This window comes from Rhinoderma darwinii, chromosome 3 (assembly GCF_050947455.1).
Source record: "Rhinoderma darwinii isolate aRhiDar2 chromosome 3, aRhiDar2.hap1, whole genome shotgun sequence".
In the NCBI taxonomy this organism is placed as follows: Eukaryota; Metazoa; Chordata; class Amphibia; order Anura; family Rhinodermatidae; genus Rhinoderma; species Rhinoderma darwinii.
Window position 1 is genome coordinate 135,928,539 of NC_134689.1, and position 144,179 is coordinate 136,072,717.

The 144,179-nt window shown below is 42.1% G+C and overlaps 2 protein-coding genes across 6 annotated transcripts in view; one reads left to right on the plus strand and one right to left on the minus strand.

Moving 5' to 3' along the window:
* Positions 1-3,126: 3,126 nt before the first annotated feature.
* On the minus strand, positions 3,127-100,647 carry MON2 (MON2 regulator of endosome-to-Golgi trafficking). Of its 5 annotated transcripts, none has more exons than XM_075856779.1 (36): positions 100,322-100,646; positions 85,598-85,661; positions 82,793-82,920; positions 78,920-79,051; positions 77,922-78,051; positions 76,615-76,712; positions 76,328-76,453; positions 76,035-76,229; positions 74,169-74,293; positions 70,891-71,030; positions 70,471-70,624; positions 69,161-69,387; positions 66,800-66,881; positions 65,373-65,554; positions 61,623-61,735; positions 61,425-61,529; positions 61,067-61,147; positions 60,907-60,980; positions 58,446-58,536; positions 54,467-54,568; positions 46,671-46,781; positions 46,375-46,550; positions 46,138-46,300; positions 45,532-45,825; positions 44,926-45,124; positions 42,617-43,245; positions 39,575-39,718; positions 37,394-37,411; positions 36,958-37,086; positions 35,491-35,681; positions 34,058-34,118; positions 33,089-33,212; positions 28,667-28,729; positions 18,337-18,544; positions 15,751-15,833; positions 3,127-3,781 (listed from the first exon to the last, which is right to left on the minus strand). In XM_075856779.1, exons 1-36 carry the CDS (start codon positions 100,436-100,438, stop codon positions 3,618-3,620), a joined length of 5,223 nt encoding a protein of 1,740 aa, XP_075712894.1. In that variant the 5' UTR covers positions 100,439-100,646; the 3' UTR covers positions 3,127-3,617. The 5 variants fall into 5 exon arrangements, with proteins under 5 accessions (XP_075712894.1, XP_075712895.1, XP_075712896.1 ...); XM_075856784.1 differs by lacking the exon at positions 3,127-3,781 and adding an exon at positions 12,547-13,077 and having other exon boundaries at positions 100,322-100,647; XM_075856780.1 differs by lacking the exon at positions 37,394-37,411.
* A 37,459-nt stretch (positions 100,648-138,106) lies between these two features.
* Positions 138,107-144,179, plus strand: part of RPS16 (ribosomal protein S16) — an 8,418-nt gene continuing 2,345 nt past the window's right edge. Inside the window, exons 1-5 of the mRNA XM_075856785.1 lie at positions 138,107-138,163; positions 138,250-138,301; positions 140,693-140,794; positions 142,503-142,599; positions 142,771-142,818. Of these exons, the coding sequence (XP_075712900.1) occupies positions 138,147-138,163; positions 138,250-138,301; positions 140,693-140,794; positions 142,503-142,599; positions 142,771-142,818 (316 nt within the window). The 5' untranslated portion in view covers positions 138,107-138,146. The remainder of the gene's footprint in view (positions 138,164-138,249; positions 138,302-140,692; positions 140,795-142,502; positions 142,600-142,770; positions 142,819-144,179) is intronic.

Consider the following 144,179-nt stretch of genomic DNA (forward strand, 5'->3'; position numbering starts at 1 on the left):
TTCACGCTTGTGTGAATGGGTACCAACACATGCCGATAGTGGTGCGGCAAAAAGTTGCAACACTAGTGCAATGTAAAAACTGCAGCAAACACCATATCTTTTTCATAGTCAAAGCGGGAAACACACCTGGAACCGCTTCTATGAAAAACTGAATGTAGAAGCTGCGTTTTATACATGTAGTTTTCAATACTGCGGCAAAACCGCAACGGAGTGATTTTTAAAAACATTTAATACTACAGTATTATCATTTGATGACTTTTTTTCATTTTCACAGGGTTTTAACCCATACGGTTAATGGGAAAACAAATGTTTATAGACAATGGTTACGTTAATAGAGACACTTGCTCTTTCACTATTGGATCTTTCTTGAATGGAAATTAGACACGTGATCCCGGAGTGAAGCATAAAATCAAGCAACCAATTCTCAGTGGATCAATTTCAGTGTGAATACACATTAGAATGGGAAAATCGAGTGATCTGAGCCCAAACTGGCAACCTTGTGGGGTTTTCTCGTGCAACGGCATCGAGAGAATACAGAGAATAGTGTAATCGAGAAAAAACATCCAGCTAAAGGGCATCCTGTGGACATACACAACTCGTCGACGAAATGGGTCAGAGGAGGATGTCAAGAATCATTCTGACAAACAGGTAGCTCACAGTCAAGCAAATTGCAGCCGAACGCAATGCTGGTGCTCTAACTAATGTGTCCGATCACACAATTTGTGGTTCTTTAGCACGGATGGGCTACAAAAGCAGACGACCAGTTACAGTGCCACTGTTGTTTAAGGGAAACAGAAAGGCAAGACTCCAGTAGGTAAACTAGCACAAAAATCTAATCACTGAGAAGTGGAAAAACATTGCTTGTGGCACTATGCTGATGGGAGGGTCAGAATTTGGCACAAGCAGCATGAATCAATGACACCTTCCTGTTAGGTGTCACCAGTTTAGGATGGTGGAGGTGGAGTAACGGTGCAGGAATGTTTTCTTGGCACACCCTGGGTCTTTTTGTGGATAGACGTTTCAACAGTAGGACTTACCTAAGGATTGTGGCCGAGCAAATTCAACCCTTCATGGCAGGACGACACTTGAGTAGCGACTGTGAGAAGCTATCCTGCCCGCATGGTCCAATATTCCTGCAGAACGATATCAAAACCTAGTAGAATTTTTGCCACAACAAATTGCTGCGATGCTGAAGGCCAAAAGGAGGTTCATCGTGCTACTTGATGGGTATAGTGTATGTATCTATTTTAGATGTATCCATTTTGTTATTGTATACTCTGCTTCTAGATTAGTATTTCTTGACTAAAAATCTCTGGCCGAGAACCCTAGTGTTCCTTGGAACCTGGTCAGGGGTTCCTCAGCAGACAGAAGCAGATAATACTTTCACAGTCAGGATAACAAACATTTTAGCCACAAAAGGAAACTTGGCATAAGAGTAGCCAGAGTAAGCAGTAAAATTCAGGCAGAAAATAGTTCTATTATCGTTCCGTTTCTACAAACCCTAAGTTTTGATGTGGAAACCACGTCGGAATCAGTGCAAAAAAAATGGACGAAATTGCCCCCATTGATTTCATCGGGAGGCAGAGGCGTATTTTTTCCAGGGCGGGTTTTGGCCACTTGCAGAAAAAAAAAAAGCGCATGTCCTACCTTGCCGCAGTTTCTGCCTCTGACCTCCCAATGAAACCATTGGGTGGCAGAAAAAAACCTTGCAGCGTTTTTTTGCCCGCGGTCCTTGCATTAGCTTCAATGGCCGCAGGGTGAAAAACGCAGCGAAATAAATACGTACAGGCAGTTCAGAATCTGACTTAAAATTCCTGAAGGAAGATTTTTCTGCCGTCAAAAAACGTTGTGTGAATAGGGCCTTACGGTGCTTTAAAAATGTTATACTATAGAGAACTGTGGTGATCTAAATTCGGTGCAGAAGAATTACAATAGGGGTCCAGGTGTTACAGCTATAGCAAAATGCGGCCATCTTAAATGGCGTTTGGCTTTAATGAAACAATTTAATAAATTATAGAATGTTTTACTCCTCATTCGTAGACAAAGCTTCTAGGGAGGTAGAAATGCAAATTCACAATCGAGTATTGTTTTTGGCTGATATTCAGACTGTTTATGACCAGCTTCTAAAGATAAGGATATTTTCCAACATGCTGGGAAATATCCCTATGTTAGGGTTTATGCCCTACGTTTAGCGTGTAACGTATCTGTAGTGCTCCATTAGTCTGACGGAGGTAAAAGTGTGTCCTTTTGGCCAGGGACTCCAGCATTGTAGTTCCTGACACAACCATCCATATATGGGACGGTGACGTCAGCAGCTTACCCAAGCACATCGCTTCAGTTGGCGCTTTGCCCAGGGGATTCGGGCGACATATCCCACTGTATGCCTATACAGTGGGATATGTTTCAACCTTTTGTCAAAAGGTATACGTCGGAAGGCTATGAATGTGATGTGAACAGGGCCCAACGTGATGCTTCAGTTTTTCTAATATACAAGGCAAGAATTAGACCACTTGTGTATAGCTAATGAAGCTCAGGTCTATAAACTAGGAGATATGTCACTAATCAGAGATTGTGGTGAAACCACCATTAGATTTCCCTTATATATCTTTAGATAAACTATTATGTGGGTTCACATCATCCCTTACCTCTCTAGAGCTTGCTTTACACATGATAGCTTTTGGATGAACACTCGTTCATCAGACAGCGGACGAATTTTAACATGCCTGATTCCTCTTTCCCCAATATCTGCGATGGGGGAGAAGTTGGCAGGCCGTTATACAAACGAGATCCTTGGCCAATCTCGTCGATTTCAGTCAACTTTCCTCTTATGTGTGGACAGCTTCAGAACTAACTTGTTGCCAAGACAAATGGCTGATATGGCAACTGTTAAATTGTTGCAGACAATTTAATGACCCGCAAACCATGCTTCACGACTAAAAAAGAAAAAAAAACAAAACAATAGAATATGATCCTTGTAAAAATGGATATTGGAATACAGGATCAATATTTTTTTTTTCTTTTAGAGTAGAACTTAATAATCACGTATTCACAGATTCAGTAGATGATCTCAAACTAATTGTGCGCTGAATATCGCCAGTACCAATATGTGTTTAAATAATGGGACAATTTATTACAGAACTGTACCATTTATTTTACACACAAATATGACAGTTCTCTTGGTTTACAAAGGCTAACAAAAAATATGGAATGTTATAGTATTGTTTGCATAAAATTAAGTACATGGTGTACTTCCCAAGGGTTTCATCCACCAGTCGAACATGTTTACCAAATGGGGTTAATTTCTTTTTTATAATTTACCACAGTCAAATCAATACTCACCCATTCAGTCTGTAAAACAAATGATCATTTACTGCACTTAATTGATATTCAGAAGGCCCACAATGCTACTCACACAGGGACATTTATTGAGGTGTAAGTTTGTTTTCATGAATGGCTGAGCTCATTAGTATAGTAGTTAAAAAGGAGCCACAGGCCGGGTGGCTGCTCAGTTTAGTTCATCAAGTGCGTCCTTCAGAAAAAAAATAATTTCACTTAGGAGGAAACATTCATCTGCAGTACACTCAGTGTCATGTCTTCAAGAATAATCACCCAAGCAGTCACGACTCTCCATTCTGCACTTTAGCTGCTGGTGGATGCATGAAGTCCTTAAATGGGACCAGAGCTTCTTTAAGAGCTGAACAAACTTCAGAGGATGAACATGTGATGCATTCCACTAATGTCGGGTAGAGAGAAATCACCTGATCCCAGATGTGATCATCAACTGTAATAAAAAATATATATATATATATATATCATGTAAGAAAATGCAAGGCATGTCTGCGGACTAAACATACAGAGTATTGCAAAATGAGCCCTCCAACCTTTTACTGTTAATGCCATAGGAGTGAGTCAATAAAAGTTCAAATTGTATTTTCAATAAGATCACAAAAAATCGTAATGAAGCAACAACCAGACAATTATATTATTTTGCAATTAATTTACACTTACAGTAATTTACACGCAAAGGAAAAATAGGTCTATGATATTTGTGTATATTAAAGGGTTTTTCTGATTTAGGGTATTCTGACTTAATAGAGTGGGCTCAGAAGAGAATGGTTACAAAGTGTGTCTCTAGCTCTCTCTAGAAGACCCGGCACGCCAATGCATAACACGGACATCCCATTGATTTCAATGAACACCATATAATGTTTCATTTTCCCTGTGGTGTTGTGGAGAATTGACCATGCTCTTTTCTCTATTCCTCTGACCCTCCCCACAAAAAAAAAATATCAAAATAAAAGTCAATGAATTAGTTCTATGCACCCATAAATGGTTCCTTAAACAACTAGAACTCGATCCCGCAAAAAAAAAAAAAATAGACTGAAAAATAAAATAGTTATGGCTCCCCGAATGTGGCAACACAAAAGATTAGTATATATATTTTCTCAATCTAGATACTACTCATCAATATAGTAACTCAAATTCCAATATACCACACCTTTTGAACGCAGCAAAAACTCTAAGGCTATGTTCAGTCGGGGTATTTTGCCGAGTTTTTTGACGCGGAAACCGCGTCGCAAAACTCGGCAGAAACGGCCCGAGAACGCCTCCCATTGATTTCAATGGGAGGCGTCGGCGTCTTTTTCCCGCGAGCAGTAAAACTGCCTCGTGGGAAAAAGAAGCGACATGCCCTATCTTCGGGCGCTTCCGCCTCCGACCTCCCATTGACTTCAATGGGAGGCAGGAGAAAGCGTATTTCTCGCTGTTTTATGCCCGCGGCGCTCAATGGCCGCGGGCGAAAAACGGCGCGATAATTGCCGCGAAAATCGGCGTGCAGGGAGAGGAATATCTGCCTCAAAGTTCCAAACGGAATTTTGAGGCAGATATTCCTCCCCCAAAATACTCCGTGTGAACATAGCCTTATAGCGAGACATTGGAAAGATACAAATCCTCCTACAATTCTAGAATGGTTAAAAGAGATCAATCTCATCCAATCCTATGAAAGAAACAAATGCTCTAGGAACCTACAATATGATAAATATATGAGCATCTGGAATGACTGGTCTACATTTTATGGCTCAAAAGACATAGAATCCCACTTACCACAAACCCAACGAATTAACACCACGTCATAAGAAACTATAGTTCTCACATCGGGCTAACAAGCAGATACCTTTCCGAGACCCTGTGCAAGTACAACTCTATATATTTGTTCTTCAACTACAAAAAAATACGCTAATTAGATAGTTACCGATTATTTGTATTAGTCAGCTAGTTCCCCCAAGGGGAATATGTTTAACATGACTTGTTATTGTGTTACTATCCCACCCATCCCTTGTTCTTTTTTTCTTTCTGTATCCCATCCCCCCCCCCTAGAATACTTTAATACAAAAAATTAAGAATTTACAAAAACAAATAAATATGTTTTTATTGTGCAAAAATACTAAAACATAATAAACAAACATATTTCGTATTGCCTCAATCATAACGATCCAGAATTAAGTTAATCCATTATTTAAACCGCATGCCACACCGCAAATAAAAAAAAATTCAAAAGTGGCTGAATTATTTTTTCAATAAATTATATGTACCCCAAAATTATGCTAATGAAAAGCACAATTCGTCCTTAAAAAAAAAAAACATCATAAAAAGTTATGGCTCTTGAAATGCATCGATGTAAAAAAACAAACAAACCTGGCATTCTGGAGAAAAATAGTCTGTACCCTTAAAGTAGTAAATTGCACAGTTCTTTGTTCCATAGTATTGAATAGGTGGATATCAATCTAAGGGTCTGCAGGTGCCCACAATAGATGTTGTGTGTGTGTGTGTGTGTGTGTGTGTGTGTGTGTTATATCTACATCTATACACACTAGTGTTTACAAAAATGGTTTGGCACCACATCAATTATATGATTTAGTGCTGGAATTATATAGTGATGGTGAGAGAATATATATCTTTTTTCTTTCATTGCAAACATCTTTTCAAACTGTTCTTCTGCGATTTGCTGTAGATTTTCTCATGTCCCTCACATTTCCAGTAAACCGAACTCTCAATGCTCCTAAAAATAAAATCCTAATGCATCTAAAATTTAGTCATGGTTTGAGTTCTGAAAGGCTCAGGGATTCTAAGCTAAGCAACATAAAAAGTATTTTTTTAAAACCATAGCATTTGACATAAAATTATTTGATCTTTGTACTCACCGTAAGATCCCTTTCTTATTGAATTCTTTGGGGATACAGCAACATGGGTATATGCCCCTGCCACTAAAAAGCGGACACTAGGAAAAAACTAAAATACAAAAGTGTTGGTTCCACCTTCTCCTGTTACACCAAGCGACTCAGTTTGTACCAAGAGCTGTAAGAGAGCATAAAATAAAAAAAATAAAAAACACCAACAAGTCCCATCCCAGATCTGAGGAGAGAAAAACCCATAACCACCTGAGAAAACCAGAATAATCCACAAAGAAAAAAAATGGAGGGTGGGATCTGTGTCCCCCAATGAATTCAGCGAGAAAGGGATTTTACAACGAGTACAAAAATCCAGCTCTCGTGTTAAATCATTCATTGAGGGACACCGCACTATGGGATATCCCAGAGCAGCGCCCTGAGGGTGGGCAGAAGAAAACGCAGCCATGTGAACAGCCTAACTCAGCTGCCTGCAACACCATAAGAACCAGACTGGCATCGGCAGAAGCCAGTGAATGGATCTGATAGAACCTCGTAAAAAGTATGACCCGAGGCCAGGTAGTGGTCTTGCAAACCGGATATGCAAAAGCTTAATGCACCAACCGCCCGTGTAGAGTGGGCAGTGACCCGGAAGGGAGGACCCCCTACCCTTAGAGTAGGTCTCCTTAATAGCCAGCCAAATCCACCTTGAAATCGGGTCTTAGAGGCCAGCCCTTGCGTGAGAGTCTGAGCGGCGAAAAAACTCGGTAACCGAAAGAGAGATTCGGGAGACCGCTCCCTCTGATGAGAGAGGTTAGGTCAGAACAATATGCTCATTGAGGTGGAAAGAAGATACCACCTTGAGAAGGACGGCCCGAACTGGCCGAAGTATCACTTTGTCCTTATGGAAGACCATGAAGGGGAGTCTGCAAGATAAAAGTGGCCAATTCAGACACCCTGCAGATTGAAGTGATGGCCACCAGAAAGGCAACCTCCTAGCACAAGACATGGGGCGAAACCTCCCGCATAGGTTCAAATGGTGAAGACTGAAGAGAGTCAAGGACCAATTTGAGATCCCAGGGCTCCAGATGTGGACGGTAAGGAGGAGCACAATGGGAAACCCCATGCAAGAACATTTTAATAGGAGCATGGAAAAGTCAACATGCACTGAAACAGAATCGACAAACTCTTCAGTGTCACCAGACTAAGTCCCTGGTCCATGCCCGCCCGAAGAAAGGACAGGATGCACGGAGCAGAAAAGCGAAGGGGTTGGTAGCGTTGAATCTTACACCACCTGAAATATACCTGCTACGTGTGGTGGTAGATACTCTAGGACTGAGGCTTCCGAGCCTTTACCATGGTCTGAATGACCGATTCAGAGAAACCGCGAAACCTTAGAACCGCCCCCCAACCCGACAGATTGGCCTCTCTCGTGACCACCTGACAATGGAGGATGGCAAAGGGCTTCCCCAGGGAGATGCTCGGGGAGGACAGCCACCATAAAAGTTCTCGACGAACCAGCGAGGGAAGCCGGATTGGAAGGCCGAAGTCGTCTGGAGACCTGTCCCAGCAGGCAGTATGGCCAACTGTAGAGGGCGAGTGTAAAGCTTGACGAACGGAAACCATTGTCCCAAGAACCCTCATGCAAAAACGAAGGCGTCTGTCTTTGGTTCTGGAAGAAAAATCTTGCACATCTGGTTATCGAGGTTCATTCCCAGGAACTCCATCCTTTGAGAGGGGATGAGGAACAAAACCTCTGAGACCGGGAAGAAGCGGCTGGGCGACGCCAAGGACGCCGCTGGGGAAAGTAAGGTACTTCTACCGCCTCTAGCATCGGCATTCAGTTTAACCAGATCAGTACCGAGAAGAAGGTTCTGGCCAAAAGGAAGAGCAAGGAAAGCCTTCATGGAGGCGGTTCAGAATTCCAGGTGTGAACCCAGATAGCACTGCGGATAGCCACTGCATTTTCCATAGCCTTAGCAGAGCGGCAGGCCGCCTCAATAGAAACATCACAAGGAAATATACACCTGGATCGGGTGGGAAGCAAGAAGAGAGTCCGCCTGATGTTGCTCCTCCGAGGTGAGAGACCTGTTGAGCCGCTTTGCCTTGACTATGCAGGCTTTGCTAGCCCAAGACGATGCAAACGACGGCTGGAGCGCAGCGCCTGAGAAGGTGGCCTTGGCCATGGAATCCACTTTCTTAACTATGGGATCTTTAAGAAAAGCAGCACCCGCTATGGGCAGAGTAGTTGCCTTAAACAGTTGAACCACAGGGGGATCAACTAGTGGCCCATTTGCGAGGCATGCCTGCAGAGATATAGTGTGAGTGCTCACGGGAGCAAGGTCTGGCTAACTGAAGCAATCTGCTCAGGCAACTGGTTTAAAGTGTAGCTAAACGTTCGACAAACTTCTGACATGTCATAGTGACATGTCAGAAGTTTGAATTGGTGGGGGTCTGAGCACGGAGACCCCCACCAATCAGCTGAAGTGCTCGTATGAGCGCTCAGCTGCTTCGTTTCTGTTCGGCTTTTTCCGGTAGTCCGATGTATCGTGTACGGGCTCATAGACTTTCTATTGAGTCCGTACACCGATACATTTATTTCCGGAAATAGCCGAACACTCATGAAGCAGCTGAGCGCTCATACGAGCACTTCAGCTGCTTCGTTCTAGAGATTGGTGGGGGTCTCAGTGCTCGGACTAATATGGCGTACACTGTGACCAACCTGAAACGGAAAAAAAACTAAAAAAAAGCAGAAAACCTGTATGCAGGTCATGTCTGCCTCTTATAGACACTAGGCTAAAACTGAGCCAGCCACTTGGTCTAACAGGAGAAGCTATAGCCCACTGGGCAGAGCCAACACTTATTTTTTTGCTAGTGTCAGCCTCCTAGTGGCATATACCCATGGTGCTGTGTCCCCACCCCCCCCCAATGAATGATTTAACGAGAAAATGTGCATTTGTATTTTCTAATAAAATCATCTTTAGATAAAGCCAATACTGGATTTATTATTACAAGAATGATTTTATATAGATTTGATAAACATTTAAATATAACTAATTAATAACTAGATGAAAGTGTAGCCTCATTTTAGACTTCAGAATGTATCCTAATACTGCAAAACGTCTAATCTCACATCTAGAGATCTATGCTTGCAAACATTTACGCGTTGTTTTACCTTTGCTTAACCGACACTAAGATCTTATCTTATCAGCAGAATGCAAGTCGCCATTTACTTTCTTTGATCGTGCGATGATATCCCTGCAGACACGGACTGTCATAAAACAGAGTCCTGTCTTATGATAGGGGCCAGGCCAGATTCTTTATGCCATTTAACCCATACCACCACAAACTTATGATGCGTATTCCTCCTTTTTCAAACGAATAATCAAATTTACACCACAGAAAAAAGTGGGACATAGAATAATATTAAAAAGACAAAAAAAGGCCATACTCACAAATTGGGCAGATATAAGCCCAGCAAGACGCAGACAAGTCAAAAATGCTTCTGAAGGAAAGTGCTCAGGTGTGTTAAATAATAATATCCACTCCCACTAGCCATGAGGGGAGTGGTGTGTGGGGAATGGGTATAAATGTATAGTGCAGAAAATACAGTGTGTAATACACAAGTGATAATAATGTATCCGGAATATAGGGGGCATTAGTGCATAGGGGTCGGAAGTATGAGTGATACAGAGGGAGTGCAAATATACCAAATTTATAAATTGTTGAACTACAGGAGTGTCAGCAGATATCCAGGATTGAACTATAACTTTCCGTGCACTATATAAGAGTTTAAGCACCACAAGTTTGTGATCATCATTCACAGGTAGATCATTAACATATACTAGCACACGGAAAAAATGAATGAAGTAACAGGTAAGAAAATTCCAGACACAGAACATATCAGTACCAGAACCTCCCTTCAATATTTACTCAGACTTTGGCAACTTCAGATCATGTGGATCAAATCTGCCTGTTCAAGAGACTCTGTCACCACATTATAAGTGCCCTATCTCCTACATAAGGAGATGGGCGCTATAATGCAGGTGACAGCAGTGCTTTTTATTTAGAAAAACTATCTATTTTTACTACGTTAGGAGCGATTTTAGCTTTATGCTAATGACTTCTTAATGCCCAACTGGGCGTGTTTTTAGTTTAGACCAAGTGGGCGTGGTAAAGAGAAGAGTATGACGCTGACCAATCAGCGTCATGCACTTCTCACCATTCACTTACTCAGCGCACAGGGATCCTGCTAGATCAGTATGCTCACTAACGTTACTGGAGTGTTTAGACAGTGAATAGACATTCCTTCCAGCCAGGACGGAATGTGTATTCACAATCCTGACACTTCTGTAACGTTTGTGTGTGATTTACAGCAAAGCAAGTATAATCTCGCAAGATCACGCTGTAAATGACAGGTTACTGCGAGATTACGCTTTGCTCTGCTGTAAGTACCACAGAAACGTTAACGAAGTGTCAGGATTGTGAATAGACATCCCTTCCTGTCTGGAAGGAATGTCTATTCACTGTCTAAATACTTCAGTAACGTTAATGTGTCAGTATAAGACAGCACATAGTGAATAACGCAGTGTCACTATGCGCTGACTAAATGAAAGGAGAGAAGTGCATGACGCTGATTGGTCACTGATTGGTCAGCGTCATACACTCATCTGTACAATGCCCACTTGGTCTAAATTAAAAACATGCCCAATTGGGCATTAAGAAACTAATTAGCATAAAGCTAAAATCGCTCTTAATGTGGTAAAAATAGATCTTTTTTCTAAATAAAAAGCAGTGTGATACCTAAAAACACAGGAGTATGATAAACTCGATGCAGTAAATAATGCTGGGATAACCAGTAGGCCACGCTGCTAAATCGCTTCAAAACCGCCTGTAAAATTTCAGCTCAAACTTTATTACTAAAAACACCTAAATTTCCACTCTGATTTTTCCTTGATAGTAAAAGGGAAAGCCTTCAGGAAGTATGTCCGTAAATGTTTATGTAACATTGATATAAGACCTGAGGTGGATTCCGCACTCTTAACTCTAACAATAGCGGTGTACAGTAAGGTCAACCGTGTGACTTCGGCAATGAGCAGAATGCTTAAATTGGAGGTATTGATAAAAACAAGCATGTGGTAGGCCAAATTCCTGTTGAATATCTGAAAATTGTTAAAAACACCCTCATTAGCAATCTGTGAAACAAGGTGTAATCCAGCTTGTTTCCGGTGATGAAAATCATTACTTTTCTCTTTCCATGTAACTTTAATCAACATTGGCCACCACTCAACTAAATGGTTGTGTGGAAATGGTAAACTGGAAATATTCTAACAGTTTTTGTTCATAGCAGTCTATAGAAAAAACAACACGTAACACAAATGACTAGTAAGGTATCATATATTTCTCTGCATCAGCACAAAAATGGTGCGGAGCTAATGTTTCTATATTGTGGGACGACAGTTTATTTAGGACTTCTCTATATATTATAGTCTAAGTCAATCCTTTTATTACAGAAACCGGAAACCTTTCCTCACTTCTGCTTTATGTGGGTGTTTTTAAGGACAATAGAATGCATGTCTTAATTCGTATATACTGAAGACACCAATGCGGTTAACTGGTGGAAAATCATGTGGTTTGTGTTACTCATCGGGTATAACGTGGACTACGATCATCTTTACCAGAAAACAGAAGCTAAAAACTCCGATGATTTTTAACGTTTTCATCTCACCATCTGAATTTATTTGATGTATGTGACATTGTACTTTGTATTCCTCTATCCATATGGCAGCGTAGGAGTTAAACACATCAGCAGCATTCCAAGACTTAAAAGCCCATATCTCCAAAATAATCACCACTAGCAGACTACTGTAATCCCAGCTGAAAATACTTACTAGCACTGTGTGGGTGTAGAAATAGTTAACTATTTATTGAGCAACATTTTTCCAGTTTGCCAATTTGAAACTTTTGCTTCACGATCCATGAAAATATGCTGCTTAATAAATCTATGCACTAAAGGGTTAGGTATACCAGCCATGGGGACTGCTGTAGATGTAAAGACTTATGTTTCGAAAACAAAAAAAAGTCCCAAAGTTTAATGGTCACTGTCGTTCTGGAGATCCCCCAATATCCCCTGTAACAACAGTGACCCGGTCATCTCTCTCAAGAGGAAAGGCTTGATGAATTTATTGCCTGCGGATCCATGAGTCACCATCTTTTAAGGTCACACCACCTCAATATTGCTTCAGACAATACTTCCAATTAATTTAATAATCTCTATTTCTATCTATTTGAGCAATTTTCATGTTTTTTATTATAATAAGCAAATCCACAAGAAGATAAAAAGATTTCATAGTAGGGAAATAAGCGGTTTATATTAATTCAGATGTCTGGTGGAGTGATTGAAAAAGCATTAGCATCATATCCCAAAGCTATAGGTTATCCAAATTAAACCTAACCAGGATGAAATATAAAAAAAAAAAAAAAAAGTTTTCCCAACTTCAGTGTACACATTCCCCTACCTCATAACATCCCTTTAGTAAGGGGTAAATCCACCCGAATACTATTTTAATTGTATTGTACTTGGATATCTAACAGAGAGAAAGACCTGACACAGCTACAGTATGGCCTCTACCTTCTATGCACTCGCTGCTACAAGCCCTTCGAGTATGGCAAGTGTCAATAAACCTAAAACATTGCTGAATTGCTGTGCATCTTGTACAATGGTGGTGTGTTATATCAAATAAAAGTACCACTAATGGCATCAAAAATCCCTTGAGTTCTGTCTCTATTGTACTTCTATGACATTGGGACCTACGAGGCTCCTCTGAGATGTGCTTTCGTCCATTCTTGAAGATCCAACTTCTATGTTTCCTGTTCTAGATATGGTATACATGACACTTTATCCTATTACAAACTAATAGAGAAATTACAACCGGTAATTGCATTTAGATAAGAATTTAGCTTTTGAACAGGAGACAGAGGTTTGAAGTGAATGATGTCTACTAAAAGAGATGTAGTAAAGCATTGGAGATAGAAAGCAAATATTTTAATAGGTGTGGACATATCAATATCTAACCTTCATTCAAACCGTATAAAGAAAAGGGTGATAAAAGGTCGGATTCACACCGAAATATTTGTTTGCAGAATTTTCGATTGTGGAATCTGCATTAAAATTCCGCAAAAAATAATTCCAGATTTTCACAGCGAATTTCACTCATTGCAAAGCAACACTTTTGGTGTGGATTTGTAGGCCAGTTCAACAGCGTAATATTTATGAATGTGTGAGTACAGCCAAACTGAACAAAATAATAATAAAAAAACAAAAACTAAAGTGATTATCTAGTCCCCGACTGGACAGTTGTACTTGACCCCCCACATTAAAAAATTAAATAAGTGTGGAATGTTTCATAGCAATGACCGTGCTGCCCAGAATAGGCATTAGCACAGCCAAGAGATGGCACACAGCCCCTGATTCCTCCATATTGCCACATCATTGCAAAATCCATTACAGCTATTGTTACAATAATGGCAGTAGCTTTTTGAGAGAAGAAAAAATATTAAAACTGAATGTATGTATGTATGTATGTATGTATGTATGCAGCCTTGACATTAACCCCTTAGTGACCAGCCCATTTTAGGCCCTAATGACCAAGCTATTTTATTAGTTTTCCGATAGTCGCATTCAAAGAGCTAGAACTTTTTTATTTTTCCGTCTACATAGCTGTATGAGGACTTTTTTTTTGCGGGATTAGTTGTACTTTTTAATAGCACCATTTTAGGGTACATATAATTTTTTTATTAACTTTTATTAACTTTTTTTTGGGGGGGGGGGGGGATTATAAAAAAAAAACTGAAATTCCACCAATGTTCTATGCGTTTTTAAATTGACGCCGTTCACTGCGTATATAACATGTTACCTTTATTCTATGGGTCGGTACGATTACGGCGATACCACATATGTAGAGGTTTTTTATGTTTTACGACTTTTGCACAATAAAAACACTTTTGAACTAAAATTATTTGCTTTTGCATCGTCGTTTTCCAAGAGCCGTAATTATTTTATTTTTCCATCAATGTAGTGATTTTTTGGGCTTGTTTTCTGCGGGACGAGACGTAGTTTTGATTGGTACTATTTTGGGGTGTATGGAACTTATTGATTCATTTTTATGACTTTTTGGGGGGCCAATGGGAAAAAATTGCAATTTCGCCATTGTTTTTTGCGTTTTTTTTTACGGTGTTCACCTTGCGGTTTAAATTACATATTAACTTTATTAATGGAGTCATTACGGTCGCAGCGATACCATATATGTGTACTTTTATTTATTTTTTACACTTTTACTAAATAAAACCACTTTTTATGGAAAAAAATTGATTTTTTTACTGTCATTTTTATTAATAATTTTAATTTCACATTTATTATTTATTTCATTAGTCCCACTAGGGGACTTTACTGTGCGATCTTCCGATCGCTGCTATAATGCTTTGGTATACTTCGTTTATCAGAGCATTATTGCCAGTCAGTGTAAATCTGACAGGCAATCTATTAGGACGTGCCTCCGGCGCGCCCTAATAGGCATATGTCCAGGGCAGACCTGGGGGCTTTTATCAAGCCCCCGGCTGCCATGACAACCCATCGGAGACCCGCGACTCCCTCTGTAAAGAAAGTTAAATGCCGCGGTCGCTATTGACGGCGGCATTTAACGGGTTAAACGGCCGCGATTGAAGTAAACTTCGATTGCGGGCGTTAGAGCAGGAGCTCAGCTGTCATCAGACAGCGGAGCCCCGGCTCCAGCTTGCATGGGACACCCGTGCAGGACTTAGACTAGGCGAACGTGAAAAGGCGTCAGCCTAGCCTAAGGCCCCTTAGTGACGAACGTGAAAAGGCGTATTGTTGGTCACGAAGGGGTTAAATGTAAAGTAACACTCGGCCTATAGTTTAGTTTTCATTTGATGTAAGAATATATCCTAGATTCTTGTAGAAACCAGAAACATAAAAGGAGGTTAAAAATAATGTGGGTGTGATTATTCAAATATGCATATACCAGGTCACAAGACCGTTATTTTGTGTGTATGTTGTCAGCTTTAGGCTATGTTCACACCATGTTTGGCATTTAAATTCAGTGTATGTTCCCGTAAACACTCCCGAAGCATATGCCGAACTTGTCCATAGACCCCTATAGACCCGACAGCTGCGCTTTCCTATACAGTTGGCCCCCATAAAAACTGTATACCAAGTGATATGCTTTTTCTTTTTTTTAGCATGGCAGCCTATACATGAATACTGTAGGATATAGCGTTGCATATATTGTGGGCTACGTTCGGCGCATTCCTTGAGATTTTTCCGGCATATGTGAACATTCAACATGATATGAACAGAGCCTTACGCTAGCAGTCCAATATGTGGTCTTAAAGTTGAGCAGCCAAACAGGATAATTGGCAATATGTTGGACTCTTGGGTCCTGTAGCAATATGCCCGTTTGGAGTTTATTGTAACAAGTAAAACTAAAGACTAGAATAATATTTTGGAAAAGTAACTGAACATATACCACTGTAGCAATTAAAAGAACAGTAAAACTGCATTACTTACCATTTTCGGGGTGAGTTTTCTTAAGTGAATCTATGAGAGTGCTTACAGCCTTTAAAACAAATATGATTTCTGTCACACGCTGCCTGAAATATTCAAATATAAACCTCCATTAGGTTAAATGAACTTTGTTTTACAACTCTACAAATAGTCATACAGTGCATGTACTGTGTGAAGGTATTTCCGCCAGCACAATTTTGACAGAAATGAAGATATTTATAGCTATGCAATTCATTTAGGCTTATACAGATCCAGGTTTTCTACAAGGCATAGATGGAATTCAAACATTTATTTTTGCAGTAAAGTAGTACTATTTGCTTTGAAATCAACATCATCTTAGAAAGAGAAGTGTAGTGTACGTATTATTGGATCAGATTGGATTGAAACCAGGGGTTAAAAAGTAAAAATAAATAACGTGCATGTTTGACCTTTACTCCTAGGTAGCTTATTTTAGTCGAAGTGTATGAATCTCTAACTACGGCAAAGTATTTCTATTATAGTCCGCTTTAGTTTTACACTACTGTAGCACACAAACACCAAAAACTTCTTATTTTGTGTATTTATTAAATTTTTTATCCAAAATTACATGTATTTAAAGAAGCATTCCATGTAAAATTGATACATTGTTAACTAGTGCAGGGCCATGACTTCACTTTTAAGTGCTTTTTGGATCCCTGACTAATGCACTACCCACCTTAGGCCCTACACTAGACATAACACAGTGCATCAGTTTTACCTGCAGTGTAAGTCATCCTACCTAACAAATTTTATTGCTAAGATTTCATAATACAATAATTGCCACAGCTAAAGAGCATTTTAACCTAAAGTCAAATAAAAACAAATTCTATTCAGCCATTTCTTATTGCTTATATTTTTCTACTATATCGGTTCCTTGAGACAGATGTATGAGAACTATTGTGGCCACCATTGTAGATTACATACTATTCACAGCAATCTAAGCAATACACTGACTTGTTCGCTTGTAGACAATCCCTTTGAAGTTTTGTTGACAGCCTTTTTTTTTTTTTTTTTTTTTTTTTTAAGTTGCCAATTGCCACTAGTGGGGATCCTATGGTCAACAGCTCTCTGCACAAGACCCTCCTGCTTCTTACCTCTACACTAGACCCTCTATCTTTCTACATGCCACTGTGATTTAACCTTGTTCTACCCAAATTAACTAATACTGAAATGTCAAATGATTAATTTACAAAATATAATAATGTGTAGAGCACACATAATTATATATACACGTCTAATGTCCTAGCCTGGGCTATTGTTGTCTCTTTACAGACCAGTGTGCTACAAGGAGTACAGCAGGGGTGGACAAACCGCAGATTACAATTCACAGGCAAACCTCAGGGTGAGGACCAATAAATCATAATGTTAGGCCACCACCAAAGGCCACTTTCTTGCTGTAAATCAGCCTCCTTACCGTTTGTGTTTCAGTGTGAGAGTCTCATTGGAGACTTATACATGGTATTTTGGGTCTCATACTCCCTAAAGAAGAAAGAGACGAGGCAGCACTTCCAAAATACATGGGAATTTTATTCACCAACCAGTGCGACGTTTCAGCCAACAGGACCGTTCTCAAGCACGAGAAAGGTCCTGTTGGACTGAAACGTCGCACTGGTTGTTGAATAATATTCCCATGTATTTTGGAAGTGCTGCCTCGTGTCTCTCTTCTTTGTGGATACCATTTGTGGGACTTTGGAACAGGTTCCTTTGAGGCTTGCACCCGTTATTTTGCACGGATCTCCGGTGCTGTGATAATCCTTCTTCTTTCACATACTCCCTGACCACTAAGATACAATATACCACAGAACAGGGCAAATGGTTAAAGAGAAGGAGCAACATGGCTGTACAGGAAGAGGACATGGGAGACATAGATGTGGAGAATATACAGTAACTAACCTTAACTGTGATGTGTTATGGGGGCACTGTAACATCTGAACAAAAGGGTATGCCTGTTTCTTTGTCATTTAGAAAGTTCTGCTCTATTATTTATTTCTAATTGTATAGTACAGACATTTTTAAAAAATATTTATGAATGTAGTTTGTTGCGCGTTTGTGTGTGTATTTGGTGTTTGTGGAGCTCGCAACTAAATATCCTAGTATTCTCATAAATAGATCACATCTGGAATTAGCGTGATGTTCCTGAATTTACGGATTTAACACGGGCCAATTGAATAGTAAGTAGATCACCTAAGTGAGACTCTACAAGACGTAAATGCAGCATCGAAAACCTCTGCCTACCTCAAGTATTAGGGCTACTTAAAAAAGACCATCATATCATGAATGCAAATTTCAATGTAGTTACTGCATGCCATGTCTCTACAGGCTTCATTCTTCACCCAGATTAGCAAAGCCCTAGAACAATTCTTTAAGCTTTATACGTTTCTGATTATTCAACTCTAATTTTTTACTTGTTCTGAAGGCTTCAAAACTTTTTTGTAGACTGGTACGTTATTGGCTTTCAATGTTTGCACAAGGGAATACATCATCAAGATGAAATTTTCAGTTGCATGATTTATTTTCCGGCATACATCTTGAGTACCCATAGCAGGAATGCATATTAAAACCCATCCATACCTTGGTAAAGGACATTTCCCGCTTAGCCTTTCATCATCTATGTAGCGATGGAGAACATCTTGGGATCTCTTCAATAGCACAGAAAGTGCCATTCTAGAAATATATCCTTCCTGTGGTGTTGTTACTTTATTGCTAAATGAGAATTGAAGCAAGGTCTCAAAGCAGACTTTTGAAAACTCCTCTCGCATCCTAATGTCTATTTCAGCTTCTGCAAAACAGATACAAAAGGATTTAGTGGCAATCAGAGAATAAAACCAACTCACGCCCTGCAATTATTAAGAAAAATCAATTACTTTTGTACTATGGGCTAAGAGTACTAGAAGGGAATTGCAATGGGTTTATCATACTGTGAAAATAATTCAGACAACCCAGCCCTTGGCAAACCGACAGAATGTGGCTAGAAATCATACGCTTCCTGATCAAAATTTCTAAACATGTCAGCTACTAGGTATCAAGAAAATATGTAATTTCATTCTCTGTATTAAGAATTTTTACAACTATACCGAAACTGAACAAAATGGCTTAACAAATTTAATGTCAGAATCAGAGAAATATTACTTTGTCACAGTTGAGAAAATAGCTGCATTTTGAAGAACATATATGCCTATAATGGCAAGGCATTTGGCCTTATATAGTATTTTTAAGATAATATTTAAGACTTTTATCTTGAAGGGGTATTCCAGTGATAAACATGTATGGTACATCCATAGAATAAGTCTGATAGGTGGGGACCAGCCCACTTCAGACAAAGCAAGAAGCAAAACAGTTGATAAACTCATCTAATTCTGCAATGTATTATAAATGTATTTGGTAGTGTAAAGGATCTGCCAGACACAGCTTCTTTGTCAACGCCTGTGGTTAATCAGCCTGCATCTGTTCCTACTTCTGATAGAGTGACTCGATCTGCTACCACTCAGGCTGGTAGGCTGAGGAGTGAGATAACCTATCACAGCCTGGCCAGACGGTTCTAGCTCCCGCCCTCGGTCTATTTATACCTTCATTTCCTGCTTGTCCTTTGCCTGTGATTCTCTCTGGTTTCCTGGCTCTGCTGTTCCTGCTATTACTATTGACCTCTGCTTCATATGACTTACTGACTACGCTCCTGCTCTGCGTTTGGTACCTCGTACACTCCTGGTTTGACTCGGCTCGTTCGCTACTCTCGTTGCTGACGGTGTTGCCGTGGCCATCTGCCCCATTTCCCTTAGCTTCTGTGTACCCTTGTCTGTTTGTCTGTCGTACACATATTGAGCGTAGGGACCGTCGCCCAGTTGTACGCCGTCGCCTAGGACGGGCCGTGCAAGTAGGCAGGGACTGAGTGGCGGGTAGATTAGGGCTCACCTGTCTGTCTCCCTACCCCGACATTACAGGCAGAATTTACAAATAGGTATGGTTTAGTGAACAGGATGTATGACCATCGAGGTGGAAATAAATTGCGTTTCTGCTGCTTTTGTAAGTATTCATTCTTATTGGACACATTTGAATCTTCTTGAAAGGTAACGAGAACTAAGGTCTACACAAAAATGCATTTTATTATGCTGGTGAACAACGTACCACACACATATCTTGGTCAAAAGCTTGATGACAGACGAAGATGTAAATCATAGGGAATTTATACTCTCTCAGGCTGCCCTGATCTACAGTTTAATTCAAGTTGGAGGGATTTAATTAATAACTAGATTGGAAATTGCGGTCCTTAGGATTCCCCAATATTGTATCTAAAGTACATAAAAAGGAGTATATAAAAGAGGATAAATACCCTCCTTTCAAGAAGATTTTTTTTGCATAGAATAGGAAGTACTGATCTACCGTTTAAAAACTCACTGAAACAATGTCCAAGTCTTGACCAAACTCTTTCCAAATTTTAATAGTAATAGTTAAAATTTCAATATTACTACTTCTGGTCGTATGGCATAGGTCATCCTTAGTCATTACAGACTTTGCCATTTTTCCATCTTTAGTCATTTATTTCCTCTAACATTTACAGAACAATGGTGTGTGTGATCACAGTTTCTATGCTTACACGTTTTATAAATGAGGAACAAACATATATATATATATATATATATATATATCCTCATTAAACTATACCTTTTCTATGGTTATAAGGCAATGGACTGTTTTGTGCGGTCTCACTTTACTGGAATAACTTTTTTCCCGTAAAGCACAAATAATAAAAGTATACTGTTTTATGTGCCCTGAGGAAAAAATAAATAAAACTATTCTAGTTCTATAGTGATGATGTAGCCTATTACATTTCGAGCATTGAAATGAAAATCATATTCAATCTACACCTTATTTAAGTTGGCTACTTCAAATTTTATCATAGATAATACATAACTGTAACTAACCCTGAAAGCTTATGCACATGGCTGTACTACAGTTGGTATGGATTCGTAATACAGCTAGGTTTTCCCCCCCAGAAGCTTTGCCTCTAGAGCAGAATACAGTGCCTCACAGAGGCACCCAAAGGGTCGCACAAGGGGTGCCTATGACTTAGTAACACGGAGAATCCTTGTGCTGTTGTACAGGGACTTTGAATACAGCATGGATGCATGTCTGCATGGCTGTGGAGGAAAAAGTAAAATTTTGGATTGGCCTAGACAATGTCCCGATGTGACTGCAAAAGAGATGCTGTGCACAAATATTACCAATGTGTCTGATTAAAATCAATTATACGAGAGTGGGGTAAATGTTTTCAACAAAATAGATAAATTATAGAAAGTGTTTGGTTGCAAATAAAATTGGTACAGCTAGTTATCACATTTTTTATAAAATGTCAGGAGCCGAACAACAGGAAATGTCAGCTTATTGTGTCTGTTGTAGAGGCCAGTGGGAAAACTAGATTAAAGAGGCTCTGTCACCACATTATTAGTGCCCTATCTCCTATATAAGGAGATCAGCGTTATAATGTAGATGACAGCAGTGCTTTTTATTTTAAAAAAAACTATCTATTTTTACCACTTTATGAGCGATTTTTAGCTTTATGCTAATGAGTTTCTTAATGCCCAAGTGGGCGTGTTTTTACTTTAGACCAAGTGGGCGTTGTACAGAGGAGTGTATGACGCTGACCAATCAGCGTCATACACTTCTCTCCATTCATTTACACTGCAGATCGCGATATAGCTATATCGCTATGTGCAGCCACATACACAAACGCTAACATTACTGCAGTGTCCTGACAATGAATATACATTACCTCCAGCCAGGACGTGATGTGTATTCATAATCCTGACACGTCTGAATCTTTTCTGTGAGATTTCCAGCAAGGCAAACGTAATCTCGCGAGATTACCATGTAAACGAGATTACGTTTGCCTTGCTGGAAATCTCACAGAAAAGATTCAGACGTGTCAGGATTCTGAATACACATCACGTCCTGGCTGGAGGTAATGTATATTCATTATCAGGACACTGCAGTAATGTTAGTCTTTGTGTATGTGGCTGCACATAGCGATATAGCTATATCACTAGTGCAGTGTAAATGAATGGAGAGAAGTGTATGACGCTTATTGGTCAGCGTCATACACTCCTCTGTACAACACCCACTTGGGCTAAAGTAAAAACACGCCCACTTGGGCATTAAGAAACTCATTAGCATAAAGCTAAAAATCGCTTATAAAGTGGTAAAAATAGATTGTTTTTCTAAATAAAAAGCACTGCTGTCACCTACATTATAGCGCCCATCTCCTTATGTAGGAGATAGGGCACTTATAATGTGGTGACAGAGTCTCTTTAAATACTTTCTTTTATATGGCTAGTCACATAAAAAAATCAAAACAAAACGTTTATAATAAAACGTTAAATAGGTTATTTTGTGATGATAACTTTCCATTAAAATAAAAGGCACGAATAATGAAAAATTGTATTAGGTTTACTCAGATTCGCAGAACAATTTTTTAAAGCTCTGTAAAATAAGCATATGCAATCAAATTATTTCAGAGATTGTAGAATCAAAGTAAACCACCAAATAAAACCTGTTTTAGCCTCATAAAAAGCTGATACAATGCCCTATAAAAACAGTTGCTGCAATTGTTGCAAATCTAGTATGGGATTTATCAGAGTCACAAAGGAAGTAAAAACAAGTTCATTTTGTGTAATTACCGCTTGATTAATACCATATTAAACATTCATCTCGAGGTATGAAAATTCAACACTGGGAGACAATTTTATCTCATTCAATGGAATGCAAGGTTACTTGGAAGCATATGTGAATTCTCACAATTTAGACAGTTTATACCACTGCGCACACAGATGCATAACTCTCCATAAGCACGTAACACAAACATCCTCTTAGCAGTCTCGTCTGTTGCACGAACACAGAATAAAATTCCAAACCAAACAAAAAGCATAAACCTCTTTGCAAATCTGTCCATTTTAGTAGTGGTTTAAGGTGTGTGTTGATGCAGTAGTGCACAGGACATATTTCACCTAAAGTCAAAGCTGCTTCAGCCATGTAACATTAATATTTCTTGTCTCTTATGCCAAGCTTAGTGCTGCATGTTACTATTCCTGATAACCCAGGTGCATCTATAGTTTCACAACGAATAAAACGTTGGAATATAGATTTCTAGTTGACACACCAAGTTTTATCTGGTAGATAGTTAGTAGATAACACGTTATGCCTCCATTGTGCAATAAAAAGACAATAAAATGTGGATTGTAATATAGAAAAGGAAGCCAGGAGTTCTATAAAAATGACCTTATTATATCATCCTAAACCCATTTTAACTCTTTCCCTGCCGAGGACTTCTCTCATACCGCCTAACAAGGAAGCACTTCAGTAGCCAAGGACGTATTTGATGCGTCCTTGCTACAAATGGACCTAGCTTAGTCTAGATTGCGGCCAGAGATGTGATCTTGGTCTTGTTTTATAGCCCGAGCTAGAACAGGCTGAAGTGGGACCTGCACAGACACGCAGCTCACACTTCAGCCTGTGGTGAAGGAGCATAAGGGGGGCCAGCATGCAGAGAGAGGAGGAAGATCTGTGATCCTCCACCTGTCCCTGTATGGCTATAGATGAACACAGGTGAAGGGGTTACATGTTACCACACGTCCTTATCAAATCAGAAAGAATATTTGCTCTGCGATTGCCACATTATAGGTGTTTTTTTGTTTTTCTCCAAAGAAAGGGAGTGAGATGATGAGAAGTTGGTCATTTAATCATCCCTTTGCGCCTAATTCGGACGATTATTGACTCCACAACCCGGACTTTTTCCAGCATCCGGATTGCGGCATCAAGTCACACGAAGCACTCACACCAAACACACAAACATAGATAAAAAATGTATAAATTTGACACTGTCCCTGTCGCTAAACGATCTTTAGTGTAAAATCCTCTGACCCCAACTCTAGCGATACCCGTTTTATACTACAGCTAAAGCAATTATCGCTAGAGAAAAATGTCTAATAAATTTATGACCGATGTAACCGATTTCTGTCAGACAGAAATAACATTTCCACCAACTGCCTATCACCATAAAAATAAAATAAATAAATAAAAAATTGCAACTAGCTCTAAGTTACCTACCCACTTCTTAGTTTGTTGCAGAGTACATTTTGTTTGCATTAGGGGTCTACTTGAGCAAGCATTTTAGTGGCAAAGTTAATTTTTTTTATGTAGTTTCTGCTAAAAATCACTGATGTAAAATTTTGTGAGTATGGTTGTGCATATAAATTATTAAAGGGGTATTCTGGTTACGATAAATAATCTTAATTCTTTCCGATTGAAAAAGTTAGAGAACACAAAATGTAATAATATCAAAGCTTTTCTATGTTTTTTGTAAATAAGCTTAACCTTGTAATGTCACCTAGTCTATTGTTTTGTTCTTATTTCTATGGGCGTCCTGTATGCTATTCAGAAATTGTGGCCGAGCATGTGCAGTAGTTCCTTAAACTGCTCTATTCACTGTATTGCGAGAGTCATGAACCGGCACATGAGCGTTATGTTTTTTTTTTCACTACATTTTCATAAACACAAAGTCCTCAGAAGTGAAGTGAACACAGCATTTTAAAAGTGTGGGCACTTTAAAGATGAAGTTTTGATAGAACTCGCTCCTGTGGATAAGAGACAATCGGCACTCAGAATTACGTCTTTTGAGAAGGCTGCAGCAGAGAATTCTGGGACTTGGAGCTGAAAGACTGCGTCGGGAGGTCAATCGGCTGCTACAAGAACATTATTGCACCATTGTCATGAACACAGGAGGTAAAGGTTGGATGGAAAAGTGAAATTTGGCAATGTGGAGGTAAAAAACCATGCAGTGTGCTTTATTTCACCTACACTAAAACATGGGGGGGGGGGGGATTTAAAAATGTGTTTTGCAATTGAAATTCCCACATAAGTTGAATTTTTAATACATAGCAAGCTGTGTGCTTTCTCAAAAAACAAAAACAAAAAAAAAACACACAATTTTTGTAGCACTGTAGCGGTTTGAAGAGTGCACGATGTGTTAGGCTTCATCCACAAATGTAAATCCAGTGGTTTTTGCATGTAGGCCTCTGCTTGGTTGCAAGTTTTAGGTACAAATGCAAAGGTGACCATACACCTTAGATAGTTATTCCTACCGGCCCGCATGCATATGGCTGGAAGTGATGGGGGTTTGGATGCCTGCTGCCTGTGTTGCGTAAGAAGAGCTGCAATCTTACAGAGATTAACTCAAGATAGTGAGAGGCAAAAACTGCTGTACTTTCTCTATACATGGTTTTATGATTTTGGACTCCTTAAACGTAGACGCAAGGAAAGTAAAAAGCTTTTTAAACTCTAAAGGTGACAGATATCCAAGTACCGTACTCTATTTTACTTATTTGGACTGGTCACTAAAAGGGCAATACCCAAGTATTCTAGCTTATCTGGACTGAGCCCTACTTGAAAAGATATCCAAGTATGCAACACTTATTTGGTCTTGTCGCCATGACGCGGTCTGCTAGTGCAACAAAAGAAAAACCTCAAGGCCAAACACAAACTCCTATTAAAAAAAAACAATTTACAAGTTGAACATGAAAAAGGTTTTGATTGTAAATTGGACAAATATTGAATAAAGAGACCCCAATGGGTATCGTCAGTAACAATCAAATCCAGTGCAATACACAGATATTAAAGTCATACTTATGATTACTGTGGCATCAATAAACTCGGATGCTGCAGAGACCTCGGCTACCGAGCCTGCTCCTGACAATGCACCTGAACCAACAATGTGCCACTTGCAGTACTATGATGCAATGCTGAAATAAGCTTTTTTTGATGATCGAACAGCTCACTTTAAAAGGGGTATTCTGATTTTACTGATTTAGGGCATATCCACAGGACATGTCCCTTGATCCCTTTCTGCCTGGAGAGGTGGCCGCATCAAGGTGGAGGCATCAGTGGAGAGGTGGGTGGGAATTCCAGAAACAGTCAAGCTCGCTGTGCTCCGCTGTTACCAGAACTCCAAGAGCAGAAGAGAGGGGTTAGGGAGCAGTTACACTTCCTATTCAGCATGTGAAGATAAACTCCTTTTCCAGGGTGAGGATTTCAGCAACCACATAGGTGTGCCTAAACATGTCTCACGTACACCTATTGTGCAATTTTATCATTAGACACGTCAAAACTTTTGACCATGTTGAATGAAACTTTGCTTTAATAATGGAGCCCCTGGCAGCGTATATAAAATTTAGACCAGCTATTGAGGGTTTGAGGCATAGCCCAGGGAAGAAGAAGCTATACTTTATGCAGATGACATGCTTATACTTATAGGAAATGCTGGGTACTCTTCTCCTAGGGTATTTGAGGTAGTTGAAAAATGTTATGAATACTCAGATGTTAGAGTAAACTGGTAGAAGTCAGCTCTTCTCTCTCCAAATCAGTAGTTGCCGCCATCAATAGCGGGAGTTTTAATTGACAACTCTTATCAATTTAATTATCTAGGGATTAAAATATTCATAATACTGCGGACTGTGGAGTTAAAGAGGCTCTGTCACCAGATTTTGCAACCCCTATCTGCTATTGCAGCAGATCGGCGCTGCAATGTAGATTACAGTAACATTTTTATTTTTTAAAAACAAGCATTTTTGGCCAAGTTATGACCATTTTCGTATTTATGCAAATGAGGCTTGCAAAAGTACAACTGGGCGTGTTGAAAAGTAAAAGTACAACTGGGCGTGTATTATGTGCGTACATCGGGGCGTGTTTACTACTTTTACTAGCTGGGCTTTCTGATGAGAAGTATCATCCACTTCTCTTCAGAACGCCCAGCTTCTGGCAGTGCAGATCTGTGACGTCACTCACAGGTCCTGCATCGTGTCGGCACCAGAGGCTACAGATGATTCTGCAGCAGCATCGGCGTTTGCAGGTAAGTCCATGTAGCTACTTACCTGCAAATGCCGATGCTGCTGCAGAATCATCTGTAGCCTCTGGTGCCGACACGATGCAGGACCTGTGAGTGACGTCACAGATCTGCACTGCCAGAAGCTGGGCGTTCTGAAGAGAAGTGGATGATACTTCTCATCAGAAAGCCCAGCTAGTAAAAGTAGTAAACACGCCCCGATGTACGCACATAATACACGCCCAGTTGTACTTTTACTTTTCAACACGCCCAGTTGTACTTTTGCAAGCCTCATTTGAATAAATACGAAAATGGTCATAACTTGGCCAAAAATGCTAGTTTTTTAAAAATAAAAACGTTACTGTAATCTACATTGCAGCGCCGATCTGCTGCAATAGCAGATAGGGGTTGCAAAATCTGGTGACAGAGCCTCTTTAAATATTGTTCCACTATTGAAACCAAGTAGTAGCACGTTCAGGAGATGGCGACACCTTCATTTCTCCATTGATGTCGCAAGATTTCGTCTCAATAAAAAGGTAATATTACCAAAGGTGGTTTATTTTTTGCATAGTGATCCAATTATGATACCTTATGGGATTTTTAAATCTTTGGATGGTATGATACAGGACTTAAATTTAAATAATCTATTTACCAATTAGTCACTGGAGTATGGCAATTCTAGATTTCGTTATATTTTATGGTGCCACAGCTGCAACATTTAATTGGTTGGGTAGCAGAACCCATAAAATATCTGTCTGGACATGAAATTGAGACACTATATGATTTATAATATTTTTTCACTAATGGAATGTCGAATTATTAATACATTTTACAAGATATCACCCCAAATGCCCACGCTACACCAAGTTTCCAAATGTTCGAAAATAAATTTGGATTCAGATGGCTTTTTTTCTTTTAGCCCCATTTGGGATAGTAAACGGGAGCACTTTGAAATATTAGCGTACCAGCCTTTCTGGCATAGAACAGACGCGCTCTATATAATTTAAAATATTTATATATTTGTTACAGCTATGGGATGAGTTGCATTGGAAAATATATTTTTTTTCCACTATTTACAGAATAGACGTACCATACCTGCACAAATCACATCGGATTGTTTTAGGAAGGAATTTTTTTTTTGATTTTTAACTTAAACGGAATTTAAAAAAAGCGTCAATATCCAACATAAACAATAAATTAAATTGACAAAATGCTGTGTAGTGTCTGTCCAATATAGATGGAATGGGGATTTGGATAACTTTACGATGGTTAAGAACATTAGAGCTCCTACCTAGTTTGCTGTAGAAGAATTCCTATTACGTGTCACAGATATATACGGTGCACATGGCCTACTATACTCTTAAAAAAAAAAAAAGTTGAGTGCATTTGGAATCAGAGAAAATGATGAATGCCTGAGGTGTAAGAATAGGGGTCCAGATATGAATCATATGTTTTGGATATGACCCAAGCTAGTTAGTTACAGGGGAGAAATAAGGCATACATTAGAAGAGCTATATCAATTACAAACACCTATGAATATACGTACGTGTGTTTTGAGGATGATTCCGCTATTAGAGCGCCTCAAAAGGCTAAAAACATTAAACTAAGGACACTCTTCCTAGCTAAAAGGGTTATTATACAGAAACAGAAAAATAGGGTTCCATCATCTTTATTAGCTTGGTTGCATTTCAGTACAAAAACAGCGTAAATAGACTGTGGTGATGAATATTGGAAAACAATGGTTGAATAAATACTATGTATAACTTTTTCTTTTCCCTTTTTTTTTCCTCCAGCAAGAGTTGGGAATATAAATGGGTTGTGCACATTTTTTTCTTCTATTTCTTGTGTCATGTGTAAATACTCTACGCAAATAGTATATAAGGATGCAACTTTTATTAAATAAAATAAAAAGGAACAAAAAAATATGAACAATACCTAAATATGCTATACTGAGCGCGATTAGAATTTTTTATGTATATACTAAAAGATAATATCGCACAGCTGCAATTGCTGCAGCAAAGCGAACTATATTACCTTCTTTTAATATACTCATCTGCGGTCCAGTGGTAGGTTTCATGGGGGGTCCCTCCTGGTCCCCTGAATGAAAAACAAATCATGGACAAGTTTCCAAACACACACGGCTAGACTACAATTTTATTCATGGAGGAAACTACGGATAACTCACTACCTATCTTCTGCTTCATACTGCAGTTTATTTCTTCTAGACAGGGAATTCTAAAAACTTTACACATAAGTGGGATTTTCAGAAATCTCACACAGTGGGTCATATAATGTCACACCCGTGCCTGGAAAGCCGCACTTGTGAAATTAACTTTTGGAATTTCCTGAGAAGTTTGTTATTTTTTCCTGTGGGGGACGCACATCAAGCCTACTTTATTTAAAGAGGACCTGCCATAAGGGTCAAAACTATTTGTATTGATTTGCACTGTGCTTGTTACACTATATAACAAAAAGTAAAAAACTAATAACAGGGGCCCTGTCTTCCAAGAAATAAAACTATACCTTACTAGCGTGTTGGACTGCTTCCCTACACGGAAGTTCAAAACAAGAATACCAGTATCAACCATAGCGAGCACAGCGTCAATTAACAAATATCTATTTACAGTGCATTCGGAAAGTCTTCAGACCCTCTCACTTTTTTCACATTTTTTATGTTGAGGCCTTGTGCTAAAATAAAATTCAAGTTTTTCCTTATCATTCTGCACTCAATACCCCATATTGACAAAGTGAAAACCAAATTTTAGACATTTTTGCAAATTTATAAAAAATTCAAAAAACTCTAATTTCTTGTGGACATAAATATTCAGACCCTTTGCTATGACACTTGAAAATTTAGCTCTGGGGCCTCCTATTTCTCTAGATCATCTTTGAAATGTTTCTACACCTTGATTGGAGTCCACCTGTGGTAAATTCATTTGATTGGACATGATCTGGAAAGACACACCCCTGTCTATATAAGGTCTCATAGCTGACAATGCATATCAGAGCAAAAAAAAAAGCCATGGGGAGGAAATAACTGCCTGTAGAGCTCATAGATAGGATTGTGTGGAGCCACAGATCTGGAGACGGTACAAAAAAAATTCTGCTGCACTGAAAAAGTTTACAACAGCACAGTGGCCTCCACAATTCTTAAATGGAAGAAGTTTGGAACAACCAGGACTCTTCCTAGTGCTGGCCGCCCTACCAAACAAAGTAATCAGGGGGAGAAGGCCCTTGGTAAGAGAGGTGGCCAAAAACATAATGGTCACTTTGGCTGAGCTCAAAAGATCCTGTGTGCAGATGGCAGAAATTTCCAGAACCAACACTGTAGAACTCCACCAATCTGAGCCTTATAGCAGAGTTGCCAGAAAGAAGCCTCTGCTCAGTAAAATACACATGAAAGCCCGTCTGGAGTTTGCAAAAAAAAAAAAAAAAAAGGACTCTCAGACTGTGAGAAACAAGATTTTGTGGTCTGTTAAAACGAAGATTGAACTTTTTGGCCTCAATTCTACGCGTCATGTCTGGAGGAAACCAGGCACTGCTCATCACCTGCCCATTACCATCCCTAGAGTGAAGCATGGTTGTGGCAGCATCATGCTATGAGCTTGTTTTTCAGCGGCTGGGACATGAAGACAGGTCAGGGTTGAGGGAAATATGAATAGAGCAAAGCACAGAGATATTCTTAATGAAAACCTGATCCAGAGGGCTCTGGACCTCAGACTGGGCCGAAGGTTCAACTTCCAACAAGACAATGACCCTAAACAAACAGTCAAGACAACACAGGAGTGACTTAGGGACAACTCTGTGAATGTGCTGGAGTTGCCCGGCCAGAGCCCTGACCTGAACCCAATCAAATATGTTTAGAGAGACCTGAAAATGGCTGTCCACTGACAGTCCCCATCCAACCTGACAGAACTTGAGAGGAGCCGCAGAGAAGAAAAGCAGAAAATCCCCAAATTCAGGTGGGCTAACTTTCTGGCAGCATACCCAAGAAACCTGGGAGACTGTTATCGCTGCCAAAGGTGCTTCAACTAAGTACTGATTAAAGTGTCTGAATACTTATGTCAATGCAATAATTTTAGTTTTTCCCTTTTAATAAATTAGCAAAGATTACTTACATCCTGTTTTCACTTTGTTTTTTGGGTTATTGAGTGCAGAATGATGGGAAAAACTTGATTTTTTTTTATATTATCACAAGGCCTCAACAGAACAAAACGTGAAAAAAATGAAAAGGGTCTGAAGACTTTCCGAGAGCATTGTAGATCTATCTACAGGGGACAAGTATCCACATCAGTCTCACTTCTCTCTTTCATCTATACAGCCGCAGTTATATTTCTACATAGATTAGAAACAGAGAAAATAAAAAGCAAAATTAAAAAACGGCAAAAAGTTTATGAAGTTTTTAAATCTACTGACTGTGTAGCTAATGAAGTAAAGCTTCACTTTAATCTGGTGCGCCGCATGAACAATCTTAAGCCACAAACACTGGTCTTGTGTCTGGCTATGATCGCTACAAACACACAGGGCTTAATGAAAGATTTGTATAAAATTACAGGTTTGCTCCCAGTGAGAGGATCCTATTTTTGTACATATTTAAAGCCATGCCATTCAGGAAAAGACCCAAAATTACTTTCATAGTCTAACAAGGCTAAACTGTGTTTGGCCAAAAAAATAATCCTAGTCATTTGTGTGTGTATATGTATATCTATCTATCTATCTATCTCATATCTATCCATCTATCTATCTATCTATCTATCTCTCTCATATCTATCTCTCTCATATCTATCTCTCTCATATCTATCTATCTCATATCTCATAGCCATCTATCTATCTCATAGCCATCTATCTATCTCATAGCCATCTATCTATCTCATAGCCATCTATCTATCTCATAGCCATCTATCTATCTCATAGCCATCTATCTATCTCATAGCCATCTATCTATCTCATAGCCATCTATCTATCTCATAGCCATCTATCTATCTCATAGCCATCTATCTATCTCATAGCCATCTATCTATCTCATAGCCATCTATCTATCTCATAGCCATCTATCTATCTCATAGCCATCTATCTATCTCATAGCCATCTATCTATCTCATAGCCATCTATCTATCTCATAGCCATCTATCTATCTCATAGCCATCTATCTATCTCATAGCCATCTATCTATCTCATAGCCATCTATCTATCTCATAGCCATCTATCTATCTCATAGCCATCTATCTATCTCATAGCCATCTATCTATCTCATAGCCATCTATCTATCTCATAGCCATCTATCTATCTCATAGCCATCTATCTCATAGCCATCTATCTCATAGCCATCTATCTCATAGCCATCTATCTCATAGCCATCTATCTCATAGCCATCTATCTCATAGCCATCTATCTCATAGCCATCTATCTCATAGCCATCTATCTCATAGCCATCTATCTCATAGCCATCCATCTCATATCCATCCATCTCATAGCCATCTCATATCCATCTCATATCTATCTCATATCTATCTCATATCTATCTCATATCTATCTCATATCTATCTCATATCTATCTCATATCTATCTCATATCTATCTCATATCTATCTCATATCTATCTCATATCTATCTCATATCTATCTCATATCTATCTCATATCTATCTCATATCTATCTCATATCTATCTCATATCTATCTCATATCTATCTCATATCTATCTGTCCGTCTATCTTTCCGTCTATCTATGTACGGTAATGTATTTATTTCTTTTTTTTCAGTATAACTCATACATGTAATAGCCTGACATTGTCAAAAAACTTAAGCTGGCCACAATATAGTTGTTGGACAAACGTTAGTTAGCAGACCGTTATTTCACCCAACTCCACCATAGACATGTATGCTTAGCATGAATGTTTATTTCAATAGGGTAATAAGCCAACATGCCTGATAGGTGAAAAAACAAACACCTGCCCTCGGGGAAAGGAAGGGGATGGTCGGCCCTTATACACATTAAACTTTTATCCAACGTGTATGATCAGGTTTCATTTATTGTATTTCATGATAACTTCAGGTATCGATTCAAAAGCCTACGTGCACTTCCCATAAGCAGGCCCCCTTTCTGACATCTGAGCGTTGACAACATGCCCCTGCCCTGCTCAAAAACTCTGGAGAATCAGCCAAAAAATGCAGAGCACTGATGGATGCCAGAAAGGAAGGGCACGGTTATGACAACTGCTGCTGCCAGCCCAGTGATGTGAAATAGTATTTTGTAACATTGGTCCTCAGGCAAACTTACCCTACAAAAAACACCAGCAAAACAGGATTTTGGAGGAACACATAATACCAAGTTAGGCCCTAGTATAAATGAAATGTTTTTCCCAGGAATCTAGAGACAGCACAACATACAAGTTCCCAGGGCTTCAGGACTGCTCAGGTTTCCACAGAAATAAAACGTGTAGGTTTTTAGTAAACTTACCAGTAAATGAAGATGACTGCGAGTGTATGGATCCTTTATTAAGCATGGTCATGATTTTTCCAACAAAGTCCTTTGGAATAAAGTTGGCATATGGCAGTATCTCTGAACTGATCAACTGGACAACCTAAAACAAACAAGAACAATGTTAATAATTCAAATGATTGCACAAATGCAATATTAATAAACACTTCTGATGCACAGACCCTTATACAGATCCTCCCAGATGTAACACTTATTACATAAAACTCTGTTATAAAACATGCCCATTTTGTCCTAATCATGGAGACCTCCTCTAAAGAAAACAATTCAGGTTTTCACGAGCAGCTCTTCAAAATCCAAGATGTACCTAAAAATCATGGTCGCTTGACAACGTAAAGGGTTTTTCCAGTGCTAAAACATTGGTGCAAAATCCGTAGGCTAGGCCATTAATATTTGCTCAGTAGGCTGAACAAAGTCACCACTGCACAATGCAGAAACGGAGGACCCATAATTCTGCTGATCGGCAGGTTGGAACCCCATTGATAAAACATTGGTGGCTTATCCTAAGGATGTTTTTTGTATTTCCAACGAATTATGTGTTTGAGGAAGAAATAAATGTGTGTTCCTTTTGTTCAAGAAAAAAAGCGGGGATTTGTGAACAAACACAAAAGAACTATACAGAAAAAAAGTCCAACATTTGCCTTGTAAGGTCTTCTAGTAAGTAAACTTTTTGTAGAATATAGCCTGTTATTCCCATACTGACCGTTCAGGTCCATAAGAAATTTGCTTATGATTTATATGATGTACATCATAATCCGGCTCTTTTATGTTTCTTGCATGCGGCAGTTTAATTCACTGAAAATCTGTATTTGTCCATGAAATTTTGTATGAGCTTGCTTGAGTTACCAGCAAGAGAATATTGGCATTTTTCTATCCCCTCCTCACACAGATGGAATTACAAAGAGCGCTCTCTCTTCTCGCTCCACTCACCTCTACATCAATACTCTCGTTTCTTTGAAACTCTTCAATTGAAAGATTATCTGGAGGTGAGCTAGAAAAAGAAAACAGGGGAAAACAGTATTACACTAGTGGCGGTTCCAGGAAGTAAAGTGATGCTTTGTGTGGAATAACATTTCAAAGTTATGCATACATAGAAAGTCTCTGGATTCCAATCCAAGCCTTTGTGTGGACATCATTTCACATGTGCTGGTTTACCGCTTCACATACAAGATATTAAAATACTTCAGAATTCCAAGAAAAAGAAGTCTAGTAATACTGGTCTGCTAAGGGACTCCACGCACTACAGTCCTTAAGAAAGGAGCATGTTCTTGCCCACCTTGCAGAAAGCCGCAGGTTAAATAACTAGCCCCTTCTGGATACTGACACTTTTTTAATTTCAATTGCAGACAGGATTCATACCGTAGGAAAAAAAACGCTGAAGTGTATTTATGAAATGTGTGAAACATATGAAAATAAAACTATCTGCACAAAACGCTTATGAATTACATACTTCGGTAGCATATTGAAAATACTGACTATCTAAAAGACGTCCTCATACTTTTGGCTGCTAGTGAGAGTTAAATGGGTTTTTCTATCACAGAAAGTAATGCATATTGCTGGGACATGCCATTACTCACTGGTCAATGAGGATCTGACTGCAGGACCCTCACCAACCATTAGTATGAAGGGGCAGAGTGCTGGTTTAGTGCTTTAGTTTTTCCTTGCACAGCAGTGCTACTGGCCACCGGCTGTGCAGGGAGCGAAAATACAGCACCATTCATCTGAAAATCAACGAAAAATAAATAGCCACATAAACGCCTCTAAAATGCAACACATGGGTCATGCTGCTATATAAAATGATTGAATCAAAACGCAAAAAGTTGCTTACTGCAAAACGCGATTAGGATTTACATAAAAATGTTAGTAACCCCTTGGAGACGTAGCCAATTTTTTCATTTTAGGATTTTTTGTGTTTATTTCTTTTCATATTAGAGCTGTCTAAGCGCTCAGATGCAGCAATCGCTATTGAGCGCGACATCTGAGGGTTTAAATAGCTCCTAAGTCTGTGCCATGTTGCGATGGCGCACATCCGACAGAACTGTACGTTGGATGTTGCCATAGGTTAACTTCAATGGCAAGTTTTTTTATTAAAAAAACATCTGAAAAATTTGCCAAAACCTAAATGTGACTTTTAAAGTCGGTCCAAGCCAGAGCTCCAATTAAAAAATAATAGTAGCTTCAAATGTCACAAATTAGTTGACATTACATTAGTGTTTAATGATGACCAAGTAGATAATGTCAGCAATAAAAAAAAATGTATATAAGAAATCTTGATTCATGAAATATACTAAAATCTACATTCTGACAGTGACACTTGTAGACTGAACCCTTCATACCCTTCATTGAATACCTTCATACGTTACCTTTTTGTAAATAAAAAGTCTTCAAATGTGTTTGCCAGTTCAGGCCACATGCTTTCAAACTTTCCAGAAGACGCATGTTGTCGTGCAACTGGTAACCCAACTGAAAGCACCTTCAATAGAGAGGATACAGCCAACTTCCATGTGCTTTCTGATGGGCAAGCATACTTCAGGCTCAATGGCACCCTAAGAGTCTGACAAAAAAAAGGGGACATGTATATAAAACTTAGGGAGAATATTGTGCAATTTAAAATTAAGAATGTATGTTATGAAACTAAAAAATGAAACATAAAAGGGTACTTCTGTATTTTTCTCTTTTGCATTGTATTGCTACGTTGGATTATTGCTATGTTGACAGTATATAGCTTGTCAAAAGTGTATGTTCTTCTCCTTGACTGGACTTATTTGGTGCGATATGGCAGTTGTCTTTACTGACATCTGGTGGTTAAAAGTTTGAAGAGTTCTCTTTATGGATTGGGGAAAACGTATAAACAGAAATGTCTTATTGAATGCTTTTATTATGGAAACTTCTCCCTTAACAAGTGAGAGAGATCCAAATCCATTTATAGCACCCCAGATTCTGCATGAAGGGCAGCAGACAGGCCTCCCTGCACCATTATCAGTTATATTATTGGAACCACTTCCTTTATAACCAAGATCTAAGTATATAAGCAAATAGCTTATTATGCCCTTCCCGAATATATACATGTTGGCTCACTTAAGCCAGCCTGTAGTCGAAATAATCTATATCGTCACTTTCAGCGATAAGCCAGCATGTTATATTTCCCAAATGAACTAGTCGGACAACTAAACGCGGAACATGGCGGAGCAAATTTTCATGGCCATGTCGGAAATACAACGCAAAAATAGTTAATGGAGTCCAATATTGCGGTTGTTTTCTACTTAGGTCTATGAAAAGTTCTTGTTCCTGGCCACTAAGAAGTTGGCTAATGGAGGGATGTATTTGGCTTATAAGAATGCACATTAATTTTATCCACCCTTAATAAGGCAAATACTATACAGTCTATTCAGCACAACACACTTCTGTAATTTATATCTATAAGCAGAAGTAGAAGATGATCACACAGGTCCTCTAACCTCCAGCGATCAGAGAGACCTGTAGGTCACTTCGGGTCAGAAATCTCCTCTGTAGCATCCGCTGCAGGGGAAATGCAGCATTACGTAGCGGCCCATCAGTGAAATGGCTGGGTCTGCCATAGCGGCTCTCCATTCTGGCCCAGAGAGGGGAGTCACGAGAAGGGCACCCCCTCTATGACATCTATATTCCCTAATGCGGCATATGGGCAGGGGTAATCTTCATGTGACAAAGGGTTTTCCAGTTATAGCACGTGACAGAATATCGCATATACAGTACTTGCTGACTGGTGGGATTTGGACTACTGGGATTCGAACCAATTGACAGAATGAATGGGCAATCCCCCTTGACCCCACAAACAAAGTCATACATACCCGAATAATATTTTGGAGAACCTTTTCGTTCACTACAGCTTTATGACATGCAGTTTTCTGGTACAAGTCAACCATGACTTCCAAGGATTTTTCAGCAAAAGGTACATAATTTAAGGCAACCCACTCTGCCTGGAACAAATGAAACATTATACATGAAATGTCGAGACTAGAACTAGAAAAATCACTTGCCGTGATAAGAACTAGACATGTTCTGCATGCTTGGTGATCTTGTTGGGAGTGAACCGAAAAACTAAAAAGGAAAGCAGAAACAAGCACCTTGCATGCCCATAGAAAAAGTAAGAAAAATCTCCATACAAGGAAATACCCATTGTCCGTTTTCCAGTGTACAGAAGGAGGCGCTCATGATTATTACTAGTTTTATTATTCATTTTTTATTTGGTCAGGACAGGGCAATTTTTAAGGAAATGTCACTCACCGGTGCAAAAAGTTGGATCTATTGTGTTTCCATTTTGTTGCAGAATAAACAGAACGAGAGAAGTTAATTCAGATAAATTCACAGACATATACATGTTAATTTTGATGAGGGTATGATGCATAATCATTTAAAGGGCTTATCCGGGTTCTGAACATTTTTTTTTGCAATGGATGTAAATGAGACAAATTAGGAACCGAAGCAATACTTTCCAATCTTTTTCCCCAGTGATTCAGCACGAAGGCTCCGGCGACACTCTCGGTGATTGTTTACATGCACATAACATGTGACTGATTTAGCCAGAGAGCTCAGTGGTTGGGTGTTGTATTTCTGGTATGCCAAAAATCAGTTTGTTAGTGCCGAGTCCTCTGATTGACTGCAGTGGTCACATGCTACATGCATGTAAACCATCACCAGGAGTGTCGCCGAAGCATCAGCGCTGGGGGAAAGGATAGGTAAGAACAGCGCTGGGGGAAAGGATAGGTAAGAACAGCGCTGGGGGAAAGGATAGGTAAGAACAGCGCTGGGGGAAAGGATAGGTAAGAACAGCGCTGGGGGAAAGGATAGGTAAGAACAGCGCTGGGGGAAAGGATAGGTAAGAACAGCGCTGGGGGAAAGGATAGGTAAGAACAGCGCTGGGGGAAAGGATAGGTAAGAACAGCGCTGGGGGAATGGATAGGTAAGAACAGCGCTGGGGGAATGGATAGGTAAGAACAGCGCTGGGGGAAAGGATAGGTAAGAACAGCGCTGGGGGAAAGGATAGGTAAGAACAGCGCTGGGGGAAAGGATAGGTAAGAACAGCGCTGGGGGAAAGGATAGGTAAGAACAGCGCTGGGGGAAAGGATAGGTAAGAACAGCGCTGGGGGAATGGATAGGTAAGAACAGCGCTGGGGGAATGGATAGGTAAGAACAGCGCTGGGGGAATGGATAGGTAAGAACAGCGCTGGGGGAAAGGATAGGTAAGAACAGCGCTGGGGGAATGGATAGGTAAGAACAGCGCTGGGGGAATGGATAGGTAAGAACAGCGCTGGGGGAATGGATAGGTAAGAACAGCGCTGGGGGAATGGATAGGTAAGAACAGCGCTGGGGGAAAGGATAGGTAAGAACAGCGCTGGGGGAAAGGATAGGTAAGAACAGCGCTGGGGGAAAGGATAGGTAAGAACAGCGCTGGGGGAAAGGATAGGTAAGAACAGCGCTGGGGGAAAGGATAGGTAAGAACAGCGCTGGGGGAAAGGATAGGTAAGAACAGCGCTGGGGGAAAGGATAGGTAAGAACTGCTTTTTTTTCCCTTAATTTATCTTATTTGCAGTCATTGCACCCTTTAAGGTGTTTATTTAGCAAAGTGCCAATTAATTAAATAATTTTGTCCTTTTTATCAAGCAATTAATTGTAGTAACTTGAATTACGTAAAAACCAGATTAGACGTATACACACGAGTCAACCAAGTGGAGCGACAGAATTATCCATTTCAACTGGGCACACATATTAATGAGATCTAGTCACTGAAACCCACAGCAAAATCCCTTCCAGATCGATGTTTGTCTTTTAGCGTAGACCACACAAGTTGAGGGATCTCATCAAGTCCCAACCCAACCTCGCCCTCTGGCATGCTGGATCACGATACTCAAGATTGTATGCCTTATGTGCATATCGTCCAATACAGCTATTATTATCATCCCGACATCTGCTGCCAGTAATAATGCAGGAGGTTTTGGAATGTAATCATGTAAATAGAATGTATCTGAGGTTTGCTATACAAACAAATCTGGATCTGTATAAGAAATTGAAAGCCGAAAGTAAGAAAATGTACTGAAAATGTGCTGCATCTCTGAATACATGGGCTATTAAATGGGTTGCCCTGTTAAGACATATGGATTTAAAAATTCAATACAAGATCATGACATGCCATTAAAACGCTTGACAAGATGTAAATCACATCACAACCACTGGGTGGCCACACATAGAATAAACATCTCGTGAAAGAGTTTTGCAAAATCAGGTCTGTTTCTTTGTTTTTTCAAAGCTGGTCATCTCATACCACACATCTCAAAATATGTTGAGATAAGAGGAAAGGTAAGGAAGGACACATCGGTATGTGGTGGTGACATTGATGGTGAAGAGAGTGGTTTATTGGAAAATACTCACTAACACAAATCCTCAGCAGGGTGACTTGATAATACATACCTGATTGTATTTGGCATTAGCAATGTGCTTTGTTTCTAGTTTGCCATACTGAGGAGGTTTACAAGAAAACTGTACAAACGCAGACAGCTGGTCAAAAATTGCTGGATACATGATCTGCATATTTTCTGGTCCTACACAGATGGCCTAGAAGGAAAGAAAGGCACAAATAAGAATGAAGATCCTAAAGTAAAACCTCATCTTGGAGCAACTTTAAATATTATGTTCTAGAAATTGTGCTACTAGCCGTTATTCACCACCTCACTGATCACTAAATTCATATACCACAGGCTGTCATAAATTCTGCTGTTTGTATTCTGCCAATGGCTCCAGCAAAGCAACCATGGGCAATTTAAGTTCCTCAAATGTCTGCAGGGTTAACTTTTTTTTTAAAATAAAGGATCGGTGGTTGCTATTCAGAATACGGTGGCATTTGTTTTTCTATTAGGGCATAGATGAATGCCTTAATACAGAGAGCTCGGTCATGATACATGCTCTTTAAAATAAAAATGTTTTTATTTTTTCAGATGACTTTATTGGGGTAATTAAAAAGGAGTGTACTCTTATCTACATAATGTATTTTGTGGGAAATTTATACCACAAATCCCCTCTGGAATATACAGACTGCTAAAATAGAAATACTGCTGCATTCGCAAACCAACGTGTCAAAACTAAAAAAATTAAGCAGTTTTGCAAATAGTCTTAATAGAGAACTCCCTATGATTTTTCTGTATACAGCTCCTATGGAGACCTTTCCATCTTCATAGTAACAGTCAACAAACAAACCATGTGCAGTCTGATCCTGCAGGATCAGACCACACAGCGTTTGTTTGTTGTCTGTTACCATGGAGACAGATATGTCTGCTACCATGGAGACACAAGTCTGCATAGGAGCTGTAGACACGAAACCGTTTAATTTTTAAATTTAAATACAATGAGACACTAAAAAACAAATAGATTGCAAAGGTGGACAAAGCATTTAACAACGATTACTTCTACAGGTAGCAACATTAATCGGATACTAACATGGCTTTATTACTGTATTAAAGAGGCTCTGTCACCAGATTATCAAATCCCTATCTCCTATTGAATGTGATTGGCGCTGCAATGTAGAGAACCGCAAAGTTGTTTGTTTTTTTGAAAAACGATAATTTTTGCCCAAGTTATGAGCAATTTTATATTTGTGCAAATTAGCATTTCAATGGACAACTGGGCGTGTTTTCTCGTTTTACCAACTCGGCGTGTATTGTGTTTTTACCAACTGGGCGTGTATAGTGTTTTTACCAACTGGGCGTTGTGAATAGAAGTGTATGACGCTGACAAATCAGCATCATACACTTCTCATCGTTCCCACCCAGCTTCTTTCACTGCAGACACACAGCGTGACGTCACCCACAGGTCCTTCAACCTTGTCGTCGGACAAAGAAGATACATCGGCTCCAGGCGTCCAAAAGGTTAATATGCTGATCTCTAGGGAGTTTGCTATGCTTACCTGCACACGGTGATGCTACTGAAAATTCAACTGTACTCTCTGACGCCTGGAGCTGATGTGTCTTCTCTCTTCCGACGCCAAGGTTGAAGGACCTGTGGGTGACGTCACGCTGTGTGTCTGCAGTGAAAGAAGCTGGTTGGGAACGATGAGGTCACCCACAGGTCCTTCAACCTTGACGTCGGAAGAGAGAAGACATATCAGGTCCAGGCGTCAGAGAGTACAGTTGAATTTGCAGCAGCATCACCATGTGCAGGTAAGCATAGCAAACTCCCTAGAGACGAGCATATTAACCTTTTGGACGCCTGGAGCCGATGTATCTTCTTTGTCCGACGCCAAGGTTGAAGGACCTGTGGGTGACGTCACGCTGTGTGTCTGCAGTGAAAGAAGCTGGGTCGGAATGATAAGAAGTGTATGATGCCGATTTGTCAGCGTCATACACTTATATTCACAACGCCTAGTTGGTAAAAACACAATACACGCCCAGTTGGTAAAAACATAATACACGCCCAGTTGGTAAAACAAGAAAACACGCCCAGTTGGTAAAACAAGAAAACACGCCCAGTTGTCCATTGAAAAGCTCATTTGCATAAATATAAAATTGCTCATAACTTGGGCAAAAATGATCGTTTTTAAAAGAAAAAAAACTTTGCTGTTATCTACATTGCAGCGCCCATCACATTCAACAGGAGATAGGGATTTGATAATCTGTTGACAGAGCCTCTTAAAGAATATAACAATTTAGTCAGCACCTACTAAAAAAGTTAAATAAATAGGTCGGTGTTGTAGCTGCAATGCATAGGGGAAGAAGCACGAAGATGCAGCAGCACTCCACTGGCACTAAGCTACATGCAAACATAGAATATATTAATTATTTAGGTGGGCTCACGGAATTTGATCAAATTGTGTGCTTACAATCTCACAATCAAAGAACAGTAAATTTAAAAAACTCTTAAATTAGTTTAAGATTTAATGTTACTATTCAGCTGTTTAAATTATTAAAAAGTGTACCTAATGTTTCAGCTGACTTTTCAGAATAGGATGTCATATGTATACATGAAGAATAACACTATTTTTGGCCATTATATGACTTGTATATGGCATTTTTTTTTAAGCAATATTACCCTCTGCATGCTCCATCTATAAATCTGCTTCAGCGTTTGTCTCTCTCTCACACTCTGCTACTACTCTACTCATTCCACCTTCCCTCTCCATAGACTTCTATGGGCAGCTATACCCAGATCCCTCAGTCTGTCTAATCTTGAGGAGATAGATTTTACAGTATATTTAGAGTGAGTAAACAGTTAGGAGGGAGGTGGGAAGGAGCCTGATCAGTGGAGAAAGAGGCATTTTTCTTAATAAGATATATTACAAAGTCTCTTATATTCGCTTGTACTATAGACTTATGCAAAGTTTGCTGAAAAGTTGGCGATCATTTAAAGTTTATTTGAAAATTAGTTTTACTGTAGTTTCCAGCATTAGATTATTAAAACTTTTTTATGGCATCAAAGTAAAAAAAATAAAAATGTAAAAGTGAAGATGAGACTGACATTCACCTTTTGAAGGACATCCAAAGCTGTAAGCACAGATTCCTGCAGACTTGTCAACACTGCTTCAGTATAAGAGGGGAGGATGAAAGGAGAGGCATCCGAGCTTATAGGCACCGACACAGCCCCATGTAATATAACCCCAAGCTTTTGTAGGTCATCCATGTTAAAAGCAGTTTTGATGTGCTGATAAAGAGCTGGGAAAATCTGAATTAAAGCTGTGAGGAACGGCTGGCTTGGAATAAAAGTCAGTTTGTCACACGTAGTTGGAGGCTTTGTACTTTCTGAGCCAATTCTATACCAGGTGTTCCATGCAGCCCACCACAGTGCTGAGTCTTCAATCTCATCCATGACTATGGGCTGCTCAGAGCTATTATATCTGTTAAGTCTTTCTCCTGCAGAGTCTGCTCTGGTCAGTGCTCTGCCAGGCCCAGCAGCTGTAATTGGTCCAAGAAAAGGGGGTACAGTTACTGAAATACCAGACATTGGCTCTGGCCTTTCAATTTCTCTAGTTGGGCTAACAATCTGCAAAATTTCCTGTAAGCTTTTGAGTGCGGCTAAGGAAACTTCATTATTCTTGCTGAGAGCTGCAGACTGAATGTGATCCAGGAGAACATCCCAGGCATTTGAAAAATCACCTACATTAAAAAGCAATAAAGATAGAGAAAGGAATCAAAATATGTATGACACTTTAGGTACTGGAATAAAGATCATACAATGAAGAAATACATTTTTTACAGGCCACAATAGCTAGTTGTGTTGCCCAAGCTCAGCTTGGCTAGTACTCTTGTAAAAATTGCACTGTTGCACAGAAAGAAAGGTTGTCAATGACAGCCCTGCATTGCTAAGTAACAGAAGGGATTAGAAATCATCTCCATATTTGCGGTTTTAATTTTTTAATACCTCAATTAGTAGTGAAAGAGATATATGGCAATATGATGCTACAATCGTGTGAATAGCAGAGTTTCTTTAAGTGTCCCATTAAGCAGGTCTGGATACTAGTTGGACACAGAAAGGTTACTAGCTAATGATGATTGATGTCAGGGCTTCGGACACCAGCTAAAGTTGGGGCATCTAAACACATATTTAAAGTATAGAAGGGGTACAAAAAGTGCCCTGCTAGTCACCGCCTGCCACCTCCTCCTATTACCACTATTCAATTCCTCTGTAGCGCCATCACAGGGAAAATTATTACATTGTTCCCATTTAAATCATGTTTGGTGCTCAAGAGATGAAGACACTGTACGTAGCCGCTTTGGTTAACGGATGAAGGTACCAAACAAGGGAGCCTCCCCCACAATTAACTCAAAATGTATAAAAAAGGGTGAGTGGAAAACTGTTTTTCTAAACCAGACAAGACCTTTAACCCCTTCACGACTGCCATACGGAAACTTCGAAAGGGAGCCACGACGTCTCTCCATCCCCACTGTAAATAGTGCCCCCCTGTAGATAGCAACCCTCCCTGTAAATAGCACCACCTAAACTCACTCTAGGAGTGGAATCACCGGTGTCAGATCGCTCTGTGCCATGGAAACCCGCTTCTAGGGAGAGAGCCCCTGACGTCACTGTCCACCGTCAGGGGCTCTCTCTAGGAGCGGAATTCCTGGTCGACAATCTGAATGTGGATTCTGCTACTGGAGAAACCACTGGCGTCACTATCCATATTTGGACACGGACGTCAGGGGCTACTCCTGGAGTGGAATCCCCGGCCAGATCGATTCCGCTCCTACAGGGAGCTACAGAGGTGCCATTTACAGGAAGGGGTGCCAATTACGGAGGGATGGTGCAATCTACAAACTACAGGGGGGGAGGTGCAATCTACAGGGGGGATGGCGAAATCTACAGGGGGGGGTGGCGGCGCAATCTGTGTATATATATATATATATATATATATATACACACACACACATATATATGTGAATATATGTGTGTGTGAGTGTGTGTATCTATGTATATATATGTGAATATATGTGTGTGTGTGTATCTATGTATATATATATATGTGAATGTATATAGGTGTGTGCATGTATGTCTATGCATACATACACACACACATACATACACATATATATATATATATATATATATATATATACATACATACACACACGTATACATACATACACAGAATTAAAGCCTCATAAGTCTTGTAAAAAACAAAGTAAATAGTTGTGATATTCAAAGCGGTTGCAAAGATATCATTTAAAGAAGTGAATATCAGAAATGGAAATTTGACCTGGACACGGGGGTATCAATGACCCTTGGTCATGAAAGGGTTAAAAGACGTTTTAATTTATAAAATAAAAAAGGGACCTCACCTAATGGCTGCAAGAGGTATCGTCTAGTGTTAAATATTCTGGCTACACCCGCTAGGGTTAATACCCAAGTTTCTGCCCACTGTTTTTCTGCTGTGTCCCTGGAGTGGTGTATGAGAATATTTCCACCTCCAGATTCAATCTTCTCCTTATCAGCTGTTGTAGAAGACTCTCGAACTTGATCTAAAAGGTGGAACAGAACCTAGGGCAAGTAAAGAAAAATAAAAAATTAGATTAACGTCAGTAACTCGTTATGAAGATCTAATCTTAACACATGTATGTACAGCGCTGTCGAATCGGATTCTAAATAAATAAAACAATTTATGTATAATAATATATTAGCTTAATACCATCATTGTTCTGTTGTCAGGTCCCTTGAGTTTATTGGACTGGAGGCCAACAAGAGAAAACTGCTAATGCTCTAAGTGATTATCAGCAAGCAACTACTTACCAGCCGAACCATCATCAGGAAACGTACAATTAAGATGAATATTTTTTAACAGACCAGCATTAATGATGAACATAAGGACCTGAACAGGTAGTAGAAAACGCATATGGGAATGGAGCTACTGTTTAGTGAACCCTTGCCTATACATTGCATTTCCATACCTTCCAAATGACAGTATGCCATGTTTGATGCTGCAGTAACGTTCCATGAGCCCCGATTGTAGAGAATAATGTCTGGCCAGCACTCTTCCTGACAGCAGGCCGCGTGTCAACACAAAGTTCCCCCAATTTGGCATATAGACAAAGCCACAGGCAATCGAATGGGGGTGCAGGGTGGAAGGGACGGTTTAAAGTTACTCCTTTTTCTTTTGCCTGCACCTGAAGCAATGTTTCCTCTCTGTTTAATTCTTTTTCTATAGTTTCTCCTCGTTGAAAGAAGTAATCGGAGATATTCCACTGAAAAACATTATAATGGTAGTAACAAAGTTAAACACAGTTAGGAAAAATGCATTTATGTACACAAAGTGTTTCTTTAGTGCCTTCTTCTGGATAAACATAGCTTTTTTTTTTTTATAAAAGGAACATTTTTGCCCACCATAAATGCTGAGATAAGCAGCATCCAGCGATCTAGCGGTTTATGAAGCACTGGCCAGGTATAAAATCTTCATACATGTGTAAAAGTCATTTGATGTGCTTATACACAACTAAACTAGAAGCAAATGTTTGGAGACCATCAGCTACACATAATGATATACAAAGCCCACTCACCAGCAAACCAATAGACGTTAAACTAATATTCAACTCTTGATTCTGAAGTCCAAAGCTTCCGGCCACCTCTACAACGATCTGCAGGCAAGTGCAAGGCATAGTGGGAAGGAAGTCTGTCACAACCAACTGAAGGCACTGGAAAGAAGTCCGAATTAAAGATTCCCTAAAACAAAAAGGGATTGTATAAGAAAAAGGCTTGTGTGAGTAAAAAGGTAGACTATTTCTCTAAATGCTCACCCCTGATCATTTCTTATTGCTCCGATGACTCCTAAAACCAGTGGCCATCCAGGTCCTAGACTATCTCCTTGGTTCTGCAAAATTTGTAACACACATTCCAACTGCTTGTGACGGATATCATGGTGATTTATAGAAGAAAGCTCCTTCAAAGGGTTCAGGAGAAGCAATTGTAGCCTCTGAGAGAGAAAACAAGGCTTCAATAATACATTCAATATACTAGAACTACAATGATAAAGTAAGTCACTTATCAATTACATAAGTGCAGTGTAAGCCGCCGAAAGGCAACAGCGGGATACCTGGTTTTGGGAGAGTTCTGGCTCATGCTTAAAAGCCAGCCCTGATTTTATCAAAGATGTTAATGCTTCCGCTCCCCATTCTCTCATTCTGGAGTTTGGATGCTGACAAACCTATGAAAAACAAGGAATACAGTAAAAAGAGTATTTTATCAAATAGAAAAAAGGAAACAAATTATATGAATGTATTTTCTACTGTTAGTCATATCTTACATGTACATAATCAAAAACGTATAGTTTTCACATAATACTACAATATGTTCAACCGACCCTTGAACATTACGCCACTACAGTGGTAAACTATATAAAAGGGCAAGAGATTTTTTTATTAAAATAACCTTGGTCTTGCAGGAGAGTACACGTTACCTTTACCAAATCCTATTATAAAGCTTCTGATACGCAGCTGGTTAATGTTGATTTTGTCAAAACATTGCAAAGCAATAATCAATATTTGACATACATGCATAAATATGTAGCATTACATTGACCCATTTAAAAATGCCAAAGACTCCAAGATCTTTCTGCATCCCCATAGTCATGTTTGTTTGAGCTAGTATTATCATTTAGAAGAACACCCGCATACTTTCTTTATTATTGGAGTGCAAAATCTAAAAAAATCTGACTTTATCATGGAACATCACTGAAACGGTGCAGAAAATGTAATGAAGATACGACATGTGAAATATCCAAGTCTTTATGAAGAAACAATAGAAAATATATCATTGTAGCTTAACCCCTTCACGACAGCCATATACTTTCCAAAGCTGATGCCCCGTGTAGTTGTCACGTATATAACCTTTGGCAGCCTGGAACGGCTTTTAATATGTTCAGTGTGAGCGCTGCACTTTCCTGTCTGCCGGCTCTCTCCACAAGTGGCGGCATCTCTCTCCCTTAGTTTGCTCAGTAACCATATGTTATCACAGCTAGTGAGCTTAGAAGTACAGCGCTGCTCACACTGAAGCAGTGCTGCACTTTTCAGTATAGCGGCTCTCTTCCAAATGGAGTCACCGGCCAGAGAATGGCAAGAGCTCTGGAAGGGGACTCCTGTCTTGGGAAAGCCTTTCCTTGTAGAACACGCCACCCCCACCCCCCATGTAGATAGCGCCACTGTAGCGCTCTCTAGGACTGCAATCCATGGCCAAAGCTATTCCAACATTTTGACCAGGGATTGTGCTCCTAGATGGAGTCACTGACGTCACGGTCTACATATGGACAATGACGTCAGGGGCTAGCTCTAGGAGCAGAGTCCACGGCCAGAGCGTTGCCGACACTATGGCCGGAAACTCCGCTTCTAAAGGGAAGCCCTGAAGTCACTGTCCGTATATGCACAGTGACGTCAGGGGCTCCTTCAGGAGAGGAATCCATGGCCAGAGCGTCGGCAATGCTCTGGCCGGGGACTCCATTCCTAGAGGCAGCTTCAGTGGCGCTATCTACAGGGGGGCGGCGCTATCTACAGGGAGGTGGCGCTATCTTCATGCGCACTGTGGCCCTATATGGGCGCTATCTACATCGTGCCACACGCAGTGCCCATGTAGATAGCGCCAGTGTCGCCCTGTAGATCGTGACCATATAGTGCACTATATACACTGGGCATTATCTTTGTGGGCACTGGCACTATCTACAGTCGGCACTGTGGTACGATCTACTTAGGCACTGTCGTGATTTTACATGTTGGGGCAAGAAAAAACCCTGACAAATGAAATTCATCCATATTTTTTTTTAACGTCCAAGAAAAACGGATGGCAAACGGCGGTTAAAAACAATCAGACGGCTGGGAAACGGATGAAAATATTGAGACACTATGCAAAAGGCCATGAAAATCTGACAGTTGATCAGTTTTTTTACGGCCTTTTTTTCACGGTTGTGTGAATATAGCCTTATAGCCTTCTTCTCTCCTCACAGCGATACAGGCTGACGGAGAGAGAAGACGACGGATTTGTTACAGAGCTGCAACAATATATATATATATATATATATATATATATATATATATATATATATATATATATATATACACACGCACACTCCTCAACATTGAAATTGCAACACCACACAGGGCAAGCTGTAAGGTTGTGCAAATCGAGGGATTAGCAGGTGTTGCTAAGATCTGCAAATGATCATATTTTCAAGCACCTAGCTCCAATCGGTGGCATAAAAGCCAGATTGAAAGAAAAGTGTTTTTTAGCCACATGAAACCTCAAAAATCAATCAAGTGGTGTGGGTGATTGTGCGATGCCTCCTGCTCATCTATGTGCCAGTTATCGCCACTTGTCGCAAACTGAGAAGGACAAAATCCTAGAACTGAGACACCTTGGTTTATCACTCAGTCAGATCGCTATGGTCCTAGGCCGAGATGTCAAGACTGTTCAATGTTGCGTGCCCTGGAGGTTGGGAGAACGACGACGAACAGGAATGACAGCGAGAGGTGCATGGGCAGATCGTCTGATTGGAAGAATGGCCCGTAGTGATCCATTCTGTACGGCAAGTGAAATTGGATGTCACATCCAAAGACTAGGGCGGCAACCAGTATTGACACAAACCATCAGACGGAGTTTGCACGACATTGGGCTAGGAGTCAGACGTCCAGGTACAGGTGTTCCATTGACCATACGCCACCGCTCTCAAAGGCAATCATGGTACACAGCAGGACATCAATGGAGACTGGAATGCATGTGTATCCTCTTGATGGATGAGTCCCGCTTTTATCTCTGACACAATAATAGCCGGAGATTGGTCTGGAGACCACTTGGACAACACCATATAGAGGCCTTCCCAAGGGAATGTTATACCAGTCCTACTCCCGGGATTATGGTGTGAGGTGGAATAATGTAATGCCAGACCCGTCTAGTCTTCATTTCAGGTACACTAACAGCTCAGCATTACATTGATTTGGTTGTGGAGCCAATGGTACGGCCACTTCTCCAAAGTGTCCCAGAAGCAGTTTTTGAACAGCACAAAGCCAGGCCGCATGTTGCTCTTGTACTGTGGACAGCCTGCGTGGCCTAAACGTGCTACCAAGGTCTGCAGCGTCTTCGGACTTGTCTCCCATCGAGAACATTTGGGACGTCATTGGTCGGCAATTGCAAATGAAGCTGCCAATCTTGATGATTTGCGTGCCCAAGTGCATTCAGCGTGGCATAATATTCCTCATACAACCATTAATAACCTCATTGATAGCATGCCAAGGCGTATAAGTGCGTATATTTCTGTGTGTGGAACTCAAAATCGATACTGAATAAATCAAGATGTTTGGAATATCTTCTTTACATTTTCTTAGCATTTTCATATCATTTTCATATCATTAACATTTTTACAGATCCTGTGATCTCCGCAATTCTTAGTGATTTCTCTGCGCATAATAAAAATGTAAAAACATGGAATTAAACTAATCTAGAAAATGAAAGCCTCATATGTCTTGTAAAAAAAACGAAGTAAAAATAGTTATGATATTCAAAGCGGTTACAAAGATTATCGTTTAAAGAAGTGCATATCAGAAACGTACACAGGGGCATCAAAGTCCCTTACGCCTCATGCACACGACCGTGTGTGCCGTCCGAGTCCCGTCAGTGATCCGAGGAAAGATAGGACATGTTCTATCTTTCCTCAGATCGGAGACTCGGACCATTTTTCACTGACCCAATTCCCCCACTAAAGTGAATGGGTCTGTGAAGACTATCAGGTGCGACTCGGATGCCGTCAAAAACGTCCCAAGTGGCACATTGGTCGTGTGCATGTGGCATTAGTCGTGAAACGGTGGATAATTTGAGTTCTTTTCTATCTCTGTTTTGAGCTCCATATTTTGCAATCATTTATTCTTCTGTTCAGCTTACATGGTGCGGATCGGTAACGGAGGCTTTGGTCTTTAGCAATCATGAATAATACTGGAGTTCATTATATACTTAAAATAACATTTCTTTTGCTGCACATTTGCATACATAAGGAGGCAATCATGCAATATCAGCCACATATCGAATTGTTAGACCAAGTCAAGTTGTTAAAGAGGCTATCACCACATTATAAGTGGTCTATATTGTACATAATGTGATTGGCGCTGTAATGTAGATAACAGCAGTGTTTTTTATTTAGAAAAACGATCATTTTTGACGGAGTTATGCTTTATGCTAATGAGTTTCTCAATGGACAACTGCGCGTGTTTTACTATATGACCAAGTAGGCGTTGTGGAGAGAAGTGTATGACGCTGACCAATCAGTGTCATACACTTGTCCCCATTCATTTAAACAGCACATAGCGATATAGCTATATCGCTATGTGCAGCCACATAAACAGTGAATATACATTACCTCCAGCCAGGACGTGACGTCTATTCACAATCCTGACACTTCTGTAGCGTCTCGGTGATATTTACAGCAAGGCAAGCGTAATCTCGGGAGATTACGATGTAGCCTGTCATTTAAAACGAGATTACGCTTGCCTTGCTGTAAATATCACAGAGACACTACAGAAGTGTCAGGATTGTGAATAGACATGACGTATTGGCTGGAGGTAATGTATATTCACTGTCAGGACACTTGAGTAACGTTATAGTGTGTGTATGTGGCTGCACATAGCGATATAGCTATATCGCTATGTGCTGTGTAAATGAATGGGGAGAAGTGTATGACGCTGATTGGTCAGCGTCAAACACTTCTCTCCACAACGCCCACTTGGTCAAAAAGTAAAACACGCCGAGTTGTCCATTGAGAAACTCATTAGCATAAAGCTAAAATAGGTCATAACTGTCAAAAATGATTGTTTTTCTAAATAAAAACACTGCTGTAATCTACATTACAGCGCTGATCACATTATGTACACTTATAATGTGGTGACAGAGCCGCTTTAAACAATTCCTGAGCATCCTTTAGTAAGATTATTCAGAAAGTATTCAGCATCCATAAAAGAATTAGATCTGACAGTACCGTGAAAAATGCAAGTCCGTTTGGTGCTAAAATAGCTTGCATAAAATTCAGTCTAGATGTTAAAGTAACAAGCATGCAGCACATAAAACAAGGTGACAAAAATTTAACAGATTGTGCACATAAGATGCATGCAGTACAAACGTACCTTCTGATCAGGACAAGAGCAAGCAATGGAAAAAGACAGAACAGCTCATGAAAACAGATAACAGGAAACACAGTGCACAATTCTAGCTAGTAGTGTATCAAATTCATAACCACATATTGAAATAAGACCAAATACTGAGTTTTCTAACCTTTGGGATTATAAAATACGAGCTTTGTAGCCGCTCTCTGCTTTGGTTTATTGATGGAGGCCCTAAATGGGGGACTCCCTTCTCTTAACACCGAATTCCCTAATAGGGTATTGGAAAATTGGTTTTCTAAAAAGAAAAAGAAAAACTGTTGCCACATTTATGCTGCCCGAACCGTGGGCAGCATGATATAGTGACAGGTGCCCTTATAACGCTAAACTATGTATTACTCTAAAGTATTGCGGCATTTATAGAAATCATTTAATAAGTGCTGGGCCCTGGGAGAAGGGTCTGCATGGCGGCTACCCTCCAGCTTTATACAAGGTCATAACATTATACAATTTTCGCCTTCATTGTTTTCTTCCAGAGGATGAAACGTACAGAAAGTTGCATGACTAGTTACGGTTATAGTGCAGTTATCAGGGATCTGCCTTGTAACAAGCTGTGCGCCTGTGCGACAATCCCATGACCAGCATTCTATTTTCATCTGGAAGCGAACATCGAGCGTCTTCATTCAAAGTCTACAAGTAGAGATCTTATAAATCGGGAGTAGTAAATACACAAACTATATTATTAGAATTTATTCATTACACAATGATTAAGGTTCTGTTCACACTAGCGCCATGGCTTCTGTTCTCAATGGAACCAGAACAGGTATGATGGATCTGATTTTGAAGCAGATTCCAACAAAGCCTAATGGATGAAACAGACTTAAAATGGGATACATCTGGGTTCCAGGGTTTGTGACTGCAAGAATAGCACTGCAGACAACACTTATTTTTCTGTTAAAAAAAAACACCAAAAACCGATACTACATACAACTGCAGCATGAAACCCACCTTTAAAAAGCATGTTTTGTTTTTCATTTTAGCAAAGATATTAACAATAATCTAGTCCTAAAAATTACAATACAAAGGCTTTTATAGTTTAAAGCATCCCTCCGGTCTCAGGAAAAAATTATAAATGTGATGGGTAATGTGGAGTAATATTACCTGGTGCCCTCCAGTTGTGCCCCTCTGGTGTGGATCCGCCATTTTAGAGTCCCCTCTGTGTGGTCTCAAAATAGCCACAGCGCTTCTCAGACTGCGTCTAAGACACTCCCCTCTGTTCACAGATTGGATAGAACGTGCTCACAGCTCTTGCCAATCCGAGAACAGTGGGAGTGTCTCAGTCTCAAAGTCTAAGAAGCGCTACAGCCATTTTGGGACAGCACAGAGGATATCCTAAACTGGCGGATCCATGGCAGTGGAGCACAACTGGTGGACATCAGATATTATTACTCTATATACACCACCATATTTAACATTTTGTCCCTGTGCGGGAGGGTCACTTTAATGTACAGAAGAAAAATAAAACCAAATTGCCCATTGGTCAAGTTGTAAAAAACGTTTATTCCTCTAAATTGTTAGTGCTGAAAAGTATTGAACTTGATAACACAAAAGCAGAATTTTACCCTTTACATTTCACTTTTAATACACAAATCTTGATTCATCTGCATATCTGAAATGAAGACTTAAAAACTCAAAAAATATAAAATCTCAAATGGTGAAACAAGCACCAAATAAAATAAAAATGTTGCTTAAAGTATTCTCAATGTATATATTGTTAATTCATAAGCATTGACTAAAAAAAGTTTCATTCATACAGGAAATTATTTGAAACACCCATTGCTCCAAGATTAAAGACAGTTTCACTTTTAGGAAAGATTTATTCACGGTTAGGCTTCATGCAGACTGACATATTACAGATCCGTAATACTGTGCCCATAGAAAACCCATTGGCTAGTGGTTTACCTACACGTGTCTCATACAAAATACGGAAAGAAAGAAAGAAAAGAAAAGAAAAGAGATGATATGCTCCATTGCTTGCCGTATTATGGAACTATTCTGCCCTCAAAGCCATGCTTCTAGAGGATAATACGGCACCTCACAGATACATCATATGGCAGGACAGAGTTCCTAAAGCTCTTGTTACAGATTGTGGTTACTCAATGTGCCGCTGTACAGGCTCCGTGAGCAAACAATTGTTTTCCAAACCATTTAATTGGATCTGCAAACCTATATTGAGAAAACAGCAATATGAAGCATTTTACCATTAACCAGGATTTCCCACTGGCAACCACAGATGCAGCAGAGCGGAATAGTCATTTAACTATGTATCTTGTGTATCATGACAACTCACTGAGTCTTACCAGCAAAGTTTTACCAGCAATCCCATGGAAATCAAAAGATCATCATAACGTTTCATAACCTTTTGACAGTATAGATCATAAAACATCAATTTGTGGGAGTCTGACCACTGAGATCACCACAAATCCAGCAAGGACTCAAAATCTAATTAATGGGAATTAAAGAAACCACTTAGAATGTACTTGGCAGTGTGTAGAACACATTCATTTCAATGGTAAAAGACCCAGCATCTGCAGTTAGGCAAACAAGACTAAAACCAGACTGGTATCAGGATCGCTGGGGGTCCGGTGGTCAGACGCCCATTATCAATGTTTTATGACATACTATAATTAGAACATAAAACATTACAGAGAAAAAAAAAATGAATGGCAGTAAACGGTGAAATACACAGCACAATCTTTACCTCTATTAAATGACCTGTCAATGGCCTCCACAAGATTTCAATTCTGTGCATATTTACTAATCCCGTTTCCAGTAGCTTAGCAACAGCAAAAAGAGATGGTTCCTAATGGAGAAAAAGGTTGAAGAATTATATTGAAATACATGTCATAAAAAGGAGTGCTGCTGGTTGATCAAGAGGAGGCTATAAGGGTATCAATCCTGCTCGCATATCCGCCTCAATTACTGGAACGCTTGTCATTTACATTCCACTTTGGAAACAGAATAAAATAACCTCTGGCTTTAATTTGAAGGCCTACCACAATTAAAAATGTGAAAATTCAGATGTCAGTGCAATAAAACCAAATACAGTACAGCCCTGGTGCCACATCATACGTACAGGGTCCAGAAAGAGGACATTGGCAGGGTCATCACATTAAAAAAAAAATTAAGTTTTTTTTCACGAAGGAACAAAACAATTGATCTATAGGGTCAAACAAAGCCATCCCGATTCCCGACAACCTCGAAGAGTTAATGTTAATTACTTAGGCTTCATTTACACAGCCATATTAATGGACTGGAACCGGACAAAGAAAAGACTTTCCTGCTTTCCTCAGTTGTGACACAAAGAAAGTACCGGTGTGAATGAAGTCTTCGGCCAGTCAAACACGTTAAATATCATATTCATTGTATAGATCATAAAAAATTAAAAAGGTTTGCCATTTACATGCGGTTAAAAAAAAAATTATTGAGTGAAGCGTTATGACATTTATTTACATAGTATGGCACCAGCTGGGGTTCAAAGTGTATAGTGGGATTGTATGGCTTACCCATGCGTCCTAATGTTATGTGTATATTTTGAAAATTTTCAATAAAAATACAGTTGAAACCAAAGTGTATAGTGATCTGCAGGTCTACCTAATTAGCTCAGTGCTGGTGGACACTCCTTCTCAGTCACTCTCCCCTACAGAGCAGCCAATAGGAATAGCTTTCTGCCCTGCTGGTCAGGGAAGGAGCACAGCTTCTGCAGTAGCATGGCAGTAAAGCTGAGCAGACTACTTCTGCAGGGGTAGTAAGAAGGGAATATATTGTCAGCTGACTGATGGGGAAAGAGGCCGTTTCTGAATATATCCCCTCCCCTGGCAGCATAGATTAGCAGCAGACCCAAAGGGAACACGGAAGCAAGAATTGTTGGGTAAGGTATTTTTTTATATGCTAGAAACACTGCACATTACTTTACAATAGCTATTAACAGCATTTCTGGAGTTTTGGTATTAAAAGGATTCATGGGATAACCCCTTTAAAGTCAGCTGATTGTGCCAATTTTGGTGGGCTTGGCCAACAATTTAACAGGTGTGGCGGCAGCCCAACAGTCCTCCTGTGGCAAACTTGAGGAAAAGGATGAGGAATGAAGGCTTTCAGCATAAACCATGCTTATTTCAGCAGTGAGATAATCTAATGTGGCAAATAAACTCTTTAGGGACTGCCAGCTGCCTAGTGTGAGTACCCAAGCAAAAAACTCTCCACGTCTTCATCTCCTTAAACCACTGTGAGTATGATGGGAGGGAGGTTTAGTGGAATATTGGCATGATCTGCAGTCACACCTGTATTTTTAGGTTTTTAATTAATAATACAAAGAACTATGTCAGAAATCGAAAAAGTAAAAAATTCTTACAATTTTTTACCATGCAGATAGTTATTTCATTTATTTATTCTTAAGATTATCAGCTTTATAATAGAATATCAAAACAACTAGAAAGTGTTACGCTCTCTTAACAGCAAAGATAGCGTTCGTTTTTTTTTTGGTCTTGGGAAAAAAAAAAACACGAAAAAATTAACCGCTTTGATATTAATACTAAAATGAAAGAATATTACAACAAAAACTTGAACTTTGAACACAGGTAGTACTGTAATTCTATCAAAACACACTCTAAGCTTTCTTAGTGATGCCAAACACTATCAAGCAGAGAAAATAAGGAAATCTGACAGATTGCATAACCTGATCAAAGATTTCAGAACAAGCTGCTATTATTACTTATTAGTTTTTATTTCAAAGAAGATAGTGAATGACAGGTACAATAAAACTGCCAGAAGACTTCTTTTTTTTTTTTGCCAATACCCCTAATTCCAGGGAAATGAATACCCCTAATTCCAGGGGGAAAAAAAACAGGTTTTCCAAAAGTCATAAATTATCACCAATACACAGTATTGGGGGTTCTCACGATCGGTCAATTGGTGGAGACCCCAGCGATCATAAATGATCACCTACACACAGTATAAGTGATCATTTTCTGATTTTGAGAGTACCCTTTTAATTTTCTGAGTCATTTCCAGGCAATTGCAAGCAGCCCTCTTAAACCTAAACCTTACTATATACTGAACCTTGCTGTGGCCACTGCAGGGGAAACGTATGGATGGCTCCAGCTGCTTTCTGAAGCCAGAACCACAGCAATAAAAAGGCTGGTTTCAATTTAAAGAGCTGTTGTCTTTATGAGCCAATGAAATATCATGCCATTGTTAGAGGAAATTTCAGGAGGCACGACAAAAGTTGGTTGGTTATAAATCAATTTCTTTAGCTCCACTATACAACAGAGAGACCTTATCTCTAAAGGAAGAGATCTGGTACAGAGGTGAAACCTGGGACATTATTGGACGCTGACAGTTGCATGTAACCAATAGATTCTCAATGGCTTTGTGCAGATCTGTAGACAGCGGTGGTTAGGAAGAAACATACTTTATCGTGATCTATGAGGTAGAGAGTTTATTGCAATGGAGAAGAATTTGGGAGAGGCTGGAGGAGCAGGGAAAGTGGCACTGTAAGGCCTCATGCACACTTCAGTTTTTTCCTTCAGGGTGCTATCTGTTTTTGTCACTGATCGCACCCTGAACCCATTCATTTCAATGGGGCCATGCACACTTCCGCTTTTTTTACGGTCCGTTGCTCCTTTCCGATCCAAAGTAGAGCATGTCCTACTTTGGTCCGGGATTCCGTGACCGTGAGGCCCATGCAAGTCAATGGGGCCGTCAAAAAAACTGAAGGCACACGGTAGGCATCCGTGTGCCGTCCGTGTGTGACGGAGCCGTTGCCTAGCAACCGCCGGGCGGGCAGAAAAACATTAGAAAAATATTACACTAATCGGCAGCCACTTGTCTCTATCAATAACTGATAGAGAAAAGAGGCTGCTGATTAAAAATAAAATAAAAAGCATTTCATACGTACCCGGTCGTTGTCTTGGTGACGAGTCCCTCTTCTTCCTCCAGTCCGACCTTCTTTTGTGACGCGGCAGCCTGTGATTGGCTGCAGCGGCGACATGGATTGAACGTCATCGCTGGAGGCCGGACAGGAGGAATGTAATTATGAATTATTTTTATTTTTTTTATTACATTTAATTGTATTTTCCACGCGCCGAGCATGGTACTGTCACCCTGGACAGTACCATGCTGGGCGCACGGAAACGGAAACACGGAGTGCACACGGGAGTGCACACAGAAACCACACCGACGCCAAAACGGGTTCACGGACCCGTCAAAAGCGGCCGTGAAAACGGTGACGTAAGTGTGCACGAGGCCTAAGACTCCTACTAGACAGCACAAGGTTAGTTCAGCTGCCACTATTAGGCAGGCACTGGAAGTCACAATTATGCAAGTCACATTATTGCAGTGTGACACTATTATTTTGGGCAGAAAGTGGCGATAGAGTCTACACTGTATGGGGGTGTGATAGACAGATAGAGCGATAGATATTTCAAAACTGTGATCAATGTATTACTCTCGTTCACCTATTCTATACTGGATCTCCCCATCACCTATCCGATTACACATTTTCACATGATGCTGTATGTACCACACATCTATTCTAATACTGGACTATCCCCCACATGTATTCCATTACAGGCTACCCCTCCAGGTGCAATATCTATGCCTTTCATTAATATTCAAAAATATGTTCCATTCAAAGCTGCCACAGTTCTCAGACACATGTTTACAGCCCTGGTGCTTCTTACCTTGCTGTTTCCATATGCCATGTCCATAGCCTCCAGAGATAATGAGCAAAGTGCATTAATGAGATGGTGCAGGGACACATCATCCAGGTATCTGAAATAATAAGAATATCGCCTTCGTGAACAGCAGTCTGCTTTCCTTTAAATATCACATGTCAACTTAAAGCAGAAGCTTGATGTAGCCTCCATTTTCCAGTCTACAACAGAACTTTGTCATTATGCCAGGACATTATAAAACATGGTGTAATGGGGAGAAACTTCATTTTTTTTCAGATTTATAGTCGTACAGTAACCAAAGGAGTCTGGATTTGTAATCATTATCCTTTCGAACATTAACCAACCCTTTGTTCTATTTTGAGAATATCTGTGGCACTCTATGTAGATGATTGGATGCACTTAGTAGGGTTCCCACCATGTAGATCATAGAAAGATAAAACTAGAGCACTTCGCAGTTTTAAATTGCAGTATTCATTTATTCAGAAAAAGGCTAAATGAATTTGTGTAACGTTTCGGCCTTTATTTTGGCTATTGCCGCTGTCTATCGGATTAAACTGCTGGGCGATGGATGTAGCGCTAGGAAACGGTAGTGTTACCAGGGGTATAATCAGATATTTGGGAGGATTGCGGTCATGAAATCCCCTCCGAATGTCATATTTTCATTGGTACTGAAATGAGTACATTTCCAGGACAATTACAATCAGCAAATCTAAATAAAAGCAGACTAATAAATAGGAGGTTCCCCCCTTGCAATCAAAGTTTTTTTGGGATTGTCACAATACATCTACAAGACATAAAGCATCTTTTACAAATAGTTTTCATTTCCTATTGTGTTAGGTCAACAGCATCTATGAAGACAAAACAGACTATAAACTAACCCCTTGTGTTATCCTACAGCAGGGACACACACATACATAATAGGGCCTTGCCAACTTTACCCAACTCCTCTCGCAGAAAAAGTGGACCAGCTGCTTCACAAAAATTACACAAAGTCTGAACACCATTTTTTTTTTTTTTTTTACACCAGACAACTGGCATTAATACATTAAAAAAACGCTATACAGCTCGTCATGCCCGCAGCCACCACTAGGGGGGAGCTTGGTTCACATGAGCAACGGTTGTAAACGAAGTTTGGGACAGATGGAAGGAAGTATGATTGCAAGATCAGGTTACATAGAGTTTATTAGTAGACTGTTACCACACAGACATATAGAACTATGCCAACATATAATCTGTAGACACAAAACAATAGGAGACTAAAGGCCCTTTTACCCTGGGCAATTATCGGGCAGACAAGCGTTTATATAACACTCGTTGACGATAATTGCCCTGTGTAAAAAGGGCAGCGATCAGCAGATGAACAAGCAAACGCACGATCATCTGCTGGTCATATTGCGTTAAAAAAAAATGAAATATTATCGTTGTCGGCAGCGCATCTCCCTGGGAGACGTGCTGCCGACATGATAATAATGTATGGGGACGAGCGATCGGAGTAACGAGCACTTGTCCCTGTACATAGTTCCTTGTGACAGGAGCAAACGAGCTAGTGTAATAGGGTCTTTAGACTAAAAGCAAAGTGGTTTCATTTTTATTGGAACAATAAAAAAAAAAAAGTGGCTGTAAGGGCCAGTTCACACAGAGTTTTTTGACCCGTTTTTTGATGCAGAAACTGCGTCGGAAAATGTGCCAAAAAACGTCCGAAAATGCCTCCCATTGATTTCAATGGGAGTTGGACGAGTTTTTTTACCGCGAGCAAAAAAAACGCGCCGCGGTAAAAAGAAGCGACATGACCCATCTTGAGGCGGTTTCCGCCTCCAAAACCCCATTTCAATCAGTCAGAAAGGGTAAAAAAAACACCTTGATGAGTGTTTTGACGAGTTTTTGTCAAACCACTGTGCAAAAAACGTCTGGACCAGTTTTTGCAGGAGGAATTTTCCTCCTGCAAAAAACTCTGTGTGAACACAGCCTAGGCTATGTTCACACGGAGTATTTTGCAGGAGGAATATCTGCCTCAAAATTCAGTTTGGAAGTTTGAGGCAGATTTTCCTCTCCCTGCACGAGTTTTTCGCTGCGTTTTTCGCCCGCGGCCATTGAGCGCCGCGGGCATAAAACACTGCGAAATACGCTTTCTCTGCCTCCCATTGAAGTCAATGGGAGGTCAGAGGCGGAAACGCCCAAAGATCGGGCATGTCGCTTCTTTTTCCCGCGAGGCAGTTGTTCTGCTCGCGGGAAAAAGACGCAGACGCCGACGTCTCCCATTGAAATCAATGGGAGGCATTTTCGGGCCGTTTTTGACGAGCTTTGTGACGCGGTTTCCGCGTCAAAATACTCCGTGTGAACATAGCCTAAAGGTGAATCTTCTGTTACACAATTTCCACCAAAATATGCAATGCATAATTAAAACATACTATAAATAAATATAGATTAAAAAACATTTGTTGATTTAGCAATTATTAAATTCTCTTACTGCGAACTTTCAAACAGCCGTGAAAGGATTGTGGAGATAACAGGCAAGTCTGTCATAACTGCAGTGGTCAAAACCTAAAACAACAATTCCGATTATATTAAGAAATACAACCTCAGTGAATAGTTTTAACAGACACGATAAACATAGAGATGATACTTACTGTGCTGGGACCCTCGACTACTCTCCCAGGTTTTAATGCACCACCACTGCTGGGTTTCAAGCCAAGGATCCACACCAAGTGCTAAATAAAGCCATTACGAGGGTTTAGATTATTAATTTTATATCACAAATCATAAAGTGATGTATGAATAATTAGAATAATTCTTAAAACTCATAAAATTGACCCTTTTACAGTAGTATCCTAAAAACGATTGCTCATACAAATGAACTACTGCCTGGAATTTGAGCCAGCGTATACAATGGTGTATAGTATTCCAACGAATGACGTGTAATGAACGGTTTGTTTTATTCTAAGTTATCTCAAGTAGTAAAGTCAATACAGTATTATAATAACATACCTGGAGAGTTGCAAGTACAAGTTGCCAGGACGTGCCCAGATGCCCACCATGACAATGTGCCAAGTTAAGCAGTGTTCGCATACACTGTATATTCTTAGCAGTAAGCTGGAATAAAAATAAAACAAAGAGTATGTTATAAGTATGACCTTATATGAAAATAAAAAACGCAAAAACTAAAATTATTTAAATTTACGGTACCATAACAGTTCCTTGTGGCTGTAGAGCAAGAGGCTGCCCGACAGCAACTACTTGCTGGTGAGAGTCACTTGACGGGCTGATCATCTGCACACTTTGCCCCTGGATTGAATAAGCTGCAGGAGAGAAAAAAAAAAATCTCACAAAACGATTTATATAAAAAGGAAAAAGAATATATAAACAAAACACAGTTCCACTCTATGTCCCTCAAAGTCCCATGACCTTGAACATACTCACCTCATGCATAAAAAACGTTCTACGTAAAAGTGTTGTTATCTATAGCCAACTCGGATAAGCCTTCTTACAACATTTTTAATGCAAAAAGTCCAATGTAAGTTAACGCAAAGACTCAATATCTACAGTGTTGACCCTGAGTTTTCAAGACTTCTGTAATTCGCCCGGGCATGCCGGATGTCCGCTTCTGGGCCAAATCCTGACTGATGGCAACCCATTCTTGCCTGACCAGTGCTTGGATTTTATCACAATTTCTGCATTTTTGCTTCCCTACTTTTTGAGGATTGACCACAGGTTCTCAGTGGGATTGAGATCTGGGGAGTTTCCTGGCCATGGACCCAAAATGTCAATGTTTTGTTCACCGAGCCACTTAGTTATCACTTTTGCCTTGTGACCTGGTGCTCCATCATTCTGGAAAAAGCATAGCTCATCACCAAATTGCTCCACGATCCTTGGGAGAAGTTGATCTTGGAGGATGTTTAGATACTTTTCTTTATTCATGGAGTTTTTTTCAAATTTACCATATTTTTCGGACTATAAGACCCAGTTTTTATCAAGAATAAATCTTGCTAAAAAGTCCCTGCATCTTATAGTTGGCAGTCAAGGGACACGGCAGCGCCGGGCCCCTGACCGCTTCTTACTTAACCCCTTCCTGACCCGTGATGTGCCGGCACATCATGGAGCGGGGAGGGGATGATGTTCGGAGCGGGGAGGGGATGATGTTCGGAGCGGAGCGGGCTCACGCGTGGAGTCCGCTCCATACACAGCAGTTGTCAGCTGTGTTTTACAGCTGACACTGCTCTAACGGCCAGGAACAGCGATGGCGCTGTTCCTGACCGTTTAACTAGTTAAATGCCGCGATCAGTAGCGACTTCGGCATTTATAGGGGTCTTCCCATAAAGGGCATTTATGACATATCCACAGGATATGTCATAACTGTCAGATAGATGCAGGTCCTAACTCTAGCACCCACACCTATCTCTAGAACGGGGCCCCCTAAACCCTGTTCTATATTACCCGGCTCCGCTGTCTTCTGGCCACTTCCTGGTTACATGGTCGAGTTACGGAAAAAGCGTATCTCGTTGAGCTACGTGGTTTCCCTAACTCCCATAGAACTGAATAGTAGTTACGGAAACAGCGTAGCATGCTACGCTGCTTCTGTAACTGCCATTCACTACTATGGGAGTTACGGAAACGGCGTAGCTCAGCGAGTTACTCTGTTTCCGTAACTCATCCATGTATTGCAGTGTATTGTACCAGCAATCTAATGATTGCTGGTTCAAGTCCCCTAGGGGGAACTAAAAAAAAAAATGTTAACTTGTTTTTAAACTCCTGAAAATGTCAAAACTCCTGAAAGTTAAAGAAAAACAAAACCCTTTTCCCATTTTTCTCCAAGCACAATGTAAAAAAAAAAAAAGTAATAAAATTGTTATCGCTGCGTCCGTTGAAGTCCGAAACTATTACAATATAGCATTTTGACTCACACAGCGAACGGCGTAAAAGAAATCAATCTAAAACCCCAGAATCATTGTTTTTTGCTCACCAAAGCATTAAATAAAATGTGATAAAAAATGTATGTACCAAAAAAAATTGTGCTAATAAAAACTACAGCTCGTCCCGCAAAAAAATAAGCCCTCACACCGCTCAAACGATGAAAAAAAATACGTTATGGCTCTTAGAATGTGGTGAAACCAAACAAATTATTATTTTTAACCAATCGTTTCTTCTTTGTAAAAGAAGTAAAATATTACATTTTTTCCTATTTTCTGTTGTCTAAAACCTGGGTGCGTCTTATAGTCCGAAAATACGGTAAATGTATCTGCTTGTAAATCAGATAGCAATACCACGCAAAATAGTTACTAGAAAATGTCAAAAACCTATTTTTATAGGTACCGGTTCAGTTCTGAAGAGGCTATGAGAAACCCCCATAAGTCACCCAATTTTAAAAACTGCACCCCTCAAAGTTTTAGTATTTAGAAAGTTTCTCAACCCTTTAGATGTTTCACAGGAATTAAAGCAAAGTAGAGTTGAAATTTACAAATTTCTTTTTTTTGTCAGAAAATCCATTTTAATGCATTTTTTTCTGTAACACAGAAGGTTTTACCCGAGAAACACAACTCTATATTTTATTGCCCAGATTCTGCAGTTTTTAGAAATATCCCACATGTGGCCCTAGTGTCCTAATGGACTGAAACACCGGCCTCCGAAGCAAAGGAGCACCTAGTGGATTTTGAGGCCTGCTGGAATGGTTTTCGGGTGTCATGTCGCATCTGCAAAGCCCCGGAGGGACCAAAACAGTGGACACCCCCAGAAGTGACCCCATTTTGGAAACTACAGCCCTAAAATAATCTAGGGGTATAGTGAGCATTTTGATCCCACAGGCTTTTTGCTGAATTTGGTGTAATTAGGCCGTGAAAACCTATATGGTTTTTTATTCTTTTTTTACGGCATTCACTGTGCGCTATAAATGAAATATTTAATTTATTCTGTGGGTCGATGCGATTACGGCGATACCATATATATATTTAGGGTTTTTTATGTTTTACGGTGTTTACACGATAAAGTCACGGTTTTAAAAAAATTTACTTTTTGTGTCGCCATCTAAGAGCCATAACTTTTTTATTTTTCCATCAAGAAAGCCGTGTGAGGGCTTGTTTTTTGCGGAACTGTAGTTTTTATTGCACCATTTTTGGGTACATGCAACTTTTTGATCCCTATTTATTCCATTTTTTTGGGAGCTGAAGTGACTAAAAATTGCGATTCTGGTATAGTTTTTTTTTTTTATGCCGGTCACCGTGCGGGATAAATGACATATATTTTTATAGTTCAGGACGTTACGGACGCGGCGATACCAATTATGCATAATTAATTTTTTTTCTAATAATAAAGGACTTTATTTGGGAAAAACAGTGATTTTTAATTTTATTACTTTGAACTCTTACTTTTTTATTTTTGTACATTTTTTTTAAACTTTTTATTTTTTTTTATTCCCACTGGGGGCTTGAAGATCCAACTGTTGGATTGTTGTTTTAATACCCTGCAATACTTATTTGTTGCAGGGTATTATACCTGTCAGTTTCACACTGACAGGGGGCATATTAGGTCGTGCCCCTGGCAGGACCTAATCGCCTTCCGTAGATTGCAGACCGGAAGCCTTTGTTATGTCTCGGGTAGCCATAGCAACTTAAATGCGGCGGTCGCTATTGACCGCCGCATTTAAGGGGTTAATCGGCGGGGATCACCGCTGTGATCTGACCCGATGTTTTCCCCCAGTACTGAGGCTGCTAGTAGCAGCCTATGCTGGGCTGCGGGGAATGCCTGTGCGCTCTGTTAGGAGAACACGTAGATTAGCAGGCTGCAGGCACATGGACCAGTGCTGCAGCCCCTTAATCTACGCAGGGTGGTCGGGAAGGGGTTAAGCAGCACTATAGCTTAACTGCTGACCAGGACAGGACTCCTTTCACACACTAAAAAACATCCTGGAGTTGTTTAAACCTGTCCATATATGAAAGTGCTTACATTTGTTACATAGAGCAGCAGATGAACTGTTCAGCACAGTGAGGGCATAGTGCGGCGGTAATGAGCCTTTACAAATGGCGGTAATGAAGGCATCTCTTGGAGTGACAAGTCCCAGTTTTCCACATAGAGCTGCCATTGTCATTTCAGCTTTCAATATATTTTCTGTTGCCGATTCATCAGTGCTAGAAGTAAAAATACAAAAATAAAAGGACTCTGCGTTACCAGCTATAGCCAAGTCATTTTTGAAAAGGGCATTTCTTACCTTTAGACTCCAATACAATATATACAGAAAAAATGCAAAGAGCTCAAAGATACAAGACGGGAAAATACAGCCAGGAGGGGTTAAATGGGCTTTGTACAAGCACAATAACCCTGCAACTTTACTGATATCATTTCACCAATCTGTTCATTTTGTTTATCAGAGCCCCAGTAGCATTTTAATAAGAATTACTGACATGGTCTTGGAGCAACTTACACAGACAACAACTGAATTGCAACTTATAATAATTTCAATACATGCTTGGTTTGGTCTCAAAAATATAATTTCATACCTAGATTGCATTAAATTAAAAAGCCATACATCAGCATAGCAACAACATATTAAACAGCACTGTAGAGAAAATAAATGCAATAACGTTAGTCTGTGCCCAGACACAAACACAAGTAACCAGAGAGCAGGACTGGGATACATAGAGGTCTGCTACGTTAGAAATAGACCGGTATCTGCTGGCAAGTCTACAGCAAACTAAAATAAAGTTTCACATATGGTTTTACCATAATGGATGCTACACTATACTACTCCTACCGCATGGTGGAAGTCAAAAAGCAGTTCCTTAGATTCCACTAGGACTTTGCTAAGCAAGGAACTTGAGATCTGAATATTCCACTTTAGGTCATTTAAAATAGACACCAACGTATCATACAACTTCTGGTAATCTAGTAGTATACCCGATATCTAGCGACTTTGCAAATTACTTTATTCCAAAAACGTTCTATTTTATTCTTGCAATGTCTGTATGAAGTTCCTGCCACTAGGTGTCTCCCTTCCTGTATTTTGCTGTCCAACCTCGGTTGCTATACAAATTCCATCTCTAGTTACAGAGCAGAGGAGACGGACAGCAGGAAGTGGGGGGGGGGTCTCTCTTCTACAGCTCGCTATACACATTGCCTGCTGGACTCTGCAGACAGCCAGTTCAACGCTCCTGGGACACATGTAAGTTCTCTTCTTAGAACAGAAAATAGCGGGGCAGCTAAAACAAGGGGAATAAAAGAATGAATTTTGAAAGCGCTAACATGCGGGGGGAAAGTCATGACATCTTTGGGGACTGAGGAGCAGGACAAAATTAAACTTTCTGATGAAGACTCAAGCTACACATTAAAGAAAACATCTGTAATAACAATTGAGCAAAATTCTGCAAACTTCTTACCTTGCATCCAAAAGCAAGGAGAGGGCTGCGAGAAGTCCACACCAACAGGCATTGATCATCTCTTCCCAAATAGTTCTACCGACTTGAAAGAAGAAATACAATTATTAAGCACGTATGAAAAAATTACTGTAAGTCTAAGGAAGCTAGCTGAATGCTTTGTAGTAGTTCGTCACTATGTAATATGTTCTATTTAAAGAGGCTCTGTCACCAGACTATAACTTGACTATCTCCTACATAATCTGATCGGCACTGGAATGTAGATTACAGCAGTGCTTTTTATTTTGAAAAACGATCATTTTTGAGCAAGTTATGAGCAATTTTAGATTTAGTTTCTTAATGCCCAACTGGGCGTGTTTTTACTTTTGACCAAGTGGGTGTTGTAAAGAAGTGTATGAGGCTGACCAATCAGTGACCAATCAGTGACATACACTTCTCATTGTTCCAGCCCAGCTTCTGTCATTGCACAATCTCACTGTGCTGTGGATCATGCTGGGCTGGAACAATGAGAAGTGCAGGACACTGATTGGTCAGCCTCATACACTTCTTTACAACACCCACTTGGTCAAAAGTAAAAACACGCCCGATTGGGCATTAAGAAACTAAATCTAAAATTGCTCATAACTTGCTCAAAAATGATCGTTTTTCAAAATAAAAACCACTGCTGTTATCTACATTACAGCGCCGATCAGATTATGTAGGAAATACGGCACTTATAATCTGGTGACAGAACCTCTTTAACCCCTTAAGGACACGGGCAATTTTAGCCTTGAGGACAGAGCAATTTTTTTTACATTTCCCTCTTTGCATCCCGACGCTCATAACGCTTTTATTTTTTGTACGATGTAGTTGTATGAGACTTTGTTTTTTGCGGGACGAGTTGTACTTTATGTCGGTACCATTTTTTGGTACAAATACATTATCGTTTAATTTCTATAAATTTTTAATTAGATTAAAATGCTGAAAAAAAGCAGTTGCGCAGCAGTTTTATTATTTATTTTTTTTACACCATACACCGATCATAATAAATAATGTTATACATTTCTTGTACAGGTTGTTACGGTCGTGGCGATACCAAATATGTTTCACTGTATAGTTAGATAGAATCTAATTGTGCTCCCACAATAACGATACCAAATATGTCTATATTATTTCATGTTTTGGGACTTATATTTTAAAAAGTTTATTTATTATAAAAAATGTGTATTTTATTTACTTTTTATTTATTTATTTACCATTATTTTGTTTTTACATTCATTTAACTTTTTTTTTTAATCCCATAAAGGGATTTATCATTTTGATTTTTATTTTGTAACGGTAATGTACTGGCATAGATCTATATGCCAGTACATTAGCCTGTTACTGATTGTACACAGGCAGTTGTTAGGGCATACCTCAGTATGCCCTAACAACAGGAAATATGTTCAGACAGCCCTGGGGTCCTTCACTGGACCCTGGGCTGTCTGGCCATACGAGTTGTGGACTTTGATCGCGTCACAGTTATTTTCTGTGACGCGATCAATGTGCAGTCCCCTCTCCTTGAACGCCGCGATCAGCTGTCATCGCGGCGTTCAAAGGGTTAACAGCGGAGAGAAGATGTTTCTCTCCTCTCCGCTGTCAGAGCGGGGCCGTGGCTGTGTATTACAGCCGTTGCCCCGCTCTCGATCGCGCGCACAGGGACGGCTGTCACACAGGACGAGTATGCTCGTCCTAATGCGCGAAGTGCTCGCCGATCAGGACGAGCATACTCGTCCTGTGTCGGCAACCAGTTAAAGGGGCCTTCTCTGACAACGTAAATAAAGGTTTTTTTGTCAGCTACAGATAAAATTCACACGTTCAGGAAAATATCCTCGTGTAATAATGAATGTACTAGGTAGATTAAAATCTGCAGCATGATCATTATTGTTGCGAATTCCGCACTGAAAAGCAACAGATTAGCTCTATTGAACAACAATGGGGCTAACCCGCGTGTTGATCCGCTGGCCAATCCAATACAGAAATATGAGTGTCAGCTGCTGATTTCTGTTGCGGATTTTCTGAAAAATCCAAGCTGTGATGTGTAAACATACCCTTGGGGAACCCCTGGATTTAGGTTTATACAAAACAGCAAAAACAACCATATAAGGCCTTGGTCACATGACGGAATAGGGAGGCAAAAAAAATCAGACGCGGACTTCAAAAGAAATCCACGGGAGAAATATGGGCGATGCTCGCAGATTTTTTATGCAGATTTCCATTTTTATGTGCCATGGGCCTGCACCAAGAGAAATAATAAAGCACATGAAGATGGCTGTATATGCAATGACAACCCCACAGATGAGAATTCCTCTAGAAAGTGAAGGAGTAAAATGTTTGAAAGATAACCTGGTTCTTGATCAGGTGGATCTGACACAGCTCTGACATCTTTCTGCTCAATGGTGTGTGATGGAGGCTCTTCCGCTGATATCTGCGAGTCTGTTTCAGCCTGGCCAATCTCCCCTTCAATCATGGTGGTGATGCCTCGCACAAGATCTAGCAAGCAGTGAAATGCTACAGACATTGCATAGCCCTCTGGGATAGTAGGAGGTTCCACTTTGTCTAGCATTTCAAGACTGCAAACGATGGGAAATAATGCAAATCAAATTACTAAGTAGACAAGTGATAAAAAATGATAAACGATACATCATGAGCATAAGAAAATGTGTTCTAAATGGTGGCATGCAATACAAGCACCAATTGCTTCTCCCTGAACGTGTAAGTAGGGAGCTTGTAGCTCCCCATTTGGGCATGAAGTGCCTCCTAGTTCCCAGACATCTGACATATGCCTTCAGTTAGGGTGACAATTCAAAGTTTAAAGAGCATCTCCAGCCAAAACATAAAATGCTCACCCATTAATAAAACAGAAACAGAGTAACAGTTGCCAAAGGTAATAATGTTTATGGAGACATAGCTGATGGTAAATGGTCACTTAGTCAGAGGTTTAATCAAGTGGCACTTCCTGTTGCGAAAATAGCCACCGCAACAAGACAGAAAAATAACAATATCTCAGTCACATTTTTTTAAGCAACCGCCTGTATGCAAAAGCAGCGGCTTTTGCATTCAGGAACGCAGAGCTCAAATAAAGCGCTGTGTTTAGGTTTTTAGTGACAGGGAACTGATTATTTCAGTTCCCTGTCACAGTATGTAACAAGAGGCAGTTATAAGCAGCCTGATCCAGAAGTTAGCAGCACTGTGGGGGACCCGATCAGTGGGAGAACACCCACCATAAATTCACGTTGGCGCTGCACAAAGCACGCCAAGCGCCGATTTGCGCAGTAGCACAGATTACAACAGAGAGTAGAAATCGTACTGCGCATGCGCCGAGTAAAGAGCAGGGTCGCGCGCGTGTTACGGACAGTACTGGGCCAGGCATAAACTCGCCGATTACGCTGCCTGGCCCCTGTCAATCAATGTAAGAAGGGCGGGAGGAGGGTTGAACTGGGGAGAGAAGTAAGAGCATTTAGGAGCAACGGTGACGCCCTCGTTGCATCTAAATGCTCATTGGCATAAACTTAATAAAACGGATTTCTCTACAAGAGAGGCAGTAAGCAGAAATTGAAAATAAACCTTAGAAACAGGTTAGCCTCCTCTACAATACACTGTTACTAGTATAATACAGACATTCTGGTGACAGGCTCCCTTTAATGTGTACTTACTAAGTTGCTTTAGCGCTGCCTTGAACAGAGATGGTCATGATAGGAATCCAGGTGCCTCGGTATTCAAAAGCGGGAAGCACACTTGTATTACCAGCTGCCGCTGCCATCCCTGGTGTAGCCTGGTTTGTGGCAGGGACACTGGAACTAGATACTGCTGTAAATAAAGCAGAAGTTTTAATACACTTCCTAATAGAACATAAAATATACAGGTAACACTAATAAATGTTACGGTCTGCCAGACAAGAAATCTAAGACTATACAAGCAAACACACATCAATTCCTATTAATTCATTAATCCAGAGTCCTAGATTTCAGAACGTTTTATAATCCTACATTTATTTCCAACCCACATTAGAGCGGAACAAATAGGAGACTCCTCTGGTCGAAGCAGAGGCAGAGGGAGAGAGTAAAAAAAATTACCATTTGGGATGGTTGTTGTGGAGGCATTTCCAGTACTTGGTATAAGGAAGAGCGACTGAATAAAGGACCCCAAAGCATTGACAATGTCACGGAAAACTTTAGTGGAGTGTTGTTTCATGTCATAAGACTGGCAGAAAGACCTGAACATTAGAAAGAATTCGGGTTAGTTATAAAAACGCACGTACATAAACAGAACACTTTGGGGGAGTTCACACAGTGTTTTTTGTCAGTCATATTCCTGAAGGAATTTTGAGGCAGATTTTGAATTGCCAGCATTTTTTTATGCTTCTCTTTCTAGCCGTTGAATCCAATGCAATAGCCTTTTAGCAAAAAATGCCGCAAGAAACGTTTAGGCTATGTTCACACAGAGTTTTTTGCAGACAGAAAATTCTGACTAAAAAATTCCGTTTGGAATTTTGAGGCAGGTTTGGATCTGCCTGCACGGCGTTTTCACCCACCGCCATTGAGCGCCGCGGGCAAAAAAAACACGAAATACGCTTTCTCTGCCTCCCATTGATGTCAATGGGAGGTCAGAGATGTAAACGCCTGAAGATTGGGCATGACGCTTCTTTTACCCGTGAGACGGTTTTTCCGCTTGCGGGAAAAAAACGCCTCCGCCTCACATTGAAATCAATGGGAGGCATTTTCAGCCGTTTTCTGGTGCGTTTTCCGACGCGGTTTCCACGTCACAAAACACGTAAAAAAACTCTGTGTGAACTAGCCCTTAAAACGGGCACCGCATGTTTTTACTGCCTCCCAATAATTTCAATGGGCGGTCAGAGGTGGAAAAGCTGCCCAGGAAAAAAAAAACGTTCTGTTTCAAATTGAAATCAATGAGAGGCGATTTGGGGTGTCTCTTGGCGCTGAATCCGACGCGGTTTCCTCGTCAATATCAGCGCCAAAACACACCGTGTGATCTGATCCTTGTAGGGCTATAAAGGCCAAATTCAGGAGAGTGTGTTGTGCAGAAATAAATTACAATCCTGAAAATTCTCTTCCTCCTATGACAAGAAAAACTAGACGTATTTAAGATCTAAGACCACAACCTCTTATTAAAAATAGTGTAAAAATGACATGTATGAATGATTAAAGTGATGACTAAATAAATGAACATTGACTAGGTTGTCGCGATACCAGAATTTGGACTTCGATACCGATACTTCGTGTAGTATTGCGAGACTCGATACCAAAACTATATTTGCCAATAAGAATAATTTAAAAAAAAAGCTCTTCCATTCTGATGTGAGGCACGTGGTATTATTAATTTTGAACCTCCATGTGCCTCACATTAATAGTAATTAACCCCATCATGTTCCTTAACAACATTGGGTTAATGTGTGAGGTACATGATGGGGATATTTTATAACAGCGTAAATGTCATAAATGACGCTATAAATTTATTACGGCCGCGACGATGACGAATATGTGTATATTTTATGTATTGAGACTTAATGGGTTTTATTTTAAACTCGGTTTATTGTAATTTAAGTGATACACATATGATAATCATAACATACTGGGTGACATACAAGAAACCCATCTCTCATGTAACAAACAAAAGAACAACATTGATCTCCTTGTACAAATAGTTATGAGATATGGATCGAGGATACATGTCACACCGCAAAATACGAATAGCACAGTGATAAGGAAACGTGAGACAAATGCAAATAACGATAAAATAAAGTACAGTACATTCCAGGTCTGATCAACCTTTATATTCAGACGATGCAACCTCCCAACATTGTGACACAAACCCTCACCATATCAACCATCAGATATCCCATGTGGAGGTAAGGAAGCCCTGAGGTCTCCCACGCCGAAAGATGTATGGGGCGATAAGCACCACCGGCACCAAACGCTCATAAACTTATACTGGCACCCCCGATGTTTCTACACCAAATTGACATAGGAGAGCACAGAGTCAACCATCTTCTTCCATTGCGAAACTGTAGGAGTAAGGTCCCCAATCCAGCGAATGGCGATAGCCTTCCTGGCCAAGAACAGAGCCTCACGTAATAATATACCTTCATAATGAGTCCAAAAATCCAATGGAAGCAGACCCAATAAACATATACCAGGCTCACAAGGAACTAGTTTATCCATTATTGAATAGAGGAAATCTGTAACCTCTCTCCAAAAACTGGCAATTACCGGGCAGTGCCACATCATATGGTCAAAGTCAGCCCGGTCATGTTGGCATCGGTTACAAGTTGCCGAGGAAACTCTGCCCATATGCAATAACCTGGTAGGGGTAATATAGCATCTATGAGTGATATATAGTGGAGTCATTCTATTATTCACCGCAGGCAAAACCAAAAGGTGCGAAGACATTACGTCCAGCCAATCCCCTTCAGACAGAGCAGGGATCAGCCCCTTCCATCTGAGTTCTACCGTACATTCGGCGTGGGTTAACCTCTGGGACAGAAGGAATGTATATACAACGGATATCAGCCCCCTGTGGGCCTTGTGTTCTGAGTATCCCTATAAGCGGCAAGGAAGATATGGGGACCCGAGATTGTCTAAATTGAGACAGTAGTACATGGCGCAGTTGTACACATCGAAATGTATCCCTTTCAGGTACCTGGAATGTGTCCTGTATCTCCTTTGCGAGACTTAATGTTTATCGTAAAAAAAAAAAAAATGTAAAAAAATGTGTGTTTGTTTTTTATTTAACATTACTTTTTTTTTTTTTTTTTTTTTTAACTTTAAAGGTACTGGCATATCTATATACCCTGGGCTGTCTGCCCATATATGGTATGCCCCTCAATCGCGTCACAGGGATTCCCTGTGACGCGATCCAAAGGGCATCCCCCTTCTCATTTACCCCTTGAATGCTGCGGTCAGCTTTGATTGCAGCATTCAGGGGAATAGCGGCGGCGATGAGAGATTTCTCTGATCTCCATCGTTAGAGCCGGGCTGCGACTGTGTAATACAGCCATTGCCCTGCTCCTGACAATAAGTGTTTCGCACGCGGTCAGCATAAGGAGATGCGGCCGGCGCTTCACTAATGAGCGGCGGCGCAGGCACTGGTGACACATGGGGTGTTTTGCAGGGCACCCGCCACGTTCTTTCTTCAGCGCCGGCAAACATTAGTGCAGCGCTGGTCGCATCACATCGTGCTGACCGCGCATGCACTTGTCAGGACTCCGGAGCCGGGCAATGGCTGTATCACACAGCCGCAGCCCCACTCTAACAACATTCAACGTTTCGATGCATCATGCTTCCCTACTATTGACAAATACATAACAGAAGATAAAAACATAAAATAAAAGTACCTCAGCAGCTGGGGCTGCACACAGAGTCTGTGTATAGACTCCACAGCCACAGCTCGTAGCCACTGTGGTTTATCAGCATCCAGGAACTTTACTAGTAGCGATAGAAAGATCTCACACTCAGTCACCTACAAAAGAAACTGGATTTATTTGATAATTCTTACACGGTTGTGTCCCCCAACTCATATGAAGCAAGAAATAAACAGTGTTCTCCAAAAACATATAGATATGCGGACAAACGGGTATTGAAGAGACTCTTTAAGGAAAGGAGACTTAACATTGGATGGACAGGATTTAAAAACTTTAGTGTGCAGTTGCATAGTACAGATAGAGGAGTAATTTCAATGGATCTCTTCGGAATAGTACTTGGAATGAAAAATGTAGCTTCATATCCACAATCGAATCGTCATTACTTAAGTGTATCCGGTGGATAGGCGAGAATTGTCCATTCTGGGACATCGCCTTTAATAACTGCATGAAATCTGCTTTTGTCACACGTATGTGCATACGATTGGTTTTCTCAACTGCCAGTGGTGGACAACTACCTGTAATATTTAATGCTAAGTTAGTCATTTGTGGCAGCAATATGACATGTAAGATTTTAAAGGGGTTGCCATGGAAGAGGTATCTTTTTTTTTTTTTCAAGAAACACTGCCACCTCTGTCCATGGCTGTGTCTGGTACTACAGTTCAGTCCTACTCGCTTTAATAGGGTTGTAATACCAGATCTATCCCCAATGAAAAAATGTGTCATTTATTTTGGGAAAAAAGCAGTTAGGCGGGATTCACACGACCGGGTCGTTCCCGAGCCCGAGTGTCGGCCGGTAAAATCGGCCATTTTGCCCGGCCGGTTTGCATTAAGTTTTGCATCCGTGCCAGGCCGGGCAGATCTGGACAGTGACATCAGCGGCAACTCCTGAAGGGGAATCCCCATGTGTTTGGGGATTCCGCTTCAGGAGTTTCCCCTGATGTCACTGCCCAGATATGGACAGAGACATCAAGCGCTCTATCCAGGAGCGGAATCCCCGAACACACGGGGATTCCGCTCCTTCAAGGAGCTAAAGTGCGGCTAGCACATAGAGCGGGGAGATACCTCCCCACTCTGCTATAGTGGCGTCGCTACAGTAGTAGCAGCCGCAGCAGCTGCAGCTGCTAGCGGCGCCATCGAAGGTGTCGCCGGGCCAGGGTGCTTTTCAAGCAGGGGAAGGGAGCCAGCGCAGCGCTCCCTCCACCTGCTGTACACCCCGGCCCTGCCACACAGTGTACAGCGCACAGCCATTCGTCCGAATGGCATCAACTCCTCCTCCTCACATGCACTCTGCGCTGTGAGGAGGAGGAGATAGAGCGCAAGCGCCGGAAAACCCGGCCATCACTCGGGACACATCCCGGTGATGGCCGTGTAATAGCCGGCCCCATAGACTTCTATGGGAGCCGGGCGGCCGGGTACCCAGGCGAAGATAGAGCATGTCCTATTTTTTGACGGCCGGTTTTCCCGGCCGTCAAAAAATCGGTCGTGTGAATGGCCCCATTAGGGGTCTATTATTCCTAATGCAGCCGGGTGCCGGACGATTTATGAACGGCCGGCACCCGGCCGGGAAACCCTGCCGTGTGAATGAGGCCTTACTCTTTTCTATCCTGGACAACCTCTTAACTTCAATAAAGGTGAAGGCAAAAAGAATTTCTACTTGTTCATTTGCTTTTTTTGTTCAATTGAAATCTCTGTTATCTACTATAGGTTGTATTTATAAAATAAAAAAACCAAAAAAAAACCTGATACATCAGTTAAAGAAGAGAAAAAGAATGATAGGACCACTGTTAACATGCACAATATATTATAATGGAAAAATTTGAAATAAATCTAAAGTCTTACCAAAAGGCCATAAAATTGCTTAATAAGTACAGACACAACCCGGAGAAGTCTCATACAGATAGGAAAATACGGTTTTTCAACAGGAGCAGGAGAAGAATTACTGCTGGAGCCTTGTCGGAATTTAATATTTGGTGAAAACAGCTTGATCACAAGAGGACACACCCGTTCTTTCAATAGGAAGCTAAATTCTTGGTGCTGTTAAAAAACAAGCATATATATACACAAAATCATTTAGTTATTACCCACAACACAGCTTCAGACATAAATCCGTATCTGTTAAAGGATTACATTACCTGCAAGAAAACTTGTGGAAAGTCGTTGAGGACGGACTCCAGAAGTTCCAACCCAAACGTCCTGGTCATTTCTGTCATTCCTACCAGCCAATACGGAGCATCGGCATTAACCAGCTGACACAAATCCTAAGGAAGTCAGGGGAGACCAGAAATCGGCATAAAATAAACAGCAAGATTACAATACTTACCAAGGCAAAAATTCTGGTAACCATTAATGGTAGTTGCTATAGTCAACCTTGCATCTACAAAGACATGGCTAGAAGACATCACCCCTTAGAGCTTCATACCTGAAACAGCATGTAGGCATCTTTAGCACATGGCTTCAGAGTGCTGACAGATCTTCTATTACTGTTTCCAGTGACGGGAACGGGCAGCTCCACAACATCTGCATGTCATAAAGTCACAAATTTTAATCTTTCAAAATATCTGAGGTTTTACTGGAACAACCCCATATTTTCATACTAGTAACAGGCATGGTAACATCGGGATACCATTAAAAGGGAACCACCAAATACATCCTCGACAGAAGCATAACCATGGACTTAAAATCCTCACATAAGCTGCCATGTATTTCACATGTATTAATGGATAATAACCGTGAAATACTCATCTGTGCTGATGTTCATGTATTTACTTATATATTGAGCAAGATCTCCCAAAAGCAAGTACTAGAAGCACTATTCGCTTCTACTTCCTGCAATTTAAGAAAACCTATTGTATTGATTTGAACGTAGACTTTGGTTTGTTTTAGGAAAAGGAAATCAAGACGATTGGATTCAACACCAAGAATAAAAATACTGGCCAACATGGTATAACTCATTAAAGGGTCATTCCCATCTTATAAATTGAAGGCATATTGCTAAGACATGCCACCACTTTATGATCAGTGGTGATCCGACCTCTGCGACCGCCACCGATCCTGAGAATAAAGGGGTCGCAGCACTGATATAGCGCTGCATCCCCTTCTCAGTTTTTCCTGCACAGCAGTGCTCCGGCCACCTGGCTGTAATTTCACTTGAATGGAGCCAAGCTGCAGTTCCTGGCACCGCGGGTGGCCAGGGTACTGCTGTTCAAAGAAAACCAGTGAAGGCAACATAGCAATAAATCTGAATTGTGGCCTCCTTGTTGTCAGGATTCAAGGGGGTCCCAGGGGCCAGACCCCCACCAATCAAAATGAATGCATATCCTAGATATAGATAGATAGATAGATAGATAGATAGATAGATAGATAGATAGATAGATAGATAGATAGATAGATAGATAGATAGATAGATAGATAGATAGATCCTATACTATACCTCCATCAGTAGGGATGCGGAACTACCAAAAGCTAGAACATAAACCACCAAAAAGTGTAAGAATAAACACTGTATATCCAAAAATACAACAGAACAGTCACTTAATATACGTTATTTTGTATTTTTGGATATACAGTGTTCTGTGGTTATTCTTGGTGGTTTATATCCTAGATTTATGCCATTACTTTATATGATGGAAATAACCCTTTAACTAAAACCATAAACAGTCAGGACAAAATGATGATGAGAATATTTTTCTATAAAGTAACAAATCAGTGACCTTAGGCCATGTTTACCTTTGTGCCTTTCATCTTCAGCCACCATCCTCTCAAACACTACAGTGACTACTTGCCGCACAGTTGCCGCAGCCGTGTTATTTGTTATGTTGTCTTTAGTAAAATGCAGCCTGAAGCAAAGAACAATTGCCTGCAAAATATATTACAAATGGAAAGACATTATAGTAAATGCAAGAAAAAGAGAAAGGGGGTGGAAGACTGGACCTTAAACACTGAACTTTAAAAGGGGTTTTCTGGGATTTTAAAATTCAGTTGTATGTGCCCAAAATGTAAAAATACTAAACTTTCTAATGTATTAATCTTTCCAATTCTGCTCAGTTTCCCGACAATGTTCTCCTGGGTCCCCCGAGACTCTTTGTTTCACATCCTTTGTGATGACCATAGGGGCCAATCTATGCTGGCAGCAGTGATGCTTCATTCATAAGAACATCTTTGCGGCAGCAATTGTCCGTTACAGTTACGACATGGCATCACATCATGCAGGATTAAAAAAAAAAAACGTGATGGCGGGCATACAAAACCGGCGGTGGAGAAACAGAGTGGAATTGGAAAGGCAGATTATTTTTATATTTCAGATCAATACAACCATATTTTAAAATGCTGGAAATGATGTAGTTGATGTACTGTGTAGTGAACATGTGGTCGAACAATCATTATTGTTACTCATAAGGCACTTCTTCCTATCCATAGCATATCTTAGGGAAACGTGATCATGGCATTGGTAGTATGAGCTCCCAAAAACTATCCAATAATCTGACATTGAATGTACAGAAGCTCCCCAAGAACTGCCGAGTTGCTCTGTTGAATAGATGTTGACAAGCAGGAGCAATATGTCAGGCACATGGAAGTTGAATATCCCCATAAGCAGACATGCTGTTATTTGCCATCCTCCGTCTTCTACAGCATTGCCACATTGCTGACAGAATCCCCTTACAATTATATATAATTGCTGCAAATACAATATAAATGGAATATACTGATTTGTACAGAACTATTACCTTGGATAAGGCATCATCATGGGCCACCGTGTTAGTGGTTAGAAGCACCAAAACGGTCTGTAGAAGCTTTAATTCTTCGAGTCCATTTTCCATCAGCTGCCATAACATGTTGATTATATTACCAGCAGCGGCCTGTGGAGAAAAAAACACAACACCAAAAGTGTAAGGTATGACTAAAAATTTTTTTATATAAGGTGTGTTCACAAGAGGCAGAAACGGTCAGCGGTGGATCTTGCCACAAATCCTCAGAAAGGTCCACACGTAACAAATGGATTGCAAAGAGTAAAATCTGCTGCAAAACTCGGACAAACAAATTCAATACATATAGGGCATGCTGCACTTGTTTATTTTAAGTGCTGCAAAAATGTATTCACCCCATATGAACACGCTTAGATATCACAACGGATTTTAAAGGAACGTCAAAATACAAACGCAGCATTTTTTTAAGAAACCAAGATACCCAACTAATAACTCCTAGATGGAATTTCAGCCATACTACTAACCATCCCAACTTACCGTACTTTTACGCTCCATGTTTTCTACTAAATACACTCATTTAGTACCCAATGCTGGTTTACCCATCTTTAACTCCCTATTTTTTGGGAACGTAGATAAAGACACGCAGTTCTCTGCCCTGCACAATGTGAACAGTGAAACCTGCAGGAGAAAGGGCTAATTAGGAGACTGGAAAAATAATCCGGGAAGGAGGTCACATGGGCACAGGTTCTATGCCCACCCAAAAACTGGTGCTGATGAAAGAATATTATGGGAAAATATGAAAATTCCAGTTAAACTATTAGCAAGAGCTACAATTTAGCAGGGGAACATGAATGGTGGGTAAACCGGCTTATATAACAGGTTGTTTTAGGTCCTGCCACAGAATTTCTATTTTGTTGCCATTGACTAGGTCATTCCAAAACTTGAACCATGATCTCAGCCGGTCAGATGTAAACTTGGTTCAGGGGTCAGATTATTAACAGAAGATCAGACAACTTTATTGATTAATTCTGCTTTCAAAAACATTTCAGGGTAAATCTACACAAAATTTGCACAAATTTTAGCAAAATTCTGCTGGTTGCTCTTGAAAGCTGGCATTGGTATATCTCCACCACTGTCAGACAAGTAAAGCAAAGTATTTGCAAAGCTACCTAACTATTTTGGTTGAACTTAAAGGCCTTACCCAGTGATAAAAAATTGATGGCCTACCTTCAGGATAGGCCATCAAAATATGATCGGTGGGGGTTCGACTCTCGGAACGTCAATCAGCTGTTGGGAGGGGTGGCTGCGCGTCGGTGATCGCTGCTTTCCCATAATTGCTTACATAGCTCCGCCCTGCACAACACCATCACGTTCATAGTGGCTATGCAGAGTATTACAGCTTTATGCATTCACTATAATGGGAGGAATCTATAAAACTCTGCAAAGCCGCTATGAACATCATGGCGTTGTGTAGGGCAGAGCTGTGTACTTAATAAAGGGGTAGCAGCAACACGGTACTTTCAAATAGCTAAATCGGCAGGGGGTGTCGAGAGTCGGATCCCCACCGATCAGATGTTGATGGTCTATCCTGAGGATAAACCATCAATTTTATATCACCAGAGAAGACTTTTAAGTGTAAATTATTATTTAAAGACAAGCATTTCAGTAAGAATTGTCTGGTCAGTGCAGAATTCATGGTTCCTCCAATAATGGCAAGTTGTCATGGTCCTCCGGTAGTAAAGCACACCACGAGGTTTGCCTGTTGGTACAAAGTTTTCATGAATAACAGGCCCTGTGTTATCTAAAGAGTTTTATTCATCTGCCATAGAATAATATTCCAAACCGTTTAGTGATGATCCCATTTTGTCCAGCTCTTGTATTGTGTATTGTATTAGCTAAAAGTAGAGAGACTTGCAGATCTTTGTATGCACATCTGCAATGTTTAAAGTCTTCCTGGCGGAGTTGTCATTGTACTCTTAGGAGTTATATTGGCAGGCCAGCCATTACTGGGAAGAATCTCTATGTTTCCAAGCTTTCTCCATTTGAAGATCATGGCTCTCAGTAATTCATTGGAGTCTTAGAGCATTATAAATGGCCCTGTGATCTTTGGAAACGGATATACTGAAACAACTTTGGCTTCTAATCACTTCCAGAATCTTCCTTGAACATCTTAGGCTTCGTTCACATCTGCGTTGGGGTTCCGTTCATGGGTTCCGTCAGACCTTTCAGTCAGGGGAACCCATGAACGGATACCAAACAGAAACCATAGCTTTCTGTTTGCATTACCATTGATTTCAATGGTTACGATTCCGTTGCTAATGGTTTCCGTTTATCTCCGTTCCGCAAGGTTTATGTTTTCTCCATCACAATCTCCGTTGAACGTATACGTCGGAACAATTTCCAGTATAATACACCAAATTAAGATTATAAACGCAGTGTGATAGGGGTCTAAGGTTCATGCATTATAGTCTGAAACTATATTAAATGTTGGCAACCTTTAAGAAAAAAACTTTGCTAAACTTTCACGTAACAATCTTACAGTGTGTATTAGTTTATTTTCATACAGATCTACCACTAACAGCATGGTAGAGTTACTATTATGAAACGCATTATGTGCTGCTACATGCATTTTTTGTTTCAGCATCAGCACATCAAGCTTTGTACAGTCAATGAACCAGCAAAGGGTACGCGGAGATGTGAAGTCAGCACTAAAAGGAAACCAGTAGAATTCTCAATACATCTCTGGATGAGAACATGCTAGAAGAAAAACGAGATCATTGCCAGATACGTACATGTAGATTATATGAAGACAAAATGGCATTCAGAGGTTAATATACACTTTAAACGAGAATTGCCATTTCTTTATCATTTTGTATTCGGTCGGTCATAACAAAGCAAAGTCTTACATATTGCATTACAAGATAATTTTATGTGGATTATGGGACCAATGTATTGTCTTGTCAACCCTGCTATTTGAGAAAATGAAAATAAAAGGACACAAATAGAGTGTAATGCCAGCTTAGTGGATCAAAAACCAAAAAAGATGTATAACCATATTCAAAATCAGCACATTCATCTTAAAAAAACATCTGAGCCACCCATCGCAATTTCAGACCCCCTAATCACGTTACTGGCTCTCGTCGGACTCTCAAAATATACCTCCGATGGAAGGCTGCAACGTAACCCACTGTATAGACAAACAGTGAGATACGTCGCCTGAACAGCCCCAAGCCCCTCCCACCCCCTTTCCAGGAAGAGCGCTACATGATGCTCTGCCTGGGGACTCCGGCCGTGGGGCAGCTTCTGAAGTCACTGTCCATACATGGGCAGTGCCATCAGAACTTCTCCCACGGCTCTGGGCAAGCTGTATGGGAAAGCTGGGGAAGGATGTGCTACCTGCGGCCCTGTTCAGGAAGCGCCAGTGACAGAACTGTCCACATATGGAGATTCCCAACGTATACATTTAACGTATACCTGTAATTGATGCCATACAGTGGCATCCGTCACCAGTAGGCCCCCATGTTAAAAAAAATGTATATCACATAGTATACGTTTTTTCACAGGGTCTCGCAGAACGGAATAGCATAATAAATATATAATAATAATTAAAAGACAAAAAACAAAGTATACGGACATACATACACCAGCCCGACGGACACTCTAATGGCCTTTGTCGGGCTAATGGAGCCCTATGGACACGTTTATCGTGTACGTTGGAAGCTTCACACAATAAACGTAAGGCATAAACGTGATCTGAAGGGGGCCTTATCAGACCTATGTGCAACATCAATACATCAATCAGCTGTTTACTCTGAACCATTCACTTCATACTGGATTGTTTTATACATTCGCTATGATGAAGAAGTGCAGCCTAATAGTCTGTGATCTCCATACCTCTGACACCACTTCATGTGACATGAGCCTCTGGATAGCAGCAAGACAAAGCTGGGTGATTTTCGGTTCTTTTGTTCCACAGCCCATAAGGAAAGGTTGAACTACTTCTGAACTGTTTTCCTTCAAGGCTTGACAAGAAAAAAATAAAATACATTTTTTCTAGAATTGCCATGGTATAGTTGATAACAGTACTAACAACAAAACTGCTGAAAAAATGTTGAGAGTATTAAAAGAATTTAGAAAAGAATCCATCGGTTGTCCTCCTAAGAAAAGTCTTTTATTACCCTATTCAGTATTTATAGTGATTTCGGAGTCCTCCAGTTCTCCTACAGGAGTTACAGATGCTAAATTACATTTCTTATACTTGACATGCCGCTTTCCGCACATCATGAATGGATGAACATTGCTTCTGGTCCCTCCCAGACATGGGAATTCTGCATAGTATGGACACAAAGTCAGGTCTCCTTCAGAAAATGCTACCTAATAGAGCGGCTAAGGGTATCCCTGGATGGCACTAACTCTTCTAGCTAAAGTATGGTACCGTGGGTACGGTGTAATTCTTCCCCAGGGGACAGCAGCTTATAGTGACACTGAACATCTCTGGTGGAACTACAATATGAAATCTGGCTGTCAAAGCTGAACAAACCTTTAACTACCGTAGTAAGATGAATAAATGTGAATATCAGCAGTAATGCTGCAGCCTATGGGGACCCCCTGTAATAGTACTCATTATGCTCAGAGTCTAAACCAGGAACATAGGTAATGCTTAGAATATAAGGAGGAATACGTGATTAGCTACATTCTATTATATGCTCACTTTAATGAAGCACCGCCTGTGATAAACATTAGCTATGTATCTTTGTAACATATAGCATTTCCTTTATTTTTTTTTTTTCTTTACGGCTTACTCTTATTTTTCGTGTCGACACTTCCTTGAAACGATCAACAAGCAGGCTACCTGTAGGCGGCAGTGGATATTAAAGAGGCTCTGTCACCACATTATAAGTGCCCTATCTCCTACATAAGGATATCGGCGCTGTAATGTAGGTGACAGCAGTGCTTTTTATTTAAAAAAAACGATCTATTTTTACCACTTTATTAGAGATTTTAGATTTATGCTAATGAGTTTCTTAATGCCCAACTGGGCGTATTTTTACTTTAGACCAAGTGGGTGTTGTACAGAGGAGTGTATGGCGCTGACCAATCAGCGTCATGCACTCCTCTCCATTAATTTACTCAGCGCATAGGGATCCTGCTAGATCCTTATGTTCTGTCTTATACTAACACATTAACAATACTGAAGTGTTTAGACAGTGAATAGACATTCCACGGGATGTCTATTCACAATCCCTGCACTTCGTTACTGTTTCTATGGTAGTTACAGCAGAGGAAGCGTGATCTCGTTGGAACCTGTCATTTACAGCGAGATCTCGCGAGATCACGCCTCCTCTGCTGTAACAACCACAGAGTAACAAAGTGCAGAGATTGTGAATAGACATCCCGTGGAATGTCTATTCACTGTCTAAACACTTCAGTATCGTTAATGTGTTAGTATAAGACAGAACATAAGGATCTAGCAGGATCCCTATGCGCTGAGTAAATGAATGGAGAGGAGTGCATGAGGCTGATTGGTCAGCGTCATACACTCCTCTGTACAACGCCCACTTGGTCTAAAGTAAAAATACGCCCACTTGGGCATTAAGCAACTCATCAGAATAAATCTAAAATCGCGAATAAAGTGGTGAAAACAGATCGTTTTCTAAATAAAAAGCATTACTGTCACTTACATTATAGCACCGATCTCCTTATGTAGGAGATAGGGCACTTATAATGTGGTGACAGAGTCTCTTTAAGGTCATGGTTTCACTCAGCAGATTTGGTGCGGAAATTTTCTGCAGCAAATACGTAAAAAGTCGTTGGGAAATCTGCAACGACAAATCCTCAGCAAATCGTGCAGGTTTTGTTGTGAATTTCCCTGCGAAGAGCGAAGCATCATATAAAAAATTTATCAAAACTTTACTCCCCTACCATGGCGCTGCTGTATCCACACTTCCCTGGTCCCCAGCTAGTCTCTGTACACCCGGCCTTCAGCGATGACTTGGCAATTACTGGCAGCAACAGTCAGGCGTCGAAACGTCAGCGCTGGGGGCCGGATGTACAGAGACCTGCGGGAGACCACAGAAGCATTGACACAAGAGTGCCAAAAGAGGGGAGTATAGTGGGTTTTTTTTTTTAAAACGTCTTGTACCTTATTTTAAACAGTATATGGAGTTGCAGGTAATTTGCAACAAAAGTATTTGCTTGCGGATTTCTTCTTTCCCATTGAATTGCCAGAAAATAAAAATAAATTTAAAAAAATCGGTGAACTTTCTGCAGCAGAAGTGGACATGTGCTGAAAATGTCAGCGGCATGTGGATGAGTTTTGTTTAAATCTCTTATACTTTGTTGCTATTGTATTATGCTGCGGATATTCTGCAAATCCGCTAAGGGGGTTTTCAAGTTTTATAAAACTAAATCTTATTAAAGTTCTAAAATTTTTAACATCTTTGCTTCTTATTAGTGAATGGAAACAAATTGTTTACACGGAGACTGAAAATCTGGCAGTAAGCTCAAAGTGCTAGAACACAAGCCATACTTTATAAAATTAAATCGGAATATTCCCCTTGAAGGTTTCCATGATTGGAATAGAACAGAGTAAAAACCCATTGAAATAGTAGAAAATATAATAAATACATATTATAAAGACGCTAGATTATTCGTTTGCTGACAATATAGGCAATGCGAGTTAAACTCCATCATAATTACCTGTCAGTATGTCCGCGTTCCGCGCAGCTATATTTTTTACCTTCACAATCCCGGATTCTGCAGCCTGGAATATATAAAGCAAGAGATAAGAAACCGGTGAATTATTGTACCGTCATGTTACCTTCCAAAGAACACATTGAAAGCCAGTGGAATTACTGATACACGATGTAAAGTTAAAGGGGTTTTCACACAAAATAACATTTATGGCACATCAGTCCCATATTCCATAAATGTGTGATCGTTGGGAGTCTGACCTCTGGTACCACCACCGATCCAAAAAGTGGGGAGACACAGTCTCCATTCCCAGTAGCGAGATTGCCACGTGTACAGTGTCATTCTCCAATACATTTAACTGCCACCAATAAGGCATATCAAATCAATGGGGCAGATATTTTTTGTGTGTGATTCCCTCTTATTTTTCAGAATTAAAATGCGTAAGCTTGTGCATTCTTCCTACAGCACAAATGCCACATGGATTAAAACTTTTGTTCACCTCACAAAACAGTTTTATCCAAGAAAGTTAAAATCTGAGCGTTAAAATGTTGGAATCCAGGCAAGGGGCCGCTGTGCCAGGATGGACACGGTGCTGACGTCATCACTACTGGTTCATCCTAGTGCGGGGGAAGGAGTGTCCCAGACTACTAGAGCACAGTGTGCATATGCTAGTATGAGAGTCTGGCCGCCATTTTAGATCAATGAGGAGGGGTCCCGGATTAGAGAAACAACGCCACAAAGAAAAGAAAGGTAGGACAACTTGTATATTAACTATACATTCTGCATTTATTGTCAAAAAAAATTTGCGAACAGGAGAGTCGCTTTAAAGTAGTTCTCCACCAAAATTAATTTTTTAATAAAAAAAAAATATGGTAAACATGGCAGTAAGAGATAGAGATAGGCATGGTTTAAGTTCTGCCAAGCAGCCATGCCGCTTCTCTGCCCTCAGATCACAGGCCTTGAACTGAAAACTTGAGACATCTGGGGCAGACATTATGTTACGGATAGGCTACTTGTTGATCCTACCACAATAAACTGTGGTTGCTAGGCACTGTATCCTTAGCAACCAGACTGTCTCACATTTCTCAGAAATGAAATGGCTCTGTACTGACAGCAGTTTAAAGGCTGCAGGAAAAATTTATTTAGCTAAAGAACCTCTGTTCCTTAAGGGCCAGTTCACACAGAGTTTTTTGACACAGAAAACGCGTCAAAAAACGGCCGAAAATGCCTCCCATTGATTTCAATGGGAGGCGGAGGCGTTTTTTTCCCGTGAGCGGAAAAACCATCCAGTGGGAAAAAGAAGCGTCATGCCCTTTCTTCGGGCGTTTACGTCTCTGACCTCCCATTGACATCAATGGGAGGCAGAGAAAGTGTATTTCGCGGCGCTTTTTGCCCGTGGAGCTCAGTGGCCGCGGGTAAAAAACGCTGCGAAAATCGGCGTGCAGGCAAAGCAAAATCTGCCTCAAAATGCCAAACTGAATTTTGAGGCAGATTTTCCGCCTGCAAAACACTCCGTGTGAACCCAGCCTAATAAAACAGTAAAATTGTTTTGAACGGTCTATCTTTTTATCTCAAGGTTTTTTTTTCAGACAGATTTTCATGCCGATTTTTGAGCCAAAGCCAGAAGTAAAAGTATAGATTATTTCGTTATATTTCCCATTATGGTTTTGGCGCAAAAACCTGCATTAAAATCTTGCAGATACAACAAAAAATTTCTGCGAATTAGGCCCAATCACCTGAATGGGGTTATTTCTCCAGCAAGAACATGGATTTCTGCAAGTTCTATTCAGAGGATTGGACCAGATTTTTAGTCACACAAATTTCTGCATCAAAATCTGCCACGTGTGAATGCCCCCGGGAGCTGGTGTCTGAACCAAAGCTGGGGTGGTATAGTTTGTTTACACATGCATGTTCATGAATGTGGAATAGGTCTATATGGATCTTTGTGCAATACACATGCAGTCAATTTAGGTGGGGAACGACATATATATATATATATATATATATATATATGGGCAAAATTTATTATCAGCTTTATGCCACTTTTCTGGCGTAAACAAAAGTAGAATATATTGCCGCACCACGTTTATGATAAATTTACATCTTTTCTTCCATCAAATATTGCAAGAAAAGTTGTTGGGATTAACTGGGTGGGGTGGGGCCAGCAGTTTCTGACAGATTTATGATTTGTAAAGGCAAAATAATGGCGTAAATTGTAGCGCAAATCTACGCCTGGCGTAGATTTATTTTCTGTTTTTAGGACTGCCCCAGATACGTCAAATTAATTAATAGACATGCGCCTCTTAATAAATTTGTCCGATTTTACTCCAACGTACTTCAATTTAGGACCGGAGTGTGAAACGGCATTCTTAATTAATTCTCCTTATAGAATAATTTAAGGAAGTAACAATTTATTCTCAGTTTTTGAGCAAAGTCAGTGCAAGTGTATTCCAATATCAGCGTTATGGGACTTTGCCTTGTTTTTATAAAGGGGTTTGACGTTGGCCTTTACCCCCTTTCAGAGTGTTAAATGGTTCACAAGAGTTGTCTCTCAAGTACATAACATTATAGTGTCATAATCCCTTCAGAATGGTGTGTAGTATCTAGCATAACATAAATATTCCTATACCAATTAACATAAAAAGAATACAAACAGTATGGTTAACCCCTTAGTGTCTAAGCCTGTTTTGGCCTTCAGGACCAGCCCCATTTTTGCAAATCTGACATGTGTCACTTTAAGTGGTAATAACTCCAGAATGCTTTTGCCTATCCAAGCGATTCTGAGATTGTTTTCTCGTGACATGTTGTACTTTATGATACTGGAAAAATTTCGTCATTAAATTCAATATTTATTTGTAAGAAACGCCAAGATTTAGAGAAAATTAGCAAAAATTTGCATTTTTCTAAATTTAAATGTATCTGCTTGTAAAACAGATAGTAATACCACACAAAATACTTACTAGTTTATATTTCCCATATGTCTACTTTATGTTTGCGTCGTTTTTTGAACATTCTTTTATTTTTCTAGGACGTTACAAGGCTTAGAACTTTAGCAGCAATTTCTCACATTTTCAAGAAAATTTCAAAAGGCTATTTTTTCAGGGACCAGTTCAGTTCTGAAGTGGCTTTGAGGGCCTTATATATTAGAAAGTCCCCAGAAGTCACCCCATTTTGAAAACTGCACCCATCAAAGTATTCAAAACAGCATTCAGAAAGTGTTTTAACCCTTTAGGCTTTTCACAGAAATTAAAGCAAAGTAGAGGTGAAATTTACAAATTTCATTTTTTTTCTTTGAAAATTCATTTGTAATACATTTTTTCTGTACCACAGAAGGTTTTACCCAAGAAACGCAACTCAGTATTTATTGCCCAGATTCTGCAGTTTTTAGAAATATCCCACATGTGGCTCTAGTGCGGTAATGGACTGAAACACAGGCCTCAGAAGCAAAGGAGCACCTAGTGGATTTTGGGGCCTCCTTTTTTTAGAATATATTGTAGGCACCATATCAGGTTTGAAGAGGTCTTGTGGTACCAAAACAATAAAGACCCCCAAAAAGTGACCCCCCATTTTGGAAACTACACCCCTCAGGGAATTTATCTATGGGTATAATTAGCATTTTGAACCCACAGTTTTTTTGCTAAATTTATTTGAATTAGTATGTGAAGATGAAAATCTACTTTTTTTGTGAAAAAACGTAGAAATTTTAAATTTTTACAAGGAATAAAGTAGAAAAAACACCCCAACATATGTAAAGCAATTTCTTCCGATTATAGCAATACCCCATATGTGGTAATAAATTGCTGTTTGGACCCACAGCAGGACTCAGAAGGGAAGGAGCACCATTTGGATTTTGGATTTCTGATTTTGCTGGAATAGTTTTCAGTGCCGTGTCGCGTTTGCAATGCACTGGAGGGATGAAAACAGTGGAAATCCCCCAATAGTGACCCCATTTTGGAAGCTACACCCCTCAAGGAATTTTTCTAGGGGTAAAGTTAGCATTTCGACCCCACAGTTGTTTTTCTAAATTCATTGGAATTAGTCTGTAAAGGTAAAAATCTACTTTTTTTTCTGAAAAAAGGTAGCCATTTTTAATTTTTACAAGGAATAATGGAGAAAAAGCACCCCAACATTTGTAAAACAATTTCTTCTGATTACGTAAATACCCCATATGTGGTAATAAACTGCTGTTTGGACTCACACCGGGGCTTAGAAGGGAAGGAGCGCTATTTGGCTTTTGGAGCTAAAATTTAGCTGGAATAGTTTTTGGGTGTCATGTCGAATTTGCAAAGCCCCTGAGAGACCAAAACAGTGGAAGCCCCCCAAAAGTAACCCCATTTGGGAAACTACACCACTTAAGGAATCTATCTAGGGGTATAGTGAGCATTTAGGCCCCACACGTCTTTTGCAGAATTTATTAGAATTAGGCCGTGAAATTAATATCAACATTATTTCCACTAAAATGTTGAATTTTTTCAATTTCACAAAGGATAAAGGAGAAAATGCACCCCAACATTTGTTAAGCAATTTCTCCCGAGTACGGCTATACCCCACATGTGGTCATAAATGTTCTTTCATTAGAAAGTAATTAACCCTTTACGAACTGATTCATGTTTTGCTTTTTGCTTTTTCGTTTTTCCTCCCCGCTTTCCGAGAGCCACAACTTTTTTATTTTTCCGTCAATAGAGCGGTGTGAGGGCATATTTTTTGCGGGACGAGCTGTCCTTTTTATTGGTACCATTTTTTGGTACATAAGACTTTTTGAGCACTTTTTATTACATTTTTTGGTAGAGCCAGGGTGATTAAAAAACTGCGATTTTGCAGTTTAAAATTCTTTATTTTTCACGCCGTTCACCGTGTGAGTTAAATAATGGTATATTGTAATAGCTTGGACTTTTACGGACGCAGCGATACCAATTTTGTGTATTTTTTTAATTTTTTTACATTACTTTAGAGAAAAAATGTGAAAAGGGTTTCTTTTTGGACTTTAAATATTTATTTAATTTTTTCCACTAATAATAACTATTTACTTCTGTTTTTACATATTTTATTAGTCCCCATAGGAGACTTGAACCAGCAATCGTTAGATCACTGGTAGAATCCACTGCAATTCTAATGTATTGCAGTATATTGTCATTTTTACAGGCTCCTGTTACAGCGTGATTGCTGTTTTTGTCCGTTAGTCCCGGGTATTAGCTGTAATACACAGCTGACACCCGCAGCGTCTGGCGCGGGCTCAGCGAGTGAGACGCTCCATATATCACCCCCCACACCACGACATGCTATTAAGTCATGGTGCGCGAAGGGTTTAATGCGCAGCGGATGGTGCAGAGTGAAAATTAAAATTTTCCACTGATGTGTCATTTTAGTGCACTATATGTTGTGCCCAGTTTGTGCCACAAATACCACATAACATTTTAACAGGGTTCTCCCGGGTATGGCGATGCCATATCGGTGGACGTAAACGGCTGTTTGGGCACGCTGTAGGGCTCAGAAGGGAGGGACGCCATTTGGAGCGCAGATTTTGCTTGGTAGTAGCTCTGGCGTTTTGCTGGTATTTCAGTTTATAATGTGGGGGCAAATGTAGGCTGGGCAGAGTACATCAGGGGCATAATAAGAGGGTATAATAATGGGGTAAATAAATAATAATCTGCAGATATGTGGCCAGTGTTGCACTTATAAATGGCACCCGATCCGCTTTTGGAACGCCCTGTACATTTTGCATCGCCATAATCTGAGAGCCGGAACTTTTTTTATTTTTTCACCACTGGAGCCGTGTGAGGGCTTATTTGTTGCGGGACAATCTGTAATTTTCATTGGTACCATTTTGGGATACATGCGATTTTGTTGATCACTTTTTATTCAATTTTTCGGCAAGCAAGGTGACCAAAAACCATCAATTTTGACAATGATTTTTATTTATTTTTGACGGCGTTTACCCTGGGCTATAAATGACCATTATACTTTATTCTGCGGGTCGGTACGATTACGGCGATACCATATGTATAAAGGTTTTTTTATTTTTTGCAGCGTTTGCGCAATAAAATCACTTATTTAGAAAATAATTTATTTTTGTGTCACCATATTCTGAGAGCCGTAACTTTTTTATTTTTCAGTCAAAAAAGCTGTGTAATGGCTTGTTTTTTGCGGGACGGGTTGTAGTTTGTATCGGTACTATTTTGGCGTACATGCGACTTTTTATTACATATTTTGTGAGGGATGGTGACCAAAAAATAGTGATTCTGGCATTATTTTTCGTTTATTTTTTTTTGCGGTGTTCACCGTGCGGGAAAAATAATATTCTAGTTTTATAGTTGGGGTCGTTACGAACGCGGTGATACCAAATGTGTGTAATTTTTTTTTACGTATTCATTTTTTTTCCTATAATAAAAGACTTATAATAGGAAAAAAAGCAGTTCTTGTTTATATCACTTATAACTTTTATTTTTACACTTTTTTTTAAAACATTTTTATTCTTTTTTTTACTTTTTTCACTTGTCCCACTAGGGGACACTTAGACTTGCAGCTCTGATCGCTGCTGGAATACATTACACTACACACGTAGTGTAATGTATTCCAACTGTCAGTGTGACGTCACAGTCACACTGACAGGAAGCCTACGACGACCACCCTCGGGGTGGTCCTCATAGGCTTCTGTACATGGCAATCCGGAAGCCATTATCTGGCGTCCGGTTGCCATGGGTACGATCGCCAGCCCCCGTGATTTCACGTGGGGGCTGCCGATCGGCGCTAAACACCTTAATTGTGGCGTTCAAAATCGAGCGCCGCAATTAAGGGGTTAACTGCCGATATCAGCGGCGATGGGCCGCTGATCGGCAACGGGGAATGCAGGGCAGACACCCTGCACAGTTAACCGCCGCTGCGGTGTAGCGCCGCGCGGCGGTTAACTGTCAAAGCACTGACGTAACTGTACGTCAAGGTGCGCGAACTTACTGCTCACCTTGACGTACAGTTATGTCATGGTGCGTTAAGGGGTTAAAGGGGTTGTCCAGGAAATAAAAAATTCTAACAAGTGTCCCCCAGCCTTGGTTTACCTTCCCTAATACCCCCTATTAAACTTCTAACCAGTTTCTGTTTGATCTCCATCGTCGTTACTACTCTGTTTGTTTACATCCCTTACTCTCTGTTTCCAGTCTTGTAACCCACCATACCCATGATCCCCTGCTGCATCCCCCCTTCCTCCAAAGCATCTCAGCTATTTGCATACTACCACGCCCCTCTATGGTCACAGGATCATTCCCTGCTCTAATTCCAAGCAGCTCCCTCCTTGCACACTGTCTTACACAGTAATCATCATCATTATCCTTTGTGTGAAGGCAGGGACTTCTCCTGGAGCGGAATCCACGGCCACATCGTCAGCTGCTGTGGCCGGGGATTCCGCTTTAGGAACAATCCCTGACTTCACTGTCCATATATGGACATGGACAGTGAAGTCAGGGACTTCTCCTGGAGAAGAATCTCCAGCCTCTGTGTTCCGGGGATTCAGTTTCTGGAGTAGGGGACCGCTCCAGGAAAAGTCATGGACTTCTCCTGGAGCGTAATCCCCGGCCACAGTTTCGGCAACGGTTTAGGGATTCCGCTCCTCCTCCGCCTTCTCACATGCACTTCAGTACGGGAGCTCCAAAAGTGGAGGAGGCGTGGACGACAAGACAGCAGAAGGAGGGGGGGGTGTACTATGATTGATGATGCTCCGTGTCTTTGCTCAGCCAGCACTTCCTGCTGTGTAAAGACACGGCGCGTCATCAACTACATCTACAGGCGGCGGGACTAGAGGAGGCCGAGCTCTGCAGAGCTCATGAAACATCTGCCCGGCCCACTGCCTGGAAATGTAGTTGATGACACGCCGTGCCTTTCTCAGCCGGAAGTGCTGGCTGAGCAAAGACACGGTACCTCACAGGAAATAAAAAATTTACCCTGGGTGCGGTCACGTGACGGCAGATCGGAACACGGTAACGCTGGCACAGGTAAGCAGACACTATATTAGAAATGTTGACTAATTAAGTTAAAATTGAAATACAATTTATTCCCGGACAACCCCTATAACACCAACAGAGCAGTATGACTTTCATTAAAAAAAAAATTATTAGTGCTCTTTTTACTGGAGAAAACGAAATGGAAGCATGCTATACCATTTCTTATGAACTTGTGTGTGAATCACGGACAGCACACGGATGTGCATCCGTGATTTTCATGCTCCCATTGGGTGCGTGATGCGCTAAAAACGCATAATAATAGGACATGCAGTGAGTTTCACGCAACGGAAACACGCTGCGTGAAAAACACTGCATGTCTGAATGGCCCCATTGACTTGCATAGGTCCGTGTGACAGCCGTTGTTTTAACAGCCGTCACACAAACTAATTACCCGTTCGTGTGAATAAGGCCGAAGTGTGTGAAAAACAATAAAAATGATCATGGTTTAGATCTGGCATAGTCCATTATTTATTTAGATGTAAAACCTTAGGGGACATTATTATAACTTTTTTTATTTTTCATAACCAGAGCAGTCCAGGATCAATAGAGAAAGAGAATCTATTGCCTATCAAGAAATAGTAAGGTCCATACTTAGCAAAAGAAATCTGCGGCGATTGGGCATTGAGCATTTGCAGCACGACAAACTGAAAAACGTGGCTTTTCCACACAAGAATAATCATACTGCGGATATGAAAAAAAAACTCAGTGCAGATTTTTTTCTGCTACATCTGAACGGTGTTTTGAAAACCCCATTCATTTGTATTGTATTCTAGAACGCTGCGGAGCAGAATCCGCACCGCAAATCTGAATAAAATCTGATGATATGTCTGGTCCCAGCAAGTAGCGATTAAAAATAAAAAAATCGCTAGCAAATCTGTTGAATGGAGATTAAAGAGATTTTCAAGCTACTTTAATGCAATCCTATGGACAGCGATTTATTGCTCACAACAACAACAACAACAACAAAAAGTTGAAGTCTAGCCCCGGCCTGGGGGTATTTTATTTACCTCCCAATCTGTCAGGGGGCATGGCTAGCAGTCACTATAGGAGGACATATCCTTTAGTCTAGTATAGTACATCAGTTTCTTTCTGCAAAAACAATAGCATGCAGGCTAGAGCTGTCAGACATCTTCATGAAGGGATCTACAATAATAATATGTTGCAAATTCACAGACATCACAATAATAAATGTGTTGTACAAATGACCACAATATCAATAGTATTGTAGCACTAGAATGATGCGTAGCACATGAGTTTACACATGCCAACTTGAATTCTAAATTGTGCTCCTATAAAGAAACACACAAAGCTATTCAACCCGATCATTTACACCGTGGGGCAGACGTACCAAGGCTCTTCATACGCCAGTCTTAGTTTAAAGGCTATGTGCACCTTTGAAAACTGTTTATTTATTTTTTAATAAAACTGTGTATTAGGGTGTGTTCACATCGGCGTTGCCCTTCCGTTGGAGGTTTCCGTCGGGTTAACCCCTCAACGGAAAGGCAAACGGAAACCTTAGCTTCCATTTGCATCACCATTGATCTCAATGGTGATGGGAACTTTGCTAATGGTTTCCATTTGTCACCGTTGGGAAAGGGTTCTGTTGTTTTGACGGAATCAATAGCGCAGTTGACTGCGCTATTGATTGCGTCAAAACAACAGAACCCGTTCACAACGGTGACAAATGGAAACGATTAGCTAGGTTTGTGTCACCATTGAGTTCAATGGTGAGGGAAACGGAAGCTGAGGTTCAGTGTTCCCTATAAGGTGCGCGGCCGCGCACCTACCACAATCTGGCCACTCACTAAAGTTTAAAGCCCGCACACTGCAGATGGCGGATGCAGTGGTGTCGCTAGCACCGGAGGGGGCTCCGGTGCTAGCGACAGTCACATTCACTTGTATGTGCATCCTTAATAAATCCAGTGTGCCAAAACTGAAAACAAGGTTGCCTACGATGAGGAATTTTGTATTCTTCAGCACAATTTGGTGCAAGCAGCAATAGTCCAAGGGACCATCCAGTGTGGAGTTTATGTTTTAACCTGGGAATGTTCTGTTTTGGTCTCCTACTGCCATCACAGGTTACCTAAACAAGGTCAGCGATTACGTTGACCACTTTACAGGTACAGTTACGACGGCTAGTTCACTAGGACTTTATCACAAGGGCTGTGGTATCATAGGACAGCTCCCGGAACATGATGGTGTGCGTGTACGTCACGCAAGTGGCCAGCAGCTTACAAGACTCTCTGAGCATCTTCATTGATAATGGAGCCATGACTGATCAGTTTTCAAACGTACCCTAACAAATACTAATGGATCCCACTGACTTATACAAATGTTTTTGGTATTTTTTTAGAGCCTTACATGATTTGTTCAGTATGGCTGTACCACTAACTAAGGTACTGTTCAGACTTGCTTTAGTTGTTTTCCATTGTCTCTCGACAGTCAGAATAGTGGAACATGCTGTGGTATTCCATCCAGTAAAAAAACAAAACCTGAAACCGGTCAGAAACTTGACAAATCCATTTTCAATGAACTGGGGAGGGAAACTGATCTAAAGGGGTCCATCAAACGAATCACAATGGATCCATCATATCAGTCACAGATCCAGTAAAATAACTCCAAACTCCATTTTTATTTATGTGTTGCTCTGTTCTAGACACATATTTATACATATTTGAATACACAGCGATCACTATAAGGGTATGTTCACACAGAGTGTTTTCGGACATTTTTCGGGCCTTAAATCGCCCGAAAAAAGGCCGGTAGATCGGAAGAAGTACGCCTCCCAACATCTGCCCATTGATTTCAATGGGGGGGAAAAAAGGCGTTCTGTTCCAACAGGGCGTTTTTTGCTCGCCCGTTTATCAAAACAGCCGCGTAAAAAAACGACCGCGAAAAAGAAGTGCATGTCACTTCTTCAGCTGTTTTTGGAGCCATTTTTCATAGACTCTATAGAAAAACAGCTCTAAAAACGGCCATTAAAAACGCGACTTTGATTAAAAGACGTCTGAAAATCAGGAGCGGTTTTCCCTTGAAAACTGCTCCGTATTTTCAGACGTTTTTTATTTTGTGTGTGCACATACCCTAACCCACACCTCCAGATTGGACACAACTTTATTTAAAGTTATTTTTTATTTTGCATTTATCACTTTTACACTGAGCATAATCAGAAAACTGCAGGAAATACACCCACCAAATCTTCTTAAAACAAAAAGTATACTCCTTACCTTACCAATCCCATGGTGCTCCTCTGGTGACTTTCCTGGTCCCATGCCGGACTCCGTTCACCCGACTCAAGTGTTGACTTGTTGTGACATGTGACCACTGCAGCGTTCACTTGTCGAGGCGACACGTCATCACTGGGGGCCGGTAAACAGAGACTAGCAAGAGTCTAGGAAAGTCACCACAGGACCTCCATGGGAATGGTAAGGGGAGTATACTATAATAAAAAACAATCTGCACTTGCAGATTTTGCTGCAGATCCACACATAATCCGCCGTAAAATCCGCAACTCTAGGATTTCATTGCAGATTTTAACTTCCCCATTGTAGACAATTTCCAAGTGGAAAATGTCCACAGTATGTGAATAAGATTTCATGAATTCTCATCCATTTGCCTGTGTTCCACTGTGGAACTTCTATCTGCAAATCCAGATGGAAAATCTGCAGCATTTTCTCCCCATGTGACCTGGCCAAATAAAACAGCAAATCGTTTCAATGCAAGAGCTGAAAACATGAACCCTCTCAAGCCACTGACACCATTGGTAACGTCAATGATTTCAGAAATATGTTTAGCCGGTATTTCTCTATAAAAGTTTCATTATGAGACATTTAAAACAGCCATTTCTCAGCATCTGTCTAAAGAGCACCGAATTCATTTCTAAACCTTAAGGCTACATGCACACGTTGCGGATTTTGCTGCGGAAAACACGCACCAAAACCGCAGTAATACGCAGGAAATTCGCAGGTAAAAACAGCACCAAATACTGCGTTTTTAGGTGCGGTTTTTACGTTTTGATGCGGTTTTTGGTGTGATTTTCCACAGCATTAAGCAGATACAATACGCAAGCAGAAACGCAACATAAATTGACGTGCTGCAGATTCTAAAAAACGCACCACAGGTCAAGTTCCGTCCCGAAATATACCACAGCGTGTACGTGAGATTTCCTGAAATCTCATTGGTTATGCTGGTACTGTATTACACTGCGGATTTGCCATAAGCAAACCCACGCAGCAAAACCGCACGTAATACGCATCGTGTGTATTGAGCCTAAAGTTTTCTGGGACTTTAAAGCGGATCTGGCAACATAGAATGGAGACAGGTCTGACTCAATATTAGCCCAAACAGCACAAAAAAATATTGTGCCATTTGGCTAATTGCAGCTAGAAAAGAATACAGCGGACTCATAATTATGAGTCGGCTGTATTCATGAGAGGAGCCCTTCCCCCGGTCCTCTTAGTATACATGACAGCCATCAATCACTGCTGTCAGATACACTACAGCCCTTCAGTCACTAGTAAGGTTGGCTGGAAGGAAGTAACATTTTTTTTGCTAGCTGATATTAGTCAAAAGGCACAATATTTTGCAGCAGCAGACCTGGCTTATCCTTAGGCCTTATTCACACAACAGTGAAAAACGGCATCATATACAGGGGGTCTGTGTGGCATACCGTACAGGGGGGCTGTGTGTGGCATCATGCACAGGGAGGTCTACGGCATCATACACAGGGAGGTCTGCGGCATCATGCACAGGGAGGTCTGCGGCATCATGCACAGGGAGGTCTGCGGCATCATGCACAGGGAGGTCTGCGGCATCATGCACAGGGAGGTCTGCGGCATCATGCACAGGGAGGTCTGCGGCATCATGCACAGGGAGGTCTGCGGCATCATGCACAGGGAGGTCTGCGGCATCATGCACAGGGAGGTCTGCGGCATCATGCACAGGGAGGTCTGCGGCATCATGCACAGGGAGGTCTGCGGCATCATGCACAGGGAGGTCTGCGGCATCATGCACAGGGAGGTCTGCGGCATCATGCACAGGGAGGTCTGCGGCATCATGCACAGGGAGGCTTTAAATAGTGTCTAGGTGAATATGTGAAAAAATAACCTGATCAATGAAATTCATCAAACTGATGCAGAACGGATGTCAAACGGCCATTAAAAACGGACAGACGGACTGGAAACGGATGAAAATTTAGAGGCACACTGATGCAAAACGGCCATGAAAAACTGACAGTTGATCAGTATTTAATGGACATTTTTTTTCACTGTCGTGTGAACATAGCCCTAGGATAGGCCAAAAAAGTTGGACCAATGGGTGTCTGACTCATGGCATCCACGTGGAGTCACGCAACGTTCTCTTTGTTAAGCCAGGCACAGTGCCTCAAGTATGGTTGTGCCTGGCACTTGATTGGGACTGTGCGGACATGAGCTGCAGTGTCAGACACAGCAACAACTGTATGTACAGTGCTGTACCTGTGTAACCAATGAAGGGGGCGCAGCTTCTGCTGTAGCACCACGGTCCCTTTATTTAGCTAACTGGCAGCGATGCCAAGAGTCGAGCTACCAAGGGTAAAACATTGATGGCCTCCCTGTTCACACTGAGTTTTTTGTAGGCAAAAAATTCTGCCTCAAAATTCTGTCAGGAATTTTGAGGCAGATTTTGATCTGCCTGCACGCCTTTTGCCACGTTTTTTTTGTCCGCGGCCATTGAGCGCTGCGGACAAAAACAAAGCGAAAAAATGCTTTCTCTGCCTCCCATTGACATCAGAGACGTAAACGCATTTTCGGAAGTTTTTTGGCGCGTTTTCCGCGTTTAAAAAAAAAAAACTGTGTGAACAGGGCCTAATGATATATATGCCCAAACACCAAAAATAAAGCAACAACTGAAAGTACAACAAGCCATTACATTCTAAAGTAAGAATTCTCCACCTGCTTCTATAGAAAGTCGGGCTGCGGTACCGCTCGCAAAAAGCAGGACTGGCGGATGAATGTCATATCTAATGACGCATCTCTGTGGCCATATTCTTTACATACAGTTAGGGCTTGTCCATACACAACGGAATTGCTGCAGAAAATTCCGTAGGAAAACACAGACTTTCCGCTGCGGCAAAACTGCACCATTTCCAGCGTTTTTTACGGCAGAAAATGGTGCATATTTTACAGCATTTTTCACAATGTTAGGAGATGGAGACGCAGCAATTCAGTCCACTTTCCGCAGCAGGAATGGACATGCCGCGGTCCGAAAATACCAGATTGGGAATGACGATGTGCCTGGAAAAAAATGGGCAATGGCTTTCTAGCATTGGGAGCCCTACAGATCGGACATTGATGGTCTATCCTATGGTATATACCATCAATATCGGTCATCGGAATACCGGGAGCACCGCAGCAACCAGATAACTAACGTGCCTGGAAACGCAGAGCTGGCCCAACATTGTGGGTTGTTTTATAAGGTCTATGAAGCTTCAAAATAGGTCAAAGTGGCTTCTGAATTGGTCTAAATGGCTTCTGAATTGCACAATATTTTGCTCATGCCGGTTATAAAGTATCATTTCTATTCTGGTCAGTAACAATTGTCTATTACTTTACATCAGGACCACATCGAATGCGTAGGCAGGCATGTGCTGGCTATCACACTGGCACTACGGGTGCCAAGTAGGCACACACAAACTTCTGCCAGGAGGACGCCAGAGGCTGACGTGGGATGAGAGGACCGGATATTCCGCTGCTATTATTACCTCTTTGACAGGAGGGAACTTCTTCTTGCACTCCATAGAAAGACCCCTCAGGTCGCTCTGCATGTTCTCCAGGAGCTTCTTGATGGCCTCTGGGCTGCTGGTGGAGGAGGAGGACATGTTTGCAGTTGACGACTTCGTAGAAGAGCGGAGAAGCGAGAGTAGGAGCTGTCGCTGGAGCAGGCAGCCGCCCTTCCGTTCAGGCTCCTATAACATGTCCCCGGCCGAGCATAGCGCTGTCAGCCCCTCGGCTCGGCCATCAGCCGGACTCCCAGAATCCCTTGCTCTTCGCACTGACACGTAACAGCCGCTTCCGTAAACACAAGCTGAGAGAGTATCGGCGCAGGCGCATGCGCAGTGTGACCATCGCACAGACTTGTCAGCGTCACTCTCTTCCAGTCACATAATCCGTGTGAGGCAGAAATTCGTGACTATTGACTGTCACCCCTGACCATTCTGTAATATGTGTATTATATTAGGCTGTGTGTATGTCATTGTTTGTAAACTAATGTATCTACTGTACATTGAATATATTATTATTTCCCCTATCATAAACAACGAGTGTTGGTAATGCTGCAGAATCCTGACATAATTCTGCAGGTGTGAAAATGGTCTTACAGCGTGTGTATAAGGGTCCATTCTCACCTTTCGGTTTGGGCGCGGTAAGAACAGCATCAAACAAACGCATTTGAAAACTGCATGCATTTTTACCGCGTCTTGGTGCATTTTCTAATGCAGTTGCAGTAAAAAAAATAAATTATCCAGATCGAAAGACGCATTAAACGCGGAAAAAACGCATGCGGTTATCAGATGCGTTATTCTTGAAGTTGTTATAACCGCACCTCGATCGCAACGTGTGAATGGATCCTAACAGCTGTGTCCTGTGTGTCCATCACATGATCAGGACAGATTTTCATCCCTTGAGTGTAAACAATAAGGCTGGGTTCACACACACTATTTACGGACGTAATTCGTGCGTTTTAGCCCCGAATTACGTCCGAAAATGCGGCTCAAAAGCGTCGACAAACATCTGCCCATTCATTTGAATGGGTCTTACGATGTTCTGTGCTGACGGTTATTTTTTTTACGCGCCGCTGTCAAAAGGCGGCGCGTAAAAAAGACGCCCGCGTCAAAGAAGTGCCTGTCACTTCTTCAGACGTAAATGGAGCCGTTTTCCATGGACACAATTGGCTACAATTACGTCCGTAATGGACGCAGCGAAAGACGCCTGCACATGCCTTTACGGCTGAAATTACGGAGCTGTTTTCTCCTGAAAACAGCACCGTAATTTCAGCCGTAACGGACGTGTACGTGTGAACATACCCTGACCGTTCCTTTGGAATGACTGCTAGCAGAGATCTTATAACCCCTGCTGAATTGATACAGAGAGTATATTGGAAAATTGCTATTTTACTGCGTGTACCCTTTGTCTTACCTATTTTATTTATTTTACGTCGTCATTGCAATCTCCTGGCTATGCTGACGCTGTTACTCAGCGATCAAGTGGCTGTAATTAGGAGCTGCAACGGAGAAACTTCTGATCGTTTACCCCACAGTATTGCAGCATCTGTGGAGCGCTGCCTATGTTTCACCCCTGGAATTGCAACTGTTTTAGGCCAGTTTTACACGAGCATAATATGTTAAATTGTGCCTGTACTACAGTCGCTAATCCCGGCCGAACCTGGGGGTCTAATAATCCAAACTAACAGTATCAGGGCTGTCCAATCAGTGCCGCAGTACTGTGGTGCTCAAACAGTAAAGTACTCCCCGGTTGTTGGTGAGCCGCATCTGCGGAGGCAGTTATAACAGAAGCAATCATAGGCTAAAGAGACCTTTCTCTGGCTTTATCAAGCTCTGCTTTAGTAAAATAACGAACTTATTTAGTACTTTAGAATGTTCTACTGGATTCAGGAGACAACTGTAAAGCAAATTATGCAATATTTTTACTTTTGACATGAACTTTAACCATTAAAACCCAGGCATCATCATGTTCTGCTGGTGAGACCCCAGTATAAAAAGGTTGATAAGCCAACAGATCCCTGTGAATTTTATACAATTCATTCGGAAAATCTTCAGACTCTTTCAATTTTATTATGTTAAGGGCTAAAATAAGAAAAAATTCAAGGTTTTCCCCATTATTCTGCACTCAATACCCCATAATGACAAAGTGAATACAGAATGTTACTAATCTCTACTAAATTATTGAAAAGGAAATACTAAAATATTGCATTGACATAATTATTCAGACCCTTTACTCAGTACTTAGTTGAAGCACCTTTGGCAGTGATAACAGCCTCCAGTCTTCTTGGGTATGATGCCACACGGGAGTCACACCTGGGTTTGGCAATTTCCTGACATTCTTATCTGCGGATCCTCTCAAGCAGGTTGGATGGGGACTATCAGTGGACAAACATTTTTAGGTCTTTCTAGAGATCTCTGATTGGGTTCAAGTCAGGGCACTGGCTGGGCCACTCAAGGACATTTACAGAGTTGTCCCTAAGCCACTCCTGTGTTGTCTTAGCTGTGTGCTTAGGGTCATTGTCTTGTTGGAAGTTGAACCTTCGGCCCAGTCTGAAGTCCAGAGCACTCTGGATCAGGTTTTCATTAAGAATATCACTTGTCCGTTTCCCTACCCCCGTCATTACATAATCACAAGCCCATATATCTAGTCTACCCTGGTCCCTGACACTACTATGGACCCCCTTGAGACCCTGGTCCAGCAAATGCAGGGTCTCTCCCTACAGGTCCAGGCCCTGGCTCAGAGGGTCAACCAGCCTGACGCTACCATGGTAATGCCCTTCACCTCACCTCTTGAACCCCACCTCAAGTTGCCTGACCGGTTCTCAGGGGACCGGAGGACTTTTCTCTCCTTTCGGGAGAGTTGTAGGCTCTACTTTTGATTAAAGCCTCACTCCCCAGGTTCTGAGAGCCAGCGGGTGGGTATAATTATGTCCTGGCTCCAGGAAGGGCCCCAATTATCTCCTTGGCTCCTGACGCCCCTGAACTTTCCTCCGTTGATCGTTTCTTTTCTGCTCTCGGACTCATTTATGACGAGACTGACAGGACTGCCTTTGCTGAGAGTCAGCTGGTGACCTTACGTCAGGGTAAGAGACCTGTTGAGGAGTATTGTTCTGACTTTAGGAAGTGGTGCGTAGCTTCTCGGTGGAATGACCCTGCCTTAAGGTGCCAGTTTAGGTTGGGTCTGTCGAACGCCCTGAAAGACCTGCTAGTTAGCTATCCCTCTTCTGACTCCCTAGACCAGGTTATGGCTTTAGCGGTACGACTTGACCGACGTCTCAGGGAACGACAACTTGAATGTTTTTGTGTTTTCCCCTCTGACTCCCCCATGATGCCTCCCGAGGTCCCGTTGCTTCGCTCTTCCACGGAAGACTCAGAGGTACCTATGCAACTCGGGGCCTCCGTGTCCCCCCGACAACGTAGAGAGTTCCGCAGGAAGAATGGTCTCTGCTTCTATAGTGGGGATGACAAGCATCAAGTGAACACCTGTCCTAGGCGTAAGAATAAGCAGCCGGAAAACTTCCGCGCCTAAGTGATCATCGGGGAGGTCACTTGGGCGCACAGGTATTTCCCGTAAATATGAAACGTAATAAAATCTTGCTTCCCTTTCAGGTCTCGTTTGGTGGTAGGTCTGCTACCGGCAGTGCCTTCGTGGATTCAGGGTCTTCTAATAATATCATGTCTGTGGAATTTGCCATGTCTCTAGCTATGCCTTTGATTGATTTGCTTAAACCTGTCCCGGTAGTGGGTATCGACTCCACTCCTCTTGCTAATGGTTATTTTACACAGCATACCCCTGTTTTTGAACTCCTTGTTGGCTCCATGCATTTGGGGCGGTGCTCTGTACTGTTGATGCAGGGATTATCGTCCGATTTGGTTTTAGGCCTTCCCTGGTTGCAGTTGCATAATCCCACGTTTGACTGGAATACTGGGGAGCTTACCAAATGGGGTAATGAATGCTTGACGTCATGTTTTTCTGTTAATTCTATTTCTCCCCCTGAGGAGGTGAACACGCTACCTGAGTTTGTTCAGGACTTTGCTGATGTTTTCTCTAAGGAGGCCTCCGAAGTGTTACCTCCTCATAGAGAATACGATTGCGCCATCGATTTGGTACCAGGAGCTAAGCTCCCTAAGGGTAGGATATTTAATCTTTCTTGTCCCGAACGTGAAGCCATGAGAGAGTATATCCAGGGATGCCTGGCCAAGGGTTACATTCGCCCCTCTACTTCTCCAGTAGGTGCTGGCTTCTTCTTCGTAGGGAAGAAGGATGGTGGTCTTAGGCCATGCATTGACTACCGTAACTTGAATAAGGTCACTGTAAGGAACCAGTATCCCCTTCCTTTGATTCCTGATCTCTTTAATCAGGTTCAGGGGGCCCAATGGTTCTCTAAGTTTGATCTACGGGGGGCGTATAACCTTATCCGCATCAAAGAGGGTCATTTCAAATACCTCGTCATGCCCTTTGGGTTGTGTAATGCTCCTGCGGTCTTCCAGAATTTCATAAATGAGATTTTAAGAGATTACCTGGGGGTATTTCTTGTAGTGTACCTTGATGACATACTGGTGTTTTCCAAGGACTGGTCCTCCCACATTGAGCATGTCAGGAAGGTGCTCCAGGTCCTTCGGGAAAACAAACTGCGAAAACCGAAAAATGTGTGTTTGGGGTACAGGAGATACCACTTTTGGGTCAAATCCTCACTCCTCATGAATTCCGCATGGACCCCGCCAAGGTCCAGGCTGTGGCGGAATGGGTCCAACCTGCCTCCCTGAAGGCGTTACAGTGTTTCTTGGGGTTCGCTAATTATTACAGGAGATTTATTGCTAACTTCTCGGTCATCGCTAAGCCTCTTACGGACCTCACTCGCAAAGGTGCTGATCTCCTCCACTGGCCCCCTGAGGCTGTCCAGGCTTTTGAGGTCCTTAAGAAGTGCTTTATCTCGGCCCCGGTGCTGGTTCAGCCCAACCAAATGGAGCCATTTATCGTGGAAGTTGACGCATCCGAGGTGGGAGTGGGGGCTGTCTTGACCCAGGGTACCAGGTCCCTCACCCATCACCGTCCCTGTGCCTACTTCTCCAGGAAGTTTCCACTGAGAGTAACTATGATATTGGCAACCGCTAACTCTTAGCCATTAAATGGGCATTTGAAGAGTGGCGCCACTTCCTGGAGGGGGCTAGGCACCAGGTAACGGTCCTTACCGACCACAAGAATCTGGTTTTCCTAGAATCTGCCCGGAGGCTAAACCCGAGACAAGCTCGATGGGCGCTATTTTTTACCAGATTCAACTTTTTGGTTACCTATAGGGCTGGGTCTAAAAATATTAAGGCCGATGCACTGTCGCGTAGCTTCATGGCCAGCCCTCCTTCGGAGGAAGATCCTGCTTATATTTTGCCTCCTGGAATAATCATTTCTTCTATTGATTCTGATTTAGTCTCTGAAATTGCGGCTGATCAAGGTTCACCTCCCGGGAACCTTCCTGAGGACAAGCTGTTTGTTCCCCTGCAATACCGGCTAAGGGTACTTAGGGAAAATCATGACTACGCACTATCTGGTCATTGAGGCGTCCTGGGTACCAAACACCTCATTGCCAGAAACTATTGGTGGCCTGGGTTGCCTAAAGATGTTAAGGCCTACGTCGCCGCTTGTGAGGTTTGTGCTAGGTCCAAGACTCCCAAGTCCCGACCAGCGGTTTTACTACGTTCTTTGCCCATTCCCCAGAGACCTTGGACCCATATCTCCATGGATTTTATCACCGATTTGCCTCCATCTCAAGGCAAGTCAGTGGTGTGGGTGGTAGTAGACCGCTTCAGTAAGATGTGCCACTTTGTGCCCCTCAAGAAACTACCCAATGCCAAGACGTTAGCTACCTTGTTTGTCAAACACATCCTGCGTCTCCATGGGGTCCCTGTCAATATTGTTTCGGACAGAGGGGTACAATTTGTTTCATTGTTTTGGAGAGCCTTCTGTAAAAAGTTGGAGATTGATCTGTCCTTCTCCTCTGCCTTCCATCCTGAAACTAATGGTCAAACTGAGAGGACTAATCAATCTCTAGAACAATATTTAAGGTGTTTTATCTCTGACTGTCAATATGATTGGGTCTCATTCATTCCCCTCGCCGAATTTTCCCTTAATAACCGGGTCAGTAACTCGTCAGGGGTCTCCCCCTTTTTCTGTAATTTTGGGTTTAATCCACGGTTTTCCTCCGTTTCACCTGGTAGTTCCAACAATCCCGAGGTAGAGGTCGTTCATCGGGAACTGTGCACAGTCTGGGCCCAGGTTCAGAAGAACCTAGAGGCGTCCCAGAGCGTACAAAAAACTCAGGCTGATAGAAGACGTTCTGCTAACCCCTTGTTTATGATCGGGGATCTGGTGTGGTTATCGTCTAGGAACTTGCGCCTTAAGGTCCCGTCCAAGAAGTTTGCTCTCCGGTTTATTGGGCCGTATAAGGTCATTGAAGTCCTCAATCCTGTCTCCTTCCGACTGGAGTTGCCCCCATCTTTTCGAATACACGACGTGTTTCATGCCTCCCTCCTTAAATGCTGCTCCCCGTCCTTGGCTCCCTCGAGGAAACCTCCTGTTCCCGTTCTCACCCCTGAGGGGGTAGAATTCGAGGTGGCCAAGATTGTGGACAGCAAGATGGTCCAAGGCTCCCTCCAGTACCTGGTCCATTGGAGAGGATACGGGCCTGAGGAGAGGACTTGGGTACCCGCCCGGGATGTTCACGCTGGGGTATTGGTCAGGAGGTTCCACCTTCGTTTCCCCAATAAACCAGGTCCACTTAAAAAGGGTCCGGTGGCCCCTCATAAAAGGGGGGGGGTACTGTAAAGGATCTGCCAGGCACAACTTCTGTGTATACGCCCATAGGTAATCAGTCTGCACCTGAGTCTATGTCTCTGAGACTGACTCCATCTTCCACCACTCAGGATGGCAGGCTTAGGAGTGGGAGAGCCTATAGCAGCCTGGCCAGACGGAGCTAGCTCCCGCCCTCTGTCTATTTATACCTGCCTTTCCTGTTCCTCCTTTGCTTGTGATTCTTCTCGTGTGGTTTCCTGCCCAGCTACAGCTTCTAACTATTTGATCCTGCTCCATACTGACCCTGGCTTTCTGACTACTCTCCTGCTCTGCGTTTGGTACCTCGTGCACTCCTGGTTTTCTTGGCTCGTTCACCACTCTTGTTGCTCACGGTGTTGCCGTGGGCAACTGCCCCATTTCCCTTTGCTTTGTGTTCCCTTGCCTGTTTGTCTCATGCACTTACTGAGCGTAGGGACCGCCGCCAAGTTGTACCCCGTCGCCTAGGGCGGGTCGTTGCAAGTAGGCAGGGACAGAGTGGCGGGTAGATTAGGGCTCACTTGTCCGTTTCCCTACCCCCGTCATTACAGCAGCAGAAATTTTTATATACCCTTCTCCAGATCTGTGCCGCCACACAATCCTATCTATGAGCTCTACAGGCACTTCTTTCCTCCTCATGGCTTGGTTTTTGCTCTGATATGCATTGTCAGCTGTGAGACCTTAGACAGGGGTGTGTCTTTTCAAATCATGTCCAATCAAATGAATTTACTGCAGGTGGACTCCAATCAAGGTGTAGAAACATTTCAAAGATGATATTGAGAAATGGGAGGCCCACAGAGCTAAATTTCAAGTGTCATAGCAAAGGGTCTGAATACTTATTCCCATGCGAAATTTGAGTTTTTAATTTTTAATAAATTTGCAAAAAAATAAAAAATTATGTTGTCTCTTTGTCATTATGGGGGAAAACTTGAAAGTGAAAGGGTCTGAGGACTTTCCGAATGCACTGGATACATAGGCAGTAATGTATTGGAATATATATAAACACCGTTCAGCCATAACATTCAAACGACCTGCATAATATTTTGTAGGTCCCCTTTCTGCCACCAAAACAGCTCTGACTGTCAAGGTATGGACTCCACAAAACCTCTGAAGGTGTCTTGTGGTATCTAGTATCAAGATATTAGCAGCAGTTAAAGTGTAACTAAACTTTCATAAAACTTTTGACATGTCATGGTGATATGTCATAAGTTTTGTTCAGTGAGGGTCCAAGCAGGGGCGTAGCTAAAGGCTCATGGGCCCCGATGCAAAAATTCCTACTGGGCCCCCCCCCCCCCCCGCAAACTTCTCATGGTCGACGGTCCACAGCTTTCAGCTGCATCGCTGGGTCTCCTAAGTGACCCAACAATGCAGCACTAGCAGCCGGGGGCGTCACTAAGGCTGGGTTCACACACACTATTTACGGACGTAATTCGGGCGTTTTAGCATTGAATTATGTCCGAAAATGTGTCTCAAAAGCGTTGGCAAACATCTGCCCATTCATTTGAATGGGTCTTACGATGTTCTGTGCCTACGGTCATTTTTTTTTACGCGCACTGTCAAAAGGCGGCGCGTAAAAAAGACGCCCGCGTCAAAGAAGTGCCTGTCACTTCTTCAGACGTAAATGGAGCCGTTTTCCATGGACTCCATAGAAAAACAGCTCCAATTACGTCCGTAATGGACGCAGCGAAAGACGCCTGCACATGCCATTACGGCTGAAATTACGGTGCTGTTTTCTCCTGAAAACAGCACCATAATTTCAGCCGTAACGGACGCTGCCGTGTGAACATACCCTAAGGGCTTAAAATGTCAGGGAAATAGCCCCAATACATATGTGTCCGCCCCCAAAAAAGTGTGTATATGAGACAGCATAGCATATCTATACCACTACGACCCTATAAACTATGGATAGGATTAGATACAGTGGCTCATCAGACAGTATCACACATGATAGGATTAGATACAGTGGCTCAGAAGGCAGTATCACACATGATAGGATTAGATACAGTGGCCCAGCAGACAGTATCACACATGATAGGATTAGATACAGTGGCCCAGCAGACAGTATCACACATGATAGGATTAGATACAGTGGCTCAGCAGACAGTACCACACATGATAGGATTAGATACAGTGGCTCAGCAGACAGTACCACACATGATAGAATTAGATACAGGACCCAGCAGACAGTATCACACATGATTGGATTAGATACACAGCTCAGCAGACAGTATCACACATGATTGGATTAGATACAGGGCTCAGCTCGCTGACATTGCGGCTCCAACGCTGGACCCAGGATAGTTAAGAATAATAATTTTGCTTCTTTATGTGTTACTGATTATTTTTGTGTGTTTGTGTTTTTTTTACAGGTTCGGTTGTTGGACTTCGGATACGAGGACTTCAATGACGGCGTTTTTTTCATTCTCAATAAAATGGTTAATGAGGGTTGTGTTTTTTTATTTCAATAAAATATTTTTTCTATGTGCTTGTATCTTTTTAAACTTTATTATCACCGCCTTAGTAATGGCCGCTGGCTGATTGACAACCTCCATTACTAAGGCGAGGCTTAATGTTAGCCGGTGCAGAGGCTACACTAACCCCCATTATTACCCCGGTACCCACCGCCACCAGGAGTACTGGGAAGAGCCGGGTACGAACCAGTACCCGTCCATCTGCAGTGACGGTCAGGCACCTGGGCGGCTGCAGGCTGGTAGTATTAGGCTGGGGAAGGCCAAAAACAGTGGCCCTTCCCACCCTTGTAATGCTGCCTGCTGCTGTGTTGTATCTGGCTGGTTATGAAAATTGGGGGGGACCCCACATCGTTCTTTCCAATTATTTTTTATTTTTTTAAATGACGTGGGGTTCCCCCCATTTTTCATAACCAGCCAGATACAATAAAGCAGCAGCAGCCTAGCATCACCAGGGTAGAAAGGGCCACTGTTTTTGGCCTTTCCCCTCCTGATAATACCAGCCTGCGGCCGCCCCAGTAGCCTACCATCACTACAGATGGTCAGGTACTTGATCGTACCCGGCTCTTCCCAGCACCCCTGGTGGCGGTGGGTACAGGGGTAATAAAGGGGGTTAGTGTTAGCCTCTGCCTCGGCTAACACTAAGCCCCGCCTTAGCAATGGATGCTGTCAATCAGCCGGCGGCCATTACTAAGGCGGTAGTAATATAGTTTAAAAAAAAAAATAGAAATAATATTTTATTGAAATAAAAAAAAAAAACACACAACCCTCATTAACCATTTTATTGACAATAAAAAAAAAGCCGTCATCGAAGTAGTCCTGGAATCCGCCGTAGTCCAACGACCGAACCTGTAAGAAAACACACAAAAAATGATTAGTAACACGTGTGTTAGGCTTAGATACAGCAAAACGAAAAGATTCCACAGCACTGGACTGCAAGTGGGTGCACGCCTCAAATAGACCTGGTCCACGGTCCTGGATATCAAGCAGACAAAAAATGGACAGAGGCAGCACTTCCAAAAAGAGCAAGAGCTATTTATTCACCCATGCGACGTTTCAGTCCAACTGGACTTTTTTCAAGCATAAAAACACACATCAAGTCATAAGTATATAAAGGCTTGCAAAGCCCAATTGAAATTAAACTGATTAAGACAAAATCCAATATAAAATAGATGATACAAAAAACAAAATACAATATTAAAAGATAAATATGAATGCCAGTGTACATGTGAATATACAAAGTGATAGATAAGGGACTGGTACAGAAAAAAGACAGTCCTAGGTACAGGGCCCATGTGTGATACTGTCTGTGGGACCCTGTATCTAAGCCTACCACAAGGTAGGCTTAGATACAGGGTCCAGCAGACAGTAATCTTATACAGTATAAGATTACTGTGTGCTGGGGCCCTGTATCTAAACCTACAGTGTGGTAGGCTTATATACAGGGCCCATCAGACAGGATCACACATGGGCCATGTATCTAAGCCTACCATGTGATTGGCTTAGATACAGGGCCCAGCAGACAGGATCACACAATCTGTGATCCTGTCTCATGGGCCCCCTAAGCCTGCTACATCGTAGGCTTAGGGCAGACATGGGCAAACTACGGCCCGCGGGCCACATACGGCCCGTTAGGCTTTTTAATCCGGCCCGCCGAACTTGTCCAAATAATAGTAAAAACCTCCTTTTTTTTCCCCTTTCCCTGCAATGCCCACGTTTTCCCAATAGATGGCGCACTCAAAACACATTGACCGTTGTTAACCCCTTAACGCCGAAGGACGGATATATCCGTCCTCAGCAGCTGCTAGTTCGCGCAGGAGGACGGATATATCCGTCCTGTGATCGCGCGGGTACTGACAGTTTACCCACGCGATCAGCGGCAGGAGCACGGCTGTTATACACAGCCTGGCTCCTGCTGTAACTGCCGGAATCGAAGCACGCGCCGATTCCGGCAGTTTAACCCATTAAATGCCGCTGTCAACAGTGACAGCGGCATTTAATGTGTTTGACAGAGGGGGGAACTCCCTCTGTCTCCCGATCGGCGCCCCCGCAAACAAATCGCGGGTCGCCGTCGGGTTTCCATGACAGCCGGGGGTCTAACAAAGACCCCCAGGTCTGTCTTCAGCATCTGCCTGTTAGGCGATGCCAGAGGCATGACCTAATAGGTTGCCTGTCAGTTTTACACTGACAGGCAATAATGCTTTGGTATACGAAGTATACCAAAGCATTATATATGCGATCGGCATATCGCATAGTGAAGTCCCCTGGTGGGACTAAAAAAAAAAAAGTAAAACCGTTAAATAAAGTTTGTGAAAAAAAAAATAAAAAAAATTACAGTCAAAGTCAAATAAAACTACTTTTTTGCCCCAAAAAGTGGTTTTATTTAATAAAACGGTCAAAACAAATAACACATACACATATATGGTATCCCAGCGATCGTAACAACTTGACCAATAAAATGAACACATTAATTAAACCGCCGGATGAACGGCGTCCAAAGAAAACGCAAAAAACAACGGCAAAATTCTCTCTTTTCTCCCATTCCCCCCATAAAAAATAAAATAAAAGTTAATCTATAAGTCCTATGTACCCCAAAATAGTACTAATGAAAACTACACATTGTCCCGCAAAAATCAATCCCACGTACGGCCACATCGACGGAAAAATAAAAAAATTACGCCTCTTGGAACGCGGCGATGCAAAAACAAGTAATTTTTTTCTAAAAGGGTTTTTATTGTGCAAACGTAGAAAAAACATATAAAACCTTTACACATTTGGTATCCCTGTAATCGTGCCGACCCATAGAATAAAGTTAACATGTTATTTACGCTGCATAGTAAACGGCGTAAATTTATAACGTGAAAATTAATGCTGGAATAGCTGCTTATTTTCAATTCACTCCTAAAATAAAGTTAATAAAAGTTAATCAATATGTTATAAGCATCTAAAAATGGTACAATTACAAAATACAACTCGTCCCGGAAAAAACAAGCCCTTATACGGCTATGTCGACGGAATAAAAAAAGAGTTACGACTCTTGGAATGCGACCGTGGAAAAACAAAAAATAATCCTTGGTCATTAACGTGCAAAATGGCCCGGTCATTAAGGGGTTAATGTGGCGCGTATTTCTCTTTATTTCACTTTAATTTTCACTTCGTTTCACGTCACCATTAAGCCCTTCGGTTTTCAAAGAGTACAATATCAGCCGTCACTTTGCCACGAAGCATGCAAACTATGCTAGCAAGCAGTCAACACAAGAACGGGCGGCTACTGCTCAGAGGTTGGCAGCTAATTTACAGAGTCAACAGAACTTTTTTCTTGATAAATCACAGTGCGTATGTTATTTTAATCTATTTACATTTCCTCCTCCCAGTATCTGCGAAATAGTATGTAAATGCCATATCTTGCATATTCCTTGAGACAAATTTATTAACTGATAAGGGCTATTTTTCACATTTGAAAGACAGTTAATAAATTGGGTTGTAGTGTTCTTACTGTGCTATGAGGTTTGCACACACTACATTTAATGCTTTAGTATATCCGGCCCAAACACTCCCTCCAAATGCTCCTGGCCCGGCCCCTCTGTCAAATTTTAGAACCCATTGTGGCCCGCGAGTCAAAAAGTTTGCCCACCCCTGGCTTAGGGGTTGTACAGTCCCTAAACATTGATGGCCTATCCTCAGGATAGGCCATCAACAGCTGATGTGTCTCTCGGGACCCGCAAATCAGCTGTTTTGAAGGGGCCGCAGCACTCGTACGAGAGCTGCGGCCCCTTCATTTCACTACTCGCTCACACTGTGAATCGCCGACACGGATTCACAGTGTGACCGGAATGAAGTGACAGGAATGAAGGGGAGCAGCTCTCGTACGAGTGCTGCGGCCCCTTCAAAACAGCTGATTGGCGGGTCCCGGGAGTCGGACGCCGCCAGTTAGGGCTAAGCTTACCTTCCTCTTCGGCCGCGGCGGGAGTTCTGTCGTCTCGATGCTGTGCGCGGCGCATAGCGCTGTGACGTCATGCGCTGCGCACAGCGCTTGACGTCAGGACCTCCGCTGCGATCCGGAAACAGGAAGGTAAGTAAAGTATGTTACTATAGTAACAGGGGCCCGCGGCCCGAGTTACTATAGTAACTTTTTATTGATGTGGTGCGGGGGCCATGGGCCCCCTGGCTTTGGGGCCCGGTCGCAATTGCGACCGCTGCGACCCCTATAGCTACGCCAGTGCTATCATTGGTACCACATGTTATGTGTGCTGTGTCGTGACCCTTAGGCCTTATTCACACAAACGTGTATTACGTCCGTGATAAGCACGTGAAAATCACGCGCGTCACACGGACCTATGTTAGTGAATGGGGCCGTTCAGGCAGTCCGTGATTTTCACGCAGCATATGTGCGCTGAGTAAAACTCACAACATGTCCTATACTTGCCCGTGTCTCGCGCATCACACACCCATTGAAGTCAATGGATGCGTAAAAATCGCGCACGGCACACGGAAGCACTTCCGTGTGCCGCGCGTGATTCACGCTACAGTAGAAAAATAAATGAATGAAAAAAGAAAAGCACCTCCTGCTTTTATGTTTGTAAACATAAAAACAGTTTCTTCACGCTGCCATATGCGCGGAAATCACGCAGGCGCGCACCAAATACTCATGCCACACGGAACTTTTACGCGCGCAAAACGGACACGTTCGGGTGAATAAGGCCTTAGTGGTATGCTTCACATTAAGCTACAGCATAAAATATTCTTCTCAATACATTAAAGAAAGTGCAAGAACACTATTTGTATGTATATTACATGCCTTTGTAACATATGGTTTATGGTTCTGACGATTATTAGGGTAAATAGTCTTCTCCTTGTTTGTGTTACAAAGAAACTTCTTAGGCTATGTTCACACGGGGTATTTTGCAGGAGGAATATCTGCCTCAAAATTCCGTTTGGACATTTGAGGCAGATATTCCTCTCCCTGCAGGCCGATTTTCGCGGAGTTTTTTGCGGCCATTGAGCGCCGCGGGAATACGCTTTCTCTGCCTCCCATTGAAGCCAATGGGAGGTCAGAGGCGGAAGCGCCCGAAGATAGGGCATGTTGCTTCTTTTTCCCGCGAGGCAGTTTTACTGCTCGCGGGAAAAAGACGCCGAACCCTCCCATTGAAATCAATGGGAGGCATTTTCGGGCCGTTTTTGCCGAGTTTTGCGACACGGTTTCCGCGTCCAAAAACTCGGCAAAATACCCTGTGTGAACATAGCCTTAGGCTTAGGCTCTATTCATATTAAGCTTGAGACCAGGTTCAGTTTTTTTTATTTTTTTGCGTCAGAGAATGCAGCGTATCCACCCTGCGTGCCGCAGGGAATTCCAGGAGAAAAACCGCACCAAACCGTGGTGCAGTTTTTGTCCGGAATGTCCGCTGCAAATATCTGCAGCATTTAGCCGGCCTGCTAGCAGACCGGCCTCCTGGGATGACATTTCAGGAGACTGCTGCAGCGGCGTTCACATGGGATGAAACTTCCTCCTGGGATGACATTTCATCACCCTGGAGGAAAAGACACAGGTTACTGGATAAGTATAAATTCGTTTTTTTTTCTGAGTTGCGTTTGTTCGCTGCGAATCCACTGCAAAAAACGCAACAACTGCTATTTGTTGTGGGTTTTACCTCCCCATTGAATTGAATAGGGAAAACCGCAACAAATAAGAAGCGTTTATGCAAATACATTTGGCATGCTGCAGAATAATATTCCACAATATATGAGCGTTTTTTTTTCTGAAAAAACGGCTCCAATACATCGGCAAACATCTGCCCATTACTTTCAGAGCCCACTCTCTTTATCTTTTACTATCGACTGCAGCATCTAAGGGTATGTTCACACGGCCTATTTACGGACGTAAATCGGGCGTTTTTGCCCCGAATTACGCCCGAAAATAGCGCCTCAATAGCGCTGACAAACATCTGCCCATTGAAAGCAATGGGCAGACGTTTGTCTGTTCACACGAGGCGTATATTTACGCGCCGCTGTCAAATGACGGCGCGTAAATAGACGCCCGCGTAGAAGAGGTGACCTGTCACTTCTTTGGCCGTAATTGGAGCCGCTATTCATTGACTCCAATGAATAGCAGCGCTAATTACGGCCGTAATTGACGCAGCGTTCAAGCGCCTGCACATGCCGGTACGGCTGAAATTACGGGGATGTTTTCAGGCTGAAACATCCCCGTAATTTCAGCCGTAACGGACGCCCTCGTGTGAACATACCCTAAGAGGTAAACGGCCGAGTTTAGAGGTCCATATGATCTCAGTGGTTTAAGCAGAAGCCCGACTGTCAATCACATGGCCAGGCCCTGTTAGCCTGTCATGTGTGACAATGCCTGTTTGGGCCCTGTATCTAAGCCTACCATGTGTGACACGGTTTACTGGGGCCACATATCTAAGCCTTTTCATGTGTGATACTGTCTGCTGAGCCAACGTATCTATCCAGTGGTGTAGCTATAGGGAGCCGCAGTTTTATATATATATATATATATATATATATATATATATATGCAGTGGAGGATCACATGACCTTATGTCTGCAGTACTTGTTACTGATTAGTGAGACCTGCTGGTCACGTGACCGCAGGCCCTACAACAGCAGCAAGAGAGAAGACAATGAGGTGAGGTGAGCTGCTACTTAAAGAGACTCTGTCACCACATTATAAGTGCCCTGTCTCCTACATAAGGAGATCGGCGCTGTAATGTAGGTGACGGTAATGCTTTTTATTTTAAAAAACGATCTATTTTCACAACGTTAGGAGCGATTTTGGTTTATGCTAATGAGCTTTCTTAATGCCCAAGTGGGCGTACTTTTACTTTTGACCAAGTGGGTGTTGTACAGAGGAGTGACGCTGACCAATCGGCATCATGCACTCCTCTCCATTCATTTACACTGCACTAGCGATATAGTTATATCACTATGTGCAGCCTCATACACAAACCCTAACATTACTAGTGTCCTGATAATGAATACACATGAAATCCAGCCTGGACGTCATGTGTACTCAGAATCCTGACACTTCTGAATCTTTTTTGTGAGATTCCGGCAAGTGAAACAAAATCTCGTTTAGCTCCGTAATCTCGCGAGATTTCGTTTCACTTGCCGGAATCTCACAAAAAAGATTCAGAAGTGTCAGCGGCTGCTACGGGGCCCGAAGCATGAGGAGGCCCACGCCACCCAGCTGGATACATGAACTAGATTAGCTGCTGTCTAGTAGTATTGTGTGGGGCTGGGGCATTGTAAACAGAGAGTCTTTACCATTATGTACATACAGGTTTATAAATATTGATACTGGATCCGACAACAGGATCACCATCTCCTGGGCCAGATAGCTTTATACAGGAATATTATGAACACAGCCAACTCCAGAGCTAGTATAAAAATATATAAATCTTATTTACAATATATACAATATGTACATTATATAAAATATAAAAATAAATATATAAAAATAAATAAATTATAAAAAAATATATAAATCTAAATATATAAAAAATAAATTTAAAACTATTAAAAATACATGATAAAAAATTAATATATGAATGAATCAAAAAATAAATATAAATAAATAATTAAAATAAATATAGAACTATATAAAAAATAAATAATAAAAATAAATTTATGAATAAATACACAAAAATAAATATAAATAAATGCTAAAAATAACTATATATAAAAATAAATATTTAAAAATATATGAATAAATACATAAAAGGTAACTAAATAAATAATAAAAATAAATATATAACTACGTAAAAAAATGTTATAAAAAAATAAATATATAGATAAAAATATAAAAATAAATAAACAAAAACATAACATAAAGGCAGCAGTTGATGGCTGAATGTGGCGGGTGTTGACTGACATTTTGTGGTGGCGTCTGATAATATTTGATGGTTACTGTTGGTAGGTCAAGTTGATAGCAGCTGATTACAAATGGTATTAGCGGATGGCAGGTAGTGGTGGTTGTTCGAAACTTATGTTAGTTAATAGTTCATGGCAGATAGTAGTAGCTGATGATGGTTCATTTAGGTTGGTCGAAGTTGGTGGTTACTGGTGGTTGCAATTGGTGGCATCTGGTCGTAGTTGAAGGTGACAGTGGTAAATGGTGGCATCTGGTGGTAGTTGTTGGTAATTGGTGGTAATTAGTGGCATCTGGTGGCATTTGGTGGTAGTTGGTGTTGAATGGTGGTAATAATTGGTGGCATCTGGTAGTTTTAGATGGTGACAGGTGGTGGTTGGTATGACTTAAGGTGACTTTGGATTTTCTCCCCTGATGTTCTAGGGAGGTCACCACCTGGAACAAGAAAACATATTACAGACACTTTAGTTAACCCTTTATTCACTGGAGATCTATATTTATGATTGTCTATCCTGACCCCTCCGATGTCGGCCATTGTTAACCTATATAGCATAAGATGTCACTATCAAATGTGTATCCAAACAGATACGACCTGTTATTAACCCCTTGATGCATTGACCTCTTGACGCATGTACATGTACGTGATAAACGTTATGGGGAAGTATGGAGCGCGCACACGGACTGAGCGCGCTCCATACTCAGCAGGTGTCAGCTGTGTATGACAGCTGACACCCGGGACTAACGGGAAGGAATAGTGATCACGCTGTTCCTGGCCATTTAACCGCTCAAATGTTGTGCTCAATCGCGACCACAGCATCTGAGGCATTGAAATTAGGGGGGCCCTCCGACATCTCATCGGCACTCCCACAATGTGATCGTTAGGTGCCGATGGTTGTCATGGCAGCCCAGGGGTCTAATGAAGGCCCCCAGGCTGCCTTTTGTCTGCCTCTGTTAAGCCGTACCTCTAGCACGGCTTAACAGAAGCCTGTATGAATGACAATTATACATTAGTATTGCAGTATATTTTCCCAGCGATCTAACAATCGCTGGTTCAAGTCCCTAGGGGGACTAATGAAATGTGTAAAATAAAGTTTAATAAAGTTATTAGTAGTGAAATAAATATAAAAATATTAAAAGCTCTAAAATAACGTAAAAAATAAATAAAATTTGTATCGCTGCGTCAGTAGAAGTTCAAACTATTACAATACACAATTATTTAACTTGCACGGCGAACTCCGTAACAAACAAAAATTTAAAAATGCCAAAATCGCTGTTTTTTGGTTACCTTAGCTCTAACAAAAATATAATAAAAAGTGATCAAAAAGACCTATGTACAAAAAATTTTTACCAATAAAAACTACAGCTCATCCCGCGAAAAATAAGCCCTCACACTCGTATTGAGTCGCAGAAAAGCAAAAGAACAAAGAACAATGTCGTTTATTCTAATTTCAGCCTGCAAAGACCGTTTTTTCAATACATATGGTACTTTAAATGGTGCCATTAGAAACTGCAACTCCTCTCGCAAAAAATAAACCCTCACAACACTCTATTGATGGAAAAACAAAAAAGTTATGGCTCTTGGAAGGCGGGGAGAAAAAAACAAAATGAAAAATAAAAAAATGACTCAGTCATTAAGGGGTTAAAGAGACGTTCCCCTCCTATTGATATATACACTGAGCTGTTTGTGAATGTTTCTACATCCCCTCAAGTAATTGTCCAGGTGGGCTGTTACAGCGGGGTCGTTATTGCCCCTCCCCCGCACAGAAGTGAAGACATTATTAGTGCTCTGTATCACCTCGTCACTAATAGTGGCGTTTTGTCCTCTTCTCAGGGGGCAGCTCGCTGGTGGTACTTGCTGCTTTCCCTGGCTCTTTTTTCTCCCCTTTTTGGTTTTCAGGCCTGAAAAAGAAAAAACCCTTATGTTCTATAGGAATAATAGACAAGAAATAGGATTTCAGGACCTTGTTATGTTATATTGGGAAGTAGGGCTGGGCAATTAAACAAAAAAAAAAATCACCGCAATTAATCAATGTCATCTTGCGGATTTCGGTTTTATCAATTATTTTTTCCTGGTTTAAAATGTATCTGCACCTTCAAAACGCAGATACAGTTGAATCCAATGATAGAGCAGGGAGTCGAAAGGTTCCTATGCTCGTTCACTATGTATCGCAAGACACTAGGCAGTGATTTTATCGCGCCTATCTTCGCCGTGCCGCACAGACCAGAGGAGTAGAGGGATCGCCTCTTCTCGTCAGTGGAACGGGGTTAAGTGAATATTATTATTTTATGAGGCATTATACAGCGTGGAGGCAGTTATGGGAGCATTATACTATGTAGAGGCAGCTATGGGGGCATTATACTGTTTGGCGGGCAACTATTGGGGCATTATAATGTGTAGGGACAGCTATGGGGCAATATAATGTGTGTCGGGGTATATTATAAACAGCAGTATACAGCAGGCTTAGGGAATAAATATTAATTCAATGGCGTAGCATACAAATAGGGGGCATTGCAAGCAAAAAGAGGTGTGGTCTAAATAATTGTTCATTAATGGTAATCGAGGTTACATGTTCAATTAATCATGATTTTGATTTAGGTCATAATTGCCCAGCCCTGGTGTGAAGTTGGTGCCATCACTGAGAGTAACTCACTGGTCCGGGGCTCTGGGACACGCTTTACATTTTCTTTTCCTGGGCTTCAGCATGGCGGCAATCTCCGATCTGTTCAGATGAGACAGAAAATAGTGATGAGAAATAAGTCATCTGAGATGTAAGAATCTGCACATGAGGTGTAAAGAGTCATCACACCTTCTCTCCTCAATACATAAAAGTAAATGAACCCTAAATAGGAACAGCAGGTATTGTACTATACAAATAGTGACTTACTCAGTGTATAGATGACATTCAATGTCCAGCCCTGGCTCCCCGATCTCTGGAAGTATGGCGGCTCTTTCCAAATAATATTTTAGCGTCCGTCTTCTCTTTGTGAATTTTTGTTTGATTGGTTGAGCAGCTAATAGTGGAAAAAATGTAAAGTATTAGGAAATTCTTCTCTACCCTAATAAATGAGTTCTATATACTTTTCTATAACCACCTGGTAGTCCGTAATATCTGATAATCTGAGAAATATTAAGTTCCACACAAAGGCACAGCCAAGGGTTCAACACATGGGGGGGGGGGCAAAACAAATCTGTGGCCTGAGTGGACCCCTCCCTCCTGATATAATCACATCCAGCTTTCCCCAATTACCCCACAGAGTAATCACTATCATAATTTCCAGCAACCCCCGCTCTGTTATAATCACACCCAGCGTTTCCAGGACCCCCCCCCCCCCCCAAGAGTAATCACATGCAGAGTGCCACTGGCATATTTCCAAATTTTTTTGATGATGGTCGGGGCAGAAGTTACAGAGCAGAGCGCCGCTGCCAGTAGCCAGGATTCCCCCACTTGTCTCCTGCTCCTCTCTGGCAGGTAGGCGCCTCATGTCCATGTTTTCTAGCAGATGTGCCTAGTGTGCGGTGCGCCTGCTAGATGCAGGGACAATTTGTTTTGTCGTAAAGCAACAGCGAGGCGGGGGTGCTAGTTACTAATGGCGACAAGGCAGAATTATTTGTTGCAATTGGAAAGCGTTTTGATTGCTATTTAGAGCCTTGGTGGGTGGGCATTACCATATAAAGGGGACCAGGGTCACCTCCCCCCTGCCAGCTACGCTTTTGGTCCTATTCATACCTGATTAAAAAATGTTTTACGCTTACGTTTTTTTTCCTTTTCCAATAAAAGGGTCAATAAACCATTAGATACAAGCTCCTGGTATCTGGCCCCCTTGTTAGGTCTGGTAGATCTACGTCCGGTCATTTTCGCGACTGGAGGTATTTGGCTCCTCACTTCACAGTGACGTGAAAATGAAGTGATGCTATATTAAACTGTCACTATGTATATTGGTTACTGGCGGAATGTTTCGTTTCCATAGAGATAGAACTTTTAGAAAAGTTACATCATAGAGACTGTTTGTGATGTCATCGCTTACTGGCCAGAACTATTTTCTGCAGGGGATGTATTATCTTATTTAAAGAGCCCTTGTCATCAAAATACGTTTGGATGTTTTAAAACCAATCAAGATATGATAATTATATATTATACAATGTGAGGGGGATTCTCTTCATTTTCACCAGTTTCTAAATTAAAATGTGCTGAGTAACAGGGAATGTGTTTGGTCAAAGCCTCTCAGAACGAGTCTACGAGCTCTACCCCACAGACTTATTCAGACATAGACACAACGCTTAGACAAATTTGATCTTAATTAACCCCTTGACCCCTTGTTTTTTTTCTTCCCACTTTCCAAAAGCCATAACTTTTTTATTTTTCCGTTGCTATAACAATATGAGGGCTTGTTTTTTGTGGAACTAGTTGTAGCTCTTTCACTGCACCATTTATTGTACCATATAATGTACTGGGAAACTGAAAAGGGTGAGCTTTAATTTTTATGAATACTAAGTTTGGGGTACATGAGACATTGATCACTTTTTATTACATTTTTTTGGTGGGATATAAGGTGACCAAAAAACAGCAATTCTGCCATTTTGAATTTAGATTGTTTTTTTTACGCCATCTGTCAGGGATTAATAAGGGTAGAAATATGGCAGACCTGGGGGCCTTCATTAGGTCCCAGGCTGTAATGACAACCATTGTCACTCCGTAATCGCATCACGGGAGGCCGATGGGCTGTCAGAGGGGGCCGCCCCTCTTTGTAATGGCTTTTGACCAGAACATTTAAGACAGGGGCGTAACTAGGAAAGACTGGGCCCCATAGCAAACTTTTGACTGGGGCCCCCCCTCCCCTGGGTGTCACACAACCCCCCCCTTGTAGATAGTGCCTTTTTTACAGCCCCCCCCTGTAGATAACGCCATACAGCCCCCCCTCTGTAGATAGCGCCATACATCCCCTTGTAGATAGCGCCATACAGCCCCCCTGTAGATAACGCCATACAGCCCCCTGCAGAGAACGCCATACAGCCCCCCTGCAGAGAACGCCATACAGCCCCCCCGTAGAGAACGCCATACAGCCCCCCCTGTAGGGAACGCCATACAGCCCCCCCGTAGAGAACGCCATACAGCCCCCCCTGTAGGGAACGCCATACAGCTCCCCCCTGTAGGGAACGCCATACAGCCACCCCCCCTGTAGGGAACGCCATACAGCGTCCCCCCTCCCAAAAAAATGCGACCTACAGTGTGTCCTACAAAATACATGTATCCCCTCTCCACAGGATCTCCACAGGATAGGGGATACATGTGTGATCGCTGGCAGCGATAGGGAGAACGGGGGACTGAAAGTCCCCTGAACTTCTCCATGACAAACCTCTGACTTCCGGCGTCTGCGCAGCTCAATAAAAATGAAAGGAGCGCTGGTCACACATGCGCACAAGCACGACCGGCGCTCCATTCATTTCTACGGAGCTGCCGACACAGACCCCGGAAGTCCGAGGTTTGTGATGGAGAACTTCAGGGGACTTTCAGTCCCCCGTTCTCCCTATCGCTGCCAGCGATCACACATGTATCCCCTGTCCTGTGGAGATCCTGTGGAGAGGGGATACATGTCCTGTGGAGAGGGGATACATGTCCTGTGGAGAGGGGGGGGGGGGATACATGTCTTTTTGCTCTATTTTGCGCCTTCAGGACCAGACACCGTTTAGCCATTTTTAGCACGTGTTAGTTAGACGGCTATAACATTTTTATTTGTTGGGCTAACGACGTGATTTTTGCAACGTTTTTTCCGTAGACAATGCAGGTTTCTTTTTTTATCGTTTTTATACACACCTTTTTTGCTATTTTAGAATTTTTATTCATAAAGTTTGAAAATAATAGTAAAAAAATAAGCTTTTTTACATTTCAGCTATTTTTTTTTGGGTAATAACATAGTTTTACCCTAAAATCGTCATTGTCTACCGTAAATTTTTATATATTACATGTCTATATTAGGGTAATTGGGTCAGCGCTAGCGTTACAACAATGATTGGCAGGGGGGGGGAACGTTTTTTTTTTGGGGTGGGTATTTTATGTGTATTTATTATTTACATTTTTTTTGCACTTTACTTTATTATTTTTTTATTACTATGGTCTGTCCCTCAAAGGTCAAAGAAGACCTTTGGGGAACTTTATATATATTTTTTCTTTCTTTTACACCATGTTTTTCCACTGTAACTGGAGATGCACATCGGCCCCAGTTACAGGGGAAATCAGCCCTCTCATAGTGACGATTGTCACTAATAGGGCTGTGCTGGGTCTAGTAAGACCCAGCAGCAGTCTGCCACTAACGGCACCCGGCGATCATGTGAGTCACATGATCACCGGGAGGAATAGAGACAGCGCCGCTGCTGCTGTCTCTATTCCTGTACACAGCGCGCATTGAGCGCTGTGTACAAGTGGTCAGAGAAGACAGAAGCAGCGAAAGCTGCTTCTATCCTCTCCTCAGGGTCCCCGGCAGTCACTGACAGCCGGAGACCCGACATTCAGCTGCCCGATCGCGCGGGCAGCAAGTTAAAACCCGAGCCGTAGAAAGTCTATGGCTCGGGTTTTAAGGACCCTGACCGCTGGCCGTAAAAATACAGCCAGCGGTCGGGAACCAGTTAATGGCAGAGCGGGGAGATACCTCCCTGCTCTGCCGTAGTGTTCAGTGGCGTCCCGCTGTAGCAGCCATAGCGGCTGCTAGCGGAGCCTCCGGCCATGGTGGGGGCCCGTGCCGGCGGGCGACACGGGCCCTCTCATGCCGCGGGCCCCGTAGCAGCCGCTACTGCTGCTACGGCGGTAGTTACGCCACTGATCTGGATACAACTATGAGAATATATTAGAAGGTAACATTGATTATGTTAACAGTCACATACAGATGTCTCAGGTGATATCACATCTGTGGTTTTATATAGGACTGCAGGTAAAACTTAGAGAGTTATATTAACCGTTGTCACTGTCTATAAAATGAACAGTTAAATGATAAATTCAGCTCTGCTACATCTATATATTACAGCTGTAGATAATATGTAAGTGACCCTTTTCTTGCACATGCTGACTATTAATCTCCATGCTCTTGCATTATCAATCTCATTGAGTAGAGGTGCTGGTAAATCATGTTGTCCACACACAAACCACTCCTGTCCTCAGGGGCGTAGCTAAAGGCTCATGGGCCCCGATGCAAAAATTCTTACTGGGCCCCCCCACCCCGCAAACTTCTCATGGCCGGCGGTCCGTAGCTTTCAGCTGCATCGCTGGGTCTCCTATGTGACCCAACAATGCAGCACTAGCAGCCGGGGGCGTCACTAAGGCTGGGTTCACACACCCTATTTACGGACGTAATTCAGGCGTTTTAGCATTGAATTACGTCCGAAAATGCGGCTCAAAAGCGGTGGCAAACATCTGCCCATTCATTTGAATGGGTCTTACGATGTTCTGTGCCGATGGTCATTTTTTTTTACGCGCCGCTGTCAAAAGGTGGCGCGTAAAAAAGACGCCCGCGTCAAGGAAGTGCCTGTCACTTCTTCAGACGTAAATGGAGCCGTTTTCCATGGACTCCATAGAAAAACAGCTCCAATTACGTCCGTAATGGACGCAGCAAAAGACGCCTGCACATGCCATTACGGCTGAAATTACGGCGCTGTTTTCTCCTGAAAACAGCACCGTAATTTCAGCCGTAACAGACGCTGCCGTGTGAACATACCCTCAGGGCTTAAAATGTCAGGAAAAATAGCCCCAATACATATGTGTCCGCCCCAAAAAAAGTGTGTATAGGAGACAGCATAGCATATCTATAGCACTACGATCCTATAAACTATGGATAGGATTAGATACAGCGGCTCAGTAGACAGTATCACACATGATAGGATTAGATACAGTGGCTCAGAAGGCAGTATCACACATGATAGGATTAGATACAGTGGCCCAGCAGACAGTATCACACATGATAGGATTAGATACAGTGGCAAAGCAGAGAGTACCACACATGATAGGATTAGATACAGTGGCTCAGCAGACAGTACCACACGATAGGATTAGATACAGTGGCTCAGAAGGCAGTATCACACATGATAGGATTAGATACAGTGGCTCAGCAGACAGTATCACACATGATAGGATTAGATACAGTGGCTCAGCAGACAGTATCACACATGATAGGATTAGATACAGTGGCTCAGAAGGCAGTATCACACATGATATGATTAGATACAGTGGCCCAGCAGACAGTATCACACATGATAGGATTAGATACAGTGGCAAAGCAGACAGTACCACACATGATAGGATTAGATACAGTGGCTCAGCAGACAGTACCACACGATAGGATTAGATACAGTGGCTCAGAAGGCAGTATCACACATGATAGGATTAGATACAGTGGCTCAGCAGACAGTATCACACATGATAGGATTAGATACAGTGGCTCAGCAGACAGTATCACACATGATAGGATTAGATACAGTGGCTCAGAAGGCAGTATCACACATGATAGGATTAGATACAGTGGCCCAGCAGACAGTATCACACATGATAGGATTAGATACAGTGGCCCAGCAGACGGTACCACACATGATAGGATTAGATACAGTGGCTCAGTAGACAGTATCACACATGATAGGATTAGATACAGTGGATCAGAAGGCAGTATCACACATGATAGGATTAGATACAGTGGCCCAGCAGACAGTATCACACATGATAGGATTAGATACAGTGGCAAAGCAGACAGTACCACACATGATAGGATTAGATACAGTGGCTCAACAGACAGTACCACACGATAGGATTAGATACAGTGGCTCAGAAGGCAGTATCACACATGATAGGATTAGATACAGTGGCTCAGCAGACAGTATCACACATGATAGGATTAGATACAGTGGCTCAGCAGACAGTATCACACATGATAGGATTAGATACAGTGGCTCAGAAGGCAGTATCACACATGATAGGATTAGATACAGTGGCCCAGCAGACAGTATCACACATGATAGGATTAGATACAGTGGCAAAGCAGACAGTACCACACATGATAGGATTAGATACAGTGGCTCAGCAGACAGTACCACACGATAGGATTAGATACAGTGGCTCAGAAGGCAGTATCACACATGATAGGATTAGATACAGTGGCTCAGCAGACAGTATCACACATGATAGGATTAGATACAGTGGCTCAGCAGACAGTATCACACATGATAGGATTAGATACAGTGGCTCAGAAGGCAGTATCACACATGATAGGATTAGATACAGTGGCCCAGCAGACAGTATCACACATGATAGGATTAGATACAGTGGAAAAGCAGACAGTACCACACATGATAGGATTAGATACAGTGGCTCAGCAGACAGTACCACACGATAGGATTAGATACAGTGGCTCAGAAGGCAGTATCACACATGATAGGATTAGATACAGTGGCTCAGCAGACAGTATCACACATGATCGGATTAGATATAGGGCTCAGCAGACAGTATCACACAAGATACGATTAGATACAGGGCCCAGCAGACAGTATCACACATGATCAGATTAGATACAGGGCCCAGCTCGCTGACATTGCGTCTCCAGCGCTGGACCCAGGATAGGTAAGAATAATAATTTTGCTTCTTTATGTGTTACTGATTATTTTTGTGTGTTTGTGTTTTTTTACAGGTTCGGTTGTTGGACTTCGGATACGAGGACTTCAATGACGGCGTTTTTTTTATTCTCAATAAAATGGTTAATGAGGGTTGTGTTTTTTTATTTCAATGAAATATTTTTTCTATGTGCTTGTATCTTTTTAAACTTTATTATCACCGCCTTAGTAATGGCCGCTGGCTGATTGACAACCTCCATTACTAAGGCGGGGCTTAATGTTAGCCGGTGCAAAGGCCAACACTAACCCCCATTATTACCTCGGTACCCACCGCCACCAGGGGTACTGGGAAGAGCCGGGTACGAACAAGTACCCGACCATCTGTAGTGACGGGCAGGCACCGGGGTGGCCGCAGGCTGGTAGTATTAGGCTGGGGAAGGCCAAAAACAGTGGCCCTTCCCACCCTTGTAATGCTGCCTGCTGCTGCTGTGTTGTATCTGGCTGGTTATGAAATTGGGGGGGACCCCACATCGTTCTTTCCAATTATTATTTTTATTTTTTTAAATGACGTGGGGTCCCCCCCATTTTTCATAACCAGCCAGATACAATAAAGCAGCAGCAGCCTAGCATCACCAGGGTGGGAAGGGCCACTGTTTTTGGCCTTTCCCCTCCTGATAATACCAGCCTGCGGCCACCCCAGTGGCCGACCATCACTACAGATGTTCAGGTACTGGATCGTACCCGGCTCTTCCCAGCACCCCTGGTGGCGGTGGGTACAGGGGTAATAAAGGGGGTTGCATCGGCTAACACTAAGCCCCGCCTTAGCAATGGATGCTGTCAATCAGCCGGCGGCCATTACTAAGGCCGTAGTAATATAGTTTAAAAAAAAACACAAAGACATAGAAAAAATATTTTATTGAAATAAAAAAAAACCCACACCGCCCTCATTAACCATTTTATTGATAATAAAAAAAAAGCCGTCATCGAAGTAGTCCTGGAATCCGACGTAGTCCAACGACCGAACCTGTAAGAAAACACACAAAAAATGATTAGTAACACATGTGTTAGGCTTAGATACAGGGCCCATGTGTGATACTGTCTGTGGGACCCTGTATCTAAGCCTACCACAACGTAGGCTTAGATACAGGGTCCAGCAGACAGTAATCTTATACAGGGCCCATCAGACAGGATCACACAAGGGCCATGTATCTAAGCCTACCATGTGATTGGCTTAGATACAGGGCCCAGCAGACAGGATCACGCATGGGCCATGTATCTAAGCCTACCATGTGATTGGCTTAGATACAGGGCCCAGCAGACAGGATTACGCATGGGCCATGTATCTAAGCCTACCATGTGATTGGCTTAGATACAGGGCCCAACAGACAGGATCACACATTCTGTGATCCTGTCTCATGGGCCCCCTAAGCCTGCTACATCGTAGGCTTAGGGGTTGTACAGTCCCTAAACATTGATGGCCTATCCTCAGGATAGGCCATCAATAGCTGATGTGTCTCTCGGGACCCGCAAATCAGCTGTTTTTAAGGGGCCGCAGCACTCGTACGAGAGCTGCTTCCCCTTCATTTCACTACTCGCTCACACTGTGAATCGCCGACACTGATTCACAGTGTGCCGGAATGAAGTGACAGGAATGAAGGGGAGCAGCTCTCGTACGAGTGCTGCGGCCCCTTCAAAACAGCTGATTGGCGGGTCCCGGGAGTCGGACCCCGCCAGTCAGGGCTATCTTACCTTCCTCTTCGGCAGCGGTGGGAGTTCTGTCGTCTCGATGCTGTGCGCGGCGCATAGCGCTCTGACGTCATGCGCTGCGCACAGCGCTTGACGTCAGGACCTCCGCTGCGATCCGGAACCAGGAAGGTAAGTAAAGTATATTACTATAGTAACAGGGGCCCGCGGCCCGAGTTACTATAGTAACTTTTTATTGATGTGGTGCGGGGGGCCGTGGGCCCCCTGGCTTCGGGGCCCGGTCGCAATTGCGACCGCTGCGACACCTATAGCTACGCCAGTTGGTCCAAGCACCCCCATCGATCGCTAAAACAAAGCAGCAGAAGGTCTAAGATGAGCGCTGTGCTTTTCTGATCAACTTTGCTTGACTCTCCTTGGATAGCCGAGTGACCGGTGTACGGGTTCAATAAAAAAAAGTATCAGTCTGTACACCGCTCGCTCGGATTTCCGAGCAAAGCCAATCAGACACAAAGTGGCACAGTGCTCACCTGAGCACTTCAATTTAGCGATCGGTGGGGGTCTCAGAGCTCGGACCCCGACTGATCAAACTACAGGCCAGAATCCCTGTGCAGACCGGCGTGATTACGTCACTGGATTACGCCAGCCTTCGCAAACATCCCGTCTCGGCGTCTCAAGGCTATGGAACAGATTAGTCTGTCGCAGGAACAGGGCTAGGTGAGTACAATTTTTTTTGTGTTTGTGGGGCTGTGTGGCACCATCCACAAGGGTGACTGTGTGGCACTATGTACAAGGGGGGCTGTTTGGCACTATGTACAAGGGGGGCTGTGTGGCACTATGTACAAGGGGGCTATGTGGCACTATATACAAGGGGAGAGGGGGGCTGTGTAGTACTATATACAGGGGGGGAATTGCTGTGTGGCACTATCTACAGGGGGAATTGCTGTGTGGCACTATCTGCAGGGGGAGAACTGCTGTGTGGCACTATCTACAGGGGGGGATTGCTCTGTGGCACTATCTACAGGGGGGAATTGCTGTGTGGCACTATCTACAGGGGGGAATTTCTGTGTGGCACTATCTACAGGGGGGATTGCTGTGTGGCACTATCTACAGGGGGGTCTGCGTGGCACTATCTACAGGGGGGTCTGCGTGGACTATCTACAGGAGGTCTGCGTGGCACTACCTACAGGGGGGTCTGCGTGGCACTATCTACAGGGGGTCTGTGTGGCACTATCTACAGGGGGTATGCGTGGCACTATCTACAAGGGGGCTGTGTGGCACCATCTATAAGGGTGACTGTGTGGCACCATCTACAAGGGTGACTGTGTGGCACTATGTACAAGGGGAGGCTGTTTGGAACTATGTGCAAGGGGGCTCTGTGGCACTATGTACAAGGGGGGCTGTGTGGCAGTATGTCCAAGGGGTGCTTTGTGGCACTATGTACAAGGGAGGCTGTGTAGCACTGTCTATAGTGGGGGCTGTGTGGCACTATCTACAGTGGGGGGCTGTGTGGCACTATCTACAAGAGGGGGGTGTGGTACTATCTACAATGGGACTGTGTGGCACTATCTACAAGAGGGGGATGTTCCGTGGGGAGGCAGAGACACCTAGCATTAGAAATGTCTGTGATGTCAGGAGTTCTGTTCCCCTGTACTGGTCCCAGCTGACACACGGATCATTTTCCACGGCCCGATCTTGGTCGTGTGGAAGAGCTGTAATAGGTTGGCTGTCAGTGATACACATAATCCAAGGAAGGAGGCAGCACCCCAAGTAAGTGTAATACATTTCAGAGACGTTTATTCACTCAGTGTTCAGGCAACATTTCACCTTCCCATCAATGGCTTAACTACCGCTGTAGCAGCCCCAGTGGCTGCTACGGGGCCCGCAGCATGAGGGGGCCCGCACCGCCCGCCGACACGGCCCCCCCACATGACCGGAGGCTCTGCTAGCAGCCGCTATGGCTGCTACAGTGCGACACCACTGAAGGGTTTGTTCCTACAAAAGACATGCATCCCCTATCCACAGGATAGGGTATACGGGATACATGTGTGATCGCTGGCAGCGATAAGAACGGGGGACCGAAAGTCCCCTGAAGTTCTCCATGACAAACCTCGGACTTCTGGGGTCTGTCGGCAGCTCCATAGAAATAAATTGTGCTATGGTCGCGCCTGTGCGCATGCGTGACCAGCGGTCCTTTCATTTTTATTGAATTGCGCAGACTCCGGAAGTCCGAGGTTTGTCATGGAGAACTTCAGGGGACTTTCGGTCACCCGTTCTCCTTATCGCTGCCAGCGATCACACATGCATCCCCTATCCTGTGGATAGGGGATACATCTCTTCTGTAGGTAAAACTCTAGGTCATTTTTTTTTTCGGGGGGGGGGGGGGGGGTTGGGGGCTGTATGGCGTTACCTACAGGGGGGGCTGTATGGCGTTACCTACAGGGGGCTGTATGGCGTTATCTACAGGGGGGGCTCTATGGCGTTATCTACAGGGGGCTGTATGGCATTATCTACAGGGGGGCTGTATGGCGTTATCTACAGGGGGGGTTTGGGGCTGTATGGCATTATCTACAGGGGGGGCTGTATGCCGTTATCTACAGGGGGGCGCTGTATGCCATTATCTACAGGGGGGATGGGGCTGTATGGCGTTATCTACAGGGGGGTTTGGGGCTGTATGGCATTATCTACAGGGGGGCGGTATGGCGTTATTTACAGGGGGTTTGGGGCTGTATGGCGTTATCTACAGGGGGGGTTTGGGGCTGTATGGCATTCTCTACAGGGGGCTGTATGACGTTATCTACAGGTGGGGCTGTATGGCGTTATCCACAGGATAGGGGATACATGTGTGATCACTGGCACTGATAACGAGAACGGGGGACCGAAAGTCCCCTGAAGTTCTCCATGACTAACCTCTGACTTCCGGCGTCTGCGCAGCTCAATAAAAATGAAAGGAGCGCTGGTCACGCATGCGCACAAGCGCGACCGGCGCTCCATTCATTTCTACGGAGCTGCCGACACAGGCCCAGGAAGTCCGAGGTTTGTGATGGAGAACTTCAGGGGACTTTCAGTCCCACGGTCTCCCTATCAATGCCAGCGATCACACATGTATCCCCTGTCCTGTGGATAGGGGATACATGTCTTTTGTTTAATGGCAGAGCGGGGAGATACCTCCCTGCTCTGCCGTGGTGTTCAGTGGCGTCGCGCTGTAGCAGGCATAGCGGCTGCTAGCGGACCCTCCGGCCATGGTGGGGGCCCGTGCCGGCGGGCGACACGGGCCCCCTCATGCCGCGGGCCCCGTAGCGGCCGCTACGGCTGCTACAGCGGTAGTTACGCCACTGGGCGGAATCTACAGGGAGTCACTATCTACAATGGGGTGTTGTGTGATACCCAGGGGAGGGGGGGCCCCAGTCAAAAGTTTGCTATGGGGCCCAGTCTTTCCTAGTTACGCCCCTGATTCCCATTGAAGGCATTTTCAAGCTTCAAGTCCCCTAGTGGGACAAAAAAAAAAAAAAGTTAATTTAAGTGTATTAAAAATGGTAAAAAGAAAAATCCCTTCTTTTACAATAAAGATTTTTTTATTTAGTAAAAATAGTAAATGATAAAAAAAAAAGTCATGTAAGGTATCACTGCATCCGTAACAACTCCTAGATTAAAGGCTATGTAAATGTTTGAAAGTGTTTTATTTTTTTAAATAAAAATGTGTGTTAATAAACCTTGTAAATACATTTTTATTAAAAATTATTTTTACTTTTTTAGAAACAGCTGCTGTGTATTCTCTATACACAGCAGCTGTATCTATCGCTATTCATGGAATCCGTCTGTCCCGCAGACCTGTAAACTATCACATCTAAGTTCATAATAAACTACGTCTATTAAGGCTGGGTTCACACGACCTATTTTCAGGCGTAAACGAGGCGTATTATGCCTCGTTTTACGCCTGAAAATAGGGCTACAATACGTCGGCAAACATCTGCCCATTCATTTGAATGGGTTTGCCGACGTATGGTATGGTGCAGACGACCTGTAATTTACGCGTCGTCGTTTGACAGCTGTCAAACAACGACGCGTAAATTGACTGCCTCGGCAAAGAAGTGCAGTGCACTTCTTTGCCACGTAATTTGAGCTGTTCTTCATTGAACTCAATGAAGCACAGCTCAAGATTTACGAGCGTCACAGACGCCTCGTAAATTACGAGGAGGAGCATTTACGTGTGAAACGAGGCAGCTGTAAACAGTCTGTCTTTTCACACGTAAATGCCTCTCAGCGTGTGAACATACCCTAGCACACACTAATACACATTTTTATAAAAAAAAAAAAAGAACATTTACATAGCCTTTAAAGATAAACAAAATATCTGTGGGGGGGTGCGTGCAGGGTGCTGGTGGGGGTGTGTGCGTGTGTGGGGAGGTATGTTCGGGGGTGTCCGTGGGGTCGGGTTTCTGTGGTGTTTTGGCGGGTGTGTGTGTGTGTGTGGGGTGTTGTGCCTGTCTTTGTGTGTGTGTTTGGGGGGGGGGGGTGTGCGTGAAAGGTGCTTGTGGGGTTGGGGGTTGCATGTGATGGGTGGGTTTGCAGACCGTCTGCATGTGCGGGGGTGTAATGTCTGTGGCTGCGGGCTGTCAGCTCCAATCCCCTCCTGACAGTCGCAGCCACGAGTCGGCAAGCGCTGGCCCCAGCCTCCTCCTCAGGAGACGCCAGCGCTCAAGTCCACTCACCTCAGCCGGATCCCGTACGGTGCGCGCGCACGCTCGTGCCCGCTCTTAAAGGGGCAGCGCGCGCACCGGACCTTTTGATGAACTTTGACCAGTGAGTACCCTGGACTATAAGAGGGGTCCAGCGCCCTGCTTCTATACCTGAGCATTGTTGATGTTACCTAGTTTGTCCACGTGATGGCCTTCTAGTGTGTTTCCTGTACCTGTTGCTGTTCCTTGCATTCCATACCATCCTGGTCGAGCACTGTGCTGTGCCAAAGTCGTGTCGTGCTGTATCCACGTCTGACCTGTTTCACCTCGCCTGACGTCTACCTGCTGCCTAGTCCCAGCCGTGCCTGCCCTGCTGCTGTCTGAGCTGCCACAGGTACCTATACGAACTATAGACTTTCACCTGCTCCCTGTTGGCCAGCTGCCTTACCGCCAAGGCGGTACGGCCCAGTGGGTCCACAGACCCTTCGTGACAGGGGGAGGTCTGTGGTGGGGGGCTCCATGATGTGCCAGAATTATTAATAACTATTAATATTTCTGGCTCATCTCTAGGTCCTGTACGCCACAATAGAAATTACAGTTCATTGACCTTTAGTATTTATTGTGGCGCAGGGGAGAAGACAGAAGTCTGCTGTAGGTGAGTATAAGTATTTATATTTTTCATATTGTTAACTTTATTTTTTTTGTTTTGCAGGTTCCGCTGGACCAATTGGACTACGTCGTAGATTTGGTGGACTACTGTGATGATCTACATTTTTTTTTTTTATAAAATGTTTAACGAGGATTTGTGTGGGGGAGTTTTTATATTTTTTTATGTCTGTTTTTTTAATACTTTATTAGCTCCTTGATAATGGCAGTTGTCAGTTTGACAACGTCCATAACTAAGGCGGGGCTTAGTGTTAGCCAGTAAAATGCTAGCACTAACCCCCATTATTACCCCGGTACCCACCACCACCAGGTGGTACCAGTACCAGACCATCTGTAGTGATGCATAGGCAATGGTTGCTTTGCCTGATTCACCTTGCTGTAATTCTAGGAAGTGCTCCCTCTGCCAGTGTACCCATGCTATCAGCGGCTGGAGCACTTCTGTTATACACAGCCTGACTCCTGTCGGAAACGAAGCGCGCTCCGATTCCGGAAGTTTAACCCATTAAAAGCCGCTGTCAATAGTGACAGTGACATCTAATGTGTTTGACAGAGGGAGCTCCCTCTGTAACCCCATCGGCGTCCCCGCAAAGAAATCGCGGGGCGCCGTTGGGTTTCCATGGAAGCCGGGGGCCTAACAAAGGCCCCCAGGTCTGCCTTCAGGAAATGCCTGTTAGGCATAGATTGCCTGTCCGTTTTAGGCCTGATTTACATGAGCGTGTGCGTTTTGCGCACGCAAAAAACGCGGCGTTTTGCGTGCGCAAAATGCACTTAACAGCTGCGTGTGTCCTCAGTGTATGATGCGCGGCTGCGTGATTTTCGCGCAGCCGCCATCATTATGACACTCCATTTGGATGTTTGTAAACAGAAAAGCACGTGGTGCTTTTCTGTTTACATTCAGAGTTTGACAGCTGTTGCGCGAATCACGCAGTTCGCACGGAAGTGCTTCCGTGCGACCTGCGTGGTTTTCACGCACCCATTGACTTCAATGGGTGCGTGATGCGCGATAAATGGCGAAATATAGAACATGTCGTGAGTTTTACGCAGCGCACTCACGCTGCGCAAAACTCACGGACTGTCTGCACTGCCCCATAGACTAATATAGGTGCGTACGATACGCGTGAAAAGCACGCGCGTCGCACGCGCGTATATTACGCTCGTGTAAATGATGCCTTACACTGACCGCCAATAATGCTTTGGTATACTAAGTAAACCAAAGCATTATATATGCGATCAGCAGATCGCATAGTGAAGTTCCCTGGTGGGACTAAAAAAAAATGTGAAGCAGTTAAATAAAGTTTGTGAAAAAAAAATCACAGTCAAAATAAAGGTTTTATTTAGTAAAAGTGTCCAAAAACAAATAACACATACACATATATGGTATCCCCGCAATCGTAACGACTTGAACAATAAAATGAACACATTAATTAAACCGCCGGATGAATGTCGTAAAAAAAAACACGCAAAAAACAATGGCAAAATTCTCTCTTTTCTTCCATTCCCCCCATAAAAAATTAAATAAAAGTTAATCTATAAGTCCCATGTACCCCAAAATAGTACTAATGAAAACTACACCTTGTCCCGCAAAAATCAAGCCCACATACACACACACATTGACGGAAAAAAAAAACCTCACGACTCTTGGAATGCGGCGATGCAAAAACAAGTAATTTTTTTCTAAAAGGGTTTTTATTGTGCAAACGTTGGAAGACATAAAACCTTTACATATTTGGAATTCCCATAATCGTGCCGACCCATAGAATAAAGTTAACATGTTATTTACGCTGCATAGTAAACGGTGTAACTTTATAACGTGAAAATCAATCCTGGAATAGATGCTTTTTTTCAATTCTCTCCTAAAATAAAGTTAATAAAAGTTAATCGATATATTATAAGCATCTAAAAATGGTACAATTACAAAATACAACTCGTCCCGCAAAAAACAAGCCCTTATACGGCTATGTCGACGGAATAACAAAAAAGTTACGACTCTTGGAATGCGACCGTGAAAAAACAAAAAGTAATCCTTGGTCATTAACGCGCAAAATGGCCTGGTCATTAAAGGGTTAATAATATGGCTGGATTCACACGAGCACATTACGTCCGTAATGGACGGACGTATTTCGGCCGCAAGTCCCGGACTGAACACACTGCAGGGAGCCGGTCTCCTAGCAACATATTTATGTATGACGCTAGGAGTCCCTGCCTCGCTGCGGGACAACCGTCCCATAGTGAAAACATGAATCCAGTACGGGACAGTAGTTCCACGGAGAGGCAGGGACTCCGGGCATCGTACATAACTATGATGCTAGGAGCCCGGCCCCCTGCAGTGTGTTCGGTCCGTCCGTCCGTTACGGACGTAATGTGCTCGTGTGAATCCAGCCTATTATTTCCATAAAAAAATGTTTGCGACACATTCCCTTTAACTCCTTCCCGACATTTGACGTATCCATACGCCAAAGTCGGGTAGGGGAAGTATGGAGCGTGATCCCGCTAGTTTAATACGCAATCGCGATGGTTGCTGTGGCTGCCTGGGGAGCTTGATGAACGCCCCCAGGTCCGCCATCTTTGTACACCTATTAAGCCTTGCCTCCGGCCTCCGGCAGGACTTAATAGAAGCCTGTCAGAATCACGATATACTGCAATACATTAGTATTGCAGTATATCGTGCAAGCGATCTAACGATCGCTGGTTGAGATCCCAAAAATAGTAAAAATGAGTTAAATAAAAGTTTTTTTTTGTGTAAAAAATAAAATTACAAATTAAAAGTTCAAAAAAAAACCCTTTTCCCATTTTCCCCCTAGAGCATAGTAAAAAATAAATAAAATAAACATAATTGGTATCGCCGCGTCCGAGAAAGTCTGAACTATTACAATATATCATTATTTAACCCGCACGGTGAACGCCGTAAAAAAAATAAACTGTAAACGCCAGAATGTCTATTTTTTGGTCACCTCATCTCCCACAAAAAATGAGATAAAAAGTGATCAAACCGTCGCATGTACACCAAAATGGTATTATTAAAAACTACAGCTTATGCCGCAAATAATAAGCCTCATACCACTTAAGCGACGGAAAAATAAAAAAGTTATGGCTCTTGGAATTTGGCGACACAAAATACATTTTCTTTTTTACACTTAGGTTTTTACTTGTAAAAGTAGTAAAATATAGAAAAAACTATATATATTTGGTATCACCGTAATCGTATTGAGCCACAGAATAAAGTTAACATGTTGTTTTAATTGCACAGTGAATTCCGTAAAAACGGCGCGCAAAAAAACATGGAGGAATCGCTGTTTTTTCCATTTTCTACCCCACAAATAATTTTTTCCCCGTTTCCTAGTACATTATACGGCAAAATAAATGGTGCTACAAAAAACTACAACTCGTCCCACAAAAGTCATGCCCTCATAGTACTATATCGACGGAAAAATAAAGACGTTATGGCTTCTGGAATGTGGGGAGGAAAAAACGAAAATGAAAATCTGAAAGTTGTTTATGACGGGAAGGGGTTAAGTGGTTGACATAAATAAGAAAATAGACCCAAATGTAAAAACATAGAATGAACACAATTTTATTTTACATTTTGCTGTTTTTTTTTTTTTAATAATCAATTTTTATTACAGATAACAAAAAAATGAATTTTAGCCTTGTCTTGAAAGGGGTAAAGGAGACCAGATGTGGTTGTTTTTTTTATCCGTCACAGTCTTCGTAATTGCACAATCACCAGGAACATTCATAATGTGATCTACTGATATTGTATATCCTTACAATGTAATGTACAACTAGAAAGCTCTCTAATAAGCATATTCCTATGACAACCACAGTTATTTTACTGCCTGACGTGCTAGAATTTCCTAAACGAAATTCGTTCCCACAACTAAAATGGCGAAGCTAGGCAGACGTAAGCAGCATCCTTGCGCGTATTTGCGTAACACGTCACTGCACGCAGGGCACACTAGCCCCTGATGAGTTGGTGCGGCGAACCTGTACTTCCTTTTTTCAATCATGTCTATCACGGAGAGGTGAGGCTCTAGCGTTCTTAGGCCTAAACTAGGTAAAAATAATGTGGGTCACCCGGTAACCGTCTGTCCTCACTCTCTTCCCACAGGAGCATGCCGGCCAAGGGCCCCCTGCAGTCCGTGCAGGTGTTTGGACGTAAGGTGAGTGTTTGGGGATGCCGTGCGGTGAAGCCTCGTGTCCGGTCCTGCAGTGCGCTCCTCTGCCGGGTCACACGACGCTTGGCTCCCGTCGTACTGTGGCGCTTGTTTCTTGGTCAGCTAACGTGACTTTCCCCGGCCCGGATATTTGCTCGGAGAGCGCCCTGACCCTTCTCTATAGTCCTTATACATACAACGTGGTGTGTCCCGCGGGGTCAGCTGTGATAGGAAGGAAATGTGCCTGGTCATAGGTATAACTGGCAGATCGCGCGCAATCTGAATTTGATTGATAGTTATCGCTTGGATTTAGTATAAAACGTTAAGCATGCAACACGTGTGTCTGAGACGTATCAGCTCAGCTAGCGGACAAAAGAAGCGTCCTGCCTGATTTTATTGGGTTGATTCTGCCCAAATTTTTCCTTTTGAAATGAATGGGATTCACCCCTTCTATTGAAAGGAAAGCTCCGCAGAAGAAACCGACATACTGTGGTGTTTAAAGAGACTGTCACCACATAAGTGCCCTGTCTCCTATATAAGGAGATGGGCGCTGTAATGTAGGTGACAGCAGTGCTTTTTATTTAAAAAAAACGATCTTTTTTCACAACGTTCGGAGCGATTTTGGTTTATGCTAATGAGCTTTCTTAATGCCCAAGTGGGCGTACTTTTACTTTCGACCAAGTGGGCGTTGTACAGAGGAGTGTATGACGCTGACCAATCAGCATCATGCACTCCTCTCCATTCATTTACACTGCACTAGCGTTATATCACTATGTGCAGCTACATACACAAGCCCTAACATTACTACAGTGTCCTGATAATGAATACACATGAAATCCAGCCTGGACGTCATGTGTACTCAGAATCCTGACACTTCTGACTCTTTTTTTGTGAGATTCCAGCAACGGATACGAAATCTCGTGAGATTCCATGGCGGAATTGCTGTTTTTTTTTTCATTTTCTACCCCACAAATAATTTTTTTCCCGTTTCCTAGTACATTATATGGCAAAATAAATGGTGCTACGAAAAACTACAACTTGTCCCGCAAAAATCAAGCCCTCATAGTATTATATCGACGAAAAAATAAAGACGTTATGGCCTTTGGAAGGTGGGGAGGGAAAATGAAAAGCTGAAAAAGGGCTGCGGAATGAAAGGGTTAAAATCCAACGCAGGTCAATTTCCATGTGGAATCTACATGGCGCAGAAGTTACGTTTTGACTGTTAATCTGCAGCTAATTTGCTGTGTGCGCAGGGGGCTTTATGGTGATAAATATAGGACTTGTATGATGGCAATATTATGCAGACTATATTACAAAACTATGGATGACATGTCAGTGTCCTTTTGTGAGTGCTTCTAGTCGAGTGATGTTACTGTTGACATGACATTATCACCTGTTACCAAAGAGCGAGCGCGGTGACTTAGTCCTGTGTAGCCTGTTTTGTGAATGAAGATTCTCAGACGTGAGACTTGTGGATGGATCTAATGGCTTTGTCCATTTAGGCATGTTGGATTTTAACCTGCATGATTCTTTTTTTCCCTCTGGGAGATAAGTGGCTACAGATGTGTTTTGCAGCCACTTATCTACCATGCCTATTGAAACAAAAAACATGCATGCTTGTACGATCTGAGCAGGCAAAATAGTGGTCATCCGAGCAAGCAACCTACAGCTTTCTTATTTGTATTTCCTGCATATAAAGAGAAACTGTTTACATACTTCAGTCTCCATTTTGGAGTCTGTCATATTTGACGGGAAGAATAGAGCTGCATGCAGCACTGGCCTTCCCATCAAAACCTAGAATCCTGTCAGACCCCATTATAAGGTATTCGGAAAGCAGGATGCAGCTGTGAACAGAGCCTGAAATATGTCTAGAATGTGAGAATTACAATAAACACAGAGAACATGGGAATAGTGGGGTTGACATGACTGGATCATTCTATAACGCTTCGGGTTCCTTTTGATACTTCAGGCATATTTAAAGGGGTTTTGCTATTATCAATAATTCTGTCCACAGGATAGGTGATAAATATCTGTTTGGGTTCCGACTGATGGGACCCCCACTGATACTGAAAACGCTTACCTTGCCGTACCTGTGGGCCCCATACTATGCGTATAGGTGATAAATATTGATAATGGTAAAACCCCCTTCGTTCACAACCCCAGAAAACCTTCCCAGCCTACCTGCAGCAGCCCACTTACTCCCAATATCCACAGGCAGCAGCCAGATTTTAACACGAAGTAGTGCATTATAAGATTGGAGTTTGATAATTCTGTTACATGAATGTTATTTATGAAGTTAGATATCCATACATGACTCATGCCTTATGTAAATAACTTCACTCCGAAGCCTTTAGAATTAGTGGATGTTTTTCTTATACTGTAATCTTTTTGTTTCAGAAAACAGCAACTGCTGTCGCCCATTGCAAAAGAGGGAATGGCCTGATTAAAGTGAATGGAAGACCCCTGGAGATGATTGAACCGGCTACTCTGCAGTACAAGGTAAGACCCCCCTCCACATTTGACTTTGAAGATTCAGTGCACGAGGAACTTCTGCTGGAAAGCTCTTCACAATTGTGTGCAGTGTCTTGTAGTAGAATATGAATGCTGTAGAAATCTTTCTAGTATAGTCATCTTTGAAGGTATCCAAAATTACTTGGGTTTGGCAATGTTCAGTGTCTGCATAGCGTCAGATGTGGCAGTACTACATGGTACCTGTATCTTAAAGGGGGTTTCCAGGGAGACACAATTTTTGCGGCGGGCAGTGCACGAGCACAAAGGACACAGTAAATGGCATTGAAGCATAATAAAAGAATGGGCATTGAGGAGGCTGTGGACCAATAGGATGCATCAAGCCCGGGTCTACGTCAGAAGTCCCGTGTTTGAGGCATCCTATTGGATCACAGCCTCCTCAATGCCACCGCCGTTAATTCTCTGCTTATGTTTCAATGACAGGCCTGTGTCGATACTCGGTGAGGTAACGACACAGGTCTGTCTGCATAATAACGCTCGTGCATGAGCGGGTGTCGAATAAAAGAAACACTTGAATGAAAAGCAGGCCGGCCGGAGGTAGGGGGAATAGGAACAAATGTATTGCGATTTTGGACACCATTTAGGAAGTTTTATTTAATTATAGCCCTAGAGTATTAGAACAACATTTTTGTATCCCCGGCCAGGGAGTGCACCAGACCTGAGCACAGACCTCTCAGACCGCCGCTGCTACCATACTTTGCTCCTAAATGTGAGTGCGTAGGGGGAAATCACGGCAGTCAGAGTATGGTCGGGTCGGACCTGATGTAAAGGTTTAGGGTCACATGGTGACTTTGGCCATGATGCAGGTCACACGGCCAAAGATAGTTGTTCTCGCAGTGTCACGTTGGCTGCATCTCCGTAATGAAAGTGATAATCACTGCGTTGCGACCAGCAAGTGACCGCAACACAACAGTCGCAAGAAATAAATCAAATCAATTTCTTCTGACAGTCGTGGTTGCAGTAACCTGCAAGTCGCTACGTGGCCTCGTTCACTTTCATTACTGCAATGCAGCCACTGGGATAGGACAGCAATCTCAGTCAGTTTAGCCCTAGCCTAACTTCGACCCATCCCAATGTTCCCTCCCAGTTAATCAAGCTGTTCTAGATGTGTTCAAAAATACTTCAGGTAAACCTATTGCGTTATCTCTGAAATGTTACCCTGATCCGTCCCCATAGAGGTAAATGACATTTAAATCTGCTTGATTTGTTCATCACGCCTATTTAATATGTAGAAAATAATTTGAGCCAACACTGGTTAGACTTTTGCGCATACCCCCTTACAAACAGGCGTTTGTGGCATCCATAGGATATTCCATTAATGTTTGGTTTGTTGGTACTGTTGCTGGGAGCCTCACTGCCTTCAATGAAGGTTTGTGGTACTCTGTAAAGAGCAGTGTCCCCACCCGTCCCATGAGGTGCTGTATTGGTGAACCACAGCACTTCATTCAAAGCACCACTGGAGGAGGACCAATTCAAGTGCTCTTCTAAAACTTGTTGAACATACAGCAACCAGTGTCATCTGTTTGCCTTTTATTTAACATTGCCAATTTTTTTTTTCTAATTTTTAAAGGTATTAAACACAATCCATTTTCCATGAACATGCAGCTGCTCAAGTTTTAATAGTTTTTATATTGTTCGTTATACATGGTAATTTGAGCTTTTTTTCCCCCCCTGTTAGTTGCTGGAGCCTGTTCTTCTCTTGGGTAAGGAGAGGTTTGCTGGTGTGGATATCAGAGTCCGTGTGAAGGGAGGTGGACATGTTGCACAGGTCTATGGTAAGCATGGCATTGGTTATGTAGAGGACAAAGAATATACAAATGTTATCTATAAATATCACAGACCTGATAACACATGGCTTCATAGTTCAGTATAGCCCAAGTGTAAGTTGTTTGTCATCTGTATGTTTTCACGTGTCTTTACAGTAAATATTCTTTCCTTCTTTACAGCCATTCGTCAAGCAATTTCCAAATCTCTTGTGGCTTATTACCAAAAGTGTAAGTTTCCCTTTCACTTCTTCAATATCGATATCAAAGTACATCCCAATCCATAAAACCTGCAGGGATGTGTTTTATTTCTGTATGGATTTAGATTCAAATGCATCAGTGTCCCTGGCTTCCCAGATATATCCACATGGATGCCTAGTTTGACAGGCTAAGAATCCAAAAGTATTGGGAATTTTAGTGGTTATTGAAGTTGAGCTCTTTTTGACAGATGTTTAACCCCACTCCTACTTTTCCCCATTTTAAAAGTGGACTTGTCTGGTCTTCTATGCTACCGTATCTGGCAGCATAGGCTAGAGGAGGAGATACGGGGGGAGTGTATTAAAGATTTGTAAAGTTACAATTTGCAAAAAAAAACCTTGTGGCTTTTCCATTTTTATGCCCCTTTTTCTGAATAGTGGGTGTAGCTTAGTGGAGGAGAGCAGACTACCCACAACCCCACACCTCTACTACAACTCACGCCAGATATTGGTGCCATTTTGACTCTGACGCACGGATGGCCAGAGATTCATCTAATTTATTAAGAATCGGACACCTTTTAATAAATTATGCGCATCTTACTCCATCACGTTTAGCTTCAGACTGGTGTACTAAAGGCCAGTCCTAATAAATCCCCCCCCCCACTGAGTTCAGGGATCTACAATTCTATGTTTTGATTCCGTATGTTCATGTAAAAATCTGTTAATATGCTGCCAGGACTCAAACGCTTGTAAGGCCAGAATGACATGCCATTTTTGGCTTGGTATTTTGTGCACAAATACAGAATTGGTAACACAATAAAGGAGATGCATCGGTCTCTTTGTACCTTTCCTTCCTTTTGGATCCACTTGTGGCTTTCGATTAGAAATCTGAGATAAAACCTGCCTCAAAACGCCATGTGTGATCCTGGCCTCTGTCCTGTTTCCCCTGCTCACATAGGCTTATATACTCATGAGATATCAATTGCTATATGTGGGATGACCGACTCACAGCCTTTCTAGAGGCCTTTCAGTATTTTAACAGGTTTTAGGCCAGGTCCTTATGTAACGGGAATACTGTGTATTTTCGTGATCATTTCATTATGGGAAGAATCTGCGGCGAGTTAGTGCTGGCTATGTGGATTAGATTTTAATCTCATCCACACTATGTAGCATTTTCCGCACTGAAATTGACCTGTGGTGGATTTTAAAATCCATAGCATGTCAATTTGTTGCAGATTTCACTCCTCTACTGTGAAATGGGGTTAAAGCTGCATGTTACACATGTGGCTATTGCTGCGGAATCACCTTTTGGACCCCGCATTAAACGCTATGTACACTTTTTTTTTTTTCTCATTTTTTTTTTTATATCAATGTGTTTAGTGTCCTTTCTTAATT

What these genes read in the sequence shown, in the direction of transcription:
- MON2 (XM_075856779.1), bottom strand. Translation starts at nt 100,438, where the DNA reads ATGTCCTCCTCCTCCACCAGCAGCCCAGAGGCCATCAAGAAGCTCCTG. An exon ending in ACGAGAGTATTGATGTAGAG is followed by an intron (nt 33,213 to 34,057) that starts GTGAGTGGAGCG and finishes TGTTTGTTTTAG; the next exon opens with GTTGTCCAGTTGATCAGTTC. An exon ending in GAAAACTCACCCCGAAAATG is followed by an intron (nt 3,782 to 15,750) that starts GTAAGTAATGCA and finishes TTTTTATTACAG; the next exon opens with TTGATGATCACATCTGGGAT.